This window comes from Misgurnus anguillicaudatus, chromosome 7, assembly GCF_027580225.2.
Source record: "Misgurnus anguillicaudatus chromosome 7, ASM2758022v2, whole genome shotgun sequence".
Taxonomy (NCBI): domain Eukaryota; kingdom Metazoa; phylum Chordata; class Actinopteri; order Cypriniformes; family Cobitidae; genus Misgurnus; species Misgurnus anguillicaudatus.
Genome location: NC_073343.2, coordinates 565,535 through 709,713, shown reverse-complemented (window position 1 = coordinate 709,713; position 144,179 = coordinate 565,535). Strand labels below are relative to the sequence as shown.

At 37.4% G+C, this 144,179-nt stretch overlaps 1 protein-coding gene across 1 annotated transcript; it reads left to right on the top strand.

Moving 5' to 3' along the window:
* Positions 1–65,606: 65,606 nt before the first annotated feature.
* lrfn5a (leucine rich repeat and fibronectin type III domain containing 5a) lies at positions 65,607–129,702 on the top strand. Its single transcript, XM_055172745.2, has 3 exons — positions 65,607–66,632; positions 117,215–118,622; positions 128,022–129,702. Exons 2-3 carry the CDS (start codon positions 117,235–117,237, stop codon positions 129,010–129,012), a joined length of 2,379 nt encoding a protein of 792 aa, XP_055028720.1. The 5' UTR covers positions 65,607–66,632; positions 117,215–117,234; the 3' UTR covers positions 129,013–129,702.
* The last annotated feature ends 14,477 nt before the right edge of the window (positions 129,703–144,179 follow it).

Genomic DNA, 144,179 nt, shown 5'->3' with positions numbered 1-144,179 from the left:
TAGCTCAAATGGTACAGCATGGTGCTAAAACACCAGGGCTATGGGTGCGACAAATAAAATGCATTGAATCTATTGTAAGATCCTGTTGTATTACAGATTTGAAGAGGTGTGCTTTATACAGTATGGACCCGTGTGCACCAGGAAAAGGGTTTTGAGTTGGATTACAGTGTGTTCACCTCATTAAAATTGTGCGTGTGTGTGGGATCGTGTGGTTGTGTGTGTGCACGCACCGGGAACTTCAGGCCTGTTAATGTATGGTAATTCCACAGCTGCTCGCTAACAGAAGAGCCAGTATTACCCAGCAATACCTTTGAACTCCAAACATCATGCCAAATGCATAATTAAGAGCAAAAGGAGCTGCATTTACATTCGCAGAAAATGGTAATTATGTTTCCTTTCTTCATCACTTACACTCTTAATCATCTCGCTCACCTCCGGTCATCACCTTGTTCTCTCCACCTCTGTTTCTTGCTCTGTTTTTCCTCTCTCTTTTAAACACACACGCACACACTTTGTGTGTGGGCTATCATTTCATTGGATCGCTTCGTCTCTGTCATTATACTTCCCTCCTGCACAAGAACATACACACACACACACACACACAAGCAAACAGCTCCATTAGTTTCACTAATGAGAGACCCCCACACACGGCCACTGTTATGGTCCATAATCACCCCATCAACGAGTGACTCTGAGAGGCAGAGCTAATAAGGCAGTGACCACAGAGCGCAGGGGTCTCTTCACACCCATCAGGGCTGAAAAGCTGCGCCCCCAGGGTCGAAACACCTTTTCACACATTTTCTCCATCCCATACATCTACTGTTTTATAACTCCATCCATCCTGTCATGCAGATATTGTGTCTCAAGGGAAGTCGTCTGTAGGAAAACACAGCCACTGACATTTGCTTTTGTGTGATGCATTTCCATATACATTCGTTTTCTCCTTAACATGTGGTGTACGAAGATGCCATTTTTCCACTGTAATGGGTCTGGTTCTCGTCCCACAGCAGGTGTGTGCCTGATCCTCAGACAGGGAAAAACTGCAGTCTAACGTGAAACGTGCATTTTTCTAGATTTGAGAAAGAAACTGTGACATAAGAGGTCACATGTTGTTCACATTTATTTACAATTTTTTTTGTAAAAGGTACTGAAGATTTTAGCAGAGTTGTTCCTTTTTGACCCAACGCTAGGTTGAAAATAACACAGATTTTTTTTTTAGAGTGTATGCAAAATTGGGACACACATTATGCTTTTAAAATGTACTTCATCCCTGCGGTACATGTATGTACACTTTTTTGTCACCCGGGTGGTACCCCAAGGTACCGTTTTGTACCTTTACAGGTATATAAACATAATACAATGTTGTACCTTTTGGGGTACATTACTGTTCCTTAAGGATCGATTGTGTGCCTTTAAAGGTACAGTTAACTGTTTTGTACCCCTAAAATTGAACTGGTACAAATTTGTTCCTTAAAGAGTAACTAAACCCTAAACCAACTTTTTTTAGTTAATGATATGTAAGAATGATGCTTTATTAGTGCTGTTCATTGATTTTAGTAAGTTTTTTGACATTTGGATATAAAGTGTTTCAATACTACAGTATATGGTGTAAAAACGTCTGAGTGCTGCCCTCTTCAGGTTGAACGGTGGATACTGCAGTTGAATTTTCCTATTGGATGTTGGGTCCAAAAAGTAACTCGTGATGTAAGCAGGTTCAAGCTCACCACGCCCTTGTTACGATCTCACCACACACTTGGTACAAGCTTAGTTCGTTCCCTCTATCTCCGTTGGGATCCGCCCACTTTTCTTGCATTTTTCAAATATTAACAGTGGGCGGAGTCAGGCTCTGACCAGGGGTTTAGTTACGCTTTAAGGTCCACAATTGGTCCGTATAATATTGTACCCCATAAGGTACAACATTTTAATGTGTTTTTATAACCATAAAGGTACAAAAAGGTATCTTTTAGGGTACCACCCAAGCGACAGAAAAAGAAACAACTTTGTACAAGAAAATGAATATTGGTAAATATTAACTTAATGTTACTTAAATGTATTAATTGGTTGAAGCTGCGGTACAACCTATATGATTGTACAGAGATCAAGTGGTTTTATAGTTAAATCAGGCTGCCCTTCAGTAATATGAATAATTAAAACTCTTTCATTGCTTCTACATCGCTATTAATAAGTATGTTTGATGCCAGTAATTAGCGGCAACATTGCAGCCACAGAATATAAATGTAAAGCAGTAAACAGTCATGTTATTGGGCGACCGGGGGCTTTTGCTCCCTGATTGGAATTTTCAATCTTAGCAGTCTGATGTAATGTTTCCAGTTTTTCTCCTGCTGAACTGGCACATCTCATTAACAGGATTTGTTCCTCATCACCAGGAAAGCATTTGTCATTTTTCTAGCAATTCATTTGATTCATTTTTTTGATCTAATATTAGTTCCACAAATTATAAATTGGTTTGTTCCTGGTATACTCCTGCGTCTCTCCGTGGGGAATATCAATGGAAATCAAAGCCAGAGATGTATGAGGGATAATTTAGCTTTTCAAAATGCATACCTTTGTTTACATGGTATGGTTGATTATTTTGAAATACGATTAATTTTCTGTGAGTACAGCCAGAAAATCAGGATCATACAGAACCTGTGCTTTACATTAAAGTAATGTTTTTGCAATATCACTCTCTGCAAAATGTTGGATTGTTTTAACCCATAGTTTGGTCAAATATAGACAAACCCAACAGCTGGGTCATTCTATGAAAATGGTGGCTTTACTGTCCCGGCCCCAACCACCAGGAAAAACATTTAAATTTGTCAGATAATGACACAAAATATATGTTTTTGTTTTAATTGAAGTGTTTCATTATTAATAAAACATATGTAAGACAGTTATATTGCAAACCATTATATATATATAATTTTATATATGCACCCGGTGCAATGCAGCGCAATGCGCGATGCAAGTGTCTTTTGCTAGTTTTCACCCTGCGCAATTATAATTTTCACGTTTAGCGATGCGTTGTTTAAATAGCAAATGCATTTGCGCCCCCTTTTGCGCCCATGGGCGTTCTGGTCTGAAAATGAGGTGTGTTCAGGTGCATTGTTGGCGCGTTGCTATTTTGAGGCAACTAAAATAGACTACACCATTGACCAACAAAAACCTGCTCTAAAATCTAAAGTCAATGGCGCAATATTTTTTTTGTTATTTAAAGAGCGCATTAGTAATAGGCGCGTAAACGGGACGACAACGCGGGTTTGCTTAACACAAACATGAATGCGCAGCAGCACAAAAAACGCTTTTAAATATGAAAGATTAAAGGATTGAATGTAAAAGATTATTATTGAGTCTCTTGGACATAAATGAGGACTAATTTTGAGACGTTAGAAGGCGTAAAGAGCTGCTTCACCTGTAGCCTGGTAAGTAAATAAATGTTTTGCTTTAAACAAATGCATCTGTTTTTAATTTTTTTTTTTTAAATGCTACCTCACGGATTTATTGTATATGATGACTCTGTACCTGTGGATATGGTGAGATGAGAAACATTTTTAAGTAATGCTTAAAAAACTTACGCTGTCCAAGTGCTGAAGCTTGCGGAGGGCCGTTTGTAAATTCTTTATCTCCTGTTTGTTAAAAATAAAGTATTTTTACAGTACAAACCTTTTCTTACATACTTGTAAATTATTTTTTGATGATATTGGATAGCCATTCATTTAAATCAAGTAAAAGCCTGGTTTTTACTTCCATGACTAAAAGAAAACGGGTTTTAAAGGTTTTAATGAAAAAATAACAATTTCATTACAAGTGAAAAACAACACAATTATTTAACATTAATCTTAAACTGGGGATCTTCTTCCTCCGCTTAGTTTTTCAGTTTACAGTACAAAGTCCGTCTTCTAAATAGGGATCAGACATAGCGCCAGCGCAACAGGCTTTTAAAGGGGATGAGAGCTGAGACTCTCATTGGTTTATTGCACGTTACGCCCAAAATACTCCCATTAATCGTTAAAAAAATAGGACTAACCCTTTTCGACCATGCGCTCGGCGCACAAACCATTTTTCCCGTCGTTAAATTAGCAAAAGTGCATTCGGACACGTCCATTTAGATGTTGCGCTGTGCGCTTTAGACAATGCGCTTAGATCGTTAAAATAGGGCCCTATAAGTTTTGGTATAAAAAAAAGAATTACATTTTTAAAAAGTTGTCTGTTCAAAAAGCCACAATTTTCATAGAATGACCCAGCTGGGTTAATTTCAAACCAAATGCTGGGCTGTTTCAGACCAAATGCCCAGCCCAGTTGGGTAACAACAACCCAGGATATGGTTATTTACACCCCAATAGTTGTGTTTGTCCATATTTGACCCTGAATAAATGCTTAAAGGGGACATACCGTATTTTCCGGACTATAAGTCACACTTTTTTTCACAGTATGGCTGGTCCTGCGACTTATAGTTAGGTGCGACTTATATGGCAAAATTAGTTCATACTGACTAACATGAACCAAAAGAAAACATTACCATCTACAGCCATGAGAGGGTGCTATATGTTGCTCTTGTAGCCTACCCCTGAAAAAAAAACTGTTAACTGAAATATTAAAGGCGGAGTCCATGATGTTTGAAAGCCAATGTTGATATTTGAAATCACCTAAACAAACACGTCCCTACCCCAATAGAATCTGGACCTTCTGTTGATAGACCCGACCCACACATACGCAACCCGGCAAGGATGTCAGTTAGTAGACACGCTCCTTACTGCTATAAGTGTGTTTTGGTAGTCGGCCCGTCTCCTTTTCCAAAGCGTTTTTCAAACATCGTGGAATCCGCCTTTAACTTAAAGACAACAGAGAAAGACTTAACAAACAAAATGCCCCCAAAAAGAATAATAATTTTCTAAATAAATGCGACTTATAGTCCAGTGCAACTTAGATATGTTTTTTTCCTATTCATGACGCATTTTTTGACTGATGCGACTTACACTCCGGAGCGACTTATAGTGGTATCATGAAAAAGCTGACGTTTTCCATGTGCAGTGCTTCTATCAACCTAGAAAATGTTAGTTTTGGTAAACCATTCTGTGCAAGCATGTGAAAAAATTGTTCATTGATATTTGTCTCCCCTTGTGATGTCAGAGGGGGATAATACAGCCCCTTAAACAGCCAAATAACTATATTCGAAGATATATTTTTAAGTTACTGTAAGAAAGATGTTGGCATGCTGGATCGTTGAACAAAAATATTGTGTTTGAAGAAGCCACGGTATTTACCATTCGAATGACTTATACTCACTTATAGCAACCTTATCACATTTGACCTGATAAAGAGAAAGTGTTTTAACACTACTATGTACTCATTTTAAAGTCTGGTGCATTACTGTGTAAATTAAGCTGACACAGAACTGAACCAGAACTGTGTTTGACCTCCTGTTGTGAATCCCAGGGTCAGAACACCAATTACAAACCTTCATCCCGACTGCATGAGCTTTTGCCTGAGCTCCTTTAACACCTGAGAGATACTGTAGCATGTAAATAAACATGAAGCTTAATGAGAACGTTAGATCGCATAACATCACACGCTTAGAATGTGCAACATTTCCTGGTGCGACAAGGAATCTACGGTAGGATTACCATTGCATTTTCTTTCCTGCTGACATGTACATGGCCAAGTTGAGCGAAATCATGACAGTCATGCTAAAGCGTACTGCCATTCCATGTGCAAGGTAAATTCGAACCTAAATTGACTCCCAATGAATGACTGATTTCCCAAGGTATTCAGTAATAGAACATAATAGATTGTTTGATAAATGAATCACTGGCTGATGAAAATGAGCTCATCAAAATGCAAAAAACCAGAGAGGTGCTCGGTCGAACGTGACACGTGGATCATTTTTGTTTTAGACTAGAAATATAGCGCGTAACCTAATGTTCCATCTAATGAGCTCAAACTGTTTATGTTTTTTGTAATCTGTTTCTTTAGTATTTTTGTTAACGCTCCACAGATATTAAGAAGATATTCATGCATTTTGTAATTCAGGAAATGTCGGTTTTCAACGACACCACTGATTCCTGGAAAGAGATTAGACTCGTACCTAAAGCATTTAACAGCGCATGAAAGAAAGTGGCTTTGTGATTTAAAATTCTCATTATATGTGGATGAAGATCTGACAGAATTTGCAGATATCTTGTCACCTTACGGTAGTGCTAAATTAATGGATTTTCTATATTTTTCAATGCAATTTTCTCATTTTTAATAACCCTCACATTTCATTGAATTGGAATTATTAAATTTTAAAGTGCAAAGACTCGAATAGACGCAAACTTGCGCAGGGCGATGCAAATGAGACAAATTGGGCGGCGCAATTAACGCGAAAACACGCACTATTCGCCTCAAACGGGTTTTTGGACAACTTGAAAATATTCAAGTAATTATGATGCTTACTCACCAAATGCTAAGCATTGCATTCCTTGCGCTGGATTACTCGTGGAATTTAACTTCTTGTCATGCGAATTTTCCTCTTAAGTTACATATTTTTAGGGCAAATTTAGCATGTGTTTGCGCCAATCGTGCTGCCCAATTCACGTCATTCGCAACAAGCATGAGATTTTGCGTCTATTCATGTCTTTGCATTGACTTTAATGTAATCTACTTGTGCAAATAGTTCAATTCGCTTCTGGTGTAAATGCCCCATTAGCCATTCAATGGCTTTGCCTAGGCTTTTGCCTACTAGTAAGTATGGTGGCACAAAATAAGTGTTGATTTTTTAAGCGGATAAAATGGATTTTCAATATTTTTCAATGCAATTTTCTCATTTTTAATAACCCTCACATTTCATTGAATTGGAATTATTAAATTTTAAAGTGCATGCGTCAGTCAGCCAAATAAATAAATAAATAATACACATCCGAAGGTTACTTTATTCACACTTCAAAACAATTGACTTAAATAAATACAATCAGTTTGTGCACAAATATTTTTTCGCCACAAGGACAAACTCATTTCAAAGATGACGCATTTAGACGTCTGTTGAATTGCTATTTATTTCTATTCGTGTTAAAGTTATATCAACATCTGTGAACATTGTGGATCTCTCATAGAGGTTTCAACAGGCTAATCAGCTTTACGAGTATGTTAATATGAAGCAATGTAATTAGCAATTACTGTTAGTGTCGTCTTAACAACATAGACACGACTGCATTTGCTGTAGTCTTTTGTATAGAGATGGAAAAGTGTTTTATACTTTATTTTAAAGAAAACACAGATTTTACAGATTTTATTGACGTTGATAATAAGTAACCGCATGCAGTAATTGTAGTCTGCGAAGGAAATCAGGCGAAGCACGTATGCCACATTAATAATATATAATCTCATGCTATTGCATGACGTGGTTTGTCCTATTGTGTCATTAATGTCATTCAATCAGTCTGAAAAGATTTGCTTTGGAGAAAGCAATGTCATTGAACGTATTTGTTATTAAACTAGTCCTACTGCAACATCTGTACAACACAGAACCTTCAGGGCACACAGATATAACAGTGGACTGTTATATATCTTTGATAAAAATGCACCTATAGAGTTATATATAGCGGTGTCGCTGGATGAGGTTTTTTATAGTACATCTGTAAGTGAGAATGAGAGGTAGCGAAAAGATTCAGACTTTCTGTAAAAGACAGACTCGGTTTATTAGCAGAGCACAGTCATTTATCACAGTGCTTCTAATAAATTCAATAGTAGCCGCTCCAGTTCGTGTTGCTGAGGAAATCTAACCGAGAATACTAAACATGATTCCTCTGAAGTTTACCAGTGCTGTTGGGGAGGACGTTAAGACTCTCATTTGACTCGAATCAAGCTTAAGTGCAAGTGCGCCTCTTTTACAATGTGGAAAGTGTGGCGGATATCACAGAAGAACTTTACGAGGCGTTTAGGATCTCTTTATAGTTTAATCTCTTCAAGTATAATAGTTTTTTGTTGGCTTGTACACAAATGTGACCCTGTCTGTGAAATCTTAAAGTCTTATAATCTTGAGATTATCAATCTTTAACATGATTTTACTCATCAAGGTTATATTTTCAAAATGTGCTTTACATTGTGTGAGAAGATTTTGTGTAGAATCACAAAAATTACTTAAGCTGCGTTTCTCAGGCAGGGTGACAAATTAGATACAAATCAGACTTTCATTTCTGCACCTTGAAAGTGAGCACGTTGAGGTGAGCAAGGTCAGTGCTGAAATTATTTGAAGTGCACATTTTAGCACTCGGGCAACAATATATCTCCAGCATCACTTCAACAAAAAGTTCGATCCTTTGGGTAATGATGTGTCATGTTAAAGGAAAACACCACAGTTTTTTTATATTTTACTATGTTCTTACCTCAACTTAGATGAATTAATACATACCTATTTTTTTCAATGCATGCACTTAATCTTCGTACAGCGCGTCATGAATGTGTTAGCATTTAGCCTAGCCCCATTCATTCCTTAGGATCCATACTTAACTCGTCAATGGCGGGGAAAGGGTTAAAGGAATAATTCAAAGTCTAATGAGGCCAAATGTGAATTCAATGTTTGCGCGAGTAGATTACGTACAAAGCCAATGCAAATGCAAAGACGCGAATAGACGCAAACTTGCGCAGGGCGAAGCAAATTAGACAAATTGGGCGGCGCAATTAACGTGGAAACACGCACTATTCGCCTCAAATGGGTTTTTGGACAACTTGAAAATATTCAAGTTATTATGATGCTTACTCACCAAATGCGAAGCATTGCATTCCTTGCGCTGGATTACTCGTGGAATTTAACTTCTTGTCATGGGAATTTTCCTCTTAAGTTACATATTTTTAGGGCAAATTTAGCATGTGTTGGCGCCAATAGCGATGCCCAATTCACGTCATTCGTAACAAGCGTGCGCTTTTGCGTCTATTCATGTCTTTGCATTGACTTTAATGTAATCTACTTGTGCAAATAGTTCAATTATCTTCTGGTGTAAATGCCCCTTTAGCCATTCAATGGGTTTGCCTAGGCTTTTGCCTACTAGTAAGTACTGTATGGTGGCACAAAATAAAACGTGTTGATTTTTTAAGCGGATAAAATGAGAACTATATTGTAAGGAGTTAGTTTGCAGCATTTCGACCTCAGCGCGCAGTAACATCATCACTTTTTGTCCGCTTAAAAATCACAACGTTTTATTTTGTGCCACCATACTTACTTGTGTAACTACTCATGTACCAGTCTTTAAATAGGGAAAACATGGAAGTGTTTGATGGCTTCTAAATTCATCCCTGTTTGGATCCTAAGGAATGAATGGGGCTAGGCTAAATGCTAACACATTCACGACGCGCTGTGCAAAGAATATATGTATGCATTGAAAAAAGATAGGTATGTATTAATTAGTCTAAGTTGAGGTAAGAACATAGTAAAATATTGAAAAACTGTGATGTGTTCCTTTAAAGGGCCTTCAGGGAGCACTGTATTAAATTAAACAAGGGTGATGAACCTCACAGTGAACTCAAGCCTCTTTTAGTCTAGATCTAACAGTGAGGACACATCAAAAAAGATCAAGGTAATAGATAATGTATGTTCTTGATACTGAGAAGGTAGAAAAAAGGTCATATTAATGCTAATAATATTTTGTATTGGTGCAATTCTCTGCATGACAGACATGCAAAACAAGAAAAACTGTGACTGACAGGAACAGAAGGCTGAATGGAGACTTGCCATTATTTCAAGGCATTAAACTGACAAAGGTGCGTACGCATGGTTGATTTATTTGTTTGTCTTTTTGGCTAGTTTGACAACTGACAATGAACCATGTGCCTGTAGATTATTTTAATGTCTGCATTTTAGCGTAAATTGACGTCCGTCAAATGAAACAAACAACGTCTGCCGTCTCGACGTTTTGTCACAAAGATAATGCAATACAGTTTAAATTAATAGTTTAACTGGTATAAAATATCAAATAAATACCTTTTATTTTTGACTGTTCTAGGCAAAGCCATTGGATGGCTGATGGGGCGTTTACACCAGAAGTGAATTTAACTATTTAACTATGTAGATTACTTAGAAAGTCAATGCAAAAACACAAAAAGATGCAACATCGCACGAGGTGATGCAAATGACGTGAATTGGGCAGCGTGATTGCCGCAAACACATTTTTTAGCGCAAAATTTGCACTAAAAATATGTAACTAAAGAGGAAAATTTGCATGACAAGAAGTTAAATTCCACAAGTAACCTAGCACGAGGAATGCAATGCTTCGCATTTGGTGGGTACGCATCATAATGAGTTGAATATTTTCGACTTGTCCGGAAACCCGTTTGAGGCGAATAGTGCGTGTTTTCGCGCACTTGCGCTGCCCAATTTGTCTCATTTGCATCGCCCTGTGAAAGTTTGCGGTTATTCGTGTCTTTGCATTTGCATTGACTTTGTATGTAATCTACTCGCGCAAATTGTTGAATTCACGTTTGGCCTCGTTAGACTTTGAATTATTCCTTTAACTCTTTCCCTGCCATTGACGAGTTATCTCATCAATTAAAAGAAAATATATGGATAAAAAACATGTTTCTGAAGACTTTTTTTGTAAATCTGTAATACCGTGATTACTTAGCCTCTTACCCAATTTATGTAAAAACTGAAGCCAAAACGTTAATTACTAATTTTAATCTCTCTGTATGTTTTGATAATCGTTCTGAATCTGATCTCTAACAAAATTCCTTCAGAAAAATGCAATTATTTATTTTTGCTAAAATTATTTTTTAAAGAAAAATACCCATATTTATGTTTTTATAAGCAGATTAAAAATATAGATATGATGAATCGTTTTTTGTTGTTTTGAGCTGTTTATTGTTTGTATGAAAGCAGAGGGTCTGTTCTTTCATTTGATATATTCGCATGTTTATATATTTTTAGAAGAAAATTTTCCTGAAAGGCATTTTGTGAACTTTTGTGAAAATCACAAAAAAAATGCTGGCGGGCAATTTTTCCAAAAATTGCTGGCGGCGAATGTGTTAACAGGTGCAGTGAAACCAATCAAATAAAAAGCTTATTATAAATTTAAATACATACAGGAAAACCTCAGACAAACGTGGGTTGTCTGAAATATCCATGGAAACCTTTCATTTACTAACAGACTAAAATGAAATAGACCTGAATAATGCAACATTTCTGTAAATGTATCTTTTTCACCTCTGTTGAAACTAATTTGATGTCCAAAGCCCCATAAGCTTCTGTAAATGTCAGTCATCAAAATCTTATCTCTTACTGTTGATCTAACGTGCTGAATCTAAAGCAAGCAGTTCTCAAGGACCATGCATCATGATTATTTACCTACAGACCATTGCCCAGAGCTCAGCCTGAACTCTTTTGAGATTGAGGTGTTATGCATCACTAGATGTGTGTTTTCTGGGTCCGCTGAGGTATTTTTGGACCATGAGTTGGCTACCATGTGATGAGCTTTAATGAAGTTTTAAAGAAGAGAAATAAGACAGAAAGTGATGTGAAGGAAAGGTTAACAGCTCTCTCAATGGGAATATGCCAGCGACAAATCCTTTGTAATGCTAATTAAAGTCAAACTGACCCTATTTACTTTTTAATAAATGCAATATCGTCCAGTGTTTTGGTTAAACTATGTTTTTTGAGAGTGAGCGTTTCGTGTTAAGCTACACAACCCAGTCCAAAATCAAAAACTTTCTCACTTTTAACAAGACTGATACAATTAAAGGAAGACAATGTTTGTTTGCCATTGTCAGTGTTCAAAGTTTCATCTGATGGCTAATAAGGACGGTCAAGGATTAACGGATAGGTGATGCACACGAAAATACACTCTGAGGTGTCATGAAACATTTTTTTTATAAAAAATAAGAAGCATACATTTACAACCATCTCTTTATGATTTCAAATGACTTTTCGAATGTTTTTTTGCACATTTAAGGGGGAAATGTTCATTACCGCAATGTGTCTATGACTAGATTTGGGTTCTTTGACATGGAAATATTTATAATAAAAAAAAATATAAAAAATAAAAAGCTTCAGTGCATGTTACACTATAAACATTTACAGTAAAGAAACATGTGGTATTTGGTGATCATTGGTAAATGTAGAGACAATAATAAGGAATATAAATATGTCCAAGACCAATTTTTCTCATCCTCCGCAACATTTTACAATCATTGTTTAAGCCCTCAATGAACTAACACTAAAAAAATAGTTGGAAGGGACATAATTGACTGTGACACTCAAGATGGCTACCAGGTAAGCAGTTCTTATTTTTTCTCTCCAGATAAAATTGAAATTTTGTTTGTCATAGTACCTAGACAACTTTTTAGTTCTCATTACCGAAACATGAGTTTGTAAATGCATATTTAAGGTAATATCATGTTGCGGTAATGATCATTTTTGATAATGATAATCTAATCTTTCGTTGACTTTGTGTAAAATAATGGAAAGCTTTTCATAAGATCTCCTGGGTCAATGTGTTAGCATGAGAGAAACTTGATGGTGTCGGGAGAACAAGCACCCGTCTCCCGAGTGCCTCTCGCGTAAATTATTAGATGTTGATGGCTTACGTTTCTTTCCCGTCACAGAAAACCATCACAGGTTTATCAATGCCATTAAAGTAATATTTTGTTTTTGTTTGTTTGTTGATCACGAAGTACAAAGTAGATGAGGATAACTAGTACTCCGTGTACTCAACGCGCTGCCATTGTTTGTTTACTTTGCGTGAAATAGTGCCCTGTAATTTGTGGAGCGGATATATTGCATTTTCACGAGTTCACACTTACAAAAAGTTGGTTAGATTAAATTAGTAAACGTATTTGGCGTGCTGTCCGGGGAGAGGGCTCTGAGCTCAGAAATGGGCCCGAACACAGAGTATCCCCCCGGTTTAGGAAATAACTTGGTGAGTGAGTGGAGGGATTCTGAAGACTGCAGAGGATCTTTGGAGAGTTAAACTGTGACTTATATATGGCTTGCCTTTGTGCTGATTGGGTAGATATGATTACTGATTGTGGACAGCTGGTGGTACTAGAGTATTTGTTGATTACTGATTATAGACAGCTTGAAGTACTTAAGTGGTTTATTTGACGTGCTCCTCCCGAACTACGTTAATAAAACATCATTTGTAGAAAAGGAGGAGTGGCGTTTATCGCGTTTTGGGAAAAAAGGGAGAAAAGATGACAGAATAACACGGCGGATATTGGATTTTGCGTAAAATTAAAAATGTACTTTTAAATACTGACCTGATATAATACTGATTCTGGCAGTAATCAGTTTATCGCGTTTTGAAACCAAACTCATCATTTACACATGCGCATGGTGTCACCATTATCACAGATTCGCGTTAACTTGGTAGACGTTGTTATCAAAAACTTGCCGTTGTTTTAAAAAGTTTGAATTTTTAGGACCTCAAAACACTGTTGTCGTGTAAACAAACAGGCAAACCGCATAAATACTTAGTCACATAAAGACGTTGTCATGTAAACAGCACCTTATTCTTAAAATGTCTTGTTTGTTTAAACACAGTCTATTTATTTATTTGTTGTGTGATAAATTCGCAGTGATACTTGAAAGAAACAACGCTGTACAGTATGTGATTTGTTGACCTTGGCATGCAGTACAGCCCACCTGTCAGGGGATGCAATTTTTTACTGTGTCTGTGTTATTGGCTGCAAATGGTTAGTTATGAATTAGCTGGTCTGAGGTATCATTATCCGCACCATTCCAAGGCCTAATAATGGATTTGCCGTGAGCAGCTACTGATTTAATTGTGGAGTGTATCATTTAGATGTGTTATATTACCCTTCACTTTTATTCATGAGGTGAACAGTGGCATTGAAATTATGTAAACTATACTAAACTCCAAAAGTCCTAGAGAAAAGAAAAAGTATTAAACAAATGTTAGGCTAAAATAGATCTCATCACGTAGGCTTTTGTAGACTAAGGGCTGACATACCTTTCTGTGACATTCAGTGTGTACAATCCTGTCGAATATTTGTCTTTTCCTTTTTGCAAAGGCTAGGAGAAACATAACATTTCAAAAAATTGCTTTTCACATATCTTTATGTTTATAGCTGTTTATGTCGCCTTTGCATTGATTTGGTACTATGAGGTTTTGATACAAGCTTTTGTGATTAGATCTCTAGCTACTGATTTCGGCGCAGATCCGGCCCAGAGTCATCTGCTGTCTGTTCTTATAATGCCAAAGGATGACAGACAATTGTACGTCCAGTAACAATGGCCTTGTAGCTGATTTGATGAAAAGAAAATAAGGATGTCTGTAAGACAAAGCGGCAATACAAATGATTTAGCGTGACAGATCATCACCTGGCTTACTGTAAATCAATGTCTCAGATGAAGTGGTTAAAGATAGATCTACAATCGACAGATCCAATATCAATGAAGAGTCAGGAATTATTTAACACACTTTCAGTCCCCATGGTCGAAAAGCAAGGCCTAAAAGCAAAATGATGGTTGGGAAGGGGGTCCAGTAAGACTTATTGCAGTGTCTTGTGCGTCAGCAAGAGACAGAAGATCAATAGGAAATCAGTACTTTACCAGGACCTGTGGACATACTGCAGACAGGACAAATAAGATTTCCCTTACAGTGCATCTGTGACCATGTAAGCACACTAGTCTCTGACAGTTGTGTTGTATTATAACACTTCGCATTACTGTGCCCATGCTTGCATTTTACGATAACCCATAACTATGATTAATGTATTTCTTCTATCACACTGTTTTGGTTGTTTGAAAGATAAAGTCAGGGTTTATGGGTGCTGCACAGGGTTTGTGGACAGACGTTTAAAACAGTGATTTTGCTGCATGCTCAGTTTACTCAAAATGAACTAATGCAATGCTTTTCTTTGGACGTGCAAGCAATTTAAGTGTATACATAGATGCTGTGATCCATTTGCATTCTGATTACATCAGTTATTTTTATTGGCGTTAACGCAGCAATGCTGATACCAAGCAGGGTTTTTCGTTTCTCAGCATGCTTCATCTGGGACCAGCTGAGTGAAATAAATATTGAATTTAAATGCTATTTAATGTATTGTTAATTGTTTGTGTTTAATGTTCTGTTGTGTTGGGATATAGAAGTTTTAAGCAGTTATTTTGTAAATACTAGTGCAGTGAACCATGCCCTCATCGTTGTGGTTTCCATACCAGCATCATATGTTTCATGATGAAACATATGGCAAAACAAAATTACATTTATTATGCTAACATGCATTTTATCTCACTAGAAGTTAACTGCTTGTGATTCATTTGAGTTGCTTTTGACGTTGAATTCTTTTGGGTTTTACTCGATTCGGCTTCACAAGGCATTTGAGTTCTTGGTTAAGAAAATACATTTTCAGTGTACTACTGAATTAATGGAAATTAAACAGAATTTAAAAATTTAAAAACCTCTATCATCATTTATTCGCTCTCGTATTGTTTCGGACATGTTTTATATGAAGTGTACAAATATATTTGGTTTGTTTTGAAACTTTGGCAGGACAAATTAGACTGTGGCGGGCCACAGTTGATGGGAAACACCTGTGATGTAATAATATCGTTCCTGTCCAATGAAAAACCACGTATGTCCATTTTGGCGATTTTGAGATTTTTCAACGGACTGAATGTCCAGTTTCATTTTCGTATACAGTATGCTTCACATATCTAAATGGCCATTGAAAAGTTGTGATACATGTCATCTGATTTTCACGTATATCCATTTGGTGTCAAAGCTGTCAATCATGCCGCGCATCTCACGCCCGTTGGAAGCATCTCGTGAAGTTTCATCGAAGCTCAGCACTGGATAGCCGAATAAACATAGCCTGGTAGGACAATGACTTTCCTTCATCGAGGTAAACGTTTCCCCCCTGACTCCAGACGTACGTCTAGGAGTGACAAAATTATGTTAGGACTGTGCAAAGTATCTGTCTAGCATAACCATGTCAGTGTATTGATTTATTGTCCCTTCATAGTTTGCAAGAAACATTTAATAAATGTATAATTAATATGAAATAAACTAAGCATATTTAATAAACTAAGACATAGGCTATATAATAAACTGAGCGTATTCATCTGTCAATATGAAACGCGACTTGGCCATTCTAATTAATGATCGGAAGAACGCGTATCGACCACCGTTACTGTAAAATATGCACGTATGTCCATTTAAACTCAATTTTGGTCAAATGTGGATTATATCATTACACTGACAAGAATATGGTTACATGTAAAGATGGCGTACCAAGTATGACAACGCTACATTCAACTGCTTTTGAAATACGGTGTTTTTTTTTTCACTTCCTGAAAAGTAACCGTTTTGGACATACGTGAGTTTCATCGGGCAGCGGCAATATATAAAAGAATCAGACTACCATATACTGTACATGTATGAATAATTAAGGATTATCTAATGTATACAAGTTATAAAAAGTGATTGCTGGTTATTCATAGACATGTGGTATTTTGTCTCATGTTCTGTCTCTAAGCTTTCAAAACTTGTCTGGGGCCATGCTTGTGTTTGCAATCATTTGCAGCTACAATACCCTGATTCTGCCCAATTTTATGTGAGCATGCAATAATAAGCTTCATAAAGTAATTTTCCTAATCTTACCTTCCGAAATGCATTACTTCTATTTTGCACATTTGTCATTTTTCCCATCACATTTATATAAACCAGTATTATGTGAGTCATGAAAAATTAACGAGGGACCGATTTTATTCATGTCCCAGTGGCTGACAACAGGCAGGTTTTTATAATAGATGTGGTTCAGTAAATAAGAGAAATTTGTTCCTTATACCAGATGTCATTTCAGGCATAGTTAAGTTTACATTGTGAATTACTAGACAGGGTAGCGTAGACATAAGAAAAATGAATTGGGAGATTTTTGTCCTGCTGTTTTGCTACAGTACTGCCAACTGAAATATAAAAGATGTCTTTGGGCCCTATTCTAAGCACACGGTCTAAAGGGTGTGTCCAAATTTTGCTAATTTAACGACAGGAAAAAATGGTTTGTGCGCAGAGTCTAAAATTGTTGTTCAGTGTCTTCAATGTCTTTATTCATAAATATGTCCTTGTTGGTGTCAAATGACCGCTTTCAATGATCTGACTTTTTATTGTAAGCTTAGAATTTCTTCTTTTTACTTACATTGAACGGGTTAGTCCAAGGAGGCTTCCATATGTCGTTCCACCATATTAAAATAGCAAAGAGAGACAAAAAGCACTAGCCTTCGAACGTGTTTCCACAATGCGTTTTCATTCAGAACTCGTGAACCAGCTGAAACGAACAAGGAGTACATAACGGCTACCGTAGTTGCAACACGCATTTGGAAAAGTGAGGCGCTAGAGAGGACTATTCGTTTAAATGCAAAATACAATTTCACCACTAGATGGGGAAAATCCTACTTATTGTCCCTACTTTTTATCAAAAGTGATGTCTAGCATTCATTACTAGTGTAGTATACAGCAACATTATGTAGTATAAAGGGATAGTTCGGCCAAAAATGATATTAAACCCATGATGTTCTCACCCCGAAGCCCTCCGAGATGCATATGACCTAACCATATCATTTTTCAGACGATGACATTTTCAGTTATTTTAGAAAATGTTTTAGATCTTTCAGTTAATCAAATGTGAAGTTATGGGGTCCATGACCTTCAAGTCCAAAAAATGTGCATCCATCCTTCACAAAATAAATCCAAACGGCTCCAGGATGATAAACAAAGGTCATTTGAGGGTAATCCGTGCAGTTTCGTTGTAGAAATATTAATATTTAAAACTTTATAAACTAAAATAACTCGCATCCGGTAATGCCGCCATCTTAGTCGCGTCGAGGTTACTCTGCTGCTGCTCTGTGTCCCCGCCCTCCGAATTTGTCATACGTCAATAAGAGAGGTGCGTAGACTACGCAGATACTCTCTCCTGAATACAGAGGAGTCTAAGATGGCGGCGCTACCGGAAGCTAGTTATTTTCGTTTATAAAGTTTTAAATATGGATATTTCTACAACAGCACCGCGCGGATTACCGTCAGAAGACCTTTATTATCATCCTGGAGCCGTTTGGATTTATTTTGTGAAGGATTGATACACATTTTTTGAACTTGAAGGTTGTGGACCCCGTAACTTCACATTTAATTAACTGAAAGATCCAAAACATTTTCTAAAATAAAATTAAAATGGACATATGCATCTCGGACAGCTTGGGGGTGAGTAAATCATGGGTTTAATAGCATTTTTGGCCGAACTATCCCTATAAGGAAACATTATTCTTCTGAATGTTTTTTCTGAAAAATTGTAATGGTATAAAAAGTTGTTAAAAATATTTGGGGCCTCCATTCTTTATTTTTGAATTAAACATAAAAAACCTAGATCTATATTCATCTTTAGTCCTGGAGGGCCTTTGTCCCACAAAGATCAGCTTCATTTATAATCTAAAACACTACATGAAGACTTCAGTGCAGTAGGGTTGTGGTCAAGAGACCACCTAAACTGAGACCAGACCAAGACCAGATTGTGTCAATCTAAATCAAGAGCAGACCAGCGCAACTTAAATTCATCTGAAAGCTTAACATAACCCTTTTATAATGAAACACAGCAACAGCAATGGATTAGCTATGGATTTGTTTGGAAGCATTTTCATCACTGAAACAGAGCAAAACCTTGTGTTTAAAGTGTCTTAGATGTGTCTCATTTATTTTATGTTTGCATAAAAGCAATTTCACGTTTGCAATTGTGCTCATATTCATGAAAACGGCTCTATTGTTTTTGTGATATTGGTTTATTATATCCGAGGTTGTAATATAAAAACAAGATCTCATACAAGTACTTCAACAATCATATATTGATTTTTGTAAGCATTTTGTTTACATTTTTGACATCTGTTCATTTCTGGTAAAGCAGTGATAGACGAAATCAAATCAGAAATAAGTTATTGACGGCATTTAAATCTGGAAGCTTACATCCAATCACATTAATGATGTATACAAATAAATAAAACAATGCACAGTTAAATCTTTCCCCGCCAGCGTTTAAAAAAAAAGTTGCCAGCCAGCGCTAGCATTTTTCATGATTTTCACAAAAGTTTAATGCCTTCCAGAAAATGTTCTTCTTTAAATATATAAACAAACAATATATCAGATGAAAGAACAGAACCTCTGCTTTCAAACAAAAAAAAAGTTTCATCCTACCTTCATTAGATCTCTTGTAATCACCTCTCAAACATGGGTAGGTTTCTTCAAAAACACAAAATTTTGAGCAAAAAGCTGAGATAAATCCATTTTTGCGAAGGATTTTGATAGAGATCAGATGCAGAGCGATCTTTAAAACATACACAGAGTTCTTTCTCTTTCACGTGAGGCGCTACTTCCGGGTTGTATAAGTTGCGGAAGCCACCTGGTGGATAATAGCGGTATTGCGGAAAGACGGAAAATCTCGTCATTGGCGGGGAAGCGTTTTCTGTTAATTGACGAGATATCTTGTTAATGACGGCGAAAGAGTTAATTGTAGTTACCATATCAAGCACAAGACCTTAATAATGGTCTAAAATACTGCAGTGTGGTGTGTTTGATTAAGGTGGAAACTTGTGGGACAGTGTCCTTCAAGGACAAGAGCTAACCAGCCCTGTCCTTACTCTCTGCACAAATGAGCATGAATGTTCCTGTTTCCCGATTTGGTTTAGTCTGCTCGCTTGCCTGGTGACTCACATTCTCCCTCTGCTGTGTCTTTTCCTCCTTATCTCTCTCTGCTGTCATAACTGATTGGAGGTGCCCGTGTAGCCGGTCTCCAAAATGCTTCTCTTTAGAAGCAAACATTATCCGAACAGAAAGACTGCTAATAGAAAAGCTCTCTCGCTTCTCTCACTCTCACAATGAAGAAGTTCTGGAACATGAATATTTATGAATTTTCACTGCCGTTTCTGAAAGTGTCGGGGGAAGTAGAGCGTTTCACGAGCCGCATCGGCATCTGCTTTCTCCAAAAAGAGCAGAGGAGCCAAGCGAGCGGGAGAGGTCGACAGAGAAAGTCGATAGGGCACAATAGCTCACAGTAATGTCACACATCCTATGAAACCTCAAATTTAATCAGACGCAAGAAAGAGAGCATCTCACTGCAATCAAACAATAATAACCTCCCCTTTCAGAAACCAATGCAAACCAACTCGGACATGTTTGACATTTTCTGTCAAGATATTTCTGACACATTCAGTAAAAGCACTGAGAAATTGCGTTACATACTGTAGGCCATTGAATGCATAATACAGCATCTCAAAGTTCATTTCATTGGTTGGAATAAAGGCAAACCCAGTCTGTTTTTTTTTTTTAGATATCTTTAAAGAAATATCAGTCAGTCATGATCTCTGGTCAGAGGAACTGATATGGTGAAGGACACGATGAAATGAAAGCTGGCATTGAGCTCTAACTACTGTAGCTGTATTTCCATTGCACATTCATGCCAAATGTTAGCGTTATTTTCAACAAAGACTATTGCGAAATGATGGCGTTTCCATTAACGGATAATATGCAACTGAAACATAGTTTTTCCTCCCGCGATAAGTCATTTCAAACATCATGTCGACTGATGTTGGTAGGTTTCACATCCACAGCACTAGGCATTATTTTAACCGAAGTAGACGTATGATTATCCAAACATTAATGTCAAGGAAAACCCCTTATACTTACGAGTGGCAACGTATATGTGTTTCTTAGAGGTAATAGTACATTATTTAAAATCAAATGAGATGTAAAAGTGTTATCCAAATATTATTGGCAAGGAAAGCCTTGGGATACTTGGGAACAGACACGTATCGAGGTGTTTCTGGGACGTTTTATCACATACCGTGTCATTTTCAAATAATAATTATGTGACTCAGGCTGCATTCAGACTAGCAGCAACTAGCAGTATGCGACGCGATCTCATTCATTTCAATGAAAGCTTGGTGAATTCCGGTGACACGAGCAACAGTGACCGTTGGCGCCTGGATGGGGCGTGTCCAAAAAAGTTGAGAAAAGTTTAACTGTATGCAAATTATGAGCAACTTTCGGGAGCGACTACCAATGAAGCAGTGGAGTTCAGGCCATCCGTCTCTAGTCAGTTACTGGAGTGGACGGTACTCATTTGATTATGACATCCAGATTTGACGCCTCCAAACATCCTCATTGAAAGAGACGAGCGACAAACAGCGACAAAATCGCTTATAATGTGAATGTATCTTTACTTGCATCAGGTAACCAGAGAATGCGTATAAAGTGTTTCGAATACAGTTTTGCAAAATATCCCTTTTTCGAATTGCCTGAAAAACCACCTATGTGAGCATAAAAACCTTTTTTGCGATATATGGGAGTTTTTGCGAAATTTACGTGTTTCCATTGGCCGCATTTTCAATTTGCAATGTCAATTTGCGCATATTAAAGGGTAATGGAAACACAGCCACTGTGCATTATATGGCTTCACCTTGATATGTTCCCATATAACTCGTACGTACCTCACAGCTTTTCATGACACTGGGGCAAGTTATCACAAGAGCTATATGTCAGTATACGTTTTTTTTTTTTCGTCAAAACTACACAAGAGTGCGTTTTCTCTAGCAGTTGGTTTCAATGAAATACTTTTCTTTTGAATTCTGTCCATCATTTTTTTTGCTTTAGCTGTTGGGTAAAAAAGAAACACAATAAAACCACACAAGCTTGCATTCAGGCAAATGTCAACTATCCAATAAAGGTAGACTTTAAGTGAAAGGGCAAGATTTTTTTTATAAATTACGAACTAGGGCAAGTTGTCACATTCAGGGCGGTTTCACATTTGGTGCGATTGCCTGGTCTGAACCCGAGTTCGATTGCTCCCCCCTCCCCATGCCCCCCATGGACTGTGTTCACACATTATTTTTGCATCCGAACCGCGGTATGCTTGCATCATCAAGCTGCAGCCGGCGCAATCTCATTTTGCTTGGCAACCACTGTAAACGAGAAGATGACAAGCGTGATTGACAAACTGCAAGCAGAGAGATGATTTCTGAATGCCTCCGCAAAAATTTGTCATCGAAATGACTTTAGTAGGTTTGGGGCAGACAGACGCAAGTGCGTTTCTGTATTATTTCTTTGAAAACAAAACCAAAGTTTAAAAAAAATAGGAACAAAAGTCAAGCAAGCATTCTATGCATTTTGTTGTCAAGGTAAGTGCACGCACACAAGCACACACGTCTGTTTTGGTGGGACATTCCATATAATACGTAATTAACAGCGGTTCACTTCCGCGATTTGGTACGATTGCGCTCACATCAGCAGCGAACCAATCTGGAGTTCACATGAACCGGACCCCAGACCACCCTTTTTAAGCGGACTCGAGTACGTTTCGCGGGTGCGCACCCGAGTTCGGAAGACAGCGTTCACATCCTCCAAATGTACCGAACTCTGATGTCAATCGAACCCGGGTGCGCACCAAAAGTGCTAATGTAAAAACGCCCTTAAATATTGCAGATTTGCATTTTTAATAGAACTTGTTTTTATTGTATTTTTTTTTTTATAAAATGTACATATTTATTTAATATATTTGCTATTAGATATATTTTTGCTTCACGGTTTCATAAATTGGTTTTTGATTCTTTTTTCACTATTTAATATTAAAACAACATGGAGTGTGACAACATGCCCCAATAATAAACCACTGTAAATTTGGTTAACTTTTTCCTGGGCATGAACAGTGGAGATCTTCAAAGTGTGTTCTTTGTAACCTAAACTTTGTATCTGTAACTTTTGCTTCCTTACCATTATATCTGCTTAAAACATAGTCACAGGTTACTTTATTAACTTTTTTGATTACATGTGTTGAAGTGAAATAACATCAAACATTTCCTGCAAAATCGTCCTCAAGAGCTCAAGATATCCATCAATATTATACACTTATAGCTGAGAATCGGGGAAATGTAAGGAGGCAGTTTTGAAAACTTGTTTTGATTATTTTATCTACTTGTTCAATAACTGATTTTGTTAAAACATTTTATTACAGATTTAAGCTTTAAAGACATATACATTATACGATTTTCCAAAAAAATCCTACTGTAAGAAATATTCACTATAAAACTTGACAACTCGCCTTCGTCTTCGCCTTTTTATCTGACCCCGAGTAATTTTTTGAAGTTTCAGGGAAGGTCAAAGAAACAATTACAGTCAAAAGTCAAGGTCGATGTTTGCTGATAAAGCCTGAAGTCCACCTGATATTTTATTAATGCCTAACCTTTTTAAAAATGCAGGGAGCACACAAACTCGTTAATGTAATAGTTTGTGCACCTTTAACTGGTTATAGACAAGACAGTTCAAAATGATGGAAGCTTGTGTGGAGGTTGTGATATTTAAAAAAGGCACCTTGTAGCTTAGATTCAAACGTAATGTCATCAAATGAAAAGAACGACCTTGTCGCGTATAATGCATGTTCCTCATGATATAATCAGAGATATGTTAGTAAACGCATTGACGGTCTCCACTGCAGAAAATTTGTTTCAGTTGGTTCGAGGCAGTCGAATTGTAAATTTTGTATTTACGAGCCTCTCTTAAAGGCCACACATCTGCATTGCTTCATTTGATGGTATTCGCATATTGTTGTTGCCAGATGCTGAGTGGATGCCATCTTAAAAACATTTAGGTTAATTTTAGAAAAGTCCAAAGTTGGAAATTAGAGGTGGACACATCAGTGTGAAGGCCATGTGTCTGTACAAACTAAATTATTCATAGTATATTTTAAAATGTACCGTGCTCACCATGTTCATCATTGACCAACGCTATCTCATGGCTTATTTGTAAAACCACATTCTTAAATTTTTTTACGATTTGCTTTTGCTACTGTGACATTTGGGTTAGGGGTGACGTTTTGTTATTTTTTATGATAATCATATATGTTTTTGTACAAATCACTTTCTACAAATTAGCCAACTTGTAAAATACCAGCCCAGTCTCACGAATTTTTGTTATATAGTCACGTATTTTTTTGATTATTTTTTCATACTATTATGAAAAAATCATTCTTTCGTGATCGTATAACGAATTCCTGTTTTCGTGTGATTATCACGTATTGGTTACTCAACTGTTTTGTCCTATTTTCTTACCAAATCTATTTTCTTAGATTTACATAAAATGACATCCCTAACCAAACCCAACTCTAACCCTAACGTCAGGTGACATATAAAAAAATAAATCAGAAAAAATTGTATAAACCAATATATAAAGTGACATTCTAATGCAAGCACCAAATCTAACCCTAAACCGAAGCGACAATGGTTTAAAAATAGGAAAAAGCAGTTGAGGAACCAATACATGATAATCACACGAAAACAGGAATTCGTTATACAATCACGAAAAAATGCGAAAATTTGTGATAATAGCACGAAAAAAGAATAAAAAAATACGTGACTATATCACGAAACTTTGTGAGACTGGGTAGAAAATACATATGAATTCTAATGAGATCAGGCTACATGGGCCAGTATGGGTGAAGATAACTTGTCAAGAGATAACTTGTCAATGATGGAGAAAGAGTTAATCATGCATTTTATAACTGTTCTCAAAAATATCCCAACATTTTTGAAAGACATCAAGATATAAAATTTTAGATAAATCACCCATCTCTTCTATGTGGGAAGCAAAAGGCTTAAAAATCACATCGGTTCATGCTGGTATCAAACCAGAGGTACTTTTAACCTAGCTCCCCTTTGAACGTTTCCTGGGCAGCATGCTTTTCCATTTATCAAAGTCAACACAATTTTATTTTAGCACTGAGCAAACCGACATAACTGAGACAGAGTGTGTCATTTTACCCTAATGCGTGTGTTCAAATGAGACTCTAGATAGTAAGGTGGCCCTAACCCATAACCCCAACAGCCAGAGAGCTCATGATCTCATCATTTAAAATTCAGAGGCGTGTGCGTCGTTGTGCTCCATGCCAACTCTTTATCCACATATGCATGCATCTCTAGTTTCCCCGCCTCTGCCAGCTCTATTCCCATTCCAGACAGCACGTGGTGCTCATATCAGCATCATTGCCATGCAGCTCGAGTTTGTCCTCATCCGTACTGATGCGCAGACCTCTGTCTTCCACACCTGGAATGCTCAGGAGTATATTTCTTCTCAGATGAGCCTACGCAAGAGAGAGAGAAAGCAGCATGAACTGGAGGTTGCTTACCGCACCCCTCCTCTCCCCCCCCCCCCTTGCTATCTCTCAGTTATTCCATGGTAGTGCAAACATGAGTCCTGTCGAGACAGGACATTAATCCTGAAAACAAACAGAGTGTGTCTGCATTGCAGCTTCTGTGTCTCTTGCCTGGCACACAGACTTTTCCTTGCAGCGCCAACTAGCCCTGCCGATTCGGTTTTTAACAGTCCCAGAAGCAGATTACAGAGCTTGGTCTTGGCATAGTTTCATCAACCCGTCTCAATGTCTATAGCAGGATGGGTTAACTATGGCTTAGATGCACAGTTGTTGTCTTTCTTTAGAAGATACAGCGGTGAATGGTAGCAGAGAAATTGGATGGTTAACAGTTTGGGAGGAGCTTAGCAACATCAGTTGTTTAATTTAAATTTCTGTGGCATTTTTACGTTTTTGCATTGTTGCAAAGCAACTTTACCAGAAATATTTAGCGCAAACAGTAGATCAGTGTTTCTCAAACTTTTTCTGCCATTCTCCACTTTGGAGGTAGGGAAGGCTTCCTAGACCCACCTGTCCCCAGTCGCCCCACTAAATTGTAATCAAGTAGGTTTAAAGGAAAACACCACCGTTTTTCAATATTTTACTATGTTCTTACCTCAACTTAGATTAATTAATACATACCTATCTTTTTTCAATGCGTGCACTTAATCTTTGTAAAGCGCGTCGTGAATGTGTTAGCATTTAGCCTAGCCCCATTCATTCCTTAGGATCCAAACAGGGAAGCCACCAAATACTTCCATGTTTTCCCTATTTAAAGACTGTTACATGAGCAGTTACACGAGTATTGTAGCAAAAAATAAAACATGTTTTTTGTTAAGAAGATAAAAATGAGAACTATATTGCATATATACCTCGGCGCGCAGTAACATCATCACTCCTGATTGCTCCCCCTCTTGCTCAAACTTCCGTCAATATTAGTGCGCACAAGGTCGAAGTTAAAGATAATAATCCAACTGTGTTTGCATTTTGTCTCTGACAAAAGTCATCATACTTTCTTTCCGGCTGACTTTATAGTTGATTAGGTCCACTGTCTGTCTTGGTTTTCTTTGCTGTTGCCGAATCTCCAGTTTTATTTCTATTCCATGTCACAAACTTATCCATTGTTAACTGTTATACCCGCTACCACCTATACTGCCTCTCCACATTAAAGTTTTTGTTCCGCTTCAATTAACATTTTGACAATCATTTATTGTTGTAGGCTAACTGCATTCTGATGTTGTTTTAAGTTAGGCTTATATTTAAATGTGTCATTTTGAGTGTATGGTCAATAAATAAAGGAATTACTAGAGATTACAAAAATTACCAAATTTCCTCCGGTGTCCCGCCTCACTTGTAATGTTCCTATTCCCCACCAGTGGGGCCCGCCCCACACTTAGAGAAACGCTGCAGTAGATACACAAGAACATTTTTAAAAATATAAAATATATTTTTTATTTTCATAAAATGTTATCATTAGCATTGCTAACTGTAAATAGTATAATTGTCTGCTATAGATGATTATCAGTCATGTGACCTTATACGTCATCCGCCCTTTTTTCAGCTTACTGCCGCCATCTTGAGTACCTACCGAGTACCAGTAGGCTACTGACAAGCATTGGCTAGCTTGCTACGATTTACAGATTTCTTATCTTTTACTGTCTATGATTCTTAAAGATATGGGAAATGGCTACTAAAGAGAACATTTCGCACCCCGACTGTCATGAAAAGAAACGCTACTTTAAAAAAAAATCTTGGTTAGGGTGTGATGCCTACTCGATCCCTGATGTGTCTTCTAGCCGCTGTCCGCTGCTACCGAACTACTACTATTTTTACAATACTAAGAAGGCACGACACAACATAAACTTTGCTTGAAGTATCACCTGGATCTCTACAAATGAATGCGAGCATTGAGAACATTGTTTGTGTACACAGAGTTTACTAAAAAGAAAGGTTTTGAACAACCGACTTTGGCTGCTTTGGTGTCCGCTCGCAATCCTTGCCAGACATAAAGAATCGATCCCCGAATGCGAATGAATGAATGAATCTCATATAAGGCTCTTTTTTCAACTAAAAGGTCAATATTGTTTTTCACTTACGACAACTAATTATCCGTGCATTTATATAGAACTATGCTTTAGGAGCTTTCCATCTTTACTCTCATCCCTCCTTAAGCCCGATTTATAGTCGTGCGTAAGATCTATGCGCGTAGTTACGCCATAGGTTATCCGTAGCCTGTGCGTAGTTCTGCGTAGCCTGATGTGCACCTCGCAAATTTTTTAACAGCGCGTCAGTTCTACACGGACCGCAAGTGCTGTGATTGATCCACCAGAACCCCTCCCGTCAGGTAAAAAAAACAGCGTCATAGGTATTTCCGTTTGCGACGGTGAAAACAAAGATAAGCCAAGTTGAGGAGTGATTTAACTAAAACTGCAACAAAAGTCGCTGTTTATTTACTTCCATCATTGCTGGTCTTCTCAAATCATACACAACAAGTTGCTGTTTCTTCTTCGTTTGTGAGTTAACTTGCCAAGCTTCTTTTTCTGTGACAGTCGCGCTGCTACTGTGGTTACACGCGTGGATACTGCCTACCAGCGTTCTGCGCGCGTGTTTGCACGTCGACGCAAAAGTATAAATGAAAACCGATGCGGAACCTACACCGTCGTGGCTACGCCGTAGGACCTACGCACGTCTATAACGAGCCCTTTATGTTGCATTCAGAGATTGATACATCTTGACTGGCAAGATGGTGGCGAGCGGACACCAAAACAGCCAAAGTCAGTTGTTCAAAACCTTCTTTTTAGTAAACTCTGTGTACACAAACAATGAGACACAGGTATCATGTTGTGTCGAGCCTTCTTAGTGTTGTAAAAACAGCGATTTTGATGCTCATAGCTTCTAGTTCTTTTGCGACAACTTCAGGTACTCAAAATGGCGGAAGACAAGTTTGAGATGTGAGTAACGTCACATGATATTCATGAATACTGTGGTTACACTAGACTTCATTCCATTGACTTCCATTCATACGCATGCAAATGTTGCAGACCAGAAACCCAAGCTCACTCTGAAAAAATAGTTTGCGTCACAATCTGACTAAACTCCATGAAGTTGTTTTAATCATCGCAGTTGTATTAATGTAATAAACATTTTGTGGCTTTTAGTTGTATGTTATCTTTGAACCTTGTACTTTGGAGAAACTGAGTACAAAATATTATAGAATTGGGGGCAGGATGTTGTTTAGCATCCTAGACAGAAACTGCCGACTGCTTTAATGAGAATGTCAAATGTCATTGTAACATTTGAAACGAAGAAGCACAATGTCTGACATGAACAACAAACAAGTCACGCTTTGCTTGTTGACCTGCCACACGAGTCTCGGCACAAGCGAGGCAAAAACAAAGACCGAATTTGTGAGGGTTATTGTATGTGAATTGCTCACCTCATTATTGTTATTTTGTACTGATTTGATCATCTTGAAACTCTTGGAACATTGCAGGCGGCGCACCGGCTGCACAGCCTCACGCTGACTTTGTGCTAGATATTTTTAACGTGCCTCGTGTGCATCTATATTTTTATATTTATCCGTAGACAGCATGTACCGCAACAATCAAAACCTGAAACAAACACAGTGATTTTCTCAGAAAACCATTATATATTCTCAAGGATATATGTGCTCAAAGCAAACCTCTGTTTATTATATATAATATATCCTGCTATTAAAGAAAAAAATGTTTAGAGATTGTTCATGTGAGTACTAAAACATCTAAGTAGTAGGAGCAGGCAGTATGATGGTTTATATGATGTAATGGTATAAGTAGATACAGCTAGGCTGGGTTTCAATCAGCTCCCTATAGCTCTCAAGGTAGCAAATCAGTATTAAATTATACAATACATTTTAGGCATAATATTACACTTAAAAAATGCTGCACTTTTTTCAACCAGTGTTGGGTCAAAAAAAAAAAAAACACAAACCCAGCTGTACCTTGCAAAATGTTTATATTAGTTATAAAAGTGTGTAGATTAGCTTCTAAAATACATAATGTGTCTGTGCTACATGTTTCACAATACATTTGTGATATATAAAGTAAGAAGAGCTATGGATTGATTATCACAACCTTTTTTATCCATGCGCTGACCACGAGATTCCCTCTGGACTGCGGATCTTTTCTGGCCGGCTTTCTGCATGGCCGGGGTAAGGTCATGCTCGCATAGAGGATTACAGCATGTGACAGAAACAGATGCTACAAAGAAGAGAAGCCTGTGGCCATAGCCGAAGCAGTTATGATCACGGAGCGGTTGTATTTACAGCAACCCTTCAAACAGGCAGTAAGCTGTATCCTCTGAGAGCAGACACACACAATGCACACATAACTTTTCGATCGGGTAGCACAGCGGGGGCAGTAAATAGTTGTCTAGTTTTTTGGTCTGTAGTTAGGATTATATATTACCGCAATGAACCTCTGAAGGTATATTATATTCATGTGGTGAATTATTTAAAGTGCATCTAGAATCTAGAATGATTTGATGAGCTATGTTAGATTCACATGAGACTGCACATCAGTTGAATTTTACATTAAGGTCAACATGAATGTTTATATTAGATGTAAATCAACGTGTGGCTTTGTTTTATTCATCAGGAATTGATTGGATTGTAGAACATGGCAACAAGGGGTTAAAAAACAAGGGCTTGGTGATGTCATGAGGAAGATAAACATTTATTTCCATTTTACCTGCACTGAATTTTTGTTCACCATATATATTTATGAAAAGTAAATGGAGAAAATTGAGCTATTAACGTATTATTTATTGTGAATATTATTAATAAATCCAGTTAAATTAAAGAGACACTCCCCTTTTTTTTGGAAAATATTCAAATTTTCCAGCTCCCCTAAAGTTAAACATTTAATTTTTACCTTTTTTTTTTATCCATTCAGCTGATCTTAGCACAATCCATTGAATCTGATTAGACCATAAGCATCGCGCTCAAAAATAACCAAAGCATTTTGATATTTTACTTATTTAAAACTTGACTCATCTGTAGTTACATCGTGTACTAAGACAGACAGAAAATTAAAAGTTGCGATTTTCTAGACCGATTTGGCTTGAAACTATACTCTCATTCTGGCGTAATAATCAAGGACTTTGCTGTCGTAGCATGGCTGCAGCAGGCGCAATGATATTACGGAGCACCTGAAAGTAGTCCCATTGGTAGTCTCAGCATCAGAAGTCACGCCCACAGACTGTTGGTTAAACGTCTGATGTTTTTCGTACACTTTTCTGGAAACCCTGTGAGAATGTCAAAGTCTTTGATTGGTTGAAATAAACCGGATTTCCAGGAGACGCGAGTGTTGCGATTAGATTCAGTCCCTGGAAAACAAAGCTTTGACGTTCCATTGAGGAAGAGAATCAGTCGTGTTCACGTGGATAATAATGACCAGTTATCATAATCAGCTAAACATTGGATTCTCAAAAATATGCAAAGTTTGCAGCATAGACTCTCTAAAAGACGTCCAAGTGTTTTGCTTGAGGCAGTTAGTGAAGTCAAAAAGTTTGGATCTCCTGAATTGGTTGTATGTGTTAAAAAGTGGAGGGATATGCTTTAAACAAAGATGTTTAACGAGAGCGTCTCATTGGTGTGGCTGTTGATGAAGTGCACAACGTTGTTCTATGGTGAGTAATGTTGATGCTATTCGGTTGCGGCTGGTTATTTCAATAACTGGCTTGTTGCCAGCGTGCTGGTTATTGTGGGGAGTCCGAAACGTGACGCTAGACGAAACAAACTGTTGTTGGTTGTTTGACATTTCGGTCAAACAGCTCGTGGGCGGGCTTTGTCCAGAAAAAGCAGCGAAAAACACGCAAGACTATCCCATTGGTAACTTTTAATAGCAGGGGACTATTTTCGGGCACTGCGTAATATCATTGCGCCTCCTGCAGCCATGGTACGACAGCAGTCCTTGATTATTACGCCAGAATGAGAGTATAGTTCCAGTCATATCGGCCTAGAACTTTTTTAACTTTTAATTTTCCGTCGGTCTGATGCTGAGTTTACACAAAACGCGTTTTGGGGGTCAAAATCGCCTCTACCGCACCGAGTTTGCCGCTTGAACACTTTGAATGCATTCGCGTGTGTAGAGCGGAGTAGACGCGCGGAAAAAGCAAGCATTTGACGCACGTCCGAGGCAAAATCCGCTTCTTGTGGGGGGGCAACTGCGGTGCGAGTGTCTGTTTGCAAGATGACTGATGTTACTTGTGCATTTATCAAGAGAGTTACCAGTTTGTATTGGGTAACCTTAACGGCGCGGGTCAATAAACGTCACGTGACTCAAAAGTGAAGTGTGTATTACAACTTACCAGGTTGCCCAAAATGCAGAAAAGCACCATTCGCGCGTACCGCGCACAACGCTCAATTCGAGCCTTTCGCGCGAGCTTCACACGCGAATGAGGCGGAAACGCGTCTTCCGCTCCGCGCCGAACGCCTCTTCCGCGCCGCGGGACCTCCTGACGTGCGTCAACGCGTCTGCACATTGACTTAACATTGAAATCACTCGCGCTTCACGCCTCTACCGCGGTTGGTGTAAACGCACCATTAGTACACGATGTAACTACATAAGACTCAAGTTTTAAATAGGAAAAATATTGAAACTCTTTGGTTATTTTTAGCGCGATGCTATTGGTCTAATCAGATTCAATAGATTATGCTAAGCTATGCTAAAAGGGGTAGCACCAGACCCGGAGATTGGCTGAATGGATTCCAAAACGGTAAAAATCTAATGTTTAACTCTATGGGAGCTGGAAAATTAGCATATTTTTTAAAAAAAATTGAGTGTCCCTTTAATGCTGGCACTTTTTAATTTAAGCAGTAGCTTATTAGAGGTCATCCCAGTGATTTAACCATAGTCGGGGGGTAAAAAAAAATGCTTTCCGGTACCTAACACTGTGGTAAACTCTGTGTAATGCCCACCCTCCCGTGTCCTTTCTTTTTATAGACTCCAGAAAGGTGGAAATCAGCAGCTTCTGCTTAATGAAGCCTCAGAGGTCAAACGTGAGCGTGCAGAGAGCTTCCTGTGTCAAGCGAGAGAATGAAAGAGAGCTTCGGGGCGTGGAGAACATGAGCATTTGTTTGTATCTTAAAAATCCCTGCATGATTGGCAGATGGCCTCCAAGGCCCTGAAAGCTCATTACTGCAGCTAATCCTGTCACCTCGACCCGTCACCTTTAAATAAATGTTTTCCAACCAAGACGCAGCAGACATCATGACATCCTGGATTCGCTATCAGCATTGTCTGATTTTTGTATCTGCGACACATTTGTATGCAGGTGTTGTTAATAGCTTGATTCCTTAGTATCTCTATGATCTTCATTGTGATGTATATATCAAGGAGTGAGAAACTTAAGGGCATAAGTTACATTTTGGGAGAAATGAAGATGTACATATCAAATGAAAGCTCTTGATGAGTTAATTATTAATAAATTTGGAGTTATAAAATATCAAAATTAGTACACAAAGGTCCAATCCCAATTTTATTTTATACCCCTACACATCCCACTCATACATTTGTCCTTATAATGCACCTTATTTTTATTGCTAATAAACAATGTTATTTTGTGTATTTGGTATGATACAATGTGTTCACGTGGTTTATGGTTAAAAAACACATTATTTTCCACAAACCGTACATTTTTGTAGCTCCAGATGCTTTCCTCAAATGCATTGATTTTGTATACAACTCATCAATTTGAAAAGCTCTGTGTCCCTGATTGGCCAGCTAATGTGTACGTTGTGATTGGCCTGAATACCTCGGACGTCAGCCGGAAATGTGACGTTTCTTACCATATTTGAAAGATTCGCTCACAATGCAATGCTGACACGAGCTAATATACAGGCTGTGAGACCGAAGCGGGAGGAGTTATGATAATGTCGGTCTTGACTGCATCACCAATCCTAGGAAGTAAACTGTTGCCCTACAATCCGTGTGTTTGTTGTAGTCCAAGAAAAGAGATTTACATTGGAGACGATAACCCACATCGTCGTTTACTTTGGAGTTTTTACCTTTTGCGTATCATTACCATGTAATAATACACACATAAACAACCAAAGAAAATATAAAATTGTGAATCGGACCATAGGTGCTCTTTAAAACAGAGTGGTAAGGGGAAGGGTTGGGACACCACTACTACACGTCATACATCATCATACGTTCAATCATACATTAATCATACGTTAATCAAACTTAGAATTTTATTGATAAGACCAAATGTTGGTTACTGGGTTGCGACTAAATGAATCGCAAATATGCTGATTCATTTGGTCGTGCAAAGTAAATAAAGTGGGAGAATGGATGTTGTGTTCTGCACTGAGGACCATCTCGACTAGGACCATCTCGACTAAGCAGCACACCACACAACCCTCTGTTTGGAATTCCGGGTGGTCTCCCATCCGTCTATTCACGTTCCGGTTTCCCTGGTCTGTTCGCAATTGCTGTAGTGGACTGGCAATCTCACGCACCTGGAGTTTTCCCTCTGGATCACAATCAGACCGGGGAATTGAGATGCAATCGGAACGGGGAAACTGCAACGTGATCATGTCAGGGGGAACCGGGAAGCACTCACTGATGGAGGTGGGACACCAGGGAAAACTCCTGGTGTTTCGGATGGCAAGCCCACTTACAGCTACTTTTATCTCGGAATGTTGGCAAACGTTTCTTTAAATTACATGACCATAAATATGAACACAAGACTCAATGTAACATAAAACAAATGATTATTTGTAATTAAACAAAGCGATAAGAAATTTTCCAACATGGCTGCACATGTGAGTATAATTCAAGTCTTTTTCGCATTAATAAAGTTTTTAGAGTAAGGTCCCGCAAAATCTTCTTATGAAGAGCTAGCTGGCCCTTCAACTCCAACTAAAAGAGAATTGAGACATTCTCACGCGAACATGTTAAATGGAGGGATAGGGGAAAGCGTAGGGATCAAGATGTAAAGTTGGTGCAATGTCATGCCCATATGTACAGTATATGTGCTGTATCAGGTCTGGCATCATAACCCTGTCGAACCACAATTTAGTGTGGCACTTTATACTTATTATTGTATGTCATTTGTATATTATTGTCTTTATTATATAGGCCTACAGTATACTGTATGCTTTTCTGATTAATGATTCTGGTTTTGTGAATGTTTCTTTCGTGCATGTTATTCCTGATCTTTCATCAAAATGTAATAACTATCCGTGCCCCTGAAACAACTTTTCATTTCGGCTGACATGACCGAGGCCACACAGGTGATGAAAAACAATATGAAGCAGTAATATCAAACCCCGCATTTTTCAATCCTATCAAATCCTGATGGGTGAAATAAAGTGCAGGCCTACATTATTTCCAACCAAACATTACAGATGTTAAATGATGCAATGCGAACAGCTTTCACGTAGTTCTTTGAAGGTTAAACAACCTTAATCTTTATCTTTTATCAAATCCCATTTTCTGCCAAGTCAATTATGTTCACCAATACTATGAGGTCATGTACGTTTATGACGGAATATTGAGACCGATTTTGGCTTTCACACGCTGTCATGTCAGATTGTCAGTGAAGATGTATCGGGTCTCGTCGTGAGCAGATGCTGTGTTATTAAACATTGCTGAGTCATACCTCTAAAGTGACTGAACACCCACAATGCTTTTAGCATGAACTGAATCACCTTCCTGCAACCACAGGCACACAGCCATTGCGTTACGCTTGTATATATTTCCTCTGAGCCGTGCCTGTTCACCCAGATCTGACCGTAAACCAGGTGCTATAATGTCCAGAGTGCAACTGCCCATTCACTTGGCAGACGGAGAGAGCTAATCAGCTTTTTGGCATCGAGGAAGCTGGCGGCGAAAAGGCTTGGACACATTATCCAGTCTTGAGTAAAGTTATCTGACATGCAGGAAGTTAAGGAACATACACTCTTAAAAAATAAATATACTACACAATGTTCTTCAGTGATGTTTTTAGGAGAACCTTTTTGGTTCCCCAAAGATCCATTCAGGGGTGACGAGTCAATTCCCATAGACCCCCATGCAAAAATACCCAACTTTACAGCAGAAAATAATTGCACTAAAAGTGATTCTGGTCTATATAGCAAATTTTGCCCTTCATGACAACTGTGAGGGGGGTTGGTTTTTTGTAACTCTTCTGTTTAAGTCTTAGGGCCTTATTTTAACAATCGTAACGGAGTAAAAGGGTTGTTCCTATTCTCCTAATGAGGGATGGATGTGTTTTGGGGATTAATGTGCAATAAACCAATTAGAGTCTTATCTTTCATCCCCTTTAAAAGCCAGTTGCCCCTGGCGCCATGCCTAATCCTTATTTAGAAAGCGGAATTTGTAAACTGAAAAACTAAGCAGAGGAAGAAGACCACCAGTTTAAGAACAATGTAAAAAAATGTGTTGTTTTCATTTTTATTAAAATTGTTATTTTTGGGATTAAAACCTTTTAAAGACGTTTTTTTCAGTCAGAGAAGTAAAAATAGCAGGCTTTTAATTGCTGTAAATGTTTTGATATCCTACATAATCATTATAATCTCATAAAATAATTTGCAAGAAAAGGTTTTTACTTTAAAAATACAAACAAGAGATAAAGAATTTACAAACGTGCGGAGATCTGTTTCAGCACTCGGACAGCGCCATGAGTTTTTTAAAAAGCATTACTTTTAAAACATTAAAATGTTTCTCATCTCACCATATCCACGGGTACAGAGTCATCATATACAATAAATCCGTGGGGTAGCATTTAAAAAAAATAAAAATAGATGCATTTGTTTAAAACTAAGCATTTATTTACTTACCAGGCTACAGGGGAAGCAGCTCTTTACGCCTTCTAACGTCCCATAATCGGTCCTCATTTATGTCCAAGAGACTCAATAATAATCTTTTAAATTTTAATCCTTTAATTTTTCATATTTAAAAGCGTTTTTGTGCTGTATATTACAAACGCACTCTTTAAATAACAAAAACAATATTGCGCCATTGACTTTAGACTTTAATCCAGGTTTTAGTTGATAAATGGCATAGTCTATTTTAGTTGCCTCAAAATAGCAACGCGCCAACAATGCGCCTGAACACACCTCGTTTTCAGACCAGAACGCCCATGGGCGCAAAATTGGGCGTAAATGCATTTGCAACTTGCCGCTAAACTTGAAAAATATAATTGTGCCGGGTTGAAACTAGCAAAAGACACTTGTGTCGCGCATTGCGCTGCATTCGACGTGTGTATGATAGAGCCCTTAAAGTTCTGCATAATTAAGGGTGTGGCCAGTTGAGTGACAGGTGAACTGCTGCCACTACCGTACAGCTAGCCCAGCGTGGTTTCAGCAACCATCACCCACGTCCCGCCTCTTTACCCATTTTCGGTTATCCGCGAGGGATGCGCGGTGATGCGCTGCCAAGAAAGCTCTTTACAACCCTATGGGTGATGTCACGGACACTACATCCATATTTTTTATAGCCTATGGGTGTAACCTGTACCTGGACCTGGACCAAGCAAATGAATTTTGTATTTATTTGTTTCTTACTTTTTTCCTATTACGAAACAGAAAGGTTCTTCAGATGCAACTCTTTCACCGCCAGCGTTTTTTAAAAAAGTTGCCAGCCAGCGCCAGGGGTTTTCATGATTTTCACAAAAGTTTAATGCCTTCCAGAAAATGTTCTTTTTCAAATATATAAACATACAATATAGCAAATGAAAGAACAGACCCTCTGCTTTCAAAAAAAAAAAAAAAAGTTTCATCCTACCTTCAGTAGTTCTTTTGTAATCAGCTTTTGAATATGGGTAGGTTTCTGCAAAAACACCACATTTTGAGCAAAAAGCTGAGATAATTCCATTTTTGTGACGGACTTTTCATAGAGATCCCATTCAGAGCGATCTTTAAAACATACACGGACATGCAGCAGCTTGCCATAGGGCAATACTTCCGGTTTTAAAAAGTTGCGGAAGGGTGCCACCTAGTGGATAATAGCGGTATTGTGGAAAGACGGAAATACTCGTCATTGGCGGGGAAGCGTTTTCTTTTGATTGACGAGATATCTCGTCAATGGCGGGGAAAGAGTTAAAGGTTCTACCCATGGCATCATGTAGCACCTTTATTTTTAAGTGTACTACCTCAGCATTCCCAATTCCAAGTTCCAGTCTGGCTCGTAAAATGTAATAAGAAATAGTGAGCAATGTTTCCAGGGTTCTCTTTACGAATAATAGTCTTCAAACATAACCCATACAGTGTATCTCTATAATATTGCACATGAGCTTTTGCTTCTGGCTTTTCTCCGTCTCTTCAATTTTCTTTAATCCTCACGAGACGCCACAGTCCAAAATCACATAATCTGTGTGGTTGCATGGTTTGTAATGTTTATGCAATATCAAATTCAGCAGCCTCGTACTGCAAGCAATAACGTAATCTTTAAAAGCAATTGGATTAAAACTAAACCATAGTTTGATATTTCAGACAACCCCCTCTGCATTTTATTTATACTTTCCTGAGCATTGCATTGCGTTGTATTCGCCCAATCACAAGCTCAGTTTTCTCAGTGTAGATTTACCAAAATGAGATTACACGATAAACACCAGACAACTATAAATGTCATTTTTTTATGTAAGATGCAACTTGGTTGTACAGTTTCAGTAGTACAACCAAGTTTACAATGACGTTTACCATGTATTGGATCACAAATGAGTGAACAGGTGAGTGATCTGAGACTCATCTTATATGTGAATGCTCCTATTACGCTTGTGCTGTCTAATGCGCCTCACCAGCACCACGGCGAAATGTCATAAATGGGCCAAATTGTCAATTTTCTGTCATCTTTTATAACAGTGATAGCTGCTCTCTTATGTCTCTTGGTGCTGTGCTGATTGATGTTCAAGTCATTACCATGGCAACCGATGTAGATATTGAACACACTGTCTGACCAAACTGCTCTTATTTCCTCATTCGCAAAATCACAGTTGCTTCTGAAGATCAGATTTCACAAACAAATCACATTTATGTGCAATGTGAACACAGCCAAGTCATCTCTGATATTCCTGCTTCAACACTGCTAGAGATCACTACAGGGCCTTTCAAAAGCCTGGTCACAGCACAGGTATAGTTATTTATGTCCTGAAGATAAAAAAACAAGCGCAAATATCCTCCCCGTACTCACCTGTTGTGTGTTTTACCATCTCACATGTGTTTGTTTTTTCCTTTTCTGCTTGTTTTACTGGCTTACAATCGAGTGCCAGAGTCTCTCAGCAGGTGAGGCGGCAGCTGTTTCGCACCTCTCTCTGACAAAAATCACACATACGTGCACCTACTGTACAGCAGACACACATCTAAAACCTAGTAGACATACCGAAAAGTAGCATACTGTACCAATCGATCTATATCTGAGATACCGGAGATCAAAATAGATAGATGCTTTGTTGAATACGGTCACAATAAAGCACAATGAACTTTATAATAAGCTCGTCGTGGTTTCCTACTGCATGCATTTCAGGCTGAAAGGGGTTCACAGGAGGACCGGTGCTGTCATTGTTGTTCAGTCAGTGTGCTTATCAGACCTGCACGAGGCCATGACAGCCCATATGCTTCAACCGTGTGTGTGTTTTCTGTCCTCCATCACATTCACACATACGTGACAGCGCACAAACGCTGCATTTCTTGACTTTCTCTCTTTTTCTCTCAACGTCTGTGCTGCTCATTAGCATTGTTTGCTTTAGAGTTGAGTGAGTGATCGAGCAAGAGAGGCGGTAAGGGCTGTGCTTCTTTTTTGGTGTAAAGCAGAGATAACGCTTTCCTGAATAAAATCGCACAAACATTCAGAAACGTGCGAACAGCTGTGTTGTAAATAAAATGTGACTAGGAAAATGTGATGTGAATTAAACTTTTACACCTTACAAAGGATTTCAGGAGAGAGAGAGAGAGAGAGAGAGAGAGAGAGAGAGAAAGAGCAAGCTGCTTCTGAATAGCCTGCAGCTTGATGTTGTTTCTCTGGTTAAACAGTGTCATCTCATTTGCATTGCATTATCCACATATATTGTTAATACTCGTAATATTAAAAGGACACTCCACTTTTTTTGAAAACATTCGCATTTTACAACTCCAGCCATAGGGCCCTATTTTAACGATCTGAAACGCAAGTCCGAAGCGCAAAGCGCAAGTGACTTTGTGGGCGGATCTTGGGCGCTGTTGCTATTTTCCCGGCGGGAGAAATAAGTCTTGCGCCGGGCGCAAATCAATAAGGGGTTGGTCTGAAGTAGGTTCATTATTCATAGGTGTGGTTTGGGCGTAACGTCAAATAAACCAATCAGAACGCTATGCAACATTCCATTTAAACGCAAGGGCGCAAGTTTCATGGCGGGTTGCTATTATTATGACGGATTTGACAGGCGCACGCCAGGAGCGGTTCACAGCCGAGGAGACCCACGTTCTTGTAAGAGCAGTCAAAGACAGAGAAGTTGTTTTGTATGGGGATGGGAGAAACCCGCCCAAATCAGCGTAGGTTAAACAGGCGTGAGAGGAAATAGCCGCAATTGTCTCATCAGCTGCGCCAAGCACTACAATGATGTCAGGAGACGGGGGATCCCAAGCTTGCCAGCATAAATCGAGCACGCCGGGCACACAGGAGGACATCGCTGCGTCCACCCTCACCGCTAAAAGGGTTTGGGGGCTTTGAAATCGGATACAAGAAACGCAAGCAAGGTTCAACCCCAAAGTACACTTACAAATCAAGTTCACATACATGAAGGTTTCTTATGAAAACATTTTAATTATTATTTAGATAAAATAAACGTAATACAGCCACACAACAAACGTATGAAAATATTTTAATCGTTATTTGCATGATAATTGTTTAACGCTGCCACACAAAATAAATAAAAACTATCACCACAATGCTCACCACAATGATTTTCCTTATCTCATGTATTAATATTTTTTATTGTAACAATTTATGATTTAATGATTTCCCTTATCTTATATTTTTTATTGTAACAATTTATGATTTGCAAAAATAACTGTTGCATCTGTGTAGATTAGATAAGCAATGCGCGTTGTGCACGCTATACATTATGGTCAAGCATGCCCCCTTAAAATAGCATAATGAACCACGCGCAACGCGCCACTGACTTTAGACTATTTTTTTTTGGTTAGTAGCGCAATTGTTTTTTGAAACTGCAAAATAGCATAAGAGATGGTTTGCGCCAGAGCCCGCCTCCTTTTTTGCGCTGAACCGCCCAGGGAGCGCAAGTTCATTCCCTAGTTTGCCCACGTGCGTATGTGGAGGGAAAAAACCGCTGTGCGCCGGTGCAAAATACGAAATGATACTGTACATGTGTTACTGACAAAGTCAATTGCGCTGGGTGCAAGATAGGGCCCATAGAGTTAAACATTTGATTTTTACCGTTTTGGAATCCATTCAGTCGATCTCCGCATCTGGCGGTGCCACTTTTAGCATAGCTTAGCATAATCCATGAATCTGATTAGACCATTAGCATCGCGCTCAAAAATAACCAAAGAGTTTTGATATTTTTCCTATTTAAAACTTGACTGTTCTGTAGTTACACTGACCGACAGAACTATACTCTCATTCTGGCGTAATAATCAAGGACTTTGCTGTCGTAACATGGCTGCAGCAAGCGCAATGATATATGGTGGCGCCTGAAAATAGTCCCCTTGGCAACTTTCAATTGCAGGAGACTATTTTAGGGCTCTGTGTAATATCATTGCGCCTCCTGCAACCATGTTACATCAGCAAAGTCCTTGATTATTACACCAGAGTGAGTAGTTTCTAGCCATATCTGCCTAGAAAATCTAAACTTTTCATTTTCCGTCAGTCCTAGTACACGATGCAACTACAGAAGAGTCAAGTTCTAAATAAAAAAACATTGAAACTCTTTGGTTATTTTTTAGCACGATGCCAATGGTCTAATCAGATTCAATGGATTATGCTAAACTATGCTAAAATTGGTACCACCAGATCCAGATATCTGCTGAATGGATTCCAAAACTGTAAAAATCAAATGTTTAACTCTAGGGGAGCTGGAAAATGAGCATATTTTCGAAAAAAAAGAAAAGTGGACTGTCCCTTTAAGTTTATTTCTCATATTTGCAACTTTACCGTGAGGCGGGTAGGGCCATAATCCTTCCTTGCTCAAATTAGACAGTAAAGGATTGTATGTGTGTGTGTGTGTGTGTGTGTAATGTACTTTTCTTTCTGTTGAGCATTAGTCTTAGCGTACTTCTTTTCATGGACTTGGTTTGGTACCATATTTCGCATTTAAACTCAACAATTTCTGCTCCAGATAAATCTGAGAAACTGTCACACGCTGGCTTAGAATAAAACTGAACTCTATGCACAAATAAACTTCCTGACTTCCTCTCACTACATGACAATGACACCAGAATTAACATTTGGCTTATGAATGTGAGGGTCTTTGAAAAAACGAGGAACAAAGCAAGCTGTTGATTAAACTCATTAAATGATATTCTCCAAGGTGAAAGCAAAAAGTTGGTTGTTAGGTCCTTTGTGTTTGAAGATGAGTTTGTGTGCGCACGAGGCTTTTCATGTATTTGTTTACTGAGGTTGCAATGGAGTTTTGATTAATCAGACTTGATTTCCTGAGAATAGCAAACAAATCTTTTCTGTAAACACTTGAAAAGAGTCAGGCTTTTCCCATTTAATTAATTTGCATATTTGTCTATACAATAATTATAGATATTTGGTAACACTTTACAATAAGGTTGTATTTGTTAACATTAGTTATTACACTGCACTCTAAATTGCTTGATCTGATTGGCCAGTTGCGACATTCCAAGGTATCTTATTCCGAGATAACAACCGCCTGAAACTAATAACACATGGCTGCAAATCATTTTGACAAATCAAATTCAACCAATGGTGAGGCTTAACAACAAAGAAAGGGTAACGCGGGAGTCAGGAAATATATCGCTATCTGAAATATTGCAAAAAACTGTGTTACAGGAACGCAGGAAGTATGGCAAGGGAGATGTTTTTATGATGTTTTCCTACACTACACAGGGAATAATATGGATTTTTTCAGAAAACTTCTTGTATAAAATAGATTCAAGCACTTTCAATGACATGTATCTATGCATGTATATTTTCAAAAACTTCCCAGGGCCTTGAATTTCCCCCCTCCAGATTCACAAACTTTCAAGGATTTCAAGGACTCGTGGGAACCCTGGTTGTTATTGCAAAAATAAGGACCTGATGCAAAGCTAAAGTATACATTATCCCTTACTTAAGGCAAAAGCTTAACAATAAACAATTCTTCTACATCATTTATTAATCTTAGTTCATGTAAATTTTAAGCATTTAATACATTAGATTTTTTAAATCAAAAGTTGTAACTTTCAACATTAGCTAATGCACTGTGAATTAACATAAATTATTCTATTGCCATTAACTACATTTACCAATATAAATACATGCTGAAAAACTTTTTGTTGACTGTTAGTTCATGTTAGCTAATGCATTTACTAATGTTAACAAATGTCTTATTGTACAGCCAATAGTTTAAATATATTTAGAAGTGAGTGACCCATTAAACAAATCAATCCCTTGTTGTTTCTTAATTTGCATGTTGTTGACTATTTTATTTTGCTAATTGCTATGTCTTGTCAATTGAATAGTAATATTTTAGCCTCCTAATGTTGCTTTTCCAGTGAATTCACTTGAACTGACCACCCAGGGATAGAAGATATCTTGCCCACAGTTGGAAAATTGCATTGGCTCCTGTGACACCACAAGCTGCTCGAGAGCTAGAAGCTCGCAATCTGTTCCCAATGAGTCTGGTGCAGAGTGTACAGATAAATGGTTGAGCTGGTTGAAGTCATCATCGGCTACAGAGCTGGGTTTACAAAGTACCAGGATGATTCAATGATCATGTTTTCCAGTATTTTACATGTTGGTAGCATTAAATCTATTAAAGACACTTGTAGGTGTGTTTTGTTTTTGAGAAACACTTCGGGACCCTATTTTAATGATCTATGCGCACGCTCTAAATGGGCGTGTCCAATGCCACTTTTCCTTTTCAATGTTTTTAAACTTGACTTAAAAAATTCTATAGATTGTATTTCTGGATTACAGGGTAAATCAGAATCAAAATCTATGCAATACTTAACTGATTTAACTGATAAATAAAAATAAAAAATATATATATTTCAGATGTGGTATTTTTTAGTCTGCCATGTTGCCAGCTTTACTATGACAGCAGTTTTCTGCAGTGTTTCATGAGTCCCATGGTCTGCAATGTTTCCGGCTCTGAGAATCTCGAGTCGCGCGGATCAGCCGGTTACAAGTGGGTCTGTACTGAGTTTCCTTTAGCAATACTGACTCGAGTGACTCAAGTGACTCACACAACCCGGATCACTTTAGTGAGTGACTCACAATAACCCGGATCCTTAAAAGGAATCGAGTTTGCCAGGCCTAAATGAGAGTCTTATCTCTCATCCCCTTTAAAAGCCAATTGCGCTGGCGCTGTCTAATCCGCTATGTCTTATTTAGATGCCGGATTTTGTAAACTGAAAAACTAAGCGGAGGAAGAAGACCACCAGTTTGAGAATAATGTTAAAAAAATGTGCTGTTTTCATTTTTATTGAAATTTTTATTTTTTGGATTAAAACCTTTAAAAATCCTTTTTCTTTCAGTCATAGAAGTACAAACAGTAGGCTTTTAATTGCTGTAAATGTATTGATATCCTACATAATCATTTTAATCTCATAAAAAAATTGCAAATATGCAAGAAAAGGTTTGTACTTTAAAAATACAAACAAAAGATAAAGAATTTACAAACATGCGGGGAGCCGAAGCGTTTCAGCACTCGGACAGCGCCATGGGATTTTTAAAAAGCATTACTTAAAATGTTTCTTATCTCACCATATCCACAGGTACAGAGTCATCATATACAATAAATCTGTGAGGAAGCATTTAAAAAACATTTAAAAATAGATGCATTTGTTTAAAGCAAAGCATTTATTTACTTACCAGGCTACAGGTGAACCAGCTCTTTACGCCTTCTAACATCTCATAATCGGTCCTCATTTATGTCCAAGAGACCTTTTATTTTTCGTATTTAAAAGCGTTTTTGTGCTGCTGCCCATTCATGTATGTGATAACCAAACCCGCGTTGTCGTCCCGTTTATAGGCACATATTACTAACGCGCTCTTTAAATAACAAAAAAACATATTGCGCCATAGACTTTAGACTTTAGACCAGGTTTTAGTTGGTCAATGGTGTAGTCTATTTTAGTTGCCTCAAAATAGCAACGTGCCAACAATGCGCCTGAACACACCTCTTTTTCAGACCAGAACGCCCATGGACGCAAAATTGGGCGCAAATGCATTTGCTATTTAAACAACGTAGTGCTAAACATGAAAATGATAATTGCGCCGGGTTGAAACTAGCAAAAGACACTTGCGTCGCGCATTGAGCCGGGTATATGATAGAGCCGTTCATGTCGTTAATCATGTCAAAACCCTATAAAATCTGCAAATCTCTGAAAAGTGACAAGGATGCAGCACAGAATTTATAATATTGTGCATATTATACAGAGAAAATGGATGCTTTTTTGATTTGAAGGTTGTATGCAAAATCCATTTGGCTAAAAAAAACTGACGGGGCACATAGGCATGACGCCTCTGACCACATCCCGCTATCAGATTAGTTTCAGCTTTATGGAGATTCTGAAAAGTTATAGTTCACAACTTTATCCCTGACTCCATTATTCACAATTGGCAAGGCAGAGTAACACTTTAAGGATATATTATAGTTTTTATTAAGTAAACTAAAGTGTTCCTATTCCCGTTCTTATTAGCAGAATAGCTGCTACATTTGGCCCATAAACTCTTGATAACTTTATTACTCTATTTCCCATCACAGCAGGGTTATTAACTATGAACGTTATGGTCGAAACATCAGTTTTCCTTGGTGCGCTAGTTAAAGGAATTTTTCTCTCACGGAAATGAACTGGGCCATTGGCCGGCGCTCTTAAAACAGCAGTGAGCCATCGTGGCTTTTTATAGTGAGTGAGACAGTATGATATATTGTGTTTGTTTATTCACATCAACTGATCTGCAGAAAGGTGCAGTTGTGACCTTAAAAAACACTAGAGATGTCTCCTCCCCTGCAGTGCTATGCATCAATAGATTGGTGCCTGAGTTATCTAACGGGCTCAGCAGGCACACTTATCGCCTTTATTATAAGGATGGTTTTAAGGCTCGGGCTTACTGTACATTTCTTAACCTATTGCCCCTGCATGCAATCTGTGGTTCACATCCAATATAAAATTGGCATTAAGTTATTTTACTGTCAGTGGTGCTAAAAGGGATTTGGCATGTAGACTATGGTCAGTCAAAGGGTATGGAGCTTAGTAGTGTCTGTTTTGACTATTAGCATAAGATCTGGTCCGTTTTGCAGCTAACGCCATCTGCTTAAAGCAATCCTACAGCAAACATGTAAATAGAGCAATCCCTGTTTGTTTCTTGTGCCTTCAAGGGATACATTTGCAATTTCAGTAGCCCACTTTACATATTTTACTATCTATAAGTAACTGCAACGATTTGTCAACTGCCAAGAGTAGACGTCTAATAGTAGATAGTCTGCTTAATAGTTTTATTGTGATGTTCCCCAACAGACATTCTATTAGTAACTTTGTAAACTTATTCTGCTTACCCTAATCCCTTCCTGATGACAGTTGTGACATGTGACCCTGGACCACAAAACTAGTCATAAGTCGTACAGATATTTGTAGAGTAGCAAAAGCCAAAAATACATCGTATTGGTCAAAATTATATATATATATATATATATATATATTTTTTTTTTAATAATGTCCTAACAAACCATACAACAAATAAAGTATATTTATTCAGTTTTGATCTTAATAAAAAGACCTTTATGACTGGTTTTGTTTTCCAGTGTCACATTTAGTTGCAAATTACTGAGATATTTATAATTGGTATAATGTCAAGTGAACTAGTCAAATATAGTGTAAGTGCTAAATTGATCGATTTCAGGCCATCATTGTAAAAATATATTCAGATAACTGCATAGAAATGTTAATTGATATCGTGTGCAGTGTGACCATCATGGTCATTGAACAGAAGATGGTCAATAAATAACCATGCCGTGGTATCGTGTGGTTGTACCACATGCACATTTACTAACGTTTTAATACACAGTGAAACATATTATATTGACGTATTGACAGGACTAATATTTTTTACGTATTAACAGCTTTACAGAAAGATTTCTACGTATTCATATTGATAAATATTAAAATTGCGGGAGTGTCTTACTTATATTAATGACATGTTTAAAGTCATATTTTTTGTTTATCAGTTTACTTATTCATCTAATAAAATGTTCATGAGAATTACATAAGATTACTACACTTTAAAACCTTAAAATAAATTAAATTTCTGTAATCATTTAGCCATTTTGTAATATTTAGTTTTTTTTTTTACCATGACCCACAAAAGGCGTTTTCTCCTATGCTGTCTTCTCCTATGCAATAATAATTACATTATTTTTTATTAATTTGCTGTAATCCAGATCTTTAAAATTCATACGATTACATTCACATTGCTTTACGGCAGTGATATCAAATGCTCATTGGCTCTTGCGTGCTCCGTCACAGATTTGCGACATTGCGTCTTTCAGTCTATGTACTTTTGACAGAGAGAAGCTGGATTCAATTTTTTGTAAATTATTAACTTTAATACTTCTCTGTACTTCATATACTCCAAAGAGGACCGCCGCTGCAGCATGTCATCATTTTAACTCTTTCCCCGCCATTGACGAGTTATTTGTCAATCAAGAGAAAACATTTGCATAAAAAACGTGTTCCTGGTGAATTTTATGTTAATCTGCAATACCGTGATTATCCACTAAAAGGATACTTACCCAATTTATGAAAAAACTGAAGCCAAAACGTTATTTACTAGTTTTAAACTCTGTGTATGTTTTAATAATCTTTCTGAATTTGATCTCTAACAAAATTCCTTCACAAAAATGCAATTATTTCAGCTTTTTGCTAAAAAAAATATTTTTTAAAGAAAATGCCCACACTGTAAAAATATCTGTGGAAATTACAGTATTATTCGGTATAGGCAACAGCTAGTTGCTAGTAACTTACTGGTGATTTTTACTGTACATTTTCAGTCTTTATCTTCTACAGTAAGTTACTGGCAACCATGCAGCTGCATAATTACAGCACATTTTTTACAGTGAAGAGTTTATAAGCAGAGAAAAAATATAGAAAGGATGAAAGTTTTTTTTCGTTTTGTTTGTTTGTTGTTTGATGATACATATATATTATATATTATATATACATATATTTTTTAGAAGAAAATGTTCCTGGAAGGCATTTTGTGAAAATCATAAAAAATTCTGGCGGGTAACTTTTCTAAAAATGGCTGGAAGGGAATGAGTTAACTACTTTGGTACTGCTTTTGAAATTTCGCAATAGATAAACACTTGTCTGTCTGATATGCTTTTTATTTTATTGTCACAAAAATTTTCTGCATATTTCTGTCCATTACGTTGCAGTCAGAATATACAAAAAGAATACATTACGTATTTTTAAAGGCTTTGGGTTTAGGGTAAGGTTTGGAGTAGGGTTAGGGTCGTAACATTATCGATAAAATGGTAAAAGGGAAATTATGCAGCAATCTTTATGATACAACGATTTATACATTTTTAAATTCTGTAGCTGCAAAAATGTAACAATGCTACGATTAAATGTTGCAAATATGTCTACATTGTACCCTTCAGCATCTATTTAAACGTGTTTTTGAAAGTTACGTATTATTACTACAGTACGTATTAACGCTGTGTCAGTAGACTGTGTCGCAGTTCTTATTGCTGGCTTAAGAATTAAATCTTGGACTTTGACATTTTATTGTTCCTGCTGCTATTTCATGAGTCATTGAATCTCTCCCCACCTGAAACATAAACATAAAACATAAATGGTCTCAGGACAGTCCCAAGAAGCTAACAAAGAAGCACCCGTCCAGACAGCAGAGACAGTGACTACACAATCCTTTAAACCCACAGGGAATCATTCAACCACAAACTCAACGTCTTTTTTTTACTACAGAGCTCTCTCTCTTTACACAAATCCCTGACGTATACCACACGAGGGAAAGACTCTGAAACCGAGAAACACAGAGAACATCTAATTTCCTCTTGTACTTTTCAACCTGTAAATGCCTTTACATTTTTTACACAGAGGTAGAAAGTTACAGAGCCGGATCCAATTATAAATGGGCGGCGAACAACCCCAGAAATGACACGCAGAGAAGAGCAGATAGGAAGGAGGAGCGAGAAGCTCAAGCAGGTGTTGAGAGTCGCCTTTGACTGAGAGCGAACATATTGCCAGGTACTTATCTGCATAGTTGCCCCCTGCTAACCAAACAAAATGAAAAACCCTCCGAGTTAGTGACAATATGGAAAACATTCAATGGTTGCCCATGGAAATCCATGCGAATGCAGCGTGCATTTGTTTTCATTTGGGCTGAAGCTAAACTGTGGATTTAAGACCGGATTGGAAGGACAGATTTACGCTAGTCATATGACTTATTAGTATTGTTTTTCAATATAATGTTTCAATAAAATATTTCATATTAGCTATTGCATTGGACAGTATAAATCTGGTTTATTTAGCCAACAGTTTGTTTCAAGAACATATTTCAAATTAGCTATAATCTTTGACAACAGTGGTGTCATAAAATCCCTTTCTTTAGCAAACTGTGTTAATACATTTGTAAAATTGTGATCATAGATTTGTCCTTTCATATTTCTTAAAACAGTTCAGGCACCTTGAAGAGGGATGGCTTCAATTCGATCCCATACTATTTCTTCTATTCATTTCAGTAGGGGTGTCTCATTTTCAACCCTCACAGAGTATTCAGCACGACTGCTTTATATGATAATGATGCCTGTGGATATTCACACAGCTTCCAAAATTAACTGCCCAAGCGGCAAAAGGAACTACACCCCATAAACGCAAGGTATACTGCATTTTTTTGACTATGAGAGAATGAACTAAATCTACCTCACAACTTTTGTTTTACTTACTTCAAATTAAATATATTTAACCTGCTGTGATTGAGGTTCATAGGAACTACTTGACAGTTGGCCAATAATTTTGCAATATGGTTTAAATCAAACTGCAAGAATGATACTCTGACCTTTGCTAATGTCATTGATGTGTCGATCTGTCTCAACTTGAGCATTTTCCAATAACTTTACAGGTAAAATTTTTCATTTTAGATCTGAACATTGGTACAAAACGGCACCTTTTCTGTTGCCGGGGTGGTACCCCAAGGTTCTTTTTTTATACTTTTACAGGTATATAAAGCATAATACAATGCACCTTTTTGGGTACATTACTGTACCTATTGTGTACCTTTAAAGATACAGTTAAATGTTTTGTACCCCTACCATTTAACTGGTACAAATGGGTCATTAAAGGGGACATTTCACAAGACTTTATTAAAATGTACCAGAAATCTAAGGTGTCTAAAGAGTGCGAATGTGAAGTTTTATCTCAAAATACTATATAGATAATTTATTATAGCATGTTAAAATAGCCACTTTTTAGGGTGTGATGTGCCGTTTTTGGGTATGTCCTTTTAAATGCAAATGTGCTTTTCTCTGCACTAAATGGCAGTGCCGTGGTTGGATAGTGCATATTATCCCCTTCTGACATCACAGAGGGAGAAATTTCAATGACCTATTTTTTTACATGCTTGCAGAGAATGGTTTACCAAGACTAAGTTACTGGGTTGATCTTTTTTTACATTTTCTAGGTTGATAGAAACACTGGGGACCCAATTATAACACTTAACTTTTTTCCCGCCATTGACGAGTTATCTCGTCAATTAAGAGAAAGGAGTTATCTCGTCAATTAAGAAAAACATTTGCATAAAAAACGTGTATCTGAAGAATTTTCATACCGCGATTATCCACTAGACTTACCCAGTTGAATAAAAAACTGATGCCAAAACGTTATTTAATAGTTTGAAACTCTATGTATGTTTTAATTATCTTTCTGAATTTGATCTCTAACAAAATTCCTTCACAAAAATGCAATTATTTCAGCTTTTTGCTAAAAAAATATTTTTAAAGAAAAATACCCATAATTAAGAGTTTATAAGCAGAGAAAAATATAGATAGGATGAAACGGGTTCAGCCTCCAGAATTAAAATAAAAACTTCCCAAAAAGTCAACTGAGGTAAAGACATATCTGCATCAGTCTGTCTTGATGTATTTATTACTCACAGGTGGTGATGAACATAATGTAAAATTACAGAAAAAACTGTATTTTTGTATTACGGAAAATTTCTGTAATTTATTTTGCATGTTATTTTATGGTATTTTTCCAGGACCCCAGCTGCCGAAATTTTACAGTTTTTTTTACAGTTTTCTTACAATGTTAATGTAAAATGACAGAAAAAACAGTACTTTTGTATTGCGGAAAATTTTTGTCATTTATTTATTTGTCATTTATTAATTTACGGTATTTTTCCGGCACACAGCTGCTGAAATTTTACAGTTTTTTACAGTTATTTACAGATTTTTGTACAGATTTTTGTACAGATTTTTTTACAGTGTTAATGTAAAATTACAGAAAAAAATGTATTTTTGTATTTCAGGAAATTTATGTAATTTATTGTGCACATTATTTTACAGTATTTTTCCGGCACCCCAGCTGCCTTAATTTTACAGTTTTTTTAAAAAAAAATTCCAGTGTAGCCTAAAGAGATGCCCATTCTCTATTTATCTTCTTATTACAAATAAGTGAATGCACATTCAAGCGTATGTGCTCACCCTATAAGTTTATGATTGAAAATAAAAATGTATGTGTACGAAAAATTTTAATAAAGGGTTATAATTGATTATAATGGACTTTTGACGCAATTTTTCGTCAATGCAATGAATAAAAAATGTCTAACGCAGCTTCTGATATCTAAGTTTAGGTCCCCATGTAAGAGCGGTCTTGATGCCTGGGAAGTGCCCATGACCCAAACGGCAGAGGAACGGCGCAAGCGAAAACATGCTTCTTTACTTACCTCAAAAGAAAAGGTCTGAAATGCGGGCACTGCGGCTTAGAGTATGGTCTCCACAGTCATTTACGTTACAACTATAAGACTGATCAGTAGGAATGCATTGTCTTTGCCTACCTGGGTTTTGAATGTCCAGCAAAAAGTTAACTTTCACACCCTGTGTGTGTATATCTGTTAATTTGTAATATACACAGTTACACAATTACCTAAATCGCATCTTCATTTGGCTTTTTTGATTTTGTTTTACATTTTATCTCTTTATTTCCCATGTTTGCAATTTCACAGTAATTGTAATGATGAGTGCAGAATCAGTCCTATTCCAAACAATTTGGCTTTTATTTGTCGTTCAGTCCTAGAGTAATATCAACTCCGCAGTCTCTTAATAAAATCACATTATGGTTTGGCCAGTGTAGCTAAAATTGTGTTTGCATGTGTTTCATATTTGCTAAGTTTGAACATAACACAGCCAGGAGACCGCTGCAGAAAAAAATCGATCCATAGGTTCGTTCTGGCAACTGGGTATGTGGGGGGATGAGCGACAGGAAAATGTGACTTCTGCCTGGCTGATCTTCATAGGTTAGGTTAAAGGTGATGGTAACTAGCAGGTGGGCAGACGAAATTTTCTGCACATGGAGAAAACAGACCAAAATGGTTTCTGTGTCAACATGCACAAATAGCATCCTCAATCAGATGGCACATGACCTGTCAGACACCCTGAACCTGAACACACATGCAATCCTTCTGTCCCACATAATATCTAATTCCTTCTCAACCCTACAGCGGCAGCTAGTAATACAGTGTTACCTTTGACCTTTCCATTATTTCATGTCCAGGAATCCCCCTTCCCTCCCAAAAGCAGCATAACATAAAACCCTGCCTTATTTTTTATGTGTACAGTCCAAAAAGAGACATTTGCAAAATGTGAAATCTGTGAAGCTCCTTTCTATACAGAAACTGTTATTTGTGCTGCAAAGCATACAGTAAACACCAGTTACTTTCCCCTAGTTCACGCCCTAGTTGAGTCAGGAGGTCTTTTTGAATGGATTTTGCATGTTCTCTCTGTTAAAGCACAGGTCTACTCTGGTTACTCTGGTTTCCTCCCACGTCCAAAAACATACAGGCATGCGTTTCCCAAACAACAACGAAACTCACTGCTGAACCACCATAGTACGATGCATAGTTGAAGAAACAAACTACCTTGTCATGACTGTTTCCCGAAAGCATAGTAACTTTGTCGCACATTAGTCGTTTGAACCATGTTGGTTTAACAACATAGTTGATGATGTCACGTGGGAGGTGAAGTACTAATTAATCTTTGCAAATCGATTTAATGTCAGATTACTGCTGTAAATAACATATATTGTATCGGAAGACTGATTTTGTTATCGTGATTTAGTTATCTGTTGTTTATTTTCAAGATATTTAATTCACGCGCAAGTTCCCTCTTACTGTACGTCACTCCTCCCAACGATTTCCCAGGGTCTTAAAGCTCGTAAGTCTGCGCACATGCACAATTTTCAAATGCAGCGCACACATTTAAAGACGTAATATAAAATTGTAATATATTTAGAATGATGGTTATATGTACTACATGTTTTTTGCATATTTAGTTCAAAAGCATGATCAATGTAAGTCTACATAACAAGGAACGATGCTTCTAATGACAGGTGAAGAGCTGTCATTCAAACCACACAAGTTTGCGATGCAACTTGCGAATGTTCGTTTGAACTATGGTTTCGGGAAACACCCACATCGGTGAACTATGCTGACACGATGGAACTTGCGACCGTAGTTGGCTAACGATACTTTCAGGAAACGCACCCCATAGTTGAAATAGAGATGCCAAAATATTACTCCCCAACGTGTAGATTAATTTATGGATCAACCGGATCTCACCATGAATATTCCAATAGATGCTGGAATGGCATTCAGAAACAAACAAACAAACAAAAATTTATGTCAGCTTGCGGTGTTTGCCAATCTTTTCTAAAACAGTGGTTTGTGTAAAGATCAGACAGAAATTAAATAAATTAAACAATTATCCATTGAATCTTTCTCTACAAAACCTTATGTACGAAAAGTGACAGGTTTGATTTTATTCACCCCACAATGACACCTTGTGAAACAGTTCTGTGGCTTTGAGACGACTCTGAAAATTGTGGGTAAATCACATAATTTGTGCAAAACTTTAGCATTATTTTCTAAATGTCGATAAAAGACTATTGCAAAATAGTCTGTGTTTCCATTAAAGGGACACTTTTTCAGCTCCCCTAGAGTTAAACATTTGATTTTTACCATTTTGGAATCTATTCAGCTGATCTCCGGGTCTGGCGGTACCACTTTTAGCATAGCTTAGCATAATCCATTGAATCTGATTAGACCATTAGCATCGCACAAAAAAATAACCAAAGAGTTTCCTAAATAACCTATTTAAAACTTAACTATTCTGTAGTTACATCGTGTACTAAGACCGACGCGATTTTCTACGCAGATATGGCTAGGAACTATACTCTCATTCTGGCATAATAATCAAAGACTTTGGTGTCGTAACATGGTTGCAGCAGGAGCAATGATATTACTCAGCGTCTGAAAATAGTCCCCTGCCATTGAAAGTTACCAAGGGGACTATTTTCAGGCACTGCGTAATATCATTGTACCTGCTGCAACCATGTTACGACAACAAAGTCTTTGATTATTATGCCAGAATGAGTTCCTATAGTTCCTAGTCATATCCGCCTAGAAATTCCCAACTTTTAATTTTCTGTCAGTCTTAGTTCAAGTTTTAAATAGAAAAAATATCAAAGCTCTTTGGTTATTTTTTAGTGCAATGCTAATGGTCTAATCAGATTCAATGGAATATGCTAAGCTATGCTAAAAGTGGTACCACCATTCGGCTGAATGGATTCCAAAACGGTAAAAATCAAATGTTTAACTCAAGGGAACTAGAAAATGAGCATATTTTTAAAAAGTGAAGTGTCTCTTTAATCGAGGATTTGCGACTGAAATGTAGTTTTTCCTCTCACAATAAGTGATTTCAAACATCACGTCGACTAATGTTGGTAGGTTTACTAATATCACATCCACTGCACTAGGCATTATTTTAACCAAAGGAGACGTATTATTATCCAAATATTAATGCCAAGGAAAGCCTCTCATACTTGGCATTAATGGCAAACGTATAGGTGATTCTTGAGGTAATAGTACATTATTTCAAATCAAAAAAGATGTAGGAGTGTTATCTAAACATTATTGACAAGGAAAGCCTCTTACACTGCAAAAAAATGACTTTCTTACTTAGTATTTTTGTCTTGTTTTTAGTAGAAATATCAAAAAATTCTTAAATTAAAATGTTTTTTCTTGATGAGCAAAATGACCGAAGAAAATACGTCTAGTTTTTAGACAAAATATACAATTTGTGGTTTAAACAAGCAAAAATATCTGCCAATGGGGTCTTGAAATAAGTTTTATTTTTTCTTAAACACTTAATTCAAGCTAAATTTTCTCACCCCATTGGCAGATAATTTTGCTTGTTTTAAGCACAAATTCACTTAAATTGTATATTTTTTGTCTAAAAATATAGACGTATTTTCTTAGGTCATTTTGCTCATCAAGAAAATACATCTTAATTTAAGAATTTTTAGATATTTCTACTGAAAACAAGACAAAAATACTAAAGAAGAAAGTCGTTTTTTTGCAGTGTATATTTGGGAGCAGACACATATCGAGGTGTTTCTGGGAGGTTTTAGCACATACTGCATCATCTTCAAAGAATAATTTTGTGACTAACTTTTCGTCAGGTGACCTGAAAATGTGTATAAACTGTTTCCACTGCAGTTTTGTGAAATAAACCTTTTTTCGAATTGCCTGAAAAACCACCTCATGTAAAAACTTGCTTGCGAAATATGGGAGTTTTTGCGAAATTGATGTGTTTCCATTCGCCGTTTTTTTTTTTTTTTGCAATGTCAATCTGTGCAATTTAAAGGATAATGGAAACACAGCTATAGATTACATGTTGGTCTTTTAATGTTGTTTATTGACCTTGTGTTCACTATGATATGTCATTATGGGTCGGTTTCTAGGATAGGGTTTATCCTGGTCCCATGCTACACTGCAAAAAATGTACTTAGTATGTTTGTCTTGTTTTCAGTAAAAATATATAAATGTTCTGCCCTCACAATGGCGTCACTCTTCCCAAAGTTAGACAGACAGATAAACTCTTTCCAACACATAAGCTTGTGGGAGGATGCTGCTTTATTCCACACCACAATGAATATGTCGAAAAACAGAGTGAAACTACAGAAAGGAGATGTAAATACAATAGAACTACTTAGTTATCTCAAAACTAACATGAATTCATTGTATATAGTTCTAAAATAGCTGAAATTCCACATTACTTAGCTTTATAAATGGTAAATTTAACAAACAACTGAGTAAAAATTAATCACAAACTTACAGAAAATGCTTTCTACAGAGGATCACAAAATCAATGCTGCTTCAAGCTCCTTCTGTGTTGTTCTACATTTGATTGATGCAATTAACTGAATTTAACTGTCCATCATTAACTGTATTTTTTTAAAGAAAGCTACTATGTATTAGTATTAAATCAATAGCAAATATTAAAGATTAATGAATGATCCAGAACACTCCCCGCCTGGCATCCGTAGGATGTCATCATTGAACACGACACCTCTTATTCCATCTTTGACGGCAGGAGAAGGACTGTGTCGGAGATGGGACGTAAGTAGACCTTTGGTATTCCATCTTTTATTGTCTTAACTTCAACCTTCCTGACTCTTCCATCATTACCTGGGAAACTCTTTTGTATAATGCCCATGGGCCAGTCATTTCTTTGAACTTGACCTTCCTTGAGGAGAACTACGTCTCCAGGTTGAAGGTTACGTTCTTCTTTTTGCCACTTTCTCCGATTTTGAAGAGTGCTTAAATACTCCCTTCTCCATCGATGCCAAAAGGTGTTGGCTAAACTTTGAACTTGTCTCCACTGGCAAACGTAGAGGTTCCTTTCATTGAAGTTGCCATTTGGAGGTGGAAGTGTGCCAGTCTTTTGTGTGAGAAGTGTTGCTGGGGATAGGATGAGTGGATTGTTTGGATCCGTTGATACTGGTATTAATGGACGAGCATTTACAATAGCTGAAACCTCTGCCATGAATGTGATGAGGACTTCATGGGTGAATTTTACTTGACTGATATTCAGTAACATAGCATCAAGGATCCGCCTGGTGATGCCTATCATGCGTTCCCAGCTGCCTCCCATGTGTGATGAGTGTGGTGGGTTGAAACTCCAAGTGCAGCCATTTAAAGATCTACCTTTAATGATTACAGGTGCTACAAATCCAAATGGATCAAATAGACTGTTCACTGTAGACAAGATTCCACGTCTTGTGTAAGGTTTCTCATCATCTGGTACCTGAAAGGTGAAGTTGTCTTTTGAAACATCCCAGCCAACCCCTAAGCTTCTCTGCATATAAGAAAGGTCAACAGCAAGGTTTAAGTCCCTTAGGTTCTCTGCTAAATCGTCCAGAGGGAATGCTCTCATTACTTCAATTCTGTTTGAGGCTATCTTGTGTAGGCGAAGATTTGAAGCTGCCAGAATGGCTTGGGCATTTCTAAGGAGTGTGATGGCTTCATGTTTGGTAGGTAGGGATACCAAAGCATCATCGACATAAAAGTTCCTCTCAATGAACTGTTTTACATCTGAACCATGTTCCTTCTCCCCTTCCAAGGCAGCTTTCTTGAGCCCATACATAGCCACAGCTGGTGAGGGACTGTTGCCGAAGACATGCACTCGCATTCTGAATTCCACAACTTCATTTTCTAGGTCATTATTACGGTACCAGAGGAAACGTAAGAAGTTGCGGTGGTCTTCTCTGACTACAAAGCAATGAAACATTTGCTGGATGTCGGCTGTTATGGGAACCTTTTCTTTTCTGAAGCGCAGCAACACTCCAAGCAGGCTGTTATTCATGTTGGGCCCAGTAAGGAGTACACTATTCAAAGATACTCCATGATATTGAGCACTGGAATCAAAGACAACTCTAATTTGATCTGGTTTTTGTGGGTGATAGACTCCAAAGATTGGAAGGTACCAGCACTCTTCATTTTTGGAAAGAGGTGGTGCAGGTTCTGCATGCCTGTTTTCAAACATCTTAGTCATGAACTCCAGAAAATGGTCCTTCGTGCGTGGGTGTTTTTTCAGTGTACGTGTGAGTGATTGGAGCCGGTTACTTGCTTGTTGTCTGTTATTAGGAAGTCTTTGACGTGGGCCGCGAAAGGGAAGTGGAGCAACCCAGCTGTTTGATTCGTCTTGATATACTTCTTTTTGCATCATCTTCAGAAAGACGAGATCTTCCATTGATGGTGCTAATTTGTCATCATCTTTTGTGGACTGAAAGATTTCTGTTGTATTGCTCTTTGTGTGTGTTGTTGTAAATTGTAGTTTCAAAGATGGTGCCAGTGAAGTCAGATGTTCATTGTAATGGCAAAACTTCTCTTTGATTTGTATATTGTTTTCACAGGGTTCCATTTGGCTTGGGCGTCCATTCATCAAAATGCTTGTTTTGAAAGTATTAACTTCACATGGTTTGTGGGCACCATCCAGGCAGACATCTCCTATTATTACCCATCCCAAAGCTAACTTCTGAGCAAAAGGAGCATGTCGAGGACCATTGCGTTGTTCTAATACTTTGTGCACTTCAATGATGTCTCTTCCAAGAAGAAGAAGGATCTCAGCTTCAGGGTCAAGTGGAGGTATCTTATGAGCTACTGATTTCAGGTGAGCATGGTTCCAGGCAGCATCAGGAGTAGGGATTTCAGCTCTGTTGTCGGGAAGTTCATTACACTCAATAAGTGTGGGAAGTGTAAAACTGGCACTGTCATTGATTGATTCTATAATGAAACCCTTTGCTCTGCGTCCTAAGATTTCTGATGTACCTGTACATGTCTTCAGTGTGTAAGGAGATGCATGGTCAATGACATTAAATTTGTCGAATAAGGTGGATTTTGCTAAAGACTTGTTACTCTGGTCGTCTAGAATAGCATAGGTTTTCAACTTTATTTGAGGATGATCTTTACAATATATATTAACTAGGCAGATCTTGGAGCATGATCTTCCTCTGAAACCATTACCACAGACCTTTGTGCAGCTGGATGTGGCGACAGTTGTTATGGTTTTTTCATCATCCTCCCCGCCATGGTGTATCACAGGTCTGACCGTTTCATTTTTAGACCAGGGCGCTGGACCAGGATGAAGGGCTGCTATGTGTCTTTCACTGTCACATTCTGAACACTGAATGGTTGAGGTACAATTCCTGGCTTGGTGAGATGTTGAAGAGCAGCAGCGGAAACATATAGCGTGTTCCCTTAAAAAGGCTTTGCGCTCATCTATGGGTTTTTCCCTAAAGCCTCTGCATTTGTGGAGCGGGTGTGGTTTTTTATGAATTGGACACTGTTTGCTGAAGTCTTCTCCAACCAGCTTAGATTTTACTTTAGGAATTCCATGCTCTACTTCAGTCTTGTGCACAGCAACAGGTAGTCTTTTTTCTCTGGAGGAAAACTTCTGTCCTGTGGGTTGCATTGTGTTTGGCAGATTGAATTTAAAACTGGGGTCATTTCTCATATGAGCCTCATTTCTGATGAAGGTGGAGAAAAATGAGAAGGGAGGAAAGCTGACATTGTGTTCTTGCTTATATCTAGACCCTTGTCGCATCCACTTCTCCTGGAGGGCAAATGGCAGCTTCTCAAGTATAGGGGCAATGCCTCGTGCAGTGTCCAGGTAAGACAAACCAGGTAAGTATCCATCCATTTTGGCAGATTCAATCTCTGACAGTAAATCTGCTAATTCCCTGAGACACTGTGGGTCCCTATTAGAGATTCTAGGAAAGCAGTCAACTTTATTTAGGAGTGCTGACTCTATAGCTTCTGCAGAGCCGTAGCACTGCTCCAGTCTTTCCCAAATTCTACTGAGCCCGACGGCAGGATAGTTAATATGAACTGATCTTATTCGGCGAGCGTGTTCGGCTGATTCTGGACCAAGCCACTTAGTCAGCAAGTCGAGCTCTTCAGAAGTTTTAAATTCAGGTCTTCTATTGCATTTGAGAATGTTGATTTCCATGCCAAGTAATTCTCTGGCTTGTCATCAAACTTTATGAGTCCATCAGTGAGCAGGTCTCTGCGTGCTAAGAACTTGGCTAAATTTAATATCTCTGAGTTTTCAGGTTTTGCAGCATGTGGCTCATTTCCTACATCAGGTGAGTAATTCCTGTTTGAGTTACAGTAATTTGATGGGTGAGTGTAATGAACATTTTCTTCTTTTTCAGGTACTATGATAGGTCGAATACTGTCATGTGTGTTCTGTGACTGAAAGAGTGGCTCACTGTATGAATTGACATGCTGAGGAGTTTCTTGAGAATACTGAATAGACTGCCTATGAGATGGAAGAGCATTTTGCTGTTCTCTGTCAGCCGACTGACGTAGTGGTGTATGTTTTGAAGCTTGATGATGCTTGTTTTTGTAAGCATTTTGATCCTGAACATATTCATCAGTCCGCTTAAGTGCATAGAAAGTTGAGCTCTTTTGTTTACATTCATTTTCAGATGACTTTTCTATGTCAGCTCCATCAATGGCTTCATATGCTGTAGCTTCAGCTAAGGCAGCTTCTGCCTCTTTCTCTTGCTGGAGTGCTTCTAATGTAGCCTCTAAGCGTGTCTCCTCTACCTGTAGTTGAGCTTTCTTTACTTTAATTTCAATCTCTCTTTGAGATTATGCTGCTCTCGCTCAGGCAGCTTCAGCTTTGGCTTGAGCCTCTATTGCTATAAGACTGGCTGCTGATCTTCTTGAATGTGTTGATCTTGATGAATTGTGTGAATGTGAACACACTGATCTGGTTGCAAGGCTTATGTTTTCCTTTGATAGCATTTTACTGTAGATTGTTTGAGAAGAAGGAAGATAATTGACTGTTGTTGTAATCACTGTTGAGTATGTCTTTTCACTGTTCTGCCCTCACAATGGCGTCACTCTTCCCAAAGTTAGACAGACAGATAAATTCTTTCCAACACATAAGCTTGTGGGAGAATGCTGCTTTATTCCACACCACGATGAATATGTCGAAAAACAGAGTGAAACTACAGAAAGGAGATGTAAATACAATAGAACTACTTAGTTATCTCAAAACTAACATGAATTCATTGTATATAGTTCTAAAATAGCTGAAATTCCACATTACTTAGCTTTATAAATGGTAAATTTAACAAACAACTGAGTAAAAATTAATCACAAACTTACAGACAATGCTTTCTACAGAGGATCACAAAATCAATGCTGCTTCAAGCTCCTTCTGTGTTGTTCTACATTTGATTGATGCAATTAACTGAATTTAACTGTCCATCATTAACTGTTTTTTTAAAGAAAGCTACTATGTATTAGTATTAAATCAATAGCAAATATTAAAGATTAATGAATGATCCAGAACAATAAAAATTCTTAAATTAAGATGCATTTTCTTGATGAGCAAAACTAGTCAAGAAAATAAGTCTAGTTTTCAGACCAAAAATATCAAATTTAAGTCGTTTTTTTTGCAGTGTATATTTGGGAGCAGACACATATCGAGGTGTTTCTGGGAGGTTTTAGCACATACTGCATCATCTTCAAAGAATAATTTTGTGACTAACTTTTCGTCAGGTGACCTGAAAATGTGTATAAACTGTTTCCACTGCAGTTTTGTGAAATAAACCTTTTTTCGAATTGCCTGAAAAACCACCTCATGTAAAAACTTGCTTGCGAAATATGGGAGTTTTTGCGAAATTGATGTGTTTCCATTCGCCGTTTTTTTTTTTTTTTTTTTTGCAATGTCAATCTGTGCAATTTAAAGGATAATGGAAACACAGCTATAGATTACATGTTGGTCTTTTAATGTTGTTTATTGACCTTGTGTTCACTATGATATGTCATTATGGGTCGGTTTCTAGGATAGGGTTTATCCTGGTCCCATGCTACACTGCAAAAAATGTACTTAGTATGTTTGTCTTGTTTTCAGTAAAAATATATAAAAATTCTTAAATTAAGATGCATTTTCTTGATGAGCAAAACTAGTCAAGAAAATAAGTCTAGTTTTCAGACCAAAAATATCAAATTTAAGTGATTAAAAAAATCTGCCAATGGGGTAAGCAAATTTTTCTAGAATTTTTCTTGAATTTAGTGTTTAAGAAAAATGTTTAAGATTTTTTTTCTCACCCCATTGGCAGATTATTATTTTTTTGCTTGTTTTATGCACAAAATCACTTCAATTTGATATTTTTGGTCTAAAAACTAGACTTATTTTCTTCATTTCATTTAAGAATTTTTAGATATTATTACTGAAAACAAGACAAAAATACTAAGAATTTTTTTCTTGATAATCATTTTTTGCAGTGTAAAATGTAATAAAAAATATATTTGAGCTTCAAATCATATATAAGTGCCATTGTCTCAAGATGCACACCAATAGCATTGTTTTTTTGTAGGTTTGTTTGTAAAAACTACTTAAATTTCCTATTTGAACTAAGGCCTAGTTCTGGATTAATCTAAACCTTGTCCAGGAAACCTCCTTATGCAAAATGCGAAGCATGTCCGAATTTAGACATTTCGACTCTCCATTTGTGTTTCATGTTGAAAACATGCAGCGTACGTGTTTGAAACAACAAGAAGGCGAGTAAAATATACTCCTTTCATGTTCTGTGACCTATTCCTTTAATCCCAGACCAATATAACTGATGAATGAGCATCCCTGACGCATGAAAACTCTGTAACTATTGCTTTTCTTTTGTGGTCTTTTCATCCTGCATAAAATTACAGCTAGTTAGATGCCATCAGAGTTATTAGCATCCTCTCCCTGCCTTTCTAAAAAGAGAAGATTGAGCTGCGCAGACGCATGTCGTACACGAGAGACGGTCTCACGAGAACAGCGGCACAAATCAGCTGCCTTAGCGTGAGTCCCTCTGGGGCTAAACCAAAAGTGTTTTATTCTCTCTGATGATGGAATGAGATGTAGCACAAAGTCCAGTTTACGCGGGTGTGACGCATGAGGGACACCTTGCATCTGTTTTTCTACAAAGGAAACTAAAGAGGGTTTTAATTAACATACCAGATAATAAAAAAGAGACACATCTCGAGGGAAATTAAATAATTACTGACTCTTTCCCATATACTAAAAGCTGTCTTCTAAAATAGATGTGGCATTTCGAGCAGAGTTTGTCAAAGGGATAGTTCACCCAAAAACAATGTTTCTTCAGCTATTTAAATTCTCAAGTATATTTTAGGACATAAATTAACTTTCTCTACCAACATGGCCTTGCATTGGTGAAAAAGAATGCATGCTTAAAACAATGTGAAATAATGTATAGCTTGATAGTCAGATGATCAGCAAGGGGGGGATTTTATTTTGTAGACCAAACATTGATGGGCTGCTTAATGCTTAGTGTTTACAATGAAATCGGCACACTCACTATGAGTGGCAATATGATAGTACAAATAAGGACGTTTCAGGGCCATTTTGTAATTCACCCTGAGAAAAAGCATAACATTTTTAGCCCCGTGCCTAATAAATTAGTGTACTGGAAGGGTTGAATGGAATAATCCATAGCAATATAGTGCTCAGTGCAACAGCTCCCCCATCATAACAGACCTCTCGCACGCATGCTGGGCTTTGAAATTGATCCGGCACATAAAGCCATTTTAATGATACGTTCTGCTTGCAGTTATATTGGGTACATGGAAATAACCAGTCCTTAGTTTGGGAGGAAACTGGCAACCAAAACAACAGCAAATTGCCCATTAGAAATCATAAAAGAATGTAAACCAAGTCAAGTTAAACACTAATGAAGCATGAACATATTATGGTAGACCTATAGATAAAGAAGTGGGTTGATCATTTATGATTCATTGGCCATAAAACAGCGTGAGGGTCAGAACAGCAGAGGGGTCAGAAGGGGCAAATCTGAATTCCTGTATCAGTTTACATAAGACGTGAATCAACCTTATCTGGCAGACACTTTTATCCAAAGCGACATACTGTGCAGTAGCTACCCAGTCTCACAATATTATGTACCTATAGTCACATAATTTTTTTCGTGATACTGTAACGAATTTCTGCGTATTTTCGTGATTGTATCACAAATTTCTGTTTATGTGTCATTGTCACGTATTGGTTACTCAACTGCTTTTTTCTATTTTAAAACCATTTTCACTTTGGTGCAACTTTATGTATTGGTTTATACTAGTTTTTTTTTTCTAAATTTTAAACCATTGCCGCCTGGCAACAGGGTTAGAGTTGGGTTTTGGTAAGGATATCATTTTATGTCAATCTAACCCTAAACCGAAGCGAAAATGGTAGGAAAATAGGACTAAACAGTTGAGTAACCCAGTGGTTTTCAAACTGGGGGCCGCGAGATGGTGCCAGGGGGCCCCAGTTTTATGACATTTTATGAAATACATTCATTTATCATGAATTCTGTGTAATTAAACTTAAAAAAATAAGGCTACTAACCAAAAAAATAAGGCTACTAACCAAAAGCACTACTTTTTGTATAATTTAATGTTTTTTTTATTAAAATGTTAAGGTTTAGAATAGTTTTTTGTCACAACTTTTCTTTGGGGGGCCGCGAAGGAATGCACCGACACAAGGGGGGCCGCACGCTGAAAAAGTTTGGGAACCACTGGAGTAACCAATACGTGACAATGACACATAAACAGAAATTCGTGACAGTATCACGAAAAAGAAACAAAAAATCATGTGACTATAGGTACATAATTTCGTGTTACTGGGCTGGCATTAAAGTGGACATTTCACAAGACTTTTTTAAGATGTCAAAGAAATCTTTGGTGTCCCTCGAGTACATATGTGAAGTATTAGCTCAAAACGTCATATAGATAATTTATTATAGCATGTTAAAATCGCCACTTTGTAGGTGTGTGCAAAAATTTGCCATTTTGGGTGTGTCCTTTAACATGCAAATGAGCTGATCTCTGTACTAAATGGCAGTGGCGTGGTTGGATAGTGCAGATTAAGGGGTGGTATTATCCCCTTCTGACATCATCAGGGGAGCCAAATTTCAATTACCTATTTTTTCAAATGCTTGCAGAGAATGCTTTACCAAAACTAAGTTACTAGGTTGATCTTTTCACATTTCTAGGTTGATAAAAGCACTGGGGACCCAATTATAGTACATAAACATGGAAAAGTTAAATTTTCATGGTATGTCCCCTTTAAAGCTATACATATTTGCAGTGTGTGTGATCCAGGGATCGAACCCCTTACCTTTGCATTGCTAAAGTGACATTACAATACTGTACTTTAGAGAATTTTGTGTGTTATCAGTAGTGATGGTGCATACGAGACAATCCCCCGGTTTCGCAAACAAGGCTTAAGGCTAGTAGTCCTAGACTAAGTTGTATCAACTGAAAATAACTTGGGACTTAGAGAAGTGCCATTGGGTTGTCTCAAGGTACACTACAGTATTTCCTTAAGGCATGTTTATAAAAGATGCTTAAACATTTAAATTTTAATAAGACCTAAGCTGTCTGTAAAACCAGGCCAATATTATTTTGAATTAAATATTAACTATATATTTTATTATTTTTTTTCTATTATATTTTCCTTAGACTCTACTGTAATCCTCTTAGAAATTATATTACAAAGTTGATTGAATTGTTATTATTAAGTGAAATTTCTCAAAAGCTGTGTATTCACTACCACTGTAAAAAAGCTACAAATTATTCCATTACTTCCTTATTTTGTATTGTAAAACTATATTTATCATGATTCTATCATGTGATCACGTGATACAGCAGCACCAGTAAAGTACAGTGCAGTCAGTGCGATGTGATTTCGGTCGCTGTCCGTGGTGCTGAATCCTAAAATAAATAAAATCATCGCATTAAGTTATTTGTGGTAGCCTATTTATGCTTGCAGAGGCAATTTACACCCATATAAACAGCTGTCTAACTACAGAATACATTGTAAAAGTCACGCTGCCATGGGCTCATATTAAACAAGCTTATTTGAGCTATAAATACGAGTTTTCATTAAATTACGTTCCAGAACGCAAGAGTTGCGTACTGACAGCTGAAATGTAAGGCAATATGTTGACTCTGACACAAAGGCAAACGTGGCATTGACGGTTTTAATGGTATGATCGCAAGTTATCGATCGCCTGTCCCGCTGAACATCAAACGTGCGTGGGGGCGATGTTTCCACATGGCAGGTCAAACGATATTGAAATAAACATTTATTACGTAATCGGATACAGCTGTATGAGTAACTTGCTTTTAGTGCATAACATTCCCGTACACAGACAACAAAGGCGCGTGATTAATCCTGCTTGAAGAATATGCGTTGAACTTGGAAACCGTGAAGAATATCGCGTCCTCTCTATTCTTTACCTCTTCGTACCGCTGGGCTGCATCTAATTTTGTTCGTCTTGAAGAGCTAGATCAACAACACTTCTCACTGAAAGGCGCAGAGTGACACACGTATCAAGTATTGCGAGCGTCAGTCTGAGCCAATCCGTGATGACTTCCTGCGCTTTCCTCCCCTATCCAAACAGCAGGGGCGAAGGAACAGCCGCTATACGGATGATCCCAGCTAGAGCAAAACTAGTTTGGTTAAACGCCTAGTCTGATGATATGGGGCGAAGGGTTTTGATGAGGAATTTGCTTCGTCTACGCGCGTTATTAGCAGTTAAAAAGACATTTCGTCAAATGTAAGACGTTTCCGAATTATCGGAGACATTTCGTTTTTTGGAGCGCCGAAGGGAGTGACACTTCTTGTACCTTTTGGATGGAGGGCAGTCGCGGAAAGCAATCAGTGACTGTGTGGATTAACCCGGCGTGGAGAAGGCAGAGCGCGGGGAAGTGCGCGTAAAGGTGCGGCGGCGCCAAGGTCTTCCTGCTGAGATCTGATTTGAGTTCTCGGGCGCAGCCGGGTTTGATGCGGACGAAAGCTCGCGTCCGAGCGAGGTGCGTCGACGCGCGGGAGGAGAATGGAACGGGCTTTAGCGCTTCATAGGGGAAAACAAGCACTTGGCTTTCTTGAGGGGCGTCGGGCACGTTGCGCAGGAATTTGACTGTCCGTCAGAGTAGGCTTTTGGGGATTTCTATCCATCTAAACCAGTGGATTTTAAAGGTCGTCACCGAATATAAACCTATGCTTTTGGATATGGGCTTTGCGAAATTGGATGCCTTCATATCAAGCGCTCGTTTGCTTCAAAAGAATTTCGTCTAAATCTAATGGAGCACAACAGAACATTAACATGGGAAAATATGACAAGTGAGAAGATTCGGTTCCCCTGACCTCGGTGTTTTAAGCAGAACTGGCGTTCCTTCTGCAAGGTAAACTTTTTTTTCTGTGAATATTGAATGGCTTGTCACATTGAGCTGTCCCTTCATTCGTTAGGCTGGGCTTTGACTTGCTTGACGAATCGGTGCCAGGAGTCAAAATGCATCTTTTCTCGTCGTGCCCGGTTGTCTTTGGCAAATCGGAAGCAGTTGCTTAGGTTTTAGCTTTATGGAGCAAGTGAAGGTCAATATTATCTATGTTCAGGGGTAGGACGTGTTTATCTTGCTCCGTGTCCAAAGTAGCCTAAACCAAAAAATGGTAAATTGGTCAGATATGGTGATCTATGGTGGGCTCCACTCGAATTGGCATAAACTCCTTACATAAAACATATCCAAGATTTGCATTTGGTCTGAGTGGATGTATGTTTCAATAATAAAATTGATGGGTTGTGTGTGTGTCTGTCTGTGGGTCGTTTACGCAGACACACTTTCACTGTCTCACTCTTGTGATAAGACAACATTTAAAATGATGTGTTACTGTATATGCAGCACGTATCCGAAATCGTTTCTTTTCCAAATAATAGCGACAATAAGAGTCACGTTTTCTGTGTTCTGTGTTAAAATATCGACTGGATAAAGCAATGAAGTAATAGTCTTCTCATTGGCAGAGATCCAATAGATGATACAGGAGGCGTATCCCAGTTATTAGAGAGCTCAGTTTTATTTCATTTTTGGGATTTAAGTGGTTTACTGAAAGAGTCTTTAAACTAGAAATGTACTTTCAAAATATCCATGAAATAACCTTACCAGACTCGAGATGGTTTTTGTGTGAATAAATAAACACGGGCTGTTGTCTTTCCCCTTGCATCGTTCTTCAGATTATTTTAATTATGCATTTCAGGCGTCCTGGGTATTGTAGAAAAGTATTGAGTCGAGGAGAAACAATCTGCAGTGTGTCCAGGGTCTGCAGTCATCTCTGAATGGCACAAATATAGCAATTATTCAAATATTTAACATTAGATTTAGATGATTCTAAACACAGACTTTATGCTAAGTATTCATTTCTTCATTAATGTTTATATTGTATCTTACACAGGTAACACATTTCAAGCAATGTAAAACGAGTAGTTTTACATGAATCAGCTTCTTTTTTAACAAATAAAAAAATTAGTCATGCATTCACATGATCACTTTAGTTATGTCTGTATAACTTAATTATTATTTGTATTATTTGTTTAAAGACTCTCTTCTTATTTTATTTGATTAGTTTTATTGTTTTTTAATATAAGCATTATTACAATGCAAAGCAATGCTCATATATTATTTCAAAGAGAGGCAAATTCTCTCAGTTACCACCCCAGCAATACTCACACATTTGTAGTGTGTTTGTTTTGAATTATTCTTTAACAAGGACAATTGCTGTTTCTTTGTATTTCATAAAATTCAAAAGACACAAGCATGTAAATGATTTCGTTATATGAACAACCTGCTTATTTTATCTCAAAACGGGCAAGTTTTCCGATAGAGTAGATGAGTGCCTGAACTGCAGCTCCTCTTTCAGTGGCTGGTGGTGCTATAATTCAATTTATGCCTCACGCAGCAATCCAGACAGTATTCCTGGATGGGGGTGTGGAAAACTATGGTTTTACCGTGCTGACAAGACAGTTAAGAACAAAGATATTCATGTAGCTCAGAGTTCCTGTAAGTCAAGTACTGCGTTAGCAGTGTAAATATTGTGGGGTTGATTCCCAAGGAATGCACATGCATAAAATGAATACTTTGAATATGCTTTGGATAGAAGTGTCTGTCTGCCAAATGCATAAATGCAAAAGCACAAATTCGTTAGTAATAATAATGATCTCGATGTATAAAGTTTACAATTTTTGTTAACAACATCAAATCTGATATCATACAACTGATATAAAATGTTCAATTACATCGGAATTAGCAGTGATTCAGCACCATGGACAGCTTTAGTGTGAACTGTTAGATGTCTTGCCAGAATGCCAGAAAGTCCTTCAGATTTGTTGAATTACTCTTGCTGAGCTTAGACCCATGATATGAGATGGAGCCAAGATGTCGGCAAGAGCATAGTGTTTCCCACAGCTTGTTTAAATGAGAAATTGGAGAAGGTAAAAATGCAATTAATGCATCGGGATTATCACGCAGATTCATTTACCAGCTTGCATTGAGGCTAAAATCAAAGGTAAAATGCACAGAAGGTGGTACTTAATTTATAAAGAGGCAGCGGTTCAAAAATAAGTTGGACAGATGTTGCATCAGGTTACTTATTAATGGAGATGTATGACCAGAGCGAGGACACTTCTGTGTGTTTTGACCGATACACCTTTTACGGGTTTTGACTTTGCGCATGAGTAATTGGAGGACATGTTAACCGTGCTGAAATGGGAAATCTAATGTGTCTGGAGACACTGCTATCACATTATCTGTTTCTCTGTGTCTTTCTTGCTTAAAATAGATCAGAGAGAAAACCGAGTCGGGGAGTACAAAGCAAGAACGCTCAAGTACAGTTCTGTACACAATTAAGTAAAGAATAATCCTGCATTAATTCCTAAAGCTTATGTGGGTGTGTTTGATGCTTTCGGCTACAATAAGGTTAAAGAACTTTTTCCGTCAGTCGTCCATGTTGTTTTCTGTGGGCGATTTGTGCCTGGTCTCTCCTAGGTTCAGTCAGCGCAAACAGATGAATTAAACACTACAGTACACTCTCAGAATAAAAGAAACAAGAATGTACAAAAGTTGCCACTGCTGGCATCAACATTTGGCATATGCATTTATTACCTTTATATATATAAGCATCTGTGTTCTTAGGATTGAACCCATAATCTTTGTGTTGCAAGCACAACTTAAGTTAGACTTCAGTGTCCTGCGGAGGCTGTCCGACACCACCTGAAAATTCTGGTAGCTATTATTGAGTCACAGAGGACGAAGTCCCTGGGATGCAAAAAGCTTTTGGGCAGGCTTCAGGAAGTATTTGGCAAGAGAGCAAAACCGAAACAATTCCAGTATAAGCAGCCAGGTTTTAGGCAGCACAATCACAACAGAACGTCAGGTCGCGATCGTCTCCAAACATTCCGAACGACGGCTTCCGGAGAGGATGCGTGCAGATAGTGCGGCTGTTGTCAGGGTGACGGCAGAGGTGGAGAAGTAAAATGGCAGAGGTTCGAGTGGGAGTCACTTTGGGGGGTGTTTGTCTGTGATAATGAGCTGTCACTAAAGCACCGGCGCCGTGTTTGATCCGGCCACCCTGCTGCTTTAAGCAAGAGAAAGTGGCAGCTGTGAAATAGAATCTGTGTGAAAACGCCAATGAGGCTGTAATGTCATTAGTTATGTGTATGTGCGGTGCAGTGGATGTTTTCTCCTGTGTTAATGTGTAGGATTTAATACGTACATTTATTGCATTTGGCAGACACTATACAAGGCGTCTTACAGAGCACTTAAGCTACAGTATGCATTTTTTTTTATCAGTATGTGTTTCCCTGGTAATTGAACCCATGACATTCGATCTATAGGAACACATGATAGAGTTGTTTTTAGATCGGTGTCTTTTACCAGTCAGTGGATAATGTGGTTTAATCACTAAAAAGCACAAGACATTTGTACGAATTAGAGGCCATCAAGTGTAAAAATAGAGTGTAAATCACCAGAAGAGAAGAGGAAGTGACTAGAGATGAGTTATCTAATATGATAAAATTGTAATGGTATTATCAGTACTCTGCTGGATTCATCCTCACAGCTCCAGTTAAAATGAGATGTATATTTAAAGCACACTTTACCCATATGAAAAAATACCATGGTATACTTTACATTTACTCTGGTAATCTGTAGAAAATTGTGGTATATTGTAGTATAGTAAACTCTTAAAAAGTATTTATTCATTTTTATGCTATTTAACATATTACGTGTACTTTTAAAGGGGACATGTCATGAAAATCTGACTTTTTAATGATTAAGTGCTATAATTGAGGAGTCAGTGCTTCTATCAACCTAGAAAAAGTAAAAAAAGGAACAACCCAGTAACTTTTATATTTTGGTAAACCATTCTATGCAAATATGTAAAAAAATAGGTCATTAAAATTTAGCTCCCCTTGTGATGTCAGAAGGGGATCTTAATACGACAACACCACCCCTAAATCTGCACTTTCCAAGCACGGCGCTCCATTTTAGTGCAGAGAGCTCATTTGCATTTAGAAGGACACACCCAAAAACTACATATTTTTGGTATTTTGAGCTAGTACTTTACATGCATACTTTGGGGACACCAAAGATTTATTTTACATCTTTAAAAACTCTTGAGACATTTCACCTTTAACACATTATGTGTCATTTGTGTTGATTTTGTGTTGGTCCAATAATAACACAGAGATGTGTCCAGTTTGGGACAACACATTTAGCGTTGTTTTTAACACAACAGTTTTTAGAGTGTATAGTATAGTATGGTGTTGGTCTTGTTTGAAAGAAGACACTTTAAAGTATTTTTTTATATTTTGAAAATATAATTTTTTTATAGCAGTTCAAATCTATTGTAATACATAAAATAAAAATTTAAAAAATAATGCAATATAGTTTTCTTTTATACATAAAACCTTTAAAATTTTTTTGCTGCATACTCTTGTCACAAATTAATAAATTACAGTCACTGCATTATTATTACTGCTTAAAGGTTTTGAAATATGAAAACTGCATTTTTAGACCTTTTCAAAAATATATAGATAGACATTTACATGTAAAATATTAAAGTAAACCCAGGTGTCCCGCTCACATTTTTTGTGTTATGCTATTTAACACATTATGTATTATTTTATATTGATTTTGTGGTAAATAAATACGTGAGTTAAAAGTAACACAAAATGTGTTGTTCCAATATTAACAGAGATCTGTCTCTCTATTTACACATCCATTTTAGAGTGTAAATACTTAACTATTCTTTAATATTTACCATGGTAAGGTTCAAAACACTGCAGCTTGTAGGAATATTACTACCATTTCATACAGTTTTTATGCTGTTTAAAAACACCAATGCTTTGTATTTAGTCATACAATAATAGGAAGTGTTTCACAATATCACAGACATATTTCACCACAAAATCAAAAGAAAGATTAACCCTGTGTTTAATTAGGAAATTATGAATTATGTAATAAAATCAATAATATTACTGCAAAACTTCCTATTGTGCTTCTTTAACAGGCTTAATTTCCTTGCAAAATATAATTTTCTTTCCTTTTTAGATGAAATATGATCCAGATAAGTGCTTGACAGATTTATCAACACATGAACGCTTTTGATTGATATAAAAGATCATTAACGGAGTTCTCATAGAAGATTCTGCTAGCATTGATGTACTTTACAGATATGTATTATGGCAGCTCTTTGGTGACTGCAGTTTCATTACAGTTCTCTCATCTCGAAAATGAATTAGCATCTTAATATGGGCGTGCATTAGCTGTCAGCTGTACCAGCATATTACTGTTAACCTCCACTTTCCTGCGGTGGTGCGTGGAGCAAAGCCTGCTGTATCCGTATCAGGGCTAATAAGGCTTAGCTCGTGAAAGCTATCTCTTTAAATCATCCCTTGCCTCTAAGTTCCACTGTCTTTACATTCTGTGTCTGGATAGAGTAATTACATAAGGAATAATGAAATAAGCCTTGTCAAATCACTATTATGGGGGTTTTGCCAAGCAATGCAAACGCTCGAATAATCAGTTTCCACATATTAGTGTTGTATATACAAGCTAAAAATGTGATAAATATTTGTGCTGTAAAGGAAGCTCTGTGCGGGTTGAGTGGATTTGAGCAAAAGGGTCTGATTTTTATCTGAACATTATCTGATTACAGATAAACCAGAAGAGGCGTATCAACATGGACGCTTTTATTAATCTGGCTCACAGTCGTGCTTGCATGTTTATGCATGCTTATGATTATATGCAGTACTATATCAAATGCATGTGCAGGTTCATATGACAAATTAGACTACACTGCCTGAATCCTATAGTAGGAGCTGTTTATCTCGCTCAGTATGGGACAAAACCAAATGTATATATGGGTGATTCTCACGAAAACTTGGTTTTAAAAATGTCAAGCATGAAAATGTAAAAATTGCTTAAATTTACTTTTTTTCCCACCAGACATTGAAAAACAAAGTCTGGAGTAAATGGGAACATTAATTTAAAAACTTTTACTTATCATTTAACACTTTTTGTAACATAATTTAAAAAATGTGTCCTAAAAAATCTCATTACCGCAACAGTCAGAAAACATCAACACTGACATATTTTCAAAATGACATGACAAACCTGAAAGAACATAATTTGGAGATTCTGCACATGCATTTAAAATCAAAGTATTATGCTTCTATTAATTAAATTCTATTATTTAATAAGCATCTGTTGCGGTAATGATAATCAAAATGTCATGTAAGCATTCTGACAAGACAATATTTCAAATTAACTGTAAAAAAATGATCTTACCTGGTAGCCATCTTGAAGTAACTGGTCCATGTGCTTGGTCACTCAAAATCAAACTTGATTAAAATTCTGTATGTGTGCTTAAACTGTTCTCAAAAAGTGTTGCGGAGGATGAGAACATCAGGCATGGACACATCATTTTCCTAATTTTTCTTCATTATTATTATACATGAATATTCAGTAAATATGTTTTCTGTCATCTAAAGTAGTCTAGCAAAACATCCATTTATTTTTTTCTTAATATTTTTGTGTTAATTTGATTAAATTACAACATAACGCATGTTCAAACACAGCCGGACACATTGCGGTAATGAGAATTTCAGCAGAAAATGAGATAAAATTTACAATTATAAATTCTTATGTTGAAATCACACATTGTGCAAGGTAGAACACAGTATTGTGTTAATTCTGATGCTTTTTAATGTTACTATATTACACATTTTAAAGCTAAAATCATTAGTGCCGTGGTGTTTCAATGGTTTCGTGAGAATCACCCACATACCCTAAAGCAACTTTATAGTAATGCTGTAGCAGCCATTCGCATTGTGGAGTTTTGCACAGGCAAGCACTACTATCTAGGGCTGTCACAGTTTTGAAATTTAGCTGACCGTTAATAATAAATTGTGCTGATTATAACGATTAATTGTCTGTTTTAAAAATATTTCTTTTTAAAATTTAATTCTCATAATTGTTTTTGCACTGTATTGAATGGCTATGACTTTGCAATGCATCACGTTGCACTATCAGTTTAGGTGCGCCATCTGATATGGTCTCATCAGGCGCTGCAGCTCCCCCTTGTGTTTTTTAGAGAGATGTGCAATCATTGTGGTGATCTTTCCGATGAGGTCAAACGATTGCGATGAGACGATTATTTAATCATTGTGACAGCCCTACTAATATCTTGGGTGATACTGTATATAACATCATTTATGCTGTCACAGATCTGTATATTCAATGTTGCTCTTGTAGTTTTACATTTTCCTTCAGCTCACATGTCCAGATGGGGCTCAGGAGACCCTAAACAAAGTAGACTCGCTCTGAGAGCCATATTGCTTGTGTGATGAAACAATAGCGCAGTGCACATTACTGTAACTGATAAACTGATATGGGTGAAGAAAGAGTCTTAATCTGATCTCCAGCATCTGACACGCTTCCCCGGCTACAAGCCTTCGGCCCACTCGCAGGCCTGGCTCGACTGACAGTAAGCAGATCGTACTAAAGTAAGCAGATATCTAGCTGTAAGAGATTCTGCCGCAGCTATAAAATGGGTGATCCAGCCGGCGTGCCTGATATATTCTCTTAAGTGGTAAAGAGCGCATTAAAGCTCCTGTATCCCCGCGCCGGTTTCTGGTAATGGAAATGCTTACTTATCTACTGGCGTATGCAAGGACAGTCTATACAGTATATAATATATGTAGTGGGAGGGGGGTGTCCTAAAGCACGAGACCCTAATTGCACTTCACTTGGACCAGCTGATGAAAATAAAGATTCAGTAGGTGCGTTTATTGCATATATGATTACCTCCTCTGGCCTCTGTCTCTCGCACGTCGACGCTAAATGATGGACTGAGGTGGCCGTACGCACATCTGTATTCAGAGGGAACGTCGGGCTATAATGGCTTAATGCAGTCTCGCCCTCTCCCTCCACAGCCATGAGAGTTTCAAAGCAGACAGAGGGCTGCCAACAGCTGGGCGGAATACAAATGGACCACATCCCGCGCTCTCATTATCCAATGATTTATCGTGCACCACAAACTATTCCTGGGCCTTGTTTAATGGGGCCGATGGTAATATTTTTTGCTGACCTGTCCGGTTCAGCGATTTTTATTTGTTTGTCTGGAAAATATAAACGTTTTTGGAAGGACTTGCTGAATAATGTGGCCTAAATGACAAAGGAATTGCATGCATTAGTAACTGAAGAATTTGGGTTTGTAAATATCTGGGGATAGCTCAAGAATTAGCATGAGGAAAATCGGCTGTGTTGTAGAGGGTCTCGAAATCTGGTAATTTGTTCCGTCAAATAAGCAGAATTTTACTGTAAAATAAAACCAGTCCCTTGATCCGCAAGTATGATTAGATAATAGTCTAGATGATGACGTGGGGTTAAATTTATGCCAAAAAGACTAAATGTGGTTAATTGATTTTATAAATCTGCTGACACATATTAAAGGATTAGTCCATTTTCTTCAAAAATAATCCAGATAATTTACTCACCACCATGTCATCCAAAATGTTGATGTCTTTCTTTGTTCCGTCAAGAAGAAATTTTGTATTTTGAGGAAAATATTCCAGGATTTTTCTAATTTTAATGGACCCCAACACTTGACAGTTTTAATGTTGCAGTTTTAAAGGACTCTAAACGATCCCAAACGAGGCATAAGGGTCTTATCTAGTGAAACAATTGTCATTTTTGGAAACAATTGTCATTTTTGGCAAGAAAAATAAAAAATATGCACTTTTTAACCACAACTCTCTTCTTCCTCCGGTCCTGTGACGCGCCAGCGTGGCCTCACGTAATACGTCATCACGTCAAGAGGTCACAGATGACGTATAAAAACTACGCCCCAGTGTTTACAAATGTGGAGAAAGAGGACCGTTCCGACATTGTTGTATGTGGAATGATACTAATTCATGTCTTTGTGTCAGTTTATAGTTTAAAATGGTCCGAAATGTGCGTTTCATATATGTAACGTGACCTTTCGATGTCATTACACAATTACGTGAGGTCGCGCTGGCTCGTCACACAGCCAGTGGAAGACAAGAAGTTGTGGTTTAAAAGTGCATTTTTTTTGTTTCGCTACAAAAGACCCTTATGCCTCGTTTGGGATCGTTTGGGGATCGTATTGGGTCCCCAGTGCTTCTATCAACTTAGAAAATGTGAAAAAGATCAACCCAGTAACTTAGTTTTGGTAAACCATTGAGACAGAGCACAGCGCGTCATAACCTGAAAACCACGCCCACCAGGGGGGAAGCAATCCAACCATCTCCATTAACTTTGTATTGTGAGAGGCCGCCTCCTTGTCATTTCTGGCTTATAACAAAAAACTGAATAATGCCTAAAAGCTGCTGTGTGACAATATGTACAGCTAACAAGCCAAAGAATCCAGAAATAAGTTTTTATAAGCTGTCAAGCCGTAAAACCCAGTCTTTAAGGAGAATAAAGTGAATCGCCGGCTATGTTTCCCCCTATTGGACGCAGTTTTACTAATAGGAGTACTATGAAAAGTTGCCTGTTTCCATTTTTGTGTCTTTAACGCTCGTTTTTTGGGGTCGACAGCTTATAAAAACTTATGTTTTTTTTTTGGCTTGTTAGATATACACCTTGTCACACAGCAGCTTTTCTGTATTATTTTGTTTTTAAGTTTAATCTGTAAATAAGTTTTTATAGGCTGTCGACCGTTTCAAAAGTGGCAATTTTAACATGATATAAATTATCTGTATGATATTTTGAGATAAGACTTCACATACTGGAGACACCAAATATTTATTTTTAATCTTAAATGTAAATGTCCCCTTTAAGGCTTAATATAATTTACAAAAAAACATTCATTGTAGCTGTAAAATCTCATCATGTGAGAAAACAAGCTCCAAGAAAAACACATAATTATGTTTTTAATGCTTAACTTGACTAACACTTTAGGTGAATTTCAGAGACGAAATATTATATGTTGCAGATGTGTTGGTTAGCATTGTTTGGCATTCATTGTTTTTGTGCCATAAGGAAAATAGATGAATTAAGTAAAAGACAGGATGAATGGGAATTTAGAAAGCGTCGGGGCTTTGTTGATTCTCATCAAGGAGCTGAAGGGCTGAATAGCTGTTTTAGGGGCGACACCTGGGAGGCTGAATAGAGGCTGTCACTGTGAGTTTATGTCCCAGAGCAGACAGACTCATGAGCTGAGCAAAAGCCTTCTGTCACTCCAGAGGTGCCATTCAATGTCTCGAGAGATGCCGCAGAGTACAAAGAGCACCTGTGAGGATTTAGAGACCCTACGGTGTGTCACTCTAAGCTCAGAGAGAGGTTAGTCGAGCTCCGTTAGAGGATAAAATAACTGATGTTAATGAACAGTGCTTCATCTTAAATGACGATTGGTGCTAACTGCATTATTCACATTTAAGGGCACATATAATGCAAAATTCACTTTTACAAGGTGTTTGGACATACACGTGGGTTGGCTGTGTGTGAACACAACAACCATACAATGAAAAAAATAATTTTTAATCCACATAAAGCCAAATATTCTCATTAGACATGCTGTTTTGATTCTCTTGTTAAAGGTCATAGATATGTACACTAGATGTCACCTTGGCTACGGCAGTTCATTGGACCGAATGCATCAAACAGAGCCGCCATCTTGAAACAGGGGAATCCAAAATCAGCGTCATTGTAGGCAATGGTGTAACGGAAATAAAGTCACCATAAATCGTCATGAAATGCAATTTTCTTGGTTTTCTTTTGTTTCGTTTCAACAGTTAGACATGTATTTAGCATTGGGTCAAGAAAAAAATTTAAAATTTTGAAAAATCTACTTTTTCTATCCATAATGCATAGTGCTAGTAGGCCTAACATCCATACGCAGCACAAAAGTCCGGCATCGTCCATGAATTCGAAGTACAGGCGGAGATAGCAGCTTAGACACTTCCTATGAAAAGACCCCTGTTCCAAGATGGCGGCGGTTTTGACGCATGCTCAGAACCCCAAGGCGACATCTAGTGTATATATCTATGGTTAAAGGTATAGTGGAGGATTTTCTTTTACCGGGTGGATCATCAAGCGTACGTGCTCATAGTTAGTTTTCGCTTTCTGCACATGCGCACTTTCAGGTGTATATGTATGGTGAGCTACGGTTTCAGCGATTCATTGAAGCGTGCCTTTCTCACCGTGTTTTTCAAAATGTCTGAGGGTCGCAAGAGAAAAAGTGTCTACGAATTGTATGACAAGAAGAGAAAGGGCTCTGAAGAAAGGAACAAGAGTATTTTTGGGAGAATATTTCACACGCTGGTGTGTGCTAAAAACACACAAGCAACTATTTTTGAATAAAAGCACTGTTGGTAAAGGAGTAAGGAGCTTTGGCTCATTTGCATTTAAAGGTGCACACATGAAACAACACATTTTCCCCCCCACCCAAATAGGGTCATTTTGGACATGCTATAATAAATTATCTGTGGGGTATTTTGAGCTAAAACTTCACAGACACATTCAAGGCACACCTGAGGCTTATATAACATCTTATAAAAATTGACATAATATGTGCCTTTTAAAATGAACAGTGAGCTGTCTACAGTTAGCCTTACTTATTGAAACTTTGTAAAATAAGGATGATTGTAAAAGTAGGATTATTTAGCTAGTAAAGAAGATTATCCCTCCTGTAAATTAAACAAATAATCGTGAGAGGAACTATCTCATGAAAAGAAACAGCATTGCTACCTTGTGTTTTATGTTTTAACAGGGATACTGCAAGTTATAGGCATTATTATTTTACTGGATTTCTAATGTAACATATGTACAGATAATAAATTGAATCCCTTCAAAAGTATTTACAGGGAATGGATCCAGTTGGGGATCAGGAATGAAGCACTGCAAGCTTTGTTGCAACTGTTTAGGGAATATAAGGAAGGGTGAATTTCAACTAGACAGATGTGTGTTCAGTGCTCGAATTGAATCAAGTCTCCATTAAAAGTATTTATGATAAAAACGACAAATGACAAGTTACTTTTTTATATATTATTGGCATAGTATTATCATAATGATAATAGGCTGTATATTAATATATTGGGAGAAAGTTGTTATGTGAAATCAGATAATGTGCACCCTTATATAGCCAAAATTGAATGATCCTCATTTCATAACACATCTGCAACGATTCGACTGTGGAAGCATGGAATCATCGACTATTTAGGGTCACTCCTAGTTTTTTTGTTGTTGTTGTTGTTGTACATATTAAGATTGTTCAGAGCTCTGTACGTTGCTCACTATAGCTTCAGTTTTTGTGGTTGTATTACCAAGGTGTTTGTATTTTCTAGCTGGGGAAATTATATGCATTCAAGTGATTGCCCCCTCTTGCTATTTTAGACACCCCCTCATCAGCGCTTGGCTGAAGCAGCGCTAAGCATGTACAAAACGAACATGCGCTTAGCAATGGACATTCACATGTTTAAATAGACACAACATTTATTAGTGTAAAAAAATTATTCACAAAATGTACTACATCCTTACGCGTTTATCAGCATTATTTTTACTAAAATAAAAATATCTAAGGGGGCCTCCTTAAGTATAATTTTTACTTCTTATAGGGGTTCCCTAATGCCTTATGGGAGGTCCGGAATCCCCCCAGTCCCCCCCTCAATTCGAGCACTGCGTGTGTTAAACAAAACTTAAAGACACTTACACGTTTTGTCCAACAAGTTAATCTTAACAGATAAATACAAATTGCATGAATTTTGAAGTGTAAATGCGTTTACTCGAAATATAAAAAGCTTAAAACAGGCTTATTTTTGCGATAATCCAAAAGTCCATGAAAAAAATGAATGGCCGTTTTTGCGAGAGAACCATTGTCCCGCTAACTTCCGGGTCAAAAATATTCATCCCTGTGGCACTCTATTGATTAAAGTGCACCTATTTCATTGCTAAAAACAACTTTATTTTGTGTATTTGGTAAAATGCAATGTGTTCACGTGGTTTATGGTTGAAAAAACTAATTTTTCCACATACCATAAATGTTTGTACCTCCAGATATTACTGTCTTCCTGAAACGCATTGATTTTGTACAAAACCCATCGATTTGAAAAGCGCTGTGTCCCTGATTGGCCAGCTAATCTGTATGTTATGATTTGCCTGAATACCTCTGACGTCAGCAGGAAATGTGACGCTCCTTACCATGTTTGAAAGATTCGGTCACAATGCAATGCTAAAAGGAGTTAACTTACAGGCTGAGTGGGAGGAATTATGGTAATGTTGGTCTTGTCCATGTCAACAAGCCCATGAACTAAACTGTTGCCTACAATCCGTGTGCTTGTTGTAGTCCAAGAAAAGAGATTTACGTTGAAGACTCTTGCACTCTTTAGCTCTGGGACGTTTCCCAAAAGCATCGTAAGGATAAGTAGATCGTAAAAACGATCGTACGAATCATGTTAGAATTACGTGCCGTTTCCCAAAACCTTTATAACTTAAGTAGCACTTGAAAATCATCGTAGATCTACGAGGGCTCTCGAGTAATCGTTTATTCATAAGTGCATCGTAAGACAACAGAGTTACAAGGTCACCTGCAGGACAACCAGCAAATTGCATTCCTGCAATGACGATAATGTAATGTTTTAAATGTATATTTATTTATTGGATTCTTCTTTGTTTATTTTATATTAAATATATAGTATAATATATTTAAAATTCAAATGAGAAATCAAATTTAAATGACTAAACATAAATGAATAAAGAAGGAAAACGTATTTGGTACAAGTTGGTAAAAGTTTTTTTTTGTATTTTGGAACCAAATTTATCTAATTAAAGAACCAAATAAATATTTACAATGCAATAATCCATAATATTGAATAAACATAGATAATAAAACAATAATAATAATAATCTAAACTTTAATATAAAATGCAGAAGGCATTTCTCAGTGGGATGAGCTCCAACTAAAAACGGAAAAGAATATTTCATTATGCACAAATTATTAAAACATTTAAAAAGCCATTGAACAATTATGAATAATAATATTAAAAATATTCTGCTACAAATTCGAGTCATTCTAGGTGACATTTCAGCACTTGACAAATGGATAGCGACTCTTAAGTAGCACTTAAAACCCAGCTGTAAGTGATCGTTTTACGTGCATCTTTGGGAAATGCACGTAAATGAACAACGAATGTTCGTTAAGTTGATCGTAGAAAGTGCTCTTAAGTGCTAAGTTCAATCGTTATCGGGAAACCCAGCCCTGGACATTTAACACGATGGCTTTAACAATTTGTTTCGTACTGTGATTTTATTCTTGTGATCTGTTGATTTTTGAATTGTATATTTCTAATTTGAAAATTTCTGAAATTGACGGGTGGTTAATATACTTAATTGTGATTGGTCTGTTTAGTCTTACGTCGATTTACATCATGGCCATAGTAACTATTACAACTGGGGAGTAATAATCATTATGTTTCATGAACTTTCTTTTGCTTGCCTGCATTACATGGACAAATTATATTGCAGCATGCCATGTAAAAATAATAAAAAAGTTTTAAGACCAAGCAGACGAGCAGGCGATAAGCAATAATATTCTTAGTTCCCATTTCTTTTCAACAAATCACTTGCGGCTACTGAGCGAATGTTACATCACCTAATTAATATTCATGAGCCTGCTTATGTTCATAATCCGCCCCCCTCCACATTTAACATAGTAACTTCGGCCTTGATTAACATACAGTTACAACTTTTCTATTGTTTAACTTTAAAACTTTAACAGTATTATTTTGCTGTCAGACAAGCACTGCTATTTGCTTTTGTAAATGTAATTTTAGCTCTCCCCTGTTATTTAACTTAACCTTTCATCGACGTGTAGCAATCCATTTAAACCTCACGAGGTTCACGATTACCTTCATTTTACTTCAGTTACACTGCAGTGTGACATTCGTCGTCAAGTAATAAATGATGTCATAATAGAAAATAATAGCAAAATCTGTGTTGAATTTTATTGGAAGTCACTCAAGGTTTTGCTTTACATGGCTGCTGTCTTGGTTACTGTGGTAACTGTCTTGATATTCTCTCAACGTCTGCGTACTTAAGATGTTTTGCTTAAAACACATGCACACATTCACACACACACATGCCTGTTTACTGAGCTAACTAAAGCAGAAACAGGACTTCTGTTGTACTTAAATCGAGCTGATTGCATCACTATAGATTAATATGGTTTTGGATCATTAGGGATTTTTTCATTGTGATATTGTTTTCTTAAGCACCCACACACATTTTCTGTATGAATAATTTAAGCATAAATCTCTTACTCATTACTGTAATGCCAAAATGTATATAATGTGAAATGTTTTTTAGATGATAGATGTTATATGTAGTGATAGACCGATAAATTGCAGTGGGCAATATGAAAAAGTACTTTAAAGTAAGGATATATTTATAAATATTACGTATAACAAAATGTCTATTTAGTTTCAAGAATTTTCTCTTTGTCTCATGCAATGTAATAACATTTGTGTTATATCTGCTTTATTTCGAGCATATTGCTTTCTTAATATTGGTATCAGTCATTAACTGTATTGGTTAACCCTATTATTTAAAAACTTATCATGGTATTATTTGTTTTACTGACGTTTATTTATGCAGATTGTAATAAAAACATATTTACAAAGGAGGATTTTCATTATTGTATTACAGTATTGGGGGATGTAAAATGTTCACGGAATAAAAGTGTTAATTTTATGCTACAAACATACAAATCATACAATTCTGTTTTTTTATCGTTTTTCATTTAAAGGTGCCAAAGAATGCATTGAAAAAATATGTTAAATTGCTCTCTGATATACATAAAAGGTACAGTATGTGGCTTTATTAACCCTTTACCTGGCACAGCCCTTTTTGAGATGGGGGGTGCACTGGATGTTGCCTTGGCAACAGCAGTTCATTGGAACGAATGTGTCAAATAGAGCTGCCATCTTGAAACAGCGTAGCCCCATATGCGTCTTTGTAGGCAATGGTGTAACGGAAATAAAATCACCATAAATCGTCATGAATGCAATTTTCTTGTTTTTTTTTTATTTGTTTCAACAGCCAGACATGTATTTAGCATTGAGTCCAGAAAAAAAATTTAAGTTTTGATATTATGAAAATCTACTTTTTCTAACTATAATGCATAGTGTTAGTAGGCCTAACATCCATACGCAGGACAAAAGTCCGGTATCGTCCATGAATTCGAAGTACAGGCGGATATAGAAGCATTACCTAGCTAGACCCCTGTTTTAAGAGGGCGGCGGTATTGACGCATGCTTAGAACCCCAAAGCGACATCTAGTGTACATGACTATGGGGGGTGAAAAGGTGATGTACCCCTTCAAATTGATATAACTCTGACATTTTTTGGTCTAGAAGCCTAATTTTGGTCTTGGCAAGAAGACACTTTAAAGTTTTATACAGAAAACTTGTCACAAATAAATAAATTACAGTCACTGCATTATTATTATTGCTAAAAGGTTTTTTTTGAAAACTACATTCATATTGTGGGTTCACACCAGACGCGAGTTCAACGATTTGCGTGAGTAGATTACATACAAAGTCAATGCAAGCACGCGATCAGAAGCGTCCTCGCGTGTGGCAATGCGAATGACGCAATATGGGCAGCGTGTTTGCTACAAAACATGCGCTATTCGCCTCAAAGCGAAAATTTACAGAGTAAGTAACGCGATGCCCTGCGTTTGGTGTGTATGTAGCATAAGACCTTTCCAACAATATATCGTTTGTTATGATAGATTAACATTTCTTGATTTATTGAAGTAAATTGGGGTGTCCCACACATGAGACAGTGCCAGTTAACGGGTTTTAAGTCCAAAAATAATTCAAAACGGTTTTACATGTACATTTACAACCCTTGGATTTGCCCCCAGAATTCAATTATTTATTATTACCTTATTTGAAAGGGTCATGAATAATAATGTTGAGCTCTGCTCTGATTGGCTGTTTCTCAGAGCAGCTGTGACAGTGTAAACAGACCTTATAATAGATAATAATTCGTTACATTTACATAGCGCTTTTCTCAGTGCTCAAAGCGCTTTACATATGAACGGGGGAATCTCCTCAACCACCACCAATGTGCAGCATCCACCTGGATGATGCGACGGCAGCCATATTGCGCCAGAACGCCCACCACACACCAGCTTATTAGTAGAGAGGAGACAGAGTGATATAGCCAATTAGTATGAGGGAGTTATGTGTGAGCCTGGATCAGACGAAGATCGAGGAATAATCAATTGTTTAGAGATTGTTAATGGACATTTCTGAGTGGTTCATTTGTGTTTTTTTCAGTATGGACCTACAAAACGTTACTGTATTGTCTAACACGGTCTCACACCCATGGCGTCAATATTTGACGACACTTGACCATGCGTCAATATGTTGACGCGGAGGGTATACCTTTCGCGTCATTTTTTGACGAACTGGGGACTTCAATACTATTAGGTACGCGAAATTAAACAGTTGTCGCCTGGCATTGGGGTTAGGGAAAGGTTTGGGTAGGGATGTCATTATGTAAATCTAACCCTAAACCGACGCGAAAATGGTAGAAAATGGTAAGAAAATAGGAAAAATAATGCAACGGACTTAATAGTATTGAAGTCCCCAGTTCGTCAAAAAATGACGCGAAAGGTATACCCTCCGCGTCAACATATTGACGCATGGTCAAGTGTCGTCAAATATTGACGCCATGGGTGTGAGACTGGGTTGTATTGTCAATAGTAGAACTTCAGCCTAAATGCTAACATATAGTATTAACTAGCATATAACGCTAACTCGGCACTCACAACTTTGTTGTAAGCATTGTAACAACATTGTACTTTTTTATGTGTAATTTAATTTTTTGGGGGGCGTACATCTCGACTGTAACCTCACAGTTGGTGCTATGCTGAGATTGGCCTGCTTTCCAGCGGTCTTTTGCATGCACAAGGTTTACATAAGAAGGAGGAAACAATCGTGTTTGAGGCTCACAATATGTTATTACCATGCACAGAACTTTTATTATTCATCTATGCCTAGGTAAATGCAGTTTTACATTGTACGACACCTTTAAGAGCATCCCCAAAAGAAGGTTTTGTAACTTTTTTGTTGTCTGCAGTTTTGTTTTCAAAAGTATACAGTACCCAAATCAGAACCACTGCATCATCTCTCCTCTCCCCGGTGATCTATACTGCATGAGTACAGGCAAAATCATCAGTATCATTAAACTCTAATGAGCCTGTAATGATCCCCTACATCTATTGGATAAACCTGGAGTGCATTCATCTCCATTCTCTCTCCATATTGTGCTTTGCTGGCTCGATCACCTCTAATTTGTGGCTTGTCATCTTGACCTTCAGAGGAAGTGAATCATTAGGATGCTGCAGTTTATTGATGATACAGGATTTTTTTTATGCTGAGACGCAATGTCTTGTGAATCCATCTAAAGCCCATATTCTCTTCAGACGTGTGCATGCATTGGCGTATGTGTTGTTATTTGAATGTAGATTGCTTGTGACATTGTTGTGATGCTTAACATTACAATCCTTTTAGCTTTTCCAGTCTGGTGGACTATTATGCATGACAGTCCAAAGTAACAGTTTTGCTTAAAATTGGATGCACTCCCACACAATGGGGTGAGAGAAACATGTTTTGAATTTTGCTTTATTTGCTTAAATGATTTGCCTAAAGCTGAAAACAGCGTTGGTAGTCATTTCCATCTCAATAAAATTCATAAGCCAAGTCGGATACAATTAAGTTAGAATAACATGAATTTAATAACATGGTTTTGTATTTACAATTTTAATAAGTCAGTTTATGTCTCTTCACATAAACACTTAAATTGTTAACAACAACAATACGAAATAGTAGTTTTATACTTAAATCGTGATCGATTGATATATATTCGAGGCTAAAATGCTTATGCGGCCGAATAGAAAAAGCTATCGGCCGATGCTGATAATAAAAAGTCCAAATATTGTAGGGTCAGAGCTGGGTAGATTACTTATGAATTGTAATCCATTACTGATTACGAATTAATTACATGACAAAATTTGTGGTCAGTAATATAATCATACTGCCATGTGTGTAAATAATGTGTAATCATGTAATCCATAAAAAAGTAACAGTAGTCTGATTACGAGTATTTTTTTGGAATCTACATGTACAGTCGACAAATATGACTTCCGAAGACTTCCGAAGACGCACCGAAATCCTCGCCAGGATGCATCCTGGAAAAATGGCATGTATGGTCACCCTTAAATGTTGTTGGGTATTAGATTTTTCAGTTCGGCTACGTTAGCGCATTTTGTTCCTTGAGAAGATGGGTATCAGAGTTTCCCGCAGCACTTTGCGGTTCGGGCGGCCCGCCTTGTCACGGTTAAATCCGTGTCATGTTTTGTGTCTGTTCCAATTACCGTCACCTGGACAATTCATTGATTAATTACCTTCCTCATCACACCTGTGCATTGTTAGTCTGTCTGTATTTATACCCCTGTTTGTGCTATACTCACTTGCCGGATCATTGTCGCCATGTGTCTCCATCCTGTCTGTTCCTGTTTATTTATTCTGCCCGTTGTTTGATTCCCGTGTTTCTTTTCTATGTTATTTATATTAAATGTTATCCTTTTATGTGAACCCTGCATATGTGTCCTGATTCCCGTTTCCCGGCGTGACAGAATGATCCGGCCCTTTCAAGGACGCAGCGGGTTCAAGGAGGAGGTCCCTTGGAGCTTACTGTGAGGCAATGCTCAGAACTCCAGGCCGGGTTCGAGTTAGCTGTCGCCACGCCCGATTCATTCCCCGGGGTGGTGGCCGCGACACTCGAGCCGGGTTATGTCGAATCGGTTCCTGTGATTCTCCTGTCGGTCGAGTCGCCTGGAACGGTTCCTGGGAGGTCCACCGCCATGCTCGATTTGGGGCTCAGGACGGACGCCATGCTCGATTTTTCCCCGGGATGGTCGCTACCGTGGAGGAGCCCGTTTCCCCGAGATGGTGGGAGTCGACTCCCAGGACTATCGGATCCCCGTCGGTTCCCAGGAGGATCGAGTCTTCAGATCCGGTCCCTGAGATGGCTGCTCCAGTTCTCCCGGCTTTGCCCCGGCTTCCTGCCCTACCGGTTTCACCCCGGCTTCCTGCCCTGCCGGTTTCACCCCGGCTTCCTGCCCTGCCGGTTTCACCCCGGCTTCCTGCCCTGCCGGTTTCACCCCGGCTTCCTGCCCTGCCGGTTTCACCCCGGCTTCCTGCCCTGCCGGTTTCACCCCGGCTTTTTACCCTGCCGGCTTCGCCCCGGCTTCCGCCGGCTCTGCTGTGGTCTCCGAGCCCTCCGTCCCTCCCCTGGATCCACCTTACCAGACTTTTTGTTTGTGTTTGTCTTGAGTGTCTGGTAGCCACTCTTTGAGGGGAGGGTAATGTCATGGTTAAATCCGTGTCATGTTTTGTGTCTGTTCCAATTACCGTCACCTGGACAATTCATTGATTAATTACCTTCCTCATCACACCTGTGCATTGTTAGTCTGTCTGTATTTATACCCCTGTTTGTGCTATACTCACTTGCCGGATCATTGTCGCCATGTGTCTCCATCCTGTCTGTTCCTGTTATTTATTCTGCCCGTTGTTTGATTCCCGTGTTTTTTTTTTCTTTAATTTATATTAAATGTTATCCTTTTATGTGAACCCTGCATATGTGTCCTGATTCCCGTTTCCCGGCGTGACACGCCTAAGCTGGGAAACCCTACCGCCTTAACTAGGTCATCAAAAAAATAAAAAAAATAAAAAATGTATCTGCACAAAAGGCCGTCAAGTGCATCTCAGAGAATAGCGCGGACGCGCTTCACACCGCAAGCGGGCACGTGCGCCACACGTTTATTGGGTATTGGGTTTATTTAAACCTGTTATTGTATTAGTCTATAGTTCTTGCAAATTTAAAGTACGTTATTTGCACACGTTATTTATGTGCATTATTTACATGCTACAGTACCTTTAAGATAATGTAATTAATGGTGTGAAATAATCAGTTTTTACAATCTTCGCGCTATCTATCATTGTTCGCCAGACGTTCTACAACATCTGCTTTAGTTTGTGTTTATTAACCCTTTAGTTTCACTTCATCACGCAGCTATTCCCTTTAGAGGTATCTGTTAAAAACATGTCGTTCATTAATAATCTAGTATGTGTTCATTTTCTGTAATTTTATTTGAGTGTTTGAAGTCAAAATATTTTATTTTTCATCCTGACACGTACGCCCAATCCCTTTGATTGCCACGTCCCCGGCCACAATCACCCGCCCAACCCTACCACCTTAACAAACAAATTTTATGCGGGAAACCCTGGGTATGCTCGACCCCACATGGCTTCCCACAGAATAATCGGCAAAGCACCGCGAAAAAAATAACAGCCTCATTGCTTTATTAATATCAGCATCAGCCATTAAATAAAAAAACATAACAGTCAACCACTACTTAAAACATATGTAACTTTTGAATGAGAGCTATACTGTTTACAATTTCACTTATTATAAACAAAATTACAACCATTAAACTCCAAATCACCAAAACGTAGATATTTTACATTTGTGTCTAATGCAAATTTAAGTGTCTGTTTTCAGAGGATGTCGAGGATTGAATTGTGCTTGCACATACAGTATCTGATATGGCCAGAGACAATGCATTGTATATTATGTTCACCAAAAATACATTCATTGAGAGTAACAGATATCTCTGCTTTCCTCTGATATTCGCATTCATATCCACAGTGGCCAAGTTCTCGTCAGCATGCACAGAAAATCCCCATTTTATATCATTTGCAAAGGTTATATATTAGGAGGTTATATATTTTATTGTATTCATTTGGACAGGCCCAGTGTGTACCGCATTTGAGATAGATAAAGCACCATTAAACTTTATAGCTTTTCATACATATTCAGGCAAGGTAAGTGAGGAGAACGCGGCTCATACATCATCTCCTACCAGAGGCTATTAAAGACAGTTTCAATATTAATCATGGGTGGCACTTCATGGCAGAGTGGCCTTTACAGAGTCAAAAATATGACTCCAGAGAGCCGAGAACTCGAATGCGCTATGAGCCTGATCAATACAGCCTATGATTTTTGAGCTGCCTGCATTTTTTCCCATAAGGACGTCGTTGCAAGATCTGCTGGTGGTGTATTCAGTGAAGCCATACACAAATGTAACAAATCTCTTTTCGCATAGCGGCGTAATTAGCTTCTGCGTTTTTGCTGCTTCTAAATCGGCCGTAACCGTTCGCTGAATGCATCCAGACCACCGCAGAAAACCACATTTGGAGGAAAAATGGCAGAATGATGCAGGTGGGAGGGGAGGACTCATTCTGGCTGTTTCTGTATATTGATTATCTCTCCTCTTTTCTTTAAAAATAGCTTATGCAGTTGTGTTTCTATGTAATGATGTTTCTTGAATGTATGAGGGCTTTCAGGCCAAATGTAACACTGAAAGGTGAACAATCTCCTATTGAATTTGCGATGGGCAGGTACATCTCTTTAAGGATTAGCCATTGGTGCTCACAACAGGACACTTTTTTCTGACAGTGCATCTATTCTGGACTCATTATTTGGTCCAAGTAAAAAAACATTGTTTGAAAATTGTAGACATGACTCTAAACCATTGAACAATCGAATAAAGTCCTAAACATTTCATTCCCCCTCTTTTCTCTCCAGATCCGGACAACTTGTGTATTTTGTGTGTGAGCCTGTGGTATATAAACTGTGACCTACTTTTCTGAATAATGGGATGTGCATCATTTGGTTTGGATCGCAGGATAGAGCGTGACCTCAGCTGCACCGCTGGATGAGTTGGCGATGTGTGTGTGTGTAAATGCATGTATGTGTGTACGCCACAGGCGGTTTTAAAGCAAAATAACGTCCTCGATCTGAGCAGCATTGATCAGAGAGACCTCCGCCTCATGCCTTGCAGCCAAACATTGCTGAGGAGGAAGTAGAAGGGAAACAATCTGGGATGTTTGAGACAACCGAGCCAGACGTAGCCACGGGCATCGCGGTTTAGATTCAAGCTGTAGCGCGGGGAAGATAAGACCCCACCGGGGAGATGGGTGGAAAGGTGAGGGGCGGGGGGGTTGAGGGGGCTGGAACTCCATCTGTGAGACCCCGGGTGCAGCTGGCACAGGTGCAGGAGAACCCAGAGGAGCTGAGACAGCCTGCTTAAAAAAAATGTCTAGAAGCCCACAATGCAGGACAAGTGCATGCTGCATGGACAAAATAAATCAGCTTCAATTTGCAGAGCGACTCGTTTTTAAGATGCTTTCCTAGTTGTTTTGTTTGTCAGAAGAAATGAAATTAATATTTAACATTTTAAGATGTCAAAGGAATAGTTCACCCCCACCACGCCAGATTGTGTATTTTATAGCCCAAGTACCCTCATGTCATTTCAACCTCATGTTAGTGTCTTCTGTAAAACACTAAATGAATCTGTAGAAAGTCCAGGTTTGTTTAAACATAAAAGCCGGCCAGTATGACTTACAGTGCATTTTATTTTTTACAAAGATACAGAAGCAGTCCCTGGGACTGTACCCTTTTAAAGAGTACACCATTGTACCAAAAAGCTACGTGTTGGTACCTTAAGGGACACTTATACAATAAAATAAAATATGCTCATTTTCCAGCTCCCCTAGAGTTAAATATTTGATTTTTACCATTTTGGAATCTATTCAGCCGATCTCCGGGTCTGGCGGTACCTAGGGTGGCCATTCGTGCCAGTTCCGCCGGACACGTCCCGGGCGTGTTTTCGGGTTCGTTCTCCGGAGGTCGCGTTGGTCGACCGCATGCGCCATCAAGGTTTAATATTTCGGGTTTAATTTCAGAAAAGCAACCGTTACATTTCAAGGTAACAATGAAACTACAATGATTGTATGTCTTAAAATAAATAAATCTTAATTTTCTAATGTATTTTAACTGAAATGTGAGAACCTCGATGATGTATGTGATTCGAGCAACGCGACTTCCGGAGAGCGCACCCGAAAACATGTTCGAATCGGGACGTGTCCGGCGGAACTGGCACAAATGGCCACCCTGGTGGTACCACTTTTAGCATAGCTTAGCATAATCCATTGAATCTGATTAGACCATTAGCATTGCGCTCAAAAATAACCAAAGAGTTTGGATATTTTTCCTATTTAAAACTTGACTCTTTAATTGTGTACTAAGGCCGACAGAAAATTAAAAGTTGCGTTTTTTTATGCAGATATGGCTAGGAACTATATTCTCATTGTGGCGTAATAATCAAGGACTTTGCTGCCGTAACATGGCTGCAGGAGGCGCAATAATATTACGCAGTGCCCGAAAATAGCCCCCTTAGTAACTTTCAATAGCAGGGGACTATTTTCGGGTACTGCGTAATATCATTAACATCAGTTTTATATACGAAAAATATCGAAACTCTGGTTATTTTTGAGTGCAGTGCTAAAATCTGATTCAATGGATTATGCTAAGCTATGCTAAAAGTGGTAGCGCCAGACCCGGAGATCGGCTGAATGGATTCCCAAACGGTAAAAATCAAATGTTTAACTCTAGTGGAGCTGGAAAATTAGTATATTTTCAAAAAAGTGGACTGTCCCTTTAAAGGTACATACTGTATCTGTACCTACATATTAGGACTTAATTTAAATGGTACTGTCCCATTGATAGCTTTTGTAGCCCTGTACAGTCATGTGATAGCTTTGTGTAAACAGACCATGAAGAAATGATTCATTGCTAACCTTATTTGTGCTTGTTTTTAATAAAAAGAGATTCACGAGCTACAGAAAAACACTGCTAGCGTACTAAGTCTTGTATTTTGCTATTTTAAGGCTTCAGTTCTTTATATATAGAGCACAAGTCAAATAGATTATTTTAGTAAGTTTATAGTGCCTTCATACACTTTTAAGTATCCACTTTTGTGTGGAAAAAACAGAATCTCAGACGACGTTAGTGCTCCACAGACCCGGTACAACATGACAGAATGATGGGTTTTGTAAGAAGTATTGCTTTAATCAACAAACAGAACTCGAATATTTCAGGAAACTATTAGGCCTCAAACAGCAATTCAGATTAAAATGACGTGCTCGAGGCGATAACTTGAAAACCTCAGCCCTTAAGCAATGAAGACAAGTCAACGATTTGCCAAAAACAACAGCAAGCAATGCTGCAAAACAAATTGATTATAGATCCAGTCTGTCCCTTCCTTCAGATGCCGGGCAGGCTGAGAGGGAGGCGGCCCGCTATTTTCACTGATTGTCCATTAGACTCTGCATTAATCCTTAAATGCAAAATCAATAGCGAGAGGCAAATGAGATCAGAGCTCTTCGAAAGAGAAGCGCAGGAACACACGCTGAAAAACATGCTGGTTCCAGTCATGCTTCTTGGGGATATTTGTTCATTTTGTACATCAAAATATGTTCTTGTTCTGCAGAGAAAACAAGGGGACATTTTAAGATCTTCTAAGAGATGCATATAAACTGAAAGCTTTTTACACTTTCATATACAAATTAGGATTCCCTCATACACTGTCAGAAAAAAATGTCAAAATACAGTAGGCCCTATACCAGCTGTCACTATGGTGTATCCTCCGAACAGAGCTTATTGGGACCTCAAAGATACACAATAGTATCTCAAAGGTACATATTAGTACCAAATGTATACATATCTGCAATGGTGCATGTGTTGAGTAGTTTCAACTTATGCACTTTCAGAAAAAAAAAGTTGTCAAAAAATGGTCCCTAGCTGCCACTGGGACACTACCCTTTCAAAATGTACACCTCTGCACCTAAAGAGTTCATATTAGTATCTCAGAGGTACATATTGTTACCAACTGTATACATATCTTATGGTGCTTTTCTATTGCATAGTACCTCACGGTTTGGTATGGGTCGGGTCAGCTTACTTTTGGGGGCTTTTCCACTGGGTGCATTACGTTGTACCAGATACTTTTTTTATTACCACTTCGGTTGGGGTTTTGATACGTGACACAAAAACACTGTACACTGCAAAAAAATGATTTTTAAGAAAAAAATCTTAGTATTTTTGTCTTGTTTTCAGTAAAAATATCTAAAAACTATTAAATTAAGATGCTTTTTCTTGATGAGCAAAATTACCCTAGACAATAATTCTAGTTTTTAGACGAAAAATATCAAATTTATGTGATTTTGTGCATAAAACAAGCAAAAAAATCTGCCAATGATGTAAGCAAAAAATCGTGAAAATTTTTCTCAAACACTAAATTCAAGAAAAATTCAAGAAACATTTGCTTACCCCACTGGTAGATTTTTTGCTTGGTTTTTTTTGCACAAAATCACTTAAATTTAATATTTTTGGTTTATTTATAAGCATAATTTATAAATAATTTAAGATTTTTTTGATAATTTTACTGAAAACAGGACAAAAAATACAAATAATTTTTTCATGAAAATAATATTTTTGCAGTGTAGATCACTGATTGGTCTGAGAGAATCGTCACTACCAGCGTCATCGCTATAATGTAAAAGATTAGCATTACCTTCATGCTAGCTTGCGCTGTCTTGAGCAAACATGTTGTCATCTGTGCTCTGCTATAAGTTCCTAAACTCCCTTTACGCGATGAAAAACATCAAAAGGTTGACAATCAGAAACACCATAACAGGTTTTTCCAAACTTGCAGTTTGTGGCAGCACATTTTCGCGAAACGCACGTCCGCATATATGCTTAAATGCAACTTAAATGAGTCTCAGTGAAGCACGTAGACTGACGCCACTGGTGTTTGTACAAAAACTGTCATGTGCAAACATATATTTGTGGTGGTCACTTTTAATTTTGTGGGGGACTGAGGAATAAATGAATGTATGGGAACGTACAACAACGCTCTCACTTGTATGATGTCACAGCCGTAGGCAGTGCAAATATAACGACACGCCTCTAATCCCTCCCACTCCCAAGTGTTACTAAACTTGATGGAAAAGCTAATCAAGCCAAAGTGAGGTGAGCTGACCAAACCTGACCCAAATGGTGGGGTACTATGCAATAGAAAGTGTTATTACTTAAAGCAACACTAAAGAGTTTTGGCTCTTTGCTCCCCCTACAGGTTAGAAGTGTAATTGTCCATTACAACTGTCGTTAATACTGCAGCATAGCTGGCTCTGATTGGATTGTAGGTCTGCCGTAAAGCAAGTTTTTATAGTTTTCACTTGAACTACAGGAATGCGACCCGACGGTTGGAAACTTCTTTAGTGCGTTTTTGGCCGATAGAGGGCTGCAAAGCGAATGTGAAAGTGCCATTCACCATGTTTTGAGTGGATGAACGACTGAAACTTTTTTGGAAACGTTATTTTAAGGTAAAAAAAAACTCTTTGGTGTTGCTTTAAATTGTATATGTTAGGACCTTTTTAAAGGGCATTGCTCCAGTGACAGCATGGACCATTGGTTGACAATTTTTTTAATAGTGTGTTTGGGTCATATATAGACAAACCCAACCACTGTCTATGTTTAATTTAAAGGTAATTTGTTTATATTTAACCCAACAATAGCTACAACAACCCAACTTTTGTTAATAAGTTACATAGTCTACATTTAGTGCCAGATTTACTAACAGCTTGCGTCAGCGCAAACCATCATTTTGTTTTTTAAATAATGAATGACGGCATTTACTGAAAACGTGAAGTGAATCTTTAGCGCTGAAAAGGTGTGGCCTAGTTATTTTTGCGCCTGACCTTACTGCATATACATTTCTAGGAGTTTACCATTCAGACGTAAAATTTGTGGGAGGAGATTATTTAAATGATTTACGCAACGCGATTTGCGAGTGTGACATTACTGGTTTTTGCCCCATTATTTAACGCCGAAAAAAGCATGTCTTACATTATTTTGGCTAAAATTGTAGCTGATAAAAGTAGCTGATAACTCATCGGCTCTGCTTATTTGCAACCCTGAACTAATTTTCCCTGCTCTTAGTAGATCGCGTTGGTCATTATGGAAATCAACAATTGCGCCTGTGTTATTTAATTTGCACTTTTTATTGAATAACCTGCAAATATTACCACTCCCATCCGCACTTTTTTGGAATTGGGCGCCGCTCTCACGCTAATTTGCAGCGTTTAGTTAATCTGTCCCTAAGTGTGCTACTATGTAACTATGTAATTTTTGTTTATATTTTCCAAAACCGTTGAAATCTAAGCTTTGTGGGTATATATCTTTGCTCTGTTTAACCGGGCTGTGGTAAATCCATCTGTTGCCGTCTTTAATGTCTGTGTTGAGGGGCGGCGCGGATAGCCGAAGGGTGCGCATTAATCCCATTGCTTCAAGCTGTGTACATACTGCAGGCTCTCACACAGATGGCGATGATCAACTGTAACGTGACATTTGAGGTTAAGCTTTAAGTTGTTCTTGTCCTCGAGAGAAACAATGTGACCACCACACTGCAAACATGCATCCGTGACGTGAGAGGATTTAAGGATCTAAAAAAAAATGCATGGTGGGAAAAATGATTTTGTAATGCTATTCCCATCTGTCCCTTACGTGTACATAACTTCTGTACGTACAGTATTTGCGTATTGGTGTCAACACCTGCATCTCTGCGTGCTGAGCACCGCAATTTTTATATTCCCAGGAAGTTAAAATATACAGATTTGATTGGTGCACACAAACTACATCCTTTCTCTGAAATGTGGCCTGTTTGTTGTAATGGTTGTTATTAATTGATTATTGAGGTTTGCTTGTAGGTATCTGGTAGACCTTAAGCAAGCTCTTATGGGTCTGGCTAGGATTAGGTTTAAGGACCTTACAGCACAATTAATCACTTCCAGGGTTGGGAGTCAAACAGGTTTCTCACAATACCTGATTTTTCACTTTTTACCTTCAGCTCACATTTATGTCTAGTAGTGATGGCAAGATTCCCTGATTTGCTCTGTGCATTGGCATAAAAAGTTAATGATGCGATGCATCAGTTTAACTCTTTCCCCGCCAGCGTTTAAAAAAAGTTGCCAGCCAGCGCCAGCATTTTTTTATGATTTTTAATAAACTTTAATGCCCCCTCAGAAAATGTTCTTCTTTAAATATATAAACACTATATATAATACATGAAAGAACAGACACTCTGCTTTCAAAAAAAGCTTTATCTGTTCTTTTTTTATCACCTGTCAAATATAGGTAGGTTTCTTCAAAAATACAAAATTTTGTGAGTACAGTTGTTGAAAGTAGTGAAAACATAAAATGGAGCTTAAATTATACGGACTCTAAATGACTCTAAAAGGTAACTATAACATACCCAGCGATTATATCTTATTTTGGCCAAGAACCTCGCACACCCAAACGCGTCTGTAAAACCATATATCACAAATCACTTTGACTTTTAAGGGTTAGTTAATCTAAAATCAATGAAACCACAATCAAAGTCCAAACAAGGTGGCCCATTTAAAAATAGTTTAATTCAATTCAAGTGTATATAGAGCTGTTCACAATTTTACATCGTTGCAAAGCAGCTTTAAAATAAAAACATGTTATACAGACAGTATTCGGCAAGCAATAGCCGTCATTTCACCGTCTAGGTAAACTGCAGACCTGATATAGTCCGGCTATGAGAAACTTACTTCTAAAATAAACTTGAATTTGGTTACATGTCATTTTTGCAAAATACCTTGAGATATGTGATATTTCGTTATGTAAGCAAAGTCAACAGTGGATGTTTGGTTTCATTTATTTATTTGTTTCAGCCTAGACATCAAGGTTGTGTTTGGATGAATATTAGATGTCTTTTAAAATCAAAATTGCTCTCTTGGTAGCGATATACGGAAAAACAAAAAAGAAAATATAGAATACATGATATTATCTGTAGGTTTTGCGAAGGAACCATTACCGGTATATTTATAGTGCTATTTAAGCAAAGATGTTTGTTTAATATTTACATTATATATATATATATATATATATATATATATATATATATATATATATATTTTTTTTTTTTTTTTTTTTGTGCGTAAAGATTGTAATCTTTTTTTTAAATTGAAAGATGCTACATTCATGACAACATTAAATTTAAAGGGGACATTTCACAATACTTTTTCAAGATGTAAGATATATGAAGAGTTTGGTTCCAAAACGCAATAAATCCATTTTGACAAATTTTGGTAAAAACGTGTTTTTGGGGTGTGTCCTTTAAAATGCAAATGAGCTGATCTCTGTACTACATATCAGTGCCATGTTTGGATAGTGCAGATTAAGGGGCGGTTTTATCCCCTTCTGACATCACAAGGAAAGCGAAATTTTAATGACCTATTTTTTCACATGCTTGCAGAGAATGGTTTACCAAAACTAAGTTACTGGGTTGATCTTTCTCATATTTTCTACGTTGATACAAGGAATTGGGACCCAATTGATGCACTTAAACATGGAAAAAGTCAGATTTTCATGATACTGTATGTCCCCATAAAACTTTCAAGAAACAGCAGGCCTTCAGAAACACATGTCTTAAGATTGTATGTTTATGCTTTATGAAAAGATAATGCATCAGGAGACTATGAGACATTTAGTCAATTACAATCAAATGAAACATGCCATTACCAAAAAAAGAGCACAAAAAGGATATATAAAATTATTTAAAAACAGGTACATTATAATTTACATGATATTATATATAAGAATATCATACATAAAAATATACTGTATACTAATAGTTTATACCATGTTTCCAATCAGAAATTGTATTGCTAATGTACACCAACATTTCACTACTTGATGTAGTTATAATATATTTTTCTTCACCAGATAACACAGAAATTGGATTAATGATAATCAATATTTTAACTCATGAAATTAAGGACTTTAAATCTCTGTACAAATATTATATATGTATTGTCATTATCTTTCTCTCATTTTATGTCACATTTGTGTATGCGTGTATTTATCTGTGCTTGCAAAATAATAATAATAATAATTTACATGAAAAGTTCTTATGGCTTTAATTATTCAGCTCAACACATTAATAACAGATCTGTTAAAAACAACACATTTGGGCATTGTCCCAAACTAGACACATCTCTGTAACAACAAATTTTGTTGTTTTGTCACTTTTATTTATTTTAACACCAAATCACACATAAGGTGTGAAATAGCATATAATGTGTAAAAAAATGTACACATCATTTTATAGTGTTTATGGCTTTTTCCAGCTCTGGTGCTGCAGTCTAATGAAAATCAGTGTAAAGTTTATGACCCAACAAACTCTTTTAATATTAAGAGATAAAAGAAGCTATATATAGCTAGCTCAGAACCTGTAGCCATACTGAAAGCTGTATACTGAAGCACATGATGTGAAAAGGTCTTGCCCTTTTTGTATGTAAGTAAAATGGATCTCATTCGAAACAAACAGCTGCTAGGCTATGGAGTTATTTCGTATTATTACACAGACAGAACTGTCATTTGACCTTCCCTTATGGACTTTTACTTTGATTTTCTTCTTTAAATAAACAACCTTAGTATAGGTAAATCTTAACCTTCAACCAAGTCGGGTTATATTTTCAGATTCTGGACTGAATTACTACTGACACAAGACACATACAGTATTTTGCAGGCACACTCACAAAGGCATTAGATGAAATGTTATGACCAAAATGAGTCGATTCCTTCATATTTAACCTCTACTTTGAGGTGCACAAACAGTTATCATGTACTCATCCTTCTGCTCTCCACTGGTATTTTCCTTTAATCCCATAATGCGTTGCTTGGCTGAACGGGTGCGGTGAACTTCATGCATGAAGTAATCACCTCACTGGGTGTGTTTTCTCTCTTCTCACTGTGAGACTGAACAAAGCCAGAGAGAAAGAGAAAGAGAGAGAGAGCGTGAGCAAGCGAGAGAACTATTGATCTTCATAAAGCCCAGCTTTCCCAGTTGAGAACGCCGGCTCTCGGTTCAGAGATAGGATGCTTGCTTCACTTTAATGGCAAATTCATGCAAGCAAAATGCCAAACGAAAAAGCACGGCCACCGATACCGTACATATCACAAAAGCAAAGCAGTGTATTTCACACAAACATGTTAATGTCACAATACTGTAACCGGTATTCAAGGTATGGAGGGTATTCTGATTAAACCAGTTAAATTGTGTACTTAGACTGACGGAAAAATTAAAAGTTGCGATTTTCTAGGCCGATATGGATAGGAACTATACTCTCATTCTGGCGTAATAATCAAGGACTTTGCTGCCGTAACATGGCTTCAGCAGGCGCAATGATATTACTCAGTGCCCGAAAATAGTCCCCTTGGTTACTTTCTATAGCAGGGGACTATTTTCATACGCTACGTAATATCATTGCGCCTGATGCAGCCAAAAATATCAAAACTCTTTGGTTATTTTTTTAGTGCGATGCTGATTGGTCTAATCAGATTCAATGGATTATGCTAAGCTATGTGAAACGTGGTACCACCAGACCCGGAAATCCGCTGAAAGCCAAATTCCAAAATGGTAAAAATTATATGTTTAACTCTAGGGGAGCTGAAAAATTTGCATATTTTTTTAAAAAAGTGGAGTGTCCCTTTAAAGCATATCGGATCCTGCCCCCCCCCCCTTGAAATCTGGCACCTCCCTAAGGGGGCCCGGACCCCTGCATTACATTAATAATTTAATTATATTTTTTGCTAATGCATGATCAGGAAAATTTCACTTGTGCAAAAAATCCTAAAAATAGGCTTCATGTACAAAATATGCTTTTACTCCACAAGACAAAATATTTGGATAAATATCTTCTAAATATTCCAGACAATTATGACATTACATTAAAAGCATTTCGATTCGTGCCTCATTTAGTTCCTTCTAGTAAGTAGATTATATGGTTATGGATCTGACGTACGGCTTCTGACAGATTTAGTAGAGGTTACGACACGAGCCATTTTCAATGAGGATTTTTCTGAACGCTAGCGGCGCATTAGTCATTTATATAACATTAGCAGAAGCGCTTACATAAAATCACTGATGCGGTACAATCACAAGTAATGATAGATGGAGATTTAAGCGTTGTGCATTATAACAGTAAACAGACTTGCCGTTCGGACTACATCCCCGATGGATTTCACAATCCTCCACAAAGTTTGCAAAACACACATCTAGATCAAATACTCCTATACCTCAGAGAAAGAGAGATATGCATGATGTTAAAACATGATGCCACAAATCTGACGAACAGCTAAGTTGGAACTAAAATAAAGGCCTCACTTACACTGAAGGACACGTAAAGTGTTTCAATCCTGACGCATCACAAATGCTTTTCACATTAACCATTGCCTTTGTGTCTTTGATGATGGTAAGAGGTTAGTATTGTGTGGTGAGCTATTAACTACTGATAAAACAAAAGTAAATGGATAAATTTGACTTTTTACAGTAAAAATAAGGACAGCACGTGTTGCAATAGATTAAATATGTGCAAGGCCAACCATGAGGGAACATTTTCAGCTGAGTCCTGGTTTCTCAGGGTTTTATGCTTATCTTCTTAAAGGTCTTGAGCGAGTTTTTCTTTTGTCACCTTTGGTTTGTTCATTTTTGGATTTCTAAGCTGCTTTGAAAAGATATGCATTGTGACAAATAAATGAAAATTGGAAGCACATTCACATCCCAGCCAGAAGAGCTACAGATGCTCTGTTGGAGATAAAAGACTTTGGGTCCTTCAAAACAGTAAGGTCCCAGTAAGACCCTTGAGGCCTCTGTATGTAACCCTTCTCGCCCGCCGGGCTCTCTTCCCTCACCCAGCTAAAGCTAATAATGCTGGCTTCTCATACAGTTTTGATCAGTGGCCTAGGTGGGTGGAAGCCCATTAAGGAGTGAAGGATCAAAAGACGCTGTTTGAGATGGGCTACAGGGTACATCGAGAAACAGGAGAGTCACCGTGATAGCGCTCGAGTTGTGGGCGTGTTTGTGGATGCTCCGGGTCATGCATTAAGCCGACAGCTTGAACATTACAGCTCCAGCTGAGTTTCAGTCAGACGACACAGGAAAGCATACAACGACCTTATTAATATATGTCAGCGTGCACACACGTGCAGCCACATGCATGCCATCATGTTTTGCTAAAGGGACTGTTTTTACTTCAGTAGATTACAGTCCCAATTAAGACAATAGGCGCATTCGAGAATGAATAGCTGCCAGTGGTGGCTCGTGACTGCTCATCCGAGGGGTGCTAATTCAAAATAGGTGTCATGTGTGTGGTTCCTTTTCCAAAATATGTGTTCTACGCTTTGAGAGATCCACGTGTTTTGTCAAAATAAGTGCCTGCTGCACAAGCGTCAAAACCGTTTATGAGAAAAGAGATGCTCACGTTCACAAAATGCAAGACACTCCCTTAACAGTAAACTCTGATTACGCATGAGATTATGCGATTATACATGTTGTGACGAACTTCGCATCGAGCGCCCTCGAAAAAAGAAGTCGCCAGCCGCCACTGATAGCTGCTGGTTTTTATTTCAATAAAATTGTATGGTTTATTTCAAGATGGATTTAAACTAGGCCACAGACCATATTTCTCGCTGGTGAGGTGAGACATTTAATGTAACACATTTATTTAGAGCTTACTATGAAAGTACTATCATAAAAACAAAAAGTTTTGCTCTTTAAAATCTAAATTAATGAATCACATACAAAACAGTTTTAAAGTGCCGTTATTCATGCACACCTATTACATCTTTTTCATTATACTGTAATGCCCCAAGTAATATGTTGCTTGGCAACCATAAAAGCTTAGAGGTTGGCTAATTAATTAGACTATATTAGGCGAAATTGTTGATAATATTATTAACAGTTGAATTAATGCATTGTATCATTTCTTTAAAATGTCTTTTATAATATTATTTACTGTCACATTGATTACTTTTTAAAAAGTCACGTTTTTTCTGCAGTTAGGCTTAGTCTTCGCTTTAATGAAATTAGCCCATGTGTTACTCACCCTGAAGCCAAGTGTATGACTTTCTTCTTACAGCCAAACACAGTAGGAGGAATATTAAATTATATATTTTTCAGCTTTATAATGGAAATGAATAGTGCCCCATTTTTAAAGCTCCACAAAAGCCCATCCATCAACCCAAAAAATGTCCATATGTCTATTTAATGTCTTCTGAAATGAAGTCAAGTCAACATTTATATTTCAATCTTTATAAACTATGGCTGTACCCATGTTCACGAGAGAGTTGAGTTTAGACGGAAAGCTCCTTTTTGGGTGAACTACTTTTATCTGGATGTTTTATGTCCTGATTTAACTCATGAAATGGTACAGTAAAAGGTCTAGGAACAATACATAAAGAACCTTTAAAGGAATAGTCTACTCATTTTCAATATTAAAATATGTTATTACCTTAACTAAGAATTGTTGATACATCCCTCTATCATCTGTGTGCGTGCACGTAAGCGCTGTAGCGCTGCGACGCTTCGATGGCATTTGGCTTGGCCCCGTTCATTCAATGGTACCATTTGGAGATGGAGTTGGAGGTGACCAGACACATCAGCGTTTTTCCTATTTGAGACGAGTGGTTGTACGAGCAAGTTTGGTGGTACAAAATAAAACGTAGCGCTTTTCTAAGCGGATTTAAAAGAGGAACTACATTTTATGGCGTAATAGCACTTTTGGGAGTACTTCGACTCGCCTGAAAGGTCCGCTCCCCTTCTCACTCTCATAATGGGAGAGGAAGGGTGTTACTACTTGAATATAGTTCCTCTTTTAAATCCGCTTAGAAAAGCGCTACGTTTTATTTTGTACCACCAAACTTGCTCGTATAACTACTCGTCTTAAATAGGAAAAACGTTGATGTGTTTGGCCACTTCTAACTTTATCTCTAAATGGTACCATTGAATGTATGGGGCTAAGCTAAATGCTATCGAAGCGTCGCAGCGCGCTCCAGCGCTTACGTGCACACACACAGATGATAGAGGGATGTATCAACAGTTCTTAGTTAAGGTAATAACATATTTTAATATTGAAAATGAGTAGACTATTCATTTAACATCCAAAGAACCTTTTCACAACAAGAAAGAAAATGGTTCTTTAAAGGAAAAGTTTAACCAAAAATTAAAATTCTGTCATCATTTACCATCTAAATCTATGAAAGAAGATATTTTGATAAATAATGATAACCACACAGTTGACGGTACCCATTGGCTTCCATAGTATTTGCTTATAGTACTATGGAGGTCAATGTGTACCGTCTGCTGTGTGCTTACCATCATTTATCAAAATATCTTCATTTGTGTTCAACCAAATATAAAAAAAACGTATAGAGGTTTAAAACAACATGAGGGTGAGTAAATCATGACAGACTACCTCTTTAAAAACCTTTGACTAAACATAATTTGGGGCACCAAAAATGGCATAGCTGTGAAGTACCACCTAAATTTTTAAAGTCCAGCATTACATTTTCTCCAGAAACTGTTGAAATCTAGTTCATTTCTATGAAAGCCCATCCAAAAGAACTGTTGAGCAAACTGATGGTATCGTCACCTATTTATAATAAGCAGCCAGAGTGGTGTTATAAGGGTCAGTGGACAGAGATGCATCTGCTTTGTGTCTAATTTCAGCCTGCAGGCTTTTGCTCAGACACCAGGGATTACACGCAAACCGAAGGAGAAATGAGATTCCCCGATAGGATCTGTCCTGTGTCACAAGCTTCATACGCTTTATTAAAATTCATCTCATCGCGTGCAAGGCAGAATTCATTTTCCCATCCAATTAAGTGACCTGCGTGCCAGCTCACTTTCTGTCTCTTGCAGTTGCGTCTGTCTGTGACACACACGGTTTCTTCCCGCTCAAGTTTGATCAGTGCCAAACAACGGGTTATCTCACCACAGCACAGATTTCCCATGATTGCTGCACTCTGCTCCCCTAAAGCGTAACTCTAGAAAATTGAGGAAAGTTGGCAGAGCAGGGCGAGGTGTGAATATTGCCTTATTTTGACATCTTTCCAACAACTGCAGGGATCAGAAGACAGACAAAGAGAAAAAGTGGGGCGCGCTGCAACAACACAGAAAAATAAATGTCATTGTTCAGAGACTGATCATGCACGGCTCCAGGGAATTAATGGAGTTTTTAGTTAGCATGCTCAATTTAAGTATCAAATGAAGTATTTAGGTATGTTACTTACAAGCTATGCAGATAAAAATAAACATCAAAATGAGACTATTATTGAAACACAGTACAGTAGGAAAATACTGTTGCAACACTTTACAATAAGGTTGTATCTGTTAACATTAGTTAATGCATTAACTATGAGTTAACAATGAATAATAATTCTACAACATTTATTAATCTTAGTTCAGGTTCATTTAAGCATTAAATGGTTTCATCTTATAGACGGTTTAAGCAGTAACAACATAAACAAGCGGCTGTCACGATCCAAACGTAAGTTCCGGTAAACTCTGCTAAGAATAAATAACAACAAAGTTCTTTAAACGTAGTTTATTTATATAACAAGCACAAAAAAAGAACACATAGATTACCTAGGAAACCAAAACATTTGTTATTTTCGACGAGGCATTTGTTCAAGAGATCAGTTTAGCAACTAGTCAGACCATTAAAAAAACGAAACCGGAAGTAAGGTTCGGATCCAGACGTGTATCACGTGCGTCCGATGAAACCGTCTATATTAATATTCTTTATTTACACATTCTTAAAAAAAAAATTATTTCATATTTTATTTTGCCATTACACGGACCACCTGCAGTACCCTCACGGACCACTAGTGGTCCGCGGACCACGGTTTGGGAATGGCCAGCATAGAAGTCTTCACCTTTTAACATTAGTTGAACTGGCATTAACTTACATTAACAAAGATTAATAAATGCTTATACACTGTTAGCTAATGTATGTATTAATGTTAAAGGGCACATATTACGCAAAATCCACGTTTACAAGGTGTTTGGACATAAATGTGTGTTGGCAGTGTGTGAACACAACAACCCTTCAATGAAAAAAACCACCCTCTTAAAGGCAGGATAGGCAGGAATTATCTAAAAAAAACTTTTTTACAAATTTGTTTAAACTGTCTTTATATACCAATACAAAAGTAAAAATGTAAGTACTCGGAAAAAGAGAGTATAAAAATTGAGTGTCTGTAGACCTCTCACCACTGTTTTAAACACAGCTCATTTTTCCATTCACTCCACCCCTTCCCTTCTGGGTTTCTTCTAAAGCCACGCCCCAAAACACATGAACGCTGACCGGCTCTGCTGGGAGCAGCATATTTACCTCAGACAAGCGGAGATGAAGGAGCGCGGTGAATGTAGTAACATCATGTCACAATCACATGTAATAATACACCTAACTTTATCACTATGAATATAACAAATAGGATGGCATTTAGTACTCACTATTAAGCCAGTGTTTTGCATGGAAGAGTTTCCGTGATGAAAGCATTGTTGACTCTGACGAGGACTACACTCCAGAGACAATACGGCTACCGCAGTCGTCGACTCAAGAAAAAGCCACGCAATATTTACTCTCGTTTGATTTCTTCATTTATTCCTTTTTTGCCTCGTTTGCCTTTGCTGACTGGATATGCAGGTACTGTGAGTTCTGAATGCTCTTTCTCTGCCGTACTTTTGCTCTTCCTAGAGTCCCTCGTGCACGTTCAAATCAATCATGTGTGGGCAGATCCCATAGCAACAGGGGTTGTGCCATGGTCGCGAGAGAGAGTGATAGTCGCGCAAGCCAATCATTTGTTTCGTCCCGAATGGAAATTAAAACAGTCGTGAAAGCTCTTTTTCAGAGTACTTACATTTTACTTATGTATTGGTATATAAAGACAGTTTAAACAAATTTGTAAAAAAGTTTTTTAGATAATTTCTGCCTATCCTGCCTTCAAAAGGGACAATAAGTAGGATTTACCCCCATCTAGTGGTGAAATTGTATTTTGCATTCAAACGAATAATGCTGTCTAGCGCCTCGCTTTTCCAAATCCGTACTACGTCGTTATGTAATCACTGATCTCCTCGTCCGTTTCAGCGACTTCAAGTGTTCTGAATGAAAACGTGTTGTGGAAACGTGTTGGTAGGCTAGTGCTTTTTGTCCCTCTCCGCTATTATAGTTTAGTATCCCTCTCAGCTATTATAGTTTAGTAGTATGGCGGAACGACATGGAAGCCTCCTTGGACTTACCTGTTCAATGTAAATAAAGAGAAGAAATTCTAAGCTTACAAAGAAAAATCAGATCACTAGCAGAGGTCATTTGACACAAACGAGGACATATTTATGAATAAAGACATTGATTTAGATTAATAAAACACTTAAAACCCTACTTACTGTCCTTTTAAACCAAAGCAGTCTCATTATAGCGCTTTTCCATTGCATAGTACCCCACGGTTTGGGTCAGGTCAGCTTACTTTTGAGTGCTTTTCCACTGGGTGCAGTATGTAGTACCCAATAGTGATGCGCGGGTCGGTGTTTTTTCCAACCCGCGGGTCCCGCTTTTATGAAATATTTGGCCCGCCCCAACCCGCACCGCAACACTGTATCTATTTTTACAACCCGCACCGCCCCGCGCCCGCGACCATTAAAATAGACATACAAGGCATTTGTAATGTAAATAAAAAGAGGCTTTATTTCAGCCTAAGAGTGCTTGGAAACTTTAGATTACATCGCCCTGTAAACTGGCAACAACATACACCAATGACCCATAGAAACCAGCATGGTCATATTAATATAGAGATAGGATAATGATAAACCAGGGGTGTCCAATACATCGATCGCAAAGGCAATGCCGGTAGATCGCACAAGTTAACTGTGTATTCTCATGCTGCTCCATGCCTCCACGGGAAAATTGGCATTATGAGTAATTGTGAAACACTTAAGTCTTTTTGAGTTGCTGTGCCTTTCTTCTCATATGTGTTTTTATAAATCTTATGCCTGCCCGCTGCAGCTTCGTCGTGTAAACTTCCGACATTGCTTTCATGCACGAGCTGAAGCACGCGAGAGCGAGCGAACGAGGGAGAGAGAGAGAGAGAGAGGCAGCGTTGTGCTGATATATGCTTCTGATACTATTGTAATTTTCTTTCAAGTTTGTTTCACTAAATCTCCGCTATTTTAAACAGTACTCAACATGTGCTCCAGGATTTTTTTTAACTTTTTTAAAATAGAGTAATGGTGACATCCCTAAATCCAATGTAGAGATATATGCAGTATAGTCCACGCATTTAAAGTGTTTTTAGCATGTAGAACTTGTCGGCTTTATCATTTTAAAAGTAGATCACCACACAAAAAAGCAGCATTTGTATTATCTATTCACAAATTCCCTACCTTAATTTCTCCTGCAGATCGTCCTTCATCTTTTAATTCTCCGTTTGTTTTGTTGTTGTGGCTGGCAGCCAGCGGGAGCTTGGCGCTTCCGTGACGTCAAAGGTTTGGGGATATCAAGTTACGTTCCGCAAGTTACGTTGCGGAAGTTACGTTGCCACATAGGCCTACGTAATTTAACCTTATCAAAGAACGTAATTAAATGTAAAAAATATATATTCCCAAATATTTAATATATATGCTACAGGGAATTAGACGCAACATATCAGTTTTTTAATTTTGTTTTTAATGACCCGCCCCAACCCGCCCCGCATTAAAGTTACAATTTCTTTACCCGCCCCAACCCGACCCGCGGGTTACCCGCGGGGCCCGCGGGTTACGAGACGACCCGCGCATCACTAGTACCCAATACTTTTTTTAGTACCACCTCGGTTGGGGTTCCAACCGACCCGAGCTGATACCAAAACGTGACGCGAAAACCCTGTAGATCACTGATTGGTCTGAGAGAATCATCACTACAAGCATCATCGCTATAATGTCAAAGATTAGCTTTACCTTCATGCTAGCTGATTGGTCTCGAGTAAACCTGTTGTCATCTGTGCTTTCTTGTAAGTTCCCAAACTCCCTTTTAGCAATGAAAAACATCCACAGGTTGAGAATAAGGAACACCATACTAGTTTTTTTCCAGATTTGCAGTTTGTGGCGGCACATTCGCAACGCGCATGCCCGCATAAATGTTTAAATGCAACTTAACGTCTGACGCCACGGGTGTTTGTACAAAAACTATCATGTGAGACACAGGTAGTGATAAACCTGATGTGTAAACATCTATTTGTGGTGGTAAATTTTAATTTTGTGGAAGAATGAGAAATAAATGAATGTATGGGAATGTACAACGACGCTCCCACTTGTATGATGTCACAGCGTTAGGCAGCACAAATATAACGACACGCCTATAATCCCTCCCACTCCGAAGTGTTACTAAACTCGATGGAAAAGCTAACAAAGCCATGGTGAGGTGAATGGAAAAGCACCATTAGACATGCTGTTTTTATTATCTTGTTAATGTGACGTCACACAAATAAGCTCCGCCCATGGCCACTGGCTGACTGGTTAGATTTACCCAAAAGCTTTTCTAAATGTGTTTGCTAGCACAATGTAGCGCAAATGCAGCTAAAGATACTACTGTTTTAGTATTTAAAGGAATCAAATCTATTTTAAACCAAAAGCGCCCCCTCATTTGCATTTAAAGGTACACACACCAAAACACTGCTTTTTTGCTCCCACCCAAATAAGTGCATTTTGGACATGCTATAATAAATGATCTGTGGGGTATTTTAAGCTAAAACTTTCACATTCTAAGCACACCTGAGACTTATATTACATTTTGAAAAAAAAAAGTTTGGTAAAAGTGTTAACACTATTACTGTAAATACAATAGCCCCTCCAAAAAATTATCTTGGAAATATTTGCTAAGAAATTTGTTGTTAATATTGTTGTTCACTTTTGCTGTATTTTGTTAAAACTTTGCAAGTCTTGCTGAGCACTTCAGTTAGGTTTGTTGTGCTTGAATGTGAATTAAATTAGAGATGTTACATGAAACTACTAAAATATTAAAGATTTGGGAAATCAGAAGTCACAGTTTGTGACATTGTTGCGATCTGTTTTAAACCCCTGAGGATGTAAAGGGACATTACCGCATTCTTTATGTGCTTTTATTGCTTTCTAAGAGACAGATGTGACATATTAAAGAGATCCAGGTGATATTTGACTTTCCTATGAGGGTAAAAGGCATACGAGTTAAGGTCAAACTACAAGAGGAGATATAAAGATGGAGAGAATTGGATGGGAAGAGAGATATTTAGTATGGATGCTGTATTATTGTGTTCCTGTGAGTGTGTTTCACTGGCAGTGATGTTGTGGGTGGTCATTGCTCCAGGCATCAACGGCGGATGTTTTGAGTTTTTTTCTCTCTATATCCCAATCCATCTCTCTCGGTCCGTACATCTCACTCTTTTATGGAAATTTCCGCACTATATTTTGCCATTAGGTGATGATTAATCTTGAATAAGCAGTCTGAAAAATGCCGCTGCCATCTCTTAGCGCGAGGAAAACGTACAGCTAAATTTTTCTCTTGTTGAAGTCTTCTCGAATCAACATCCTCCAGGAAAACTTAGCCTGTGTTCTGACGCTCAAGACATTTCCTCAAAAATATGCCGTGCATCATTTGCTTTTCTTAATGGAACATATATGAGATTTTACTTTTTATTTCATTTGGTAATCTTTTATTGCAGTTAAAAGGTTTGACTGCAAGAGGATCTACTCTGTGGTTAAAACTATCTTAAAATCCTCATTTCATAAAGCGTGTATGATAACTACATTTATTTTTTAGACAGATATAAATCAAAAATCTATTTTTTTTTTCACCCAAGAACAATCATAAATGATGGTTCCAATTCGTACATATAGGTAAACACATAAAACATCTAATGGGTGATTCTCACGAAAACTTGGTTTTAAAAATGTCAAGCATGATAATTGCTTAAATTTACTTTTTTTTCCCACCAGACATTGAAAAACATTGTCTGGAGTAAATGGGAACATTAATTTAAAAACTTTTACTTATCATTTAACACTTTTTGTAACATAATTTAAAAAATTAGTCCTAAAAAATCTCATTACCGCAACAGTCAGAAAACATCAACACTGACATATTTTCAAAATGACATGACAAACCTGAAAGAACATAATTTGGAGATTCTGCACATGCATTTAAAATCAAAGTATTATGCTTCTAATAATTAAATTAACATTTAATAAGCATCTGTTGCGGTAATGATAATCAAAATGTCGTGTAAGCATTCTGACAAGACAATATTTCAAATTAACTGTAAAAAAATTATCTTACCTGGTAGCCATCTTGAAGTAACTGGTCCATGTGCTTGGTCACTCAAAATCAAACTTTATTAAAATTCTGTATGTGTGCTTAAACTGTTCTTAAAAAGTGTTGCGGAGGATGAGAACATCAGGCATGGACACATCATTTTCCTAATTTTTCTTCATTATTATTATTAATATTATACATGAATATTCTGTAAATATTTTTTTCTGTCATCTAAAGTAGTCTAGCAAAACATCCTTTTATTTTTTGTCTTAATATTTTTGTGTTAATTTGATTAAATTACAACATAATGCATGTTCAAACACAGCCGGACACATTGCGGTAATGAGAATTTCAGCAGAAAATGAGATAAAATTTATAATTATAAATTCTTATGTTGAAATCAAACATTGTGCAAGGTAGAACACAGTATTGTGTTAATTCTGATGCTTTTTAATGTTACTATATTAAATCACTTAAACGTCGCACACCTGTGTGCGATAGGTGCGTAGGAAAAAATGACTCAAAAGTCCAAATAGACAGATAAAAAAGAGAGGTCCCGCACACTATCCACTTGCAAAAAATTGAAAAGATTTATTGCAACGTTTCGATCTTTCGTATTCTTCAGGCATCAAAACATCTAGCTTCTAGGATAGATGTTTTGATGCCTGAAGAAGATCGAAAGATCGAAACGTTGCAATAAATCTTTTCAATTTTTTGCAAGTGGATAGTGTGCGGGACCTCTCTTTTTTAAATGTTACTATATTACACATTTTAAAGCTAAAATCATTAGTGCCGTGGTGTTTCAATGGTTTCGTGAGAATCACCCTAATACACATTTAAGCAGAAGAGTTGTGTGGAGTATGTGTCATGTTTACACCGAATATTTAACTTCATTAGGTTTTGTAGTTGGGTGACAAATCAACACTCTCATACATGACTAGTGTGTTTGTCTTGGCACTATTCTTCAACAAGTAGTGCACAGGAGTTGTTTTCTATCAAAAGTAACTGAAAGACCTTTATTGCTTTCTCCTTACATCGAATGAGTGTTTATTGTCCATGCATCATCCATTTGATATTCAATATGGTCACTTGTCCTTTAGTAGATACAAAGTAGGCCACTGAACACTCCCAAAACTATAAACCTCTAACACACATGGAGAGTCCCATGAGGTGGTTAAGGTCTTGAGAACAACAAGTAGCCATAATGCACCGAAACACAAGCAGCTAAAAACAGAAACGTAATTTGCTTTAGGAAAGGGGCAGGATTTGTAAAACTGAGGGAACAGTTTAATAATATGTGAGTACGGTTTATAAACTGAGGGGACGAATTTTAAAACCATGATCACGGATTTGCAGGTCTTGTTTTCTTTTCCCCAAGGGTTGACCTGCCGGGCTTCGTAGTTTTGAATGGCATATCAAGCAAGCTACATCATTGTGTGAACACCCTACTGAAAAATCCAGCTAAGACCAGCATAAGCTGGTGAGCTGGTTTTAGCTGGTCCCCAGCTTGGTTTTAGCTGGTTTTGCTGGTGTAGCAAGCTGGTCTAGGTGTGTTTTGGTCACATTTTAAGCTGGTCTAGCTGGACTTAGCTGGTCATGCTGGAGTACCGGCTGTCCCGCCAGCATGACCAGCTTTGTCGGACTGAGGGGACCAGCGTAAACCACCTTAAGCCAGCAGCCAGCTTGTGCTGGTTTTGGCTGGATTTTTCAGTAGGGCAGTTCAAGGTGAAGTCTGTAATTCATGCATCACAAAATCTTTTGCAAACAAACTAAAGGGGCAAAGACAAAGAACAGTTTTGTGATTTGAAAAAGATGAATGTCTGACATCCATTTTTCTTTGTGTTGTTCTGGAACAGTTTGATGATTTGAAAACTCTTAATGAAGCATGTAATATTTGGTTTAATTAGGCTAACTGTAGACGAGTTTGGGCCGGATCTGAGTTTGTAAAATAACTGAGAAATGCTAATGTGTTAAATCTTGCTTCTGAACGCATACGTGACATAGAAGGTTCATGAATCAGATTTCGGGACATTGGAAGCTTGACTCTGTTGACGAAAATTTCGAGAAATAATATTGCAGCTGTTCCAAAGCAGTTGTTAATGAATACATCTAAAACAGAAATAAGGCAATGGCATGTGGGCTGTACAAAAAATTAAGTTTATGCAATACAAATAATCTTTCTTTGTTTAAAATCATTTGATATTGTTTTGCACATTACCTCAAGTTGTGCTGTTATGGTCAGCAAGTTTGCGAATCAGATCCAGACCTTGTAAATCAAATGCAGAGTTTGTAAATCAGATAGAGAGCTATTAAATCAGATGCAAAGCTCATAAATTAGACCTAGAGCTTGGGAATCAGATCTATAGTTTGTGAATCCGATCCATAGCTTGCAAATTAGATCCAGAGCTTGTAAATCAAACCCAGAGCTTGTGGATCAGATCCATAGTTTATGAATTAAACCTAAAGCTCATGCGTCACACCAAGAGTTTGTAAATTAGATCCATAGTTTGTGAATTAGATTTAGGGCTTGTGAATTAGATCCAAACCTTGTAAATTAGATCCTGATTTTGTAAATCAGACCCAGAGCTCATGGATCAGATCCATAGTTTGTAAATTAGATCCACAGTTTGTCAATCAGACCCAGAGCTCATGCATCAGATCCAGAGTTTGTGAATCAGATCCATACCTTGTAAATCAAACCTAGCACTCATAAATTAGTTTCAGAGCTTGTGAATCCGATCCATAGCTTATAACCCTACTGAAAAATCCAGCTAAAACCAGCATAAGCTGGTAGCTGGCTTCAGCTGGTTTAAGGTGGTTTATGCTGGTCCTCCCAGCCTGACAAAGCTGGTCATGCTGGTGGGCCAGCTGGTATTCCAGCATGACCAGCTAAGTCCAGCTAGACCAGCTTAAAATGTGACCAAAACACACCTAGACCAGCTTGCTACACCAGCAAAACCAGCTTCCTACACCAGCAAAACCAGCTAAAACCAATCTGGGGACCAGCTAAAACCAGCTCACCAGCTTATGCTGGTCTTTAGGGAAATTAGATCCAGAGCTTGTAAATCAAACCCAGAGCTTGTTTATCAGATTCATAGTTTATGAATCAGACCTAGAGGTCATGCATCAGACCCAGAGTTTGTAAATCTGATCTAGAGTTTGTGATTCAGATCCATAGTTTGTTAATCCGATTTCGAGTTTGTGAAACAGATTAAGGGCTTGTGAATCAGATCCAAACCTTGTAAATTAGATCCTGATTTTGTAAATCAGACCCAGAGGTCATGGATCAGATCCATAGTTTGTCAATCAGATACATAGTTTGTGAATCAGATTCATAACTTGTAAATCAGACCTAGCACTCATAAATCTGTTTCAGAGCTTGTGAATCAGATTCATAGCTTGTCAATTAGATCCACAGATTGTCAATCAGACCCAGAGCTCATGCATCAGATCCAGAGATTGTGAATCAGATCCATACCTTGTAAATCAAACCTAGCACTCATAAATTATTTTCAGAGCTTGTGAATCAGATCCATAGCTTGTAAATCAGAACCAGAGCTCATGAATCAGATCCACAGCTTCTAAATTAGACCCAGAGCTTGTAGCTAAATCAAACCCAGAGCTTGTGGATCAGATCCATAGTTTATGAATCAGACCTAGAGCTCATGCATCAGACCCAGAGTTGGTAAATTAGATGCAGAGTTTGTAAATCAGATCTAGAGCTTGTAATTCAGATCCATAGTTTGTGAATCAGATGTAGGGTTTGTGAATCAGATCCAAACCTTGTAAATTAGATCCTGATTTTGTAAATCAGACCTAGAGCTCATGCATCAGATTCAGAGTTTGTCAATCAGATAAAACCTAGCACTCATAAATTAGTTTCAGAGCTTGTGAATCAGATCCGTAGCTTGTAAATCAGACCTAGAGCTCATGAATCAGATCCATAGCTTGTGAATCACATCTAGTGGCATGAGTCACACTCTCAACATATTGTTCAGGCAGTATCACATTTCTGAGTATCTTTCTTTAGCTTTGTCTTTCCTCTCTCTCACTCATATCCCGGTGCTTAACTCTATCCACAGGGTGGACTGAAAATCAATAGTGAAGACTTACAGTGTGGGAAAGTACATGATCTTTCAATGCACTGTGTGATTGGATGGCAGAATTATTTTCATTTCACACCTGTAATTTTTCCGTGTCTTGAGGTTATATAATGAGTCATCCTTCATATTTAAAGAGATAGGTCACTTAAAAATCATGTCCATTTTTATAAGATGTAATATAAGCCTCAGGTGTGCCTAGAATGTGTCTGTGAAGTTTTACCTCAAAATTCTGCACAGCTCATTTGTTATAGCATGCCCAAAATGCCTTTTCATGTGTGTACCTTTAAATGCAAATTAGGTTAAAAATAGATCTAATTCCTGTGAATACAGTCTGAGACAAAAGTAGCTTTAGCTGCATGAGTGCTACAACGTGTTAACAAACATTAACCCGCTGTTTATGCGCACCGGAAGCATGCAGGTTTTTTTTGTCATCTGCGCACCACGTGTTTTTTTAAAGGAGCATTCAGAGTGTAAAAACACCCAACGTCATTCATGTTTTTCCATTGTCCAGTCGAATGCGGGGAGAGAGGGGCTTTTCGTTGTGGTGACGAAATTTTACAGTTGCTTGGAACAACCAGACGGCACTCACCTGTGTGTTTGTGCACCTCTCAACCTCGATCAAGGTCAGAGCAAGCGCTTCAATATTTGATTGACAGCTGCCTAGGTGGTTGCCTAGCAATATAAAGTGACCAAAAAAGGCATTGGGTTTCCAAGCGTTTTAAATGCGTTTGGTGTGATTGGCCCCTAAGAAAAGCTTTTGGGTAAAATTAACCAGTCAGTCAGTGGCTGTAGGCGGGGCTTTGTTAGTGTGACATCACATTAACAAGATAATCAAAACGGCATGTCTAATGAGACTGCTCTGGTTTAAAGGGTTAAAAATAGGAGGAGTGGGTGGATTTTTTTCATTGTAGGGTGGCAACACAAATTTATGTCCAAACACCTTGTAAAAGTGGATTTTGCATAATATGTGCCCTTTAAAGGAAAACACCACCGTTTTTCAATATTTTACTATGTTGTTACCTCAAATTAGATGAATTAATGCATACCTATCTTTTTAAATGCATGCACTTTTAATCTTTGTACCGGTTTTTGAATGTGTTAGCATTTAGCCTAGCCCCATTCATTCCTATGGCTCCAAACACTTTATTGTTTGTTTATTCGTGTAACACTCTTTAAATAGGGAAAACATGGAAGTGTTTGATGCCTCCGTAATTTATCCCTGTTTGGAGCCATAGAAATGAATGGGGCTAGGCTAAATGCTAACACATTCACAAGGCACTGTACACAAATTAAGTGCACGCATTGAAAAAAGATAGATATTTATTAATGCGTCCAAGTTGAGTAAAATATTGAAAAACGGTGGTGTTCCTTTAAGAGTCAAAATTAACATTGTTTTCTAAAGCTCATATTGTTTCAAACGATTGTTGTTTTTACTGTTTGGTGAATCTGTCCAAGTTCATAAATGACACCATAAAAGCACCATTGCTCATTGGCACATTGTAATCATGTTTGGCATTATTTCTGTAAAATCTGTAACATCTTGGATGAAATTTTATCAATGACATATCAATAACATTTAATTCTGTTTTTTTACCAAGAACTGTATAATCATTTGTAATGTACTGCACTTGCTATTTTCATGTTGCTTTTTGTCATTTTTTGGAGCCTGGCATCATTGGCGTAATTGTACAGAAATTGTACATCATCTTAACAAGATGATGTAATCTATCAGTCAGATGAGTCGTACAGTCCATGCTCTGGTAATTTCAGGTCTGATACTTAGAAGTGCTCTTGGTGCGCACTTATGATTTCATAGTCCGATGTCAGATTCTTAAAGCAATGATGTCTGAGCTTTAATGCAGTCAATTATATAATTAAATATAATACCGTTGCCCTCTTTCCGTCAGGGTCTCGCAAAAGTGTCCACCCCACACACACACTCATTATGAAACATCTCTTCTGCACTCCCACACAGTTCTAATGCAGTGTGAAGGACTATACAGTGAGTCACACCTTTAAGAGATGTGTTTAAACCAGATGAGATAAGAGGAAGATGTTAAAACCCTTAAAATCTGAAACGAAAGGAGCATATTGAGTGTCGTGTGATGTTCTTAATCTCTACCTCTGACAAACTAAGGTGTTGAAATCATTCCCGTGCGTTGACTGAAATGAATGCATGCTCCTTAGAGACCACATGGATCTATTTTAAGCAGTGTTGCTATGTCCGCTTAATGTACAGTAGGATAGCTTTTAAAATATGGTTATGCATATGGCCCAGTGTTATTTATTTTTTTTTTTTACTATTGTTTTCAGAATAGTGCAATGAAATGTGACATACTAATAACTGCTGTTTCCCTCCCTCCTTGTTTTTCCTGCACTTTATATATTATGTCATTATGTAAATCCCTATAGATTGTTTTGCATTTGCTCTAATATGTAAATGCACTTTCCCAATTGCTTCATGTGTGTGTGCGCACAAATGAGTCCAGTTGTATATGCAATACATTTTTATATGTATTTTTTTAGAAAAGGTTATAAATCATTCCTGCTTTGTTGCTTTGCAGGTTTGTGCTCAAATCAATCAAATTTATATAAATATTGTATATTGTTTATATACATAATTTATAAACAAATAGAATTGAATTTATATTTTAATTTTTTTTTCTTGTAAGATAAGGATCTGGCAACACTGATTTTATGCTTATATAAATATTTTTTATTTTATTTTTTATTTTTTTGGTGCAGGATGATTTGTTCCCAATTCTTGAAATAACTGCAGGACAGCCATAGCATGCTGCTGTTTCTGTACATGTTTTTTGACATCTCGCATTACGGCTCTCCTGATTTTGCCAAGTGGTTGATGTCCTCAGGGCAACATTATGTTGACCCTGGGACAACATTTTAATCAACCAATCAGATTTCAGAAATAAGTTTACAGCTTACAACCAGGATTAGCTGTTTCTAGACCATTGTTTTTCACTTATCATGTCCCTCTGATTTTAGGTTGGGGTGGGTTAAGGTTTTGTTTAGAAAAATGTTGTCCTTGGGTCAAAACAATATGTTGCCCTGAGGACATCAACCACTTGGCAAAATCAGTTCGAGCCCCTGATTACAGTTATTTAATAAGCATGAACAAATGCAATAGTGTTTTGACCAAATAAGACACAGCAGTATTATAATCACATCCTTTTATTTATTTTTTTTCTAGGCGTAAGAACCTGATTTACAATGGAAAAACTGCTTGTCTGCCTGTTGGTTTTCGGAATGGCAGTGAAGGCCCAGATCTGTCCGAAGCGCTGTGTCTGTCAAGTTCTGTCCCCCAACCTCGCAACTCTCTGTGCCAAAAAAGGGCTGCTCTTTGTCCCGCCCAACATCGACAGGCACACCGTGGAGCTCCGGCTAGCCGATAACTTTGTCACCAGTGTGAAACGAAAAGACTTGGGCAACATGACCAAGCTGGTGGATCTTACATTGTCGAGGAATACAATAAGCTTCATTACCCCACACGCATTCGCGGACCTCGAAAACCTACGAGCCTTGCATCTCGACCACAATCGGTTGACCCGAATAGCCAACGACACCTTCAGTGGCATGTCCAAACTGCATCATCTGATTCTAAACAACAACCAACTGACCCTCATCCACATGGGAGCCTTTAATGACCTATTAGCTCTAGAAGAACTGGACTTATCATACAACAACCTGGAAACCATCCCGTGGGAGGCCATTCAGAGGATGATCAGCCTACACACTCTGAGCTTGGACCACAACATGATTGACTACATTCCTGAGGGAACGTTCTCCCTCCTTCAGAAGCTCAATCGGTTGGACGTGACCTCCAACAAGCTCCAGAAACTACCGCCGGACCCGCTTTTTCAGCGGGCGCAGGTTTTGGCCACGTCCGGTATGATGAGCTCCTCTTCTTTTGCATTGAGCTTTGGAGGAAATCCTCTACACTGCAACTGCGAGCTTCTGTGGCTGAGACGACTCAATCGCGAGGATGACTTGGAGACCTGTGCCTCGCCCTCGCACCTCTCTGGCCGTTACTTTTGGTCCATCTCCGAGGAAGAGTTTCTCTGTGAGCCGCCTCTCATCACCCGCCACTCTCACGAGATGAGGGTTCTGGAGGGCCAGCGAGTTGCGTTAAAGTGTAAAGCCAGAGGAGACCCAGAACCTGCCATCCACTGGATATCTCCCGACGGGAAGTTAGTTTCAAACACGTCACGTACGTTGGTTTACAACAACGGCACGCTGGACATTTTGATAAGCACGGTAAAGGACACGGGATCTTTCACTTGCATCTCCTCGAACCCCGCCGGGGAAGCCCATCAGACTGTGGAGCTGGTCATCATCAAACTTCCACACATTAGCAACAGCACCAACAACATCCAAGAGCCTGACCCTGGCTCTTCAGACATCTCCACTTCTACAAGGGCTGGAGCAAACGGCAGCAACCACACGGGCGATGCCAAGACCAGTCCGGATAAGAGGGTTGTTATAGCGGAAGCCACGTCATCCACTGCGCTCATCAAATTTAATTTCCAGAGGAATATACCTGGAATACGCATGTTTCAGATTCAATATAATGGAAGTTATGATGACTCTCTTGTTTACAGGTGAGAATAACCTACTTTTTGAAGTTTTAAGCCAAAGTTCACAGTTATTCCTATGCTCTCAAAATGTAAGGTACAAGAGGGTACAAAAGCTGTCACCTGGTGCATAGAGAGTACCGTAAGAATGGTGTATTTTTGTAGGTCAACGCGGAAGTTAGTGGGACACTGGTTCTCGTGCAAATAAGTCCATTCATTTTCCAGTAGATCTTTGCACATAGGTTCACATGACACGCCAAACACATATTTGGACATGACGAGTAACACACCGGCTAAATACATGTATTGACAAGCGTTGTATTGTGTGCCCTCGAAAAAGAAGTCACCGTCCACCACTGATTATCGCATATAACATATCACATCATTTAGCAAGTATCACATTTTTCTTAAATATCATGTAGCCCTTAATTCTTACTTATTTGTTGATTAATAATATTCGTGAAGGATTGGTTTGGATTATTGGATTATTTGGTCATTTCATTTTTATGTGTTGTCCTGCAATTTTACTTGATTTGTGAATTTGGCTCTTTTGTGTCTTTGGGTTTACTCCCACAATATAGAGGAAAGCCAATACGGCTAGTTAGCCTAACAATGTCAAGAGAATTTATTTCCATTGTAAAAGAACTGAATAAAACTGAACCTGAATTAGAATGTTGTGTATACTGTAAAATAAGCTTTATGTTTCACACCTGATATCACATCAGATATCACACAGTGCTGCCTAATGATCATTCGCAACTAATCGTTTGCAGAATAACAGTTTCTGTTTACATAATATATGTGGGTGTACTGTGTACAATAATTATGTTTATAGAAATACATTCACATGCATGTACATATTTAAGAAATATTTGCATGTGTTTATACAGTTTTATATATATATATATATATATATATATATATATATATATATATATATATTTATATGTAAACTTTTATTCTGCAAACGATTAGTCGCAACCATAGACTGTAAAAAATATGGACGTATTGTCAGACATCCCAACTTGCAAAAAGTCATTTCAGGGAGGTAAACCGAAGCCCCCTACCCCCCTACCCCCCCCCCCTCAAAAAAAAAAAGGAGGACAAGGATATGACATTTCAAGATATAAAAGCATAATATTAATTTCTAGAGGCCTATGCAATTATTGGTAACACTTTACTAGGTCTCATTTGTTAACATTAGTTAATGTATTAACTAACATGAACTAACCATGAGCAGTACAGTTGTTACTGTATTTGCTAATCTTTGTTAATGTTAGTTAATAAAAATACAGCTGTTCATGGTTTGTTCGTGTTAGTTCACAGTGCATTAACTAATGTTAACAAGATTTGAATAATGTATTATTAGTAAATGTTTAAATTAACATTAACAAAGATAAAAAATGCTTTATAAATGCAGTTCATTATTATATGTTAAATAATGTAGTAAACTAATGTTAGTTAATGAACCTTATTTTAAAGTGTTACCCAATTATTTGTTAAATATTTTACAATATGTAGATTACTTTTACTATTTATATAAGCTGCTTATAATATTTATATAAACTGTTTTATTTATATTCTATTGCAACTTTAAACAGGTCTAAGGAGTTTGTTGTTTTCATGTAGCCTTGGCAACTAGTAGCCAGCCTGAAAAATATGCACATGATATTAAACTTGTTGAACTCAATGTCAGTTCGGGAGAAGAGATAAAAGCCCGCCCACACTGACACTTGATTGGTTGATTTACCGGAGCAGGCCAATCAGGATGCTCTCTGTCTTACATGCGCTTAATGAGGCACACTAGCACACACACGCAAGGTCTCCCCCTCCCTCTCTGCCGTGCGCGTATACTCTTTCTTGCTCGCTCTAGATTCCGGGAGATTTTAACTAATTTGCGTGCATCAGGGAGCCGCTATTAAAATGCGGGAGACTCCCGGAACTTCCGGGAGACTTGGGATGTCTGTATTGTCCGTGACGTCACCCATTGGTTTGTGAAGAGCATTTTTTAAGCTTAAAGTAGGCGGATGCCTGCCGTCGCCATTTTGACCGTGCGTCATCACACATCACTCGCGGATAACCGAAAATGGGTAAAGAGGCAGGACATGGATGAAGCTGAGGTGGCTGGTTGCTGTAACCACGCCCATCTATCTTGACTCTAGTGACAACAGTGGCTTTTCAACCATCACTCAAGTGGCCACGCCCTTAAATATGCAGAACTTTAAGGCTTAACATCATTTAAACGGATGAGTTTTAAAAAAAAACACCCACCTCATGAAGGACAAAATGAGCTATATAGACCAAAAACACTTTTTGTACCAGGCTGTAAACAAATAATTTTCTACTGTAAAGTTTTTAACATGGAGGTCTATGGGAATTGACTCCCTTTTAGCGCCAGTTGATAATTTGCAGTTTAAGTCACTTTGGTATTGGCTTCATCAGAGAGATCGGAAGGTTGCCCCTTGGTCGCAACTAATCATTAGACAGCACTACAAAATATTCTCTCTAAAAAATGCTGGGGGTGGGCCAAGCCCCTTGGTTTGTAATTTAACTTATGCTGGGTTCTTTCAACCCGAAATGCTGAATTGTTGGGTCCAATAGAAATTTTGGGGGGTTAATTTAACCCAAAGGCTGGGCTCGTCCATTTTTGTCCCAATGCTGGGTTGAAAATAACCCAGCATTTTGTAGGCTGCACAGTATACACAAATCATTAAGGGGATGGTTTACCCAAAGGCGGAAATTCTGTCATCATTTTCTCACTATCGTGTTGTTGCAAACCTGTATAAATTTATTTATTTTGATGAACACGAAGGAAGATATTTTGAGGAATGTTTGTAACCCCCATTCACTTCCATAGTAGGGCTGTCACGATTATGAAATTTGGCTGACAGTTAATTGCCTAATAAATTGTGACGATTAATTGTCTGTTTTATTGATTTGACATTTAATTCTCATACATTTTGTTTGTTCATAAAATAATTTTCACACATTGTTGTGATTATTTAAATTAAATCTTTTGCAAGGTTTACCTATCAATGAATATTAATACCCATAACACATATTTAAAAGTAATTATGTAATAATAATAGTTCATACGGCTTCTCAAAGTTTTGCAGCATTTCTCAGTTTTTTCCACTGAATTAAATGGCTTTGCAATGTATCGCATTACAGGAACCCATCTGATACTGTCTGGTTTATACAGGCGCTACAGCTCCCCTTGTGTTTTTTAGAGAGATGTGCAATCATTGCGGTGATCTGAAATCATTGCGATGAGGTCAAAAATCACGATTATTTAATCATTGTGTCAGCCCTATTCCATAATATTTTTTTCCTACTATGTAAGTGAATGGGGCTCATAATCGGTTTAGTTACAAACATCAGAAGAAGGAAATATATGCATGTTTGTAACAACATAAGAGTGAGAGAATGACAGACTTTTCATTTTTGGGTGAACTATCCCTTTAAATTACTGTGATTATATAAAGTGGTGCACAGGATGGTATTCATAACCTTTTTGGAAGTGTTAAATAGAATTGATTGGATTGTCTTTACAAAAATAAAGACAAGGTTACAACCATTAGGTGTTAAATGGGTCAATCCTGAAAGGGATCTTATACCCAATGCATTAACACCCAGATGAATCAGCAGTGATGGATCTTTATGTGCTCTTTGTCCGAGTAAAAGCATAGAACTGAAATCCATTTCTAATTTTCTCTTTTTAGCAAGTAATGCTGTGGTGCTTACGAAACTGTGTGTGAAATTGCTTTTGCGTTCATATAATAAATATATTTTTGGTTCACAACCTGTACAAATATATGAATGCTGCAGCTGTCGTTCTATGAAATACCCATCCAGGGTTAATACGCAGTGACAGCTTTATATAAGTAAGTCATTTGTAAGTTGATCCCCAATTAGCATAAACAATACTTTAACAATTAGTGTAACTGGTGTAATTAGCATAACAATCTTTGTGAATTCTGAGTAGACTGAATCAACATCCAATAGGATTAAACACTGTGTTGGTTTCGGGTGGGGCTATCCATTTGTCTGACCAATTAAAAGCTTGGGGGAGTGTTCAGGAAATGTTTACATTTATGCATTTAACAGCTGCTTTTACCTAAATCGACTAACAGTGCATTTAAAGTATACTTTGCTTGTTTTTCAGGGAATCTGACCCAAAAGCTTTTGCCAGTTGAGCTACGGCTACAGACATGTTGAATGTTTGCGATCATTATTCTTCATTGCATTTTATGAAGCAAAGAGTGCAGAAATCACATTTTAAGTAATTGAAACATTATAGGCTGTTTGTGTAATTTTATCTGTAGCTATTGGAGCTTTAGTATCACGGTTGATCATTTCCCGAGGACTGAATCAAATCTCAAGACCTCTGATTATCATTAGCAGAAGTGTCTACTTACAGCTCATAAAACTGTAAAATGAAATAATTACCGTAGTTTACAGCAGCGATAATATTCAGAATCGCTGCACGTGCCGGCCGGCCGCTATCTGGAACATTGTTCCCTTTCATTTGCCCTAATATATTCTCATAATTACGCTCTATTCAGACATGCTTGGGGGAATCAAACAGAGAATCATTTTTGGGTTACTTTATCTCAATGGGCCACTTTAAATGAGCCGCTAATCACAATAGCACACACTGGCCGTGTGTCTCTGTTCAGTCAAACCCACAGCACTGCAGTAAAGCCATTACCTTGTCATTTGTGAACCAAGCACTTGTGTGGGAAGCTCTTTTTGAAATGATGAAAATGAAGCTTGCAGAAAGACCAGAGATAGATATTGACCTGTTTAGCTAGAGCTCCACGAGCCCCATGTTGCTATCAAATTGAAGACTACTGTGTCATTTGACATTTACATTTATGCATCTGGCAGATCCTATTTTCCAACAGTGCATTCAATCTATACATTTTTACCAAATGCGAGCCGGTATGTGAGATCTCATAATCGAATTATGAGATTAGGAGCAACAACGTTTGATCTTGATTTATTTCCTTTTGTGACATGGACATACTTAGTAAAATTTAAAGATTTCAAGTTTATATCGTCACTGAATTACATTACGCAGGATGATTTAAAAGAAAACATTAAATCGCAAGAAGAAATTTCACAGAGACATCTATCAAGTCAGTGCATATGTTCACTTAACACCTATATGCGATGCGAATGAACCTCAGTCAGTGCCGCTAATTAGTTGCTATATATAACACTAAAGCGTCTATAAATGAGAGAATACATGTCTCATTCATCCCATATGGCAAAAAATACATTTCTCTGGCCAAAAATATGTTTTAAATATATGCTAAATACATTTTGTAGAAAGTAAAGCTTAATTAAATATATTTTTGAATTTGAAAATATATTTAGTTTTAACCTTAAAATTAGTGCTGGGCAAAGATTAATCGTGATTAATCACATACAAAATAAAAGAGATTTTTTTGCATAAGATATGAGTGTGTGCTGTGTGTAATTATTTATGTATGTATTTAATAACAATTATATATATATATATATATATATATATATATATATATATATATATAATATTATATATATATAAACAAAAAAATGGATATATAAATAAAAATGTTCTGAAATGTATATATGTATGTGTCTGTGTTTAAATATACATAATTATTACACACAGCACAGACACATATATCACGCAAAATGCACTTTTATTTTGTATGCGATTAATCGCGATTAATCTTTGCCTAGCACTACATTTTCCTGGCCAAAGTATTAATGTTTGTATAAAATAAATATGTATAAAAGTATAAAATTATAAGTATATATTTTTTGCAGTTAAAAATATAATTAAATTTAAACTTTTTAAACCTGATACGTTTTCACTGCAAAAATTTGATGTCTTACTTAGTTTTTTTTTGTCTTGTTTTCTAAAACAAATATCTCACAATTCTTAAATTGAGATACATTTACTTGGTAAGCAAGTGGCTTAAGATAATAAGTCTTGTTTTTTTTTTTAATAGATTATGAAAATCAAGAGTTTTTTTTTACTTAAACAAGTCAAAATATTTTCCAGTGCGGTAAGAATAAACTTAATTCAAGTTTATTTTTTTTCCAGAAGTTTATTTATCTTACTGCACTGGCAGATATTTTGACATGTTTTAAGTAAAAAAAAAAACTTGATTTTCATAATTTAAGACTTATTATCTTAAGCCACTTGCTTACCAAGTAAATGTATCTCAATTTAAGAATTTTTAGATATTTATATTAGAATTATTATCTAATTTATATTAGAAAACAAGACAAAAATAATAAGTAAGACATTCATTTTTGGGGGTTTTTGTTCAGGTTTGTTTTACTTCCAATGCAACGTAAATATCAATGCTTTCAAATATATTTATTTTTGAAATATATATAAAAAATATATTGATGAAATATGTTTACATTTTTGTAAACTTATTTCAGCATATTTCAGGTCTGTTTTTCACGTGTTTATGTGTTTCATATTTCAGCACATATACTTTGTGCCCATTTTTTGTATATTTTGAAATATTTAAAATTATATTTGAAAATATATATACTTTTGCCATATGGGATTCCACTGATAGCGATACAGTTCACCGTTATAAAAAACATTAAATTAGTACTTGCACCGGCAAACAGAACAGAATAATGGTAGATAAATGCTAATATTACCAGCCATTTTGTGAAACATGACCTAACCAACTAACCTCTTAACACCATTAAACACACTTCGTGTTACATCCCTGCAATTAAGATCCTCCCTTGATTCATTTGTATGGATGGTGGCGAACGCTTTCAACCACTGCACTGAAACGCTCTAATCGGCCGGGCCGAAGAGCACGAGCCCATTTCCACTGAGAGCCTTTGTGCTCCAAATCCAGCGGGTTTGCACAGGAAATCACAGAATGCTCTTTCAGCAGACTGAATGCGCTGAATGTTTGTCAGGCTGTGAAGGAGGCAGGTGGGGCACATGGGAAAGAATGATAAGAGACGCTATTGTTGACATCCGTAGCGAACCTCTTTCAGAGTAACAGCGGACTCTGGGTTTCTGCAGGTAAACAGCAGTGAAGCGAATTTAATGTCGTTTCGGTCTTACGCACTTTATATGACATGATTAAACATGCCTTCAGCAGGGTAAACATAGTACTAATAAGATATCAGACTGAACCAAGAGTTGTATAATGCATCCACATGCACAGGTCTGAGTTTGCTGTACAACAGTTCAGCCCGTGAGTAAAGTTCTTAAATGTGGATTGTTCAAGTTGGAAGGTGTATTGGTCACTTACACAACCATACACACAGTTGTGCATGTAATGAAATGTTTCTCCACACAGTTTACAATCAACAATTGAAGAGTTTCGTTGCAAAACGAGATAACCACCGTTTTTTTAATTGTTCAGAAATCGCGTTTTTTGGTTGTGCATTCCAATTAATTTCAATGCAACTGCAGTTGGTTTGTTTTGATTTAAACCTTCATAACTTAAAAGATACAGCTAAGTAGCACCATAAAACAAAATAATAACATGATAACATAATAATAAACATGTTTTGACAAAAATGTTAATAAATGGATTTATCTCGTTTTGCAACAAAACTCTTCAATTATAGATGGTTTCAGCGGCAACAACCTAAACAATTTCTTGTCGACTTCCGCATAGAGTCCATTAATTAGTAGATTATTTCTGATAAAAAAACAAAACAAAAAAACCCTACCGATTTGCGCAATTTCAAAATATGTGTTCGGGGTGTCGTGTGTTGCTTGCGTTTTCAAAATATGTGTTTGTTGCGTCATGTGAACCATGTGCATCACACGCGTCAAAAACATTTACGATAAAACAAACGCTCACGCTTACAAAATACACGTGAGACACTCCCTTAACAGTAAACTCTGATTACGCATGAGATTATGCGAGTATCTGGCAAACGCGAGCGTCTCTTTTATCATAAACCCTTTAGACGTGTCTGCAGCCGGCACTTATTTTGACAAGATGCCTGATGCACATAGGTTCACTCGACGCGCTGAACACATATTTTGAAATTACAAACCACACACATGACGGGCTACATAAATGTTGTGACAAACTTTGCACCGAGCGCCCTCGAAAAAAGAAGTCACCGGGCGCCACTGCCTAAAGCGTATCAACTACTACGCTGAGCTAAAGTTACTGCATAAAATGCATGTGTATACAATAGCTGTGTTTCCATTGCAGATTTGCGCAAAACTCTTCGCGTTATTTTCTAAATGTCGACAAAAGATTATTGCGAATGACGGCATTTCCATTAACCAATGATATGCGACTGAAACTTCGTTTTTCTTTTTGCGATAAGTCATTACAAACATCACGTCGACTGATGTTGGTAGGTTTACGAATATCACATCCACCGCACTAGGCATTATTTTACTCGAAGGAGATGTAAGAGTATTATCCTGACATTAATTCCAAGTAAAGCCCCTTATACTTAGGAGCGGCAACATATAGGGGTTTCTTGGACACGGGGGCGTTGCACAAGATCTCGGGCCCTATGCATAGGCAGTCCTGATGGGCCCCCATGCCCAACCCCCATAATAGATTCCAGACTTTTCAAGGGCCCTCTCTTCCTTTGGGGCCCTGGAATCAGTACTGGTTTTACCCCCAGTCTTATGCCCCTGCTTGGACATGTAGGAGTGTTATCCAAAGATTATTGGCAATGAAAGCCTCTTATACTTGGGAGCAGACACGTATTGAGGTGTTTCTGGGAGGTTTAAGTACATACTGCGTCATCCGTAAATAGTATCTGTGACTTACTTGCATCAGATGATCTGAAAATGTGAATAAACTGTGAATAAATTTCCATTGCAGTTTTGCAAAATACACCTTTTCCGAATTGCCTGAAAACCACCTTATGCAAGTGTAAAATCTTTTTGCGATATATTTGAGTATAATTGACGTGCTTCCTTTGGCCGTATTTTTAATTCGCAATGTCAATTTGCGCAATTTTAAGGGTAAATAAAAATGCAGCTAATGTTAGCTACAGATTCTTGAATTCTTGCCTGGCCTTGCCAAACATTTATTTGCACAGTGATGATCCATGATGACCGTCTCTGCTCATCTTCAGGAAACTGAAACATTTTAATACAAAATAAATAAGTGACCCTAAACATTTGAACAGCCTGTCTGTCTTTCTATTTTAATTAAAAATAACAAAAAAACTGTTTACGGTCATGTTATTTGTCAGTTACCCTTATGTTGTGTATTTTTTAGGGTCTGGTGTCATTTCTTGTCCTGGCTAGGTCAAGTGAGAAAAAAGTCCAATGTGTGGTAAAAGGTGTAAATTAGCATTTTGCAGGAACTGGCTCTAATCTTGAGGTTGCTTAGAAGGTGTTAGTGAATGAAACATGTCATGATTAATTCTAACACTGCTCTTTCCTTCACCCAACAGAATGATTCCCCCAACAAGCAAAAACTTCCTGGTGAACAACCTGGCCGCAGGGACGCAGTACGACCTCTGTGTGCTGGCCATTTACGACGACGGCATCACCTCGCTGACGGCCACGCGGGTTGTCGGCTGCGTCCAGTTCACCACGGAGTCAGAGTATCTGCGCTGCCACTTCATGCAGTCCCAGTTTCTGGGCGGCACCATGATCATCATCATCGGGGGCATAATCGTCGCCTCGGTCCTGATATTTATCATCATCCTCATGATACGCTATAAGGTGTGCAACAGTGGCAATGCTAGCAAAGGGACCTCAGTCATCGACGTGCACTCGCAAACCAACGGGGCGCAGTCACAGGGGTGTACCGTAACCCCCTCCGTGTCTAAACAAGATGCTTTGTGCTTGGAAGGAGGAGAAGGTTACCAAAAGAGTTCTGCACCTCCTCCACCTTCAGATTCCCAAACACACACCTCGGAGACCTCGGTCCTGGACTGCTCCACTACCACTTCCCTGGTAAGTCAAAGCTGGGCGACGCCCGGCTCTTCAGGATCACTCAAGCCAAAGCGCAAACCGGCGCCAAAGCCCGTTCCGCCGGCCGGTGCCGAGACCCCGGTGGAGGCGCTACCTAACGCGGAGACGCAAAACACCAATCGCAACAACTCCACCGCTCTGCAGCAACCCCTGCTACCCTTCCCTGGTCCTATCCCCGCACCCTCCTCCCGGTTCAAAGACACCCCGATCTTACGGAGGGCACGCCCCTCCGCATCCAAGTATATGACACTGCCTGTCGAAGGAGTGCGGGCCAAACGCAGGTACTCTTTAAACGAGAACCAGTCGAAACATCACTGCTATATCGGCTCGCAGAAGCTGGGGAACATGTTTTGCAAGCGGAGTATGTCCGTGAACGGGATGCTAGTCCAGATGGCAAATTCAGATGTAGACAGTGAGAAAACCACATTTTCCAGTTCAGAGTGGATTTTGGAAAGCACAGTGTGAATGTACGACTGGTGTTTTGAAGGCTGCGTGCCTAGATTTCTCATGTTGTGTATGTGCGTTTGTCTGTGTGCGTGTGTGTGTGTGTGCAAAGGCACTCACAGTATATAAATGTGCGTATGAATGCGTGAATGTGCCTGAAAGATTTGCACCATTTCTTTTGTTTCCATCTTCAAATCTGCCATCATTTCTTTTATGTTTTCTGGAAACCCATGAATAATGCAGATGCTTGCCTTGAAGGACTCCACTCCAAGGTCTCCTTCCTTTGAAGGTGGTAGCTGCTCAGATTCAGATTTACCAACCCATACAAACCATCAGTACAGAAAGACTCACCTCCACCTTCTTTACATTGAGCATTATGGTAAGAGGAAAACATTGGTGCCTTCCTCTGTCCTCTTGCTACGGGCTCTTACTGGATATAAGCTTTGTCTATGTGGATGGAAATAAACATGAGAGATTTCACAAAAAAGCCTTTCTATTCAAGGAAATGACATTTCCTGCATATTATAGAAAACAAGTATATAAAGACTTGGTACTGGGACCTGTTATTAAATTGATATTTTTTAAAATCAAACATTTTCTTTTCAGTGACATTAATTTTTGCCTTTGTTTGAAGGCACAAAAAATCCATGTACAGAAAGACAACATCTGCTGTGTTCTTATGTTGTGTAAAATAATAAAAAAATCAAACTATTTCTTGTGTGGCATTGTAATGGTTTAAAAATGAAGGTGTTGGTGTAACGCATTTTGTAGGTTTACAGTTATCCATCAGTTATGTGTGTAATCCATCATTTAATAATTCCTGTTAAATTTACAGTAAAACCTGGCAGCTGTGGTTGCCAGATATTCATAGTAAAAACAACGTTTCAGGCATAATGAGGTGGAGTTTTGATGCCTGTCTAAACTGATCTCACAGGAATTTTACGTATTTTAAGAGTTGGCTAATTCATAAACTTGTGCTAAGTGAATCGTACAAAATAAACCCAACGTTACGGGGCGAAAGCAAATGGTACAGAACATATAAAGCTGATCGTATTATATAAATTTGCCAACTCATAAAATACAATTGCCATGAGATTGTGATAGTATGGCTTATATATTGAATATTTCAATGTCAACTTAAATATTTCTCATCAAATGTACACAAATCTGTAAAAATATTCCGTAGAAATTGCAGCTGGGTTGCCGGTAAATTACCGTAGATTTTAATTTATGTTTTTTACTGGCAACATTTTGTTCAAAGTTAAATGAACATTAAACATTTACAAGTCTTTGTCTTTACAGAGTAAAACTAAAAAAACTGCATCAAGCAAAACATTCTAGGAAAAAAATCTGAAGCAAAAACAAGAAAAAGGTTGATGATGATTTCTGGTTCCCAGAATGCTTTGCATGAGGCTGTTATTGTATAGTTTTATTCTGTAAAGATAATAACTTGTTAATATTTTAAATTTATTTAACTTTGAACAAACTCTTGCCAGTAAATAACATAAATGTAAATCTACAGTAAATTACCGGCAACCCAGCTGCAATAACATTGTAATTTCTTCGGAATTTTTTTTACAGTGTACGCAATTTATTTTAATTCGAAAGCTCACAATGATGTTTTGACTAATGGTTTAGGTTGTGTTTATGGATTTTAAAGAGACATTTCACAAGACTTTTTAAAATGGTGTCCCCAGATTGAATATGTGAAGTTCTAGCTCAAAATACCCCACAAATACACTGTAAAAAAATAGCTGTAATTTTGCAGCTGGTTGCCAGTAACTTACTGTAGAAGATAAAGACTAAAAATGTTTCATGTTCATTTAACTTTGAACAAACTGTTGCCAGTAAATAACATAAATGTAAAATCTACAGTAAGTTACTGGCAGCTAGTTGCCAGTAATACCCAGTAATACTGTAATTTCTACAGAAATGTTTTACAGTGTAATTTATTATTATAGCATTTTAAAATTGCCACTTTGTAGGTGTGAGCAAAAATGTGCCGTTTTTGGGTGTGTCCTTTTAAATGCAAATTAGCTGATCTCTGCACTAAATGGCAGTGCCGTGGTTGCATAGTGCAGATTAAGGGGCAGTATTATCCCCTTCTGACATCACAAGGGGAGCTACATTTCAATTACCTATTTTTCACATGCTTGCAGAGAATGGTTTACCAAAACTAAGGTACTGGGTTGTTATTTTCCACATTTTTTAGGTGGATAGAAGCACTGGGGACCCAAATATATGTTTTTATGACATGTCCCCTTTAAGAAAAAGGTCATCTGACAGAGACATTCGAAAATGCCACCTTCAAACTGTTTGACAGCTTTAATGTCCTTGCTATGGCCCCTTAAAGCCCTGGACTCCTAATGGTAAGGAGCTTTAGAAAAATCTTGTTGACCACATAAGGTTTCCAGTTGCCATATTTAGCAGCGTTACATCCCCTGTTAGCTTAATTTTTTTTAAAGACCCAGAGGTCGTGTATCTCTGCCATCAAGATTTAGCCGAAGGGTGATGGCATTTTAACAACCCTTACTTCACTTCTTTTGTCACAATTAGTGCAGAGTATTTAATCGGCATGTGTCAGCTCATTAGGAGGCAGCGGAAGGGCGAACACACACAGAATAGCAACCAGTCTCTTAGGGGAAAGTTAATCCATAAATGTTATTCATAGGAAAGGTACTTAACTTTGACACAGGGAGAAAAGAAAAAAATCTTAAAAATATAATAAACTAATACATGACATTGTTAATATAGGATTAATAATATATTATATATTATATTACACTTGTTTGAACTAGGAAGTAACTATATGTATTATTAAAAATACAAATGCACACAAGAATTATACAAAAGATTTTATTCTACACACGACTTTGAAGAAATTATTTAAAAAATACTGCTGATAACCAAGTAATAAATAAATAAATAATATCATTTACTGTCATAAACAGATGTGATTTCACAAAAAAAAAAAAGATTTTCTCCTTACATAATAAGCTTAAAAATCAGCAGATGTTTTAATAAGGATATAACTGTTGGGTGTATATATTTAGATCTTTATGTTAAGTGTACACAATGTATATTGTAGCTGATAAAAATGTCATTGCACTTTTCAATGTGGTAGAAAAGAGAAAAGAAAAGAAAAAAGAGAAAAGAAGATAAGAGAAAAGAAGTGAAAAGAGCTCAATCTTACCCCGCAGAACATCAAACAAAAGTCATTATTTTTTATCAATAATTTCTTTTTTTTTTTACAATATCATATTCATTGTTTCATTTAACTTCCGGTGTAAGGGAACGCTGGCGCGTTTGGCTGCCGCTCCTTCACCTCACTTAATTTATTGATCTATTGTTCTAATTTTTTGTTGTTTTATTGCGCGGATGAACCATCGTAACGCCAACCTTTCGGAGCTTTGGAATATTCCCGGGGTTTCACCAGCACAAACGCGATGCTTTTGATCATTGGATTATTGTTACTGTCTTTGCTGTCAAGATACACTGACCAGAGTCGATGCACCTGCTACTGGGCTCAGGACTCATCTGATAAAGTTTACGCTACCGGGATTCTTCTGCCTATGGATCTAAGGTACACTGCTGGCAGTTTACTGAACTTAAAGAGGAATTATCAGCTTTCAAATGACATCTATGCGATTTGCCGAAATGTCGGTATCTTACGACCTTCGCGCTATTTACATCGAGCGTCTAGGCGCAGGTTTACCCCCTCTTTAGTGGGAAGTGTCTATGTACCGTCATTTCACCGCAAATGTAATAAAGCGGCATCGGTGGGTGCAGTATTAAACAACTTGTCAGCACTCCAACACGCTGAGCGGCCGTTATACGCTCTTAAATGTTCTGCAGATACTGTAGCTGTGCTACCTTCTCTATTAAACAGCCGTGAAATGACATTGGGAATTTTAAAAAATGAGCCAACACTTCAACATGCAGCGCGGCGACCGCAATCCTCATCGTCTCCAAACCTGGTCAGGTCGGCGCTCTTTAATGCACGATCTGTGAATAACAAAGCACTGCTTATATCAGACATTATCAAGGAAAGAGAACTGGACTTTGTGTGCCTAACTGAAACTTGGCACAATCAATCTGATGGACTTCTGTTCAATGAACTCAACCCCCCTGGTTATAGTTTAATACATTCCCCACGACCCTCTGGTAGGGGCGGTGGAATTATTGTATTAACTAACCAGTGCATAAAAATAAAACCGGTGGCTATTCCTCAGTTTAATTCTTTTGAATGTCTGGCCCTGAATGTTTCTGCATCTGTTACTACTGTTGTTGCTATTATCTACAGACCCCCTAAGCCTAATGTTGCTTTTTTATCTGAATTTGCTGATTTACTGTCCATGTTGTGCTTGAAGTCTAAGAGATCTGTCATCCTTGGGGATTTTAATATTCATGTTGACAACAAAGACTTGGTACAAACAAAGGATTTTTTAGCTTTACTAGAGTGTTTTGATCTGAAACAACTGGTGGACTTCCCTACACATAACAAGGGTCACACTCTAGATCCGGTCCAGCGCGACCTAACGTAAATGCGTAGTGACGTAGGGAGGTCACTTGTTACATATATAAAACGCATATTTGCAGACCATTGTAAACAATAAACTGACACAAAGACATTAATTAGTATCAGTTGACATACAACAACGTCGGAACGGTCCTCTTTCAACACACTTGTAAACACTGGGGCGGAGTTTCGCGTTCGTCTTTTGTGATTTCTTGACGTCAAGACGTATTGCGTGAGGTCACGCTGGCGCATCACGACCGGATCTAGACGAGAAGTTGTGCTTTAAAAGTGTATATTTGTTATTTTTCTTGTCAAAAATGACAATCGTTTCACTAGATAAGACCCTTATGCCTCGTTTGGGATTGTTTATAGTCCTTTGAAACTCCGTTGAAAAAACTGTTACGTTGAGTTAAGTGTTAATTGTTGGTCAGGCTTGTGCACAATTCAGAATTTCAGAATTGGCCTCCATTCAATTCATGAATTGGAATTTGAATTGAATTGACTCCGCCCTATAGGAAGTTGAATTTGAATTTGAATTGGAATGACAGGAAGTGGAATTTAATTCATGGCAATTCAAATAAATTCCACAGTCACACAACAGAAAGAATCTCACATACATTCAGTGTTAGGAAAGTTACTTTGGAAAATTGTTTGGCAACCATTCCAAATACTTGGTTAAAGTAAAGCATTCTGGGGAATGAAGTCATGTTCCACAAAATTACAATTACAAAAAAATCTAACTTAATTATTTGTTATGTGACTAGAGTTTTGAACATTAATTGCTGGGGGAAAACATTTCCTGTTAATGTAATCTGTACAAGTAGTTCAAACTAATATAATTTATAGAATATGTAATGCAATCACATCTGACATATACTGAAAGCTTCATTTTTAACACTTCACTTACTGTATAATATGTATATGAATTTCTTTGAATTTCTATTGAATTGCAATTCTGCTTCCTTTAATTCAAATTCGAATTGTAATTCTAGATCCTGTTTTTGACATCAATTCAAATTCAATTCAAATTCAAGAATTTAATTGGAATTTAGGAGTCATTCTCAATTCAATTCTGAATTGTGCACAAGCCTGTTGTTGGTGTCTATTAAAGTCCATTTAAATGAGAAAAATCCTGCAATGTTTTCCTCAAAAACCATAATTTCTTCTTGACTGAACAAAGAAAGACATCAACATTTTGGATGACATCATGGTGAGTAAATTATCTGGATTTTTCTTTTAAGAAAATTGACTATTCCTTTAAGTACAACATATGTTTAATACTTTAGTACTTCTACTTAAGTGTGGTGCTTAAAGAGCACTTCAACTTCTACTCAAGTCACTTTTTTGATAGAGCAGTTGACGCTCCACCAGACGCTTAACTTACATAAACAAAATACGCGTGCAGTTGAACTAAACCATTTGGTGCGTTAGCAAGGGGTGGGACCGTGAGACTTTAGATAGTTTTTACTTATACAAAATGAAGTCAGTCAAACAGTTATTCAGCCAATACACTAACTTTACATGTCATCTAACATTTATTATCAAATTTAATTAGGAAATGAAAATATCCAGGTAAAATAAAATATATTCATGACTTTTTAAAGGCCCTCTCTTCTCTTGTGGCCCTGGTAATCAGTACTGTTTTTACCCCCAGTCCGACGCCCCTGTTTATACATGTCTGCATATTTTGAATTTGCGACCCTCGGAAGAGAAGTCACCATCCACCACCACCGCCTTTGAAAACACAACACATTCTTAGCACATCAAACAGACAGATTGATTTCGGTTCAATCAATGACTATAGGGCGAGATTCTTTCAAGGTTTGTGTCAGAAAAATTTTACACAGCGTCTCTGACGACATGAGACAACCTTGACTGCTGCGTCGACTCTTAGCAATTCATTTCATTACAAATACGAAAACATCCAATAATCTCTGCTGGCTACTGAAGAGGATAAATCCAGTCAAATATCTAATCCATTGAATCAAAACACAAACTTAATAAATCCAACCTAATCCCTTTACGAATGCCAACATTTTAATAAAAAACAAGAATATAATGCAATGTACAAAAAAGCTATATTAACTATAGTATTATCATGTTAAAGTGATGGTTATAGCTATAGATGGTAGTAATGCCATTGCAGAAATACAGAAAATCACACTAAATGATTGTGGTTTTGATGTAGCGTGGTATTCTCCATCCATGTGGAAAATCTTGGAAGTACTATGATGCATAAAACATGATTTTATTAGTGGGCGTGTACACCAAAGTGTTTAAACGTGTCTGAAAACGTCATCCGACTGTGGGTGCTTGCTGTTGTTTTTCAGCTAAGCGCTTGGTTCCTATGATACTTCTGCTTTGTTTATCAGTCGTTGAACGATGTGCCGGTTGGTTGCAATGATATTTGTCCCGCCCCTCCTCCACTGTGATTGGACCACCAGGTGAGAAGTGACATTGAAGCAGAGTGTTGGAAAACCTAACAATTGAAAACATACGCGTAAATAACACCATGTACCAAAAGCAACACATATTTTTGTTAGTTGCATTAATTGCATGAATAGAGATAAGGACAAAAATCTAATCTATTTGTCCACTATTACTGGAACAGAAAATGAATGATTACCTGCCATTGCCAGTCTCTGTCCAAATTAAAGCACATGTGTGTTATGTGTCTATCAGCTTTGTATAACTGAGCACAAAGGCATAATAAAACACACATACTGTAGGCCTATTCAGTAGATCCGCATCAGTGCATCAAAGGTAAGATAAGCTTAATGCTATTAATAGTCACTTGAGGTCTTTAAAAAAAAATTAACTGTGAAAATGAAACACATCATGCCGAATGAATTCATTTATGAACATAATTTGCCATTCTTAATGATACGCACTAAGACTTCTAGACAAGTGAATGCATCACTAACTAAGAGATTTACCAAACAATCCAACAATCTCCCATCAAGACCAAACTCCCATCACTTGCTTTAAAATCTTTTCCGATCCTTGTTGAGGGACATGGAGAATCTTGATAAAAACATAAGAAAACTAGGCTCTATGCTTATTTTAAATGCATTTTTGAGGAACACGGTTCATTTTTGGAGCATTAGATGTAACATTAATGTGTTAAAGCATGCACATGCATGAGAAAATGGAGAAAATCAGTTATGGCAGAATACAGGAACATAGCGTGAGTCATGATAAAGAACTTAATACTTTTAGTTATACTTTTCAGTCACAGGCTGAAAAACTTCATCTCTTTCTACATTGTTTTACATAAATACACAAAAACACAATGTTCAGTCTTTGAAGTCCTCAAATATGTTCAAGAACTCTACAGAAAATTGACTTCAGCACTGCTGAACATAATTAATGTTCCCGTCACACAAAATACTGAACACATAAGAAGTGCACGCTTATTGCAGTGTTTGGAGTGCTTTTATCTAAAAGAAATATACATGTGCATGAATATATGTACTGTATGTTAGGAAGCTCAGCTTGTGTACCGCAAATACAAATGGTATTATTTTAAAGGATTAGTCCATTTTCTTAAAAGAAAAATCCAGATAATTTACTCACCACCATGTCATCCAAAATGTTGATGTCTTTCTTTGTTCAGTCAAGAAGAAATTATGTTTTTTGAGGAAAACATTTCAGGATTTTTCTCATTTTAATGGACTTTAATGGACCCCAACAATAAATACTTAACTCAACACTTAACAGTTAATAGTTTCAAAAGACTATAAACAATCCCAAACGAGGCATAAGGGTCTTATCAAGCAAAACGATTGTCATTTTTGACAAGAAAAATAAAAAATATGCACTTTTAAACCACAATTTCTCGTCTAGATCCGGTCCTGAAAGCGTCAGTGTGACCTCACGCAATACGTCATGACGTCAAGAGGTCACAGAGGACAACGTGAAAGTCCGCCCCAGTGTTTACAAGTGTTGAGAAAGAGGACCGTTCCAACATTGTTGTATGTGGAATGATACTAATTAATGTCTTTGTGTCAGTTTATTGTTTAAAATGGTCCACAAATGTGCGTTTTATATATGTAACACGTGACCTCCTTACGTCACTACGAATTTACGTTAGGTCGTGCTGGACCGGATCTAGACGAGAAATTGTGGTTTAAAAGTGTATATTTGTTATTTTTATTGTCAAAAATGACAATCTTTTTGCTAGATAAGACCCTTATGCCTCGTTTGGGATCGTTTATAGTCCTTTGAAACTCCGTTGAAAAAAACTGTTAAGTGTTGAGTTAAGTATTAATTGTTGGTGTCTATTAAAGTCCATTAAAATGAGAAAAATCCTGCAATGTTTTCCTCAAAAATCATAATTTCTTCTCGACTGAACAACAACATCAATATTTTGGATGACATGGTGGTGAGTAAATTATCTGTATTTTTCTTTTAAGAAAATGGACTAATCCTTTCCAAATTTCACAGTGCAGTAGATGGCGATAACATTGGTGCTATCCACTATTAAACGAAGAATACTATTGAAGCTCCGTGAATGCACCTTGGCTGTACCTGAAGCTAGTTGTTATAGTTTACTAAGTTTTAACTATAGATATTAATCCTACAAAATCGCATCGATTGCTTAAAGGTGAGTAAATCATGGGGTAATTTCCAGGTTTCTTTAGCTACTGTGCATGCTTAAAGGTTAGCAATTACTTCACACACATACTGCTCAAAGCTCCTCCCCCAGAGTGCCGATTGGCTCTTCATACTAAAAGTCGAATGTTTTTCGTTTTTAATAGTAGTTCAGTAAATTAACAGATGAATATTTCTATTTAACCATTATTCAATTAGTGTTTACTAAAAAACACAGTCTGCATTGTGTTGATTTTCCCCAAAGTCCCGGGTGAGAGGTCTGAAAAGCCTCACTCGCACACTCAAGTTTTGTTTTTGTCTGGTGTGTCATGTCTGGAGACAAATGAGAATGGATGCATGTAGGCGGTCTGATTCCTCTCCATTAGCATTGATTTGCACTTTAAGGAGAGTGTAATTTAACCACATTCCCCTTCACGTCTCTCTCTCTCGTTCTGATGCAGACACAAGAAAGCATCAAAGCCACGAGAGCGCTGCGCTTCAAAGAGGTGTTCAGCATTAACAACACCGGCTCTGTGTTAAATATAACATCTGAGGTATTATTCACTGTCAGAACATTCACGACGCAGCTGTGGCCAACAAAGTAAAAAAAGTAAATGCAACTTGAATTGTCACGCTTTGTTTTAAAGTCAACATAACTCTAATAATCTATTTTCCTTTAATGTTATGAAGTTTACTCTTTCTAAATGACATTACATTATTTTACGTAATAAGTAATTGAAATATGACTCCCCTTGTGATGTCAGAAGGGGATAATCCCACCCCTTCATTTGCACTATCCAACCACGTCAGAGATAAACTCATTTGCATTTAAAGGGACACACCCAAAATGACACATTTTTGCTCACACCTATAAAGTGGCAATTTTAACAAGCTATAATAAATTATCTATATGGTATTTTGAGCTAGATATTCACATACATACTCTGGAGACACCAAAGATTTATTTTACACTTTAAAAAGTATTTTGAAATGTCCCCTTTATGTGTATGTGCAAAAAATTATATGTAATACAACAGCATAGACATTGCTAAATCCAAAGCATGCATGCGCTCAGTGTTAAAATTTCTGTAGAAATTACAGTATTACTGGCAGCAGTTTACCAGTAACTTACTGTAGATTTAAATGTATGTTATTTACTGGCAGCAGTTTGTTCAAAAATAAATGAACATTAAACATTAACAAGAATTAATCTTTACATGAAAAAGAAACTATAAAAAGTACAGTATTATGCAAAGTTTTTCTGGGAACCAAAATCTGAAAAAAAAGAAAATTCTGGTTCCCAGAATGCTTTGCTGGTGTTTTTTTATCATTTTATTCTGTAAAGACAAAGACTTGTTAATGTTTAATGTTTATTCACCTTGCCAAGTGTTGCCAATAAATTATAAAAATATAAATTTACAGTAAGTTACTGCCAAACTGCTGCATAACTACAGCATTTTTTTACAGTGCTGCTATGTTCAACTATTTTTAACCTAAACTATAATCTAAAGCAATTATGTTTAATATTATACCTTATTTATAATTCTCTTTTAAACTTGTACCCTTATATTTATAGAATACATAGGTTGCAGACTTTTTAAAAATGCAGGGAATGCTAAATTTAGCCTCGTTTCAACATCCTTGACTCTTTATTATTTTTTAATTCTAAAGGTTGACTTTGATAAATGAGAAAAATGATATTGATCCGTGTAGTTTATACTGTGCATTTATTATGTTCTGTTATGAGATGACAGTTATATTGAGGTTTATAGGACCTAGGTCTCTCAGTTGCTTTAAGTCGTAGATTTCTGTTTTAAATTGCCTTGAGATATCTTACACCACCAGACAAATATTCCTGCACGGGACAATATCACACGCGCATCTTTATCTTTACAGCGATCAGACGGTAACCATGCGCCACTGCCCTATATTCAGTATGCACCTGTGAAGAATTCCAGTGGATCTAGATTACTGTCAATCGTGATTGACATCATCAATAATCCTGACATAATCCTGATCCCTGGTGTTGGCACTGGTGGTGAGAAATCTGTCCCAGGAGTCTTCTGTCATTCCATACATACATTAACCATGGTTTTATTATAGTAATAGTGTGTAGTATGTGGGTCAATGACGTGACGTTAATTATTTTTTGTCTGTATGGTTCAATTAAATGTAAAAGGGTTAAAATTTATTTCAAAATAAATTTGCTGCATACATTCTCGTTTTTGAGGACCAAGTCTAAAATTTCTGGTTTTATTTAATTTTTAAAAGAATATTTGCGGAATAATTGCAAAAATGTCAATGTGGTGTAACCAGTCTGTGTCAATTGATGTAACTAGTATTTTTAAAAAGGAAAATATAAATATATTCATAAAAAAATGTGGAATAAAATATAATCATCTAGTTTAGTTTTTACATACATTTTTACATCATTTGTCAAAGATTATTTAGAAAACAGAGCTGTTTTCAGCATATGTCAGGACAAATACAAAAACGCATAAAAATGTACATTTAGAAATAACTAATAAAATTATATTTTGAAATGATTTTTAATGCTTACATGCCAACGAGGTGGATAAAATATTTAATATTTCTCATTCTTTGGTGCAATTGGCGGTTACACCATTTGACATTTTCAGTTCAATTCAGTCTTAACTTTCATAAAAATGGTGCAATTGTAATTTTTTATTGCATAAAATGTACAGAAATACACTATGTGCATTAAAATAAACCTGATGCATGCTTTTAAAACAAACTTTTTAAAAAGATTTTTGAATTTCTCATCTTGCCAAACCATTTTTGTGACTGACCCATATATTTTTGCCATATTGATTACATTCATTTTGTAAAGTCATGGTAAACCCTATATTGAATTTATTTGAACATATTAATTTTAGGGCTGTCAAAAGATAAATCGCATACAAAATAAAAGTTTGTTTTTGCACAATATATGTGTGTGTGCGCTGTGTGTAATTTTTTGTATATATATATATATATATATATATATATATATATATATATATATATATATATATATATACACATACATGTATTTATTTAAGAAACATTTACATTTGTATATATACGCATTCAAATTTACATTTAGAAATAACTAATAAAATTCTATTTTAAAATGATTTTTTTAATGCTTACATGCCAATAAGGTGGATAAAATATTTAATATTTCTCATTCTGTGGAGCAATTGACAGTTACACCATTTGACATTTTCAGGTCAATTCAGTCTTAACTTTCATAAAAATGGTGCAATTGTAATTTTTTATTGCATAAAATGAACATAAATACACTATGTGCATTGAAATAAACCTGATGCGTGCTTTTATGAATTTCTCATCTTGTCAAACAGTTTTTGTCACTGACCCATGTATTTTTGGCATATTGATTACATTTTGTAAAGCCATGGTAAACCATATATTGAATTTATTTATATTATATTTATTTGAAAAAAATAATTTTAGTGCTGTCAAAACATAAATCGCATACAAAATAAACATTTGTTTTTGCATAATATATCTGTGTGGCTGTGTGTAATTTTTTTGTATATATAAATACACACATACATACATGTATTTATTTATATAAATACACACATACAAACTTTTATATATATATGAAATGTAATTTATATATTGATTATTTTTACAGAAACATTTTCAACATACATTTTTGAACCAATTAGAATAAAACATTCAACAGCCCCGTGGTATAACTTAAAATATATCAGTGCATTTTTTTTGTCTCAAGATGCACATCAATAATGTTTTTTAAAAACTACATAAATGTCCTAGAATAACTAAGGCCTCCTGGGTTAGACCCTGTCCAGGAAACTGCCCATATTATGTTTGTTTTACTGCAGAATTGGTCGCTCTGTACTGACAGTGATGCTCCAGGCGGCTGAAGGAAAAACTAACCGGGCACAACTGGGAAGATTTCTTCCTTGCCCATTAAAGCCATGCAACATGAACGAATGTCAAAACTCAGAGCAAACTCTCTTATCAAACCCCAGAGTGCATCAAAGCCTTTCTCGTTGAAGATTTCTCCACGTTACCTCCGAGCCAGATATGAACCCCGGGTAGAGCCGTAGACTCGCAAGGCAACTCATTAGTGTGACTACAAAAGCAGAGACTTTCCATCAATGTCATGGCAACCGGCCGAGACGAAGCTGAAACGCTCATCCACGCTGAGCTCGCTTTCCACTTCTGTTATCGATCACGAGCCACCAGCTTCTTCTCAGAGACACTCGAGTTTCAACAGGAGAGAGATGCATTTATTGAGGGTCAGGGTTATCTGTGAACGATGAAGAGGAACGAGCCATGGACTCGCTTCAAGTATGAGAAAGGTGTTATAAATCTGCTCAAACGGAGATATCAATGTGAGATTATTACTCTTTGGAGTACTTTGTAATATTAACCTTACATGTGTTAGTGAATCCTGCCAAACGACAGCTTGGCAGGGCAGTCTGGAGAAAAATCTATAAAGGCATTTTTTGAGGTAAGTTACAATTCACCTTTCAAGCCAGAAGTATTTACATTGATAAAGTCAGCAGATGCTTTTATGCGACTCATAGGAATACATTTTTACGTTTTAAATGATTTCACCTGAAATCAAACTCACATACACTTTCAAAGACATGCCACATGTTTGGTTTCTTAAAACCATGGTTCCTAAAAGAACCATTTATTTCATACCTAGGGAATATTGCATTAAATGTACAGTAAATAACCAAAAACAGCACGAGTTGCATACACATGCAGTGTAACACCAGACAGTACGTTTTCTTGTTCTCTAAATGCCTCAGACGGTCCTGGGCCGAGTGTAGGTCATTTCATGATTTGCTGGGCGAGATAAAGATCTAAACACCTTGACGCCAGCTGTGTTTTCAATTCTGAGATTAAGTCTTGAAGCTTGAGGCAAGGGCAAAAGTTTGGGTTAGTCTTAGCACAATCCGTCCAAAAACCCAGCCAGCTCAGAAAAAGGAAGACCCCTGGCAGCGTATTTTCCTCTTTAATCTGCTCACGGCTTCACCCTCACCGCTTTAAGTTAAAACCTGCCAGCGCAAAAACAAGGTTACGCCGCCTTGTGAGAAAGTGACATTCAGCACAGATTTATAAGAGATGCAGTCATCAATTCTGTGTAAGATAAACACGCTTTACAAAGCACTCATCTTTATACTGTCCATTTGTGAAAGCTTTCATTGATGTATGGTTTGTTAGGACAGGACAATATTTGGTATTAGATATAGCTATTGAAAGTCTGGAATCTGAGGGTGCAAAAAATCTAAAGTTTGAGAAAATCGTCTTTAAAGTTGTCCAAATTAAGTTATTAGCAACACATATTACTAATGATAAATACATTTTTGATATATCGATGGTGGAAAATTTAATTAATATCCTAATGATTTTGGGCATAAAAATTATACTTTTGACCCAAACAATGTATTGTTGGTTATTGCTACAAATATACCTGGTACTTAAATGACTTAAGTACTTAAAATGTTCTCAGCAACAATTTTAGAAGTCACCGCGTCCATATATGTAGCCCAGCTGTCACTGGCGAGGAAAGAGTTAAAAAGGTCCTAATATGTACTGTCCCATATATTTCAAAATATATAAACATACGAAAATATCAAATAAACAGTCCATCTGCTTTTAAACAAACAAACAAACAAAACGGGGAAAATAAAACGTTTAATCCTATCTATATTTTTTCTCTGTTTATAAACTCTTAAATATGGGTATTTTCTTAAATACAACTTTTTTAGCAAAAAGCTGAAATAATTGCATTTTTGTAAAGGAATTTTACTAGAGATCAGATCAGATTATCAAAACATACACAGAGTTTAAAATTAGTATATAATATTTTTTGCTTCAGTTTTTTATAAATTGGGTAAGTAGGTCTAGTGGATGATCTCTGTATTACAGATTAACATAAAATCTCGTCAGGAACATGTTTTTTATGCAAATGTTTTCTTTTGATTGACGATATAACTCGTCAATGGCGGGGAAAGAGTTAAAAAAGGTCTTAATATGTACTGTACCATTAGGTAGCTGTGACTAC

Coding starts and splice junctions, on each gene's coding strand:
- lrfn5a (XM_055172745.2), top strand. CDS start 117,235: ATGGAAAAACTGCTTGTCTGCCTGTTGGTTTTCGGAATGGCAGTGAAG. Junction 118,623..128,021: donor GATGACTCTCTTGTTTACAG/GTGAGAATAACC, acceptor TTCACCCAACAG/AATGATTCCCCCAACAAGCA.